Source organism: Vulpes vulpes, chromosome 2, assembly GCF_048418805.1.
Source record: "Vulpes vulpes isolate BD-2025 chromosome 2, VulVul3, whole genome shotgun sequence".
NCBI lineage: Eukaryota > Metazoa > Chordata > Mammalia > Carnivora > Canidae > Vulpes > Vulpes vulpes.
In genome coordinates this window covers 127,230,149-127,338,455 of record NC_132781.1, presented here as the reverse complement: position 1 = coordinate 127,338,455, position 108,307 = coordinate 127,230,149, and the positions used below count along the sequence as shown (strand labels likewise).

Sequence of the window (108,307 nt, the reverse complement as noted above, 5' to 3'; positions counted from 1 at the left end):
GGCGGACCAGCCAAGTGCAGAGGTACTGCGCCATCTAGTGGCTGGCCCGAAGCCACACTGCTAGAGTCTCCTTCCTGGCAGAGGCATGAAGCCAACTGAAGATGCAGCATCCCACTGCTACCCTGAGGTTGCATAGTAGTAATATGTAAAACTAAGTCAACAGTTCCACTTGGAAGAAAATCCTACGCTATTAGATTTGCACATCTCATTGTGATTTTATCAAAATATGCAGGGAGTTAAATCCACAAACCAAGTTAACTTCATCGCCTCACATACGTACTGCAGGTTACAAAAATAATCTCCTGGCTTTGGGCTAAGTGTTCCTGTGTTTAAAATACCTCATTTGACCCTAACAGGCTCAGCCTGACTTCTTAGTAGCACTTCTTGTCATTTATGTCATTTATATTATGCATCCAATACCTGCTTCCAGGAAGATTACAGACTTCCCTCAGCATTCTGTTCCCCTAGCTCAGGGGCAGAGACAACTTTGAGTTGTCTGTAATGAGTTAGCTCAGAAGCCTGCCTTCCCCCGCCAGCCCCTGCATTTGCTCTTAGCACACACAGCAGCACCCCAAAGGGAGGTAAATGTACTGGAACTTAAATAAAAACAAGAAAAAGAAACAGAAACGGAAGGGAAGGAAAGGAAAGCCAAAGGGTCCTTCCTCAGCAGAATGCATTTTTTTTAAAGGTATTTTTTATTTATTTATGATAGTCACAGAGAGAGAGAGAGGCAGAGACATAGGCAGAGGGAGAAGCAGGCTCCATGCACCAGGAGCCCGATGTGGGATTCGATCCTGGGTCTCCAGGATCGCGCCCTGGGCCAAAGGCAGGCGCCAAACCGCTGCGCCACCCAGGGATCCCCAGAATGCATTTTAACCCAACGCCTGCTGCCTCTTGGGGTTCCAGGGGAGGTGGAACCCGGCGCATTGCAGCTCGTGAGAAGAGGCTCTGGGGGCAGGAGCCCTTTCCTGAGGGCCGAGGTCCCACAAGTCCTGTCCCCGCCGTCCTGCCAGGCCACCCACGCCGGCGCCCTGGGCTCACACTCGCCCGGCTTGGCCCCGCCGGGCTCCTGCCGAGCCGCTAGGGGACAGCACTGGCGGCGTGAAAGGCCTGCCGCTGTCCAACAACTCGCAGCCTAGGGCCAAACACTGGCTTTTTGGGTTCTATCACCTTTTCTGGTCGGGCTGTGCCTCTTTCCAGCCTCTTGTAGCCTCCTTTCCAGATCTATACCCTCCAGTTGCTGGAACACAGTTTTCTCCTATCTCCCAGGCTATACACATGATTTTTTTTTTCTTCTAAAATGTTCTCCTAGGCCCAGTCTCTTGTTTAGCTAGAAAATTTCTCACGTATTGATGAAGGAGAGACTCCCCTAGATCCTCCTGGGTGGGATCTTTCACTCTTCTCCTCTTTCTCCCCAGGCTTGATGGCCTTCCACGTCCCGAGACCACACTGATGGCCAGTGCTTGCCTCCAACCTAGGAGCCACACCCCTGGAGGCAGGTTCCCTGTTTCATCTCTGAGTCCCTGGCACCTAGTAGGTCAGGTGGATGTAGGTGCTTGCTAGATCTTGCTTAGAGGAAGAAATCAAAGCGTGAATATCAGAGCAGATTTCCAAATTCGTTAGTCAAATTCTTTTTTAGCACTGGTGTCAGGTTTCTTTTTGCCCAAGGGTGCGTGGTGCCCAGGCAGTCAGAGCCTTGCCTCTCCTCCACCTCCAACATGAAAGCACCCCCTGATGCCCACCTCTAACCAGCAAGGGCTTAAAGGCTTTTCTAAAGCAACACAGATACTCGATGTGTCAAAAAACAACCCCCCCCAAAAAAAAAAAATTTAAAGCCGGGATGGATCCTTACAGCTTCTTGTTCCATCTCCTCATCCCTCAGACAAGGACCATGAGAAGACAATCCAGCAAACATTGCCACACCACAGGAGGGGAAAACTCAATTTGGGGGTGATTACACCAGAAAAAGACAACAGCCCTGTCCTCAGAAGTTATTCTGGAGAGGAAGATGAAATAAACACTTTGGATGAGCCTTAGCCTTAAAAAAAAAGAGTACATCAGAAAAGGAACATTAAGTGCAGACTAGGGAACCCAGGTTCTCGGTTACCTCAGGGCTTGAATATAAGGCAGCCCCAAATAAAGAGACATCTCCCAATTTTCCCTTAAGAAAAACCTGAAGAAAAATTTTGAACACGAATGTATGCCTTTTATAAATGTTGATTAAATAGCTGCATGTCTGCCTCTAGTTGCTATTTTAAATCAGACAATATCCAATACACCAGGACGAAGTATTGATTTTTCACTCATGAAATAATTCTATCCAAATCTTTCTGTGCTCATGGACAACAGGGTTTTCCCCTGTCATCACCAGTTCCTCTTTTTGAAGTATCAGCACAGTTCTCCAGAGCTCATCCGTGTCACTGCCACACAGCTGAGACACAGCGTGATGCAGCTGTCGGGAGACAGACTCCCAGGCCTGAGTACCCACTTGTGTAATATTGACAGTTTCCCCAACTGCCTCGGAAGTGGATATGCATTATCCCCATAAGGAAACTGCTTACCATTTTGCTTTTTAAGAGAGTCTTCAAAAAAAAAACTTCCTTAAAATGAAATCATATATATTTAATAGTGAGCTCATACCATGGGAGTGATTACTAAAACTGTGGGTTTTGCCTTTGGCTCTGTTTATGGCAATTCTTCTGGTGATCTCCACTAAAACTCCCAAACTAAGCCTAATTGAGGTCTTTTCCATTTATGAGTCTTTCCCAGATCTATTTTCAAACTGAAAAAGAGCATGTAATAAGAGCAACTTTGCAGGGAATTTATTTTTAGGTGACTCCTCCTTTCCCTGGAAATGATTTTAAGGAAAGTACTCATTTCATATTCAGGCAAAAATCTGTTCATTAGGCATGCCTTCCTGGAAGAAAAGAACTTTCTATAAAACTTTTAAGAAGTGATGGGCATGGATGGATCAAAGAAGAGAGATCAGTATGTGCACACTGTTCTCAAGTTAATGCTGCCTTTCTTCTCTGGGTCAGATTCAACTATAATTCTTTTTATAATATGAGATTTAAATTTCAAAACTAGGTCAACCATAATTCTTTTTTTGTAGTAGGATATTAAAATTGCAAAACAGATCAAAATTTCAAAGGAATTTTGTTGACCTTTCTAGCAACACCCAGATGTTACCAGCCCTACTTCCGGCCCACAGCCAAAAGTGCAACTTTCTCAAGCAAGGACCCTAAGTGTCCTAACACTACTACTCTCAGGCTGGCCATGGTCAGACTGATCTGCAATCCACAGTCCTATGCAAGGCAGAGAGCATCCTGCACTTTTTCTTCACCCAGGACAGAGATAGGAAGGCCTTCTAATCATGGATCTCTGACCACAGTTGAGGAAGGTTCAAGACAAATATCCAATTGCAAGCTTTTTACTGATTTTGAGGCAAATTTGAACAGGATTCTCTCCTCTCCTAAAGAATCATGGAAAGCAAACCAGCCCCATTTCTAAACAACAAGGCTCTATGCAAATAATCCTGCAGGTGAGAGTCTCTCCTGACCCCATGATAATCCAAGTGTCAGGATTTGATAATGTCAGACAGCCTCCCTAGGACCTGTCATAGCACAAAGGGAATGGTTAGAAAAAAGAATGAGCAGGACAGACAGGAGCTTGGTGACAGGCCTGGCTTGAGGCCATCCTGACACTCAGGATACGTCAGTAAAAGAGGCACTGGGTGCATGTGCATGGCCTTAAGGGTAAGCAGGTGCCTCCCTTGTTCCCATCTTGCTTGGAGAAGGTGTAGCTCTGGGATTTCTGTCAACTCATGAGACTGGGAGTATTCCAGGTTCTCTAGCTGGGCAAGTGGGGTGACCATGAGATTCTGGCTAAGGAATGGACAAGAGAGAGTAAAGCCTGGGGGAGGACGTTACAAAAAGCTTTGTTGATGCTGATGAAGGGTGACACAGGAAGGCAAAGACAGCTCACTAGACATCCCAGAAACCACACTGCCCAACAGGAAAGAGGTAAATGAGCCACAAGGTGAGACACAGGCTCTACTTCTTTTGATGCTGTGGATAATGTGCCCAAGGAGAGACATCTTGCAGATAATGAGTGAAGCCTAAGGATTTAGGTCCCTGGCTTATGACACCAGGCCCTATCTCCCCTCTGTAGTAGGACTGGCAGGTTTCTGTCTTGGGGAGGCCATTTTATTGATCGCAGGGGCTCCTGTCTATGCTATGCCTCTGGCTGTGCCCACTAGCTGGAGAGGGTGAAGCCAACAGGAAGGAAGCGTTTCCTGGATGTGACTAGATAGGAAACCTCACAAGGGTATCTCCATGCAATCACTAATGGCCAGGAGCTGAGAAAGAGCTCATTTCCCTTTTTAAGACAATTGTAGTCAATACCCCTGCCCAATCAATATCTACCTGTATCCCTCCTTCCTATGTTCCCGCATCCACTGACTAGCCTTTGAGAGCACAGCCCTAAGACTACAGGCCTCAGCTGAGATTCTGTTTGTGGAAAGCATCAAGAAAAATGGTAGAGAAGGGGGTAGGAAAATGTGGAACTCCTGCCCCAGCGGCTCCCCAGGTTTTCAGTAACAGCCAAGTTCACACCCCCTCCCCCCACCCTAGAATTTAGCCATCCCCAATTACACACTCTGACCCACATAGAAATGAACAAACTGCAAGATTACCCATTAGAATCAGCAGGGACTTTGAAGGCACACTAACTTGGTACCACTTCTCTGACCCTCATTTTAATAACAACAATAAGCATACACTAACCAACTGGATAACCCAGACATGGATAAATTCCTAGAAACACACAATTTACCAAGATTGAATCATGCATGGAAAATCTTAACAGAGTGATTACTAGTAAGAAGATTGAATTGGTAATCAAAAACCTTCCAAAACACAGAAGTCCAGGACCAAATGACTTCTCTAGTAAGTCCTATCAGTCATTCAAAGCAGAAATCATACCAATCTTTCTCAAACTCTTCCAAAACAATAGAAGAGGAAGGAGCATTTCCAAACTTATATCATTAAGCCAGTATTACCCTGAAACCAAAACCAGAGAATGACACTACATGAAAATTAGAGGCCAATATCCCTGATGAACATAGATGCAAAAATCTTCAACAGCTCTACAGCCATATCACCCTGAACATGCCCAATCTTGTCTGATCTCAGAAGCAGAGCAGGGTCAGGCCTGGTTAGTACTTGGATAGGAGAAGTGTTGAATTAAACTAACATTACACGGTATGTTACATAATTGGAATTTAAATAAAAACTCTTTAAATAAATAAATAAATAAATAAATACTCTTAAAGTCCTCAATAAAATATTACCAAATTGAATTTAACAATACTCTAAAAAATCATACACCATGACTGAACAGGATTTATTCCAGAGATGCCAGAAAGGATCAACATTTTCACAAAAGTCAACATCCACTGACAACAAGAAACTCTCAACCAAATGGGACAGAGGAAACATACCTCAATATAATTAAGACTGTATATGACAAGCCCCTAGCTAATATCATACTCAACAGTGAAAATCTGAAATCTTTTTTTTCTTCAGGAATAAGACAAGGATGTCTACTCTTGCCACTTTTATTCAACAAAGTATTGGAAGTCCTAGCCAGGGCAATTAGGCCAAGAAAAAGAAGTAAAAAGCACCTAAATCAGACAGGAAGAAGTAGAACAGTCACTATTTTCAGATGACATAGTTCTGTATGTAGAAAGCCCAAAGACTATCAGAAAATTGTTAGAATAAACAAATTTAGTAAAGCTGCAAGATATGAAAATCAATATAAAAAAAACCCTCTTGCATTCCCATATGCTAGTAACAAACTGGAAGAGAAATTAAGAAAACAATCCCATTTACAATTGCCATAAATAAATTGAACTCAAGAGGTGAAAGACCTGGGCTCTGAAAACTATAAGACACTGATGAAAGATAAAGATGACACAAGTACATGGGAAGGTATTCCATGCTCATAGATTGGAAAAATATTGCTAAAAGCCCTTACTAAGAGGGGTCCAGGATGGCAGTGTAACAAGACCCTGACCTCCTCCAATGGACTCACCAAATCTACCTACATTTAGAGCAACTCTTCCTCAAGAACTCACCCCTGACTGAACCACCTCTGCCCAACAAAGGATAGAGGGATCACAAAGAGAACAGCAGGAGACATGGAGACAGTTATGATAGGAACCCCAGCCCCAATGCTACAAATTTCAGCAGGGAAGGATATCACCGAGGGGCCCACGTACAGATTCACTTGACCTGGGGCAGAGCAAACAAAACAAAACAAAACCCCAGTTGTTTAAAGGGCAACTAGACTGTCAGTAAAGGAAACCTGTTTAACTCACCCTAGACCATCCCCTAAATGGTGGGAGAGCTGCTTCAACTTTCTCCAGGGTTGGAGGTGCTGATGAGTGGTAGGTTTGCATTTCCCCTCCACTTTGACAAAGCAGGTGGAAGCAGCGTGCAAGCATTCTAGCTGATTTGCTGCCTCCATGGGCCCCAGGCACCTAGCCCACACCAGCCCATCATCATCTCAACACACACCCCCGCCTGTACTGTCTGAGCTACAGCCATCCCACCAAGGCTGCCGTGGTGCAATGCACACCAGGGAATCTTCAGCTATGCCCACTACAACTCCATCCATCCTGCCAGGTGACCACTGGCCAATGTGGTCCATTGGCTCCAGCCATCCTGGCTCCAGCCATCCTGCCAGGGTGGCCCTGGCATGGAGCACCCTAGAATCTGCCAGGCCACACCCACTTCAGCTCCAGCCATCTCAACATGACACCCTCTGTGAGGAATGCCCCAGCTCATGCTTCCTGAAGCTCTAGTCAACGCAGCAGGGTGGCTCCAGCATGGAAAGACCCAGAACCCTGGCCTACACATGCCCAGATCCAACCAACTAGCCAAAGCTGCCAGGCATATGTAGTCCAAGGAAATTCCTATACAAGCCCACTCCTTTAAGACAGAGAGGTAGATGTTTCACCCGTTTCATAGGAACAAAGTCAAACAAAATGAAAAGGCAGAGGAATAGGTCACAAAAGAACAACACAAAATTGCCTAACAATTTTTAAAATGGAGATAAACAATTAACCTGATAAAGAGCTCAAAGTATAGTCATAAAGATGCTCACTCAGCATGAGAGAAGAGTACATGAACTCAGTGAGAATTTTAAAAAAGAGACAGAAAATACAAAAAACAACCAGTCAGTGTTAAAGAATACAACAACTGAAATTTTAAAAACATGCCAAAGGGAATCAACAGCAGATTAGAGGATGCCGAACAGATCAGCAATGTGGAAAATAGGAAGTAGAGGGAAGCACCTAAGCTGAATGGTAAAAAGAAAAAGAATTTTTAAAAATAATGATAGGGTAAGGGAACTCTGGGACAATATCGAGCGTGTGAACACTCACGTTATAGGGGTCCCGGAAGGAGAGGGGAAAGACTAAGGGGAAAAAACTTAATTGGAGAAATAATAGCTGAAAACTGCCCTGACCTAGGGAAGGAAACAGATATCCAGATCCAAGAAGCACAGAGAGCCCCCAAAAATATGAACCCAAGGAGAGCCACACCAAGACACATAATAATTAAAATGGCACAAATTTCCCTTTCGGAACTGCGGCCACAGCCATGAGTATGCTCAGGCTTCAGGAGAGGCTTGCCTCCAGGGACCTCCACTGTGGCAAAAAGAAGCTCTGGTTGGACCCCAATGAGACCAATGAAATCACCAATGCAAACTCCCATCAGCAGATACGAAAACTGATCAAAGGTGGGCTGATCATCTGAAAGCCTGCAACTGTCCATTCCCAGGCTCAGGGCCAGAAAAACACTCTGGCCCACCGGAATGGAAGGCATATGGGCATTGGTAAGAGAAAAGGTATTGCCAATGCTCGAATGCCTGAGAAGGCAACATGGATGAGGAGGATGAGAATTCTGCACAGGCTGCTCAGAAGATACCGTGAATCTAGGAAGATTGACCACCACATGTGTCACAGCCTGTACCTGGAAGTGAAGGGTAACATGTTCAAAAACAAGCGGATTCTCATGGAACACATCCACAAGCTAAAGGCAGACAAGGATCGCAAGAAGCTTCCGGCTGACCAGGCTGAGGCCTGCAGATCTAAAGCCTAGGAGGCCCACAAGCACTGTGAAGAGTGGCTTCAGGCCACAAAGGAGGAAATCATCAAGATTCTGTCCAAGGAGGAAGAGACCAAGAAATAAAACTCCCTCTCTCTTGTCTGTACGTAGTGGCCTCAGCATTAATCAGATCAGTTATTCAAAAAAAAAAAAAGATCAGTTATTCGATAAAACACATCTTTATGTACCCCCCAAAATAAATAAAAATAAAAAAATAAAATGAAATGACACAAATTTTAAAAAGAGAATCTTAAAATCAGCAAGAGAAAATAACTGGTTGTGCACAAGGGACACCTCATAAGGCTATCAGTTGATTTTTCAGCAGAAATTTTGCAGGCCAGAAGAGAGAAGCAGGATACATTCAAAATGCAAAATGGAAAAAACTGACAGCCAAAAATACCCTACCTGGCAAGATGGTCATTCCAAACTGAAGAAGAGAGTTTCCCAGACAAAAAAAAAAAATTAAAGGAGGTCATCACCACTGAACAAGTCTTATAAGAATTTATCAGGAACTTCTTTAACCAAAATAAGTCCTACCTAGAATTAAGGAAATTATGAAAGGGAGAAATCTCACTGGTAATTGCAAATATACAATAAAGGTAGAAGATCAATCACTTACAAAGCTAGTGTGAAGGTTCAAAGACAAAAATAGTAAAAGTTCAATTATCAAAAAAAAGAGGATTCAACAAAACAGTAGTATGTAATGTAATATACTATGCAAATTATGTGGAGAAGAAAAATTAAAAATGTATTGCTTTTATAATGTGTTTCAATTTAAGTGACTATCAACTTAATACAGGTGTCTATGTACTTAGGATGTAACATAGGTGCAGAGTAACCACAAAACCAACCTATTACCAATTACACAGAATAAAGCCAAGAGTAATATTACAGAAAGCTATCAATCCCAAAGAAGGAGAGCAAGAGTGAAATAGTGCAGAACTACAAAAACAACCAGAAACCAATTAACAAAATGGCTGTAAGTGCATAACAATCAATAATTTCTTTAAATGTAAATGGTGTAAATACTCTAGTCAAAAGACACAGGTTGATGAAGTAAAAAAATAAAACAAGACCCATCTATATGCTGCCTACAAGAAATTCACTGTAGACCTAAAGACAAAAACAGACTGAAGGAAAGGAAAAAGATATTTAACCTCAAATTGAAATGAAAAAAAAAAAAAAAGCTGTGGTACCAAGACTTGTATCAGATAAAATTGACTTTAAAACAGACTGAGGAGGGCAGCCCGGTGATTCAGCAGTTTAGCACCACCTTTGGCGTGATCCTGGAGACCAGGGATCCAGTCCCACGTCTGGTTCCCTGTGTGGAGCCTGCTTCTCCCTCTGCCTGTGTCTCTGCATCTCTCTCTCTCTCTCTGTGTATCTCTCATGAATAAATAAATAAAATCTTAAAAAAAAAAAACAGACTGAGGACGAGTTAAGATGGCACAGCAGTAGGTGAACCCTAAGCTTGCCCCATTCCTTGAGCACAGCTAGATAAACATCAAATCATTCTAAACACCCAAGAAATTGACCTGAGGACTGAGAGAACAAACCGCACAATTCAAGGGAGAAACACATTATGGAAGGGAGGAGCTGTGGAGTTGATTTGGGGGAGAAAAGAGCTGCAGGTGCTGCAGAGGGGAGGCAGCCTTGATCACAGAAAGGTTCTCTCCTTTCTGTGATCTCTGAAGATGTGTGTGTGAGAGAGAGAGAGAGAGAGAGAAAGAGAGAGAAAGCATGAGCAGGAGATTGTGCTAGGAAACTACTAGTTTGGCTTCCCCAAAACTACTGGCTGGGAAAAGGAGAGGAACTGACTGCAGCAAGTTTTTATAAGCAGCAGAAAGCAAAGTCTAAAGTTTTAAAGTCTGTCCATGGCCAGAGTCATGCCTGGTGGGGTTAGTAATGTTCCAGTGTGAAGGAGAGGGGAGACCTGGGAGTGGACAGTGTGGGCAGAGAATCCACTGGATCACATGGGGAAAAAGATTTCCTCTTCCTGGAGTGCTTTTGGGAGTGGTGACATGGACTCTCTGGGGACAAAAGAACTGGTGGTGCCAACATGTCACCCTGTTCCCTAGCAAAGTAACAAAGACTCCTTGGCTTCTTGCTGCATATAAACTACAAACCACCGTGTGGTCACAGACCATTTTCTGGGGTGCACTGGCCACAGCACAGCAAGACCCTCCCGGGGCACCTGGGTGGCTCAGCAGTGCACACTCTTGAACACCTCCTGAAGCACCGGGCCCAAGACCAGCTAGGGCCTTTTCCTACTATATTCAGTCTCAGAAACAGGACTAGAACAGGCTTTCCTTACTATGACCCAAAAACAGTGACCTAGATGAAATAACAAGATGGAGGAAATCACCCCCCCAAAAAAGAAAAGGAAGAAGTAACAGCCAGAGATTTTATCAATACACATATAAGTAAAATACCTGAACCAGAATTTGAAATGACAATAATAAGGATACTGGGTGGACTTGAAAAAAGCATAGAAGACACTGGAGAACCCCTTACTGCAGAAATAAAAGAATTAAAAACTAGTCAGGCCGAAATAAAAAATGCTATAACTGAGATGCAAAGCCAACTGGATACAGTAACAAGGAAGATGGATGGAGCAGAGGAACAAATCAGTGATATAGAAGATAAAATTATGGAAAATAATAGAGCTGAAAAGAAGAGGGGAAAGAAAGATTTTGGATCATGAATGTAGACTTAGGGAACTCAGCAGCTCCTTAAAAATTAGTAACATTCATATCCTAGGAGTCCCAGAAAAAGAAAAGAAATAAAAACTTGTTTGAACAAATTATAGCTGAAAACTTCCCAAATCTGGGAAAGGAAACAGACATCAAAATCCAAGAAGCACAGAGAACTCGCATTAAATTCAACAAAAGTAGGCTATCACCAGGACCCAGGAGATCGTGACCTGAGCTGAAACCAAGAGCCAGATGCACTACAAACTGAGCTACCCAGCTCCCTCTGAACATTTTCTAATTGAAGACTAGTTAACATACAACATATTTGCCTCAAGTGTTTCAAGTTTGAATTTGTGTTTTTTGTATTCTTTGGATAAATAGCCAGGAGTGCCATTGCTGGATCATAGGGTAGTTCTCTTTTTAACTTTTTGAGGAACCTCCACACTTTTCAACGGTGACTGCATCAGTTTGCCTTCCCACCAACATTGCAAGAGGATTCCTTTTTCTGCACATCCTCACCAACACTTGATGTTTTTTTTTTTAGACACTCCGACAGGTGTAAAGTGATTATCTCATTGCAGTTTTGATTTGCATTTCCCTTATATTAAGTGGTATTGAGGCCATTGAATGTCTTCTTTGGAATGTCTTTTCGTGTCTTCTCTTTTTTAAATTGGATTATTTGGTTTTGGGGTGTTGAGTCTTGTCAGTTCTTTATATATTTTGGATACTAATCCTTTATCAAGTATGCCATCTGCAAATATTTTCTCCCATTCCATAGGCTGCCTTTTAGCATTGTTGTTTCTTTCACTATGCAGAAGCTTATTATTTTGAAAAACAACAATAACCATATATTATTCACTGGGGACATACTGTGTGCCATGCCCTGCATTAAGCTCCAATCATGTCTTCATTTCATCTCTCCTTAACTGTATGCAGTGTTACTACTATCCCCCCCCCAACAGTTTATAGATTAAAGAAGCTGAGTTTGAGGGGCTCGTGCCAGACCACAGACAGATGAGCAAGCAGCAAAGCTGAGGCAGTTTAATGGAAATGCTTCTGCTGCGAACTCTATCTTAACAATAGAGGGTTGCTCTTACAGGACTGCCATGGGAATATTAAATAACACAAGCTTTGACCAACACACACAGACCAAAGAATCTGCTGCATGTTAGAAAACACATCCTGGGGGCTCCTGGATGCCTCAGTCCATTAAGCATCCAACTCGTGATTTCAGCTCAGATTATGATCACAGGGTCTTGATATCAAGCCCCATGTGGGACTCCAGGCTGGACCTGAAGCCTGCTTAAGATTGTCTCTCTCTCCCATTCCCCTTTCCCTCTCTCCCCCTCTCTGCTCCTCCCCCATGCTCCTGTGAGCATGTTCTTTCTTTAAAAACAAAACATCTGCATTTTTAGTTGCTAAATCTGACAGCCTTACCAGGATACCTCCCAACCTACCAGCATCCAACATCTGAGAGCTTTTTTCTGTCACCTGGCCCCGAAGCTCCCATTGGGTGGCTGGCCTCCTCCACCTCTATATGGAGCCAAAAGTGCCTAAAAGTTACACATCCAGTGAAGAAGCCCTTAGCAGTGACTGAGGGGTTTAGGAGTGTGAAAACCCAAGTCCCTTGCCTTGACTGGCGACACACTCCAGGAACCCAGTTACTTACCTCTAATGTCCCCCCAGAATCAGGGCGGGTGTAGGGGGGAGGGTGCTGCCCTCCAATGGCATTTGAAATCCCACCATATTTGGTTTCTTCCCCTTCCCTCTAAGCCTTCCCTCACTCCTTGACCAGTTTTTCCTGGGAATGTGCCCCTAGTAAATTAGTCACCTGAACTTGTGTCTCAGTGTTTGCTTCTGGGGAATTAACCTCAGATACCACCCCAACCCACACCCTGCACAGATGCAGGCTTCAGTACTCTAACCTATGGATGTGGCCTTAATTTGGGGTGAGAGTGAGCCCCAAATAAGAGAGAGAGTGAGGGGCCCAGGTGATGGGCGGAGGCAGACTCACACAAAGGCTCACACTCGCTCACCAGGCCCCAGTTTATCCAACTCAGAAAGGGCCCATCAGCATAACTTGTTTATGCATCCATTTAACAGCCAGGCTTCGCTTAGAAATGTGGACAGAAGAGAACCTACACCTAGATCCCATCAGCCGCACAGTACTGTCCTGCTTCCCCACCCACAACACGAGCTGACTCCTGACCCCAAGGCCCTCCACCTGGAACCACCCTGCCCCAAGGAAACAATGGTGCCCCATTTTGTTTCAGGTTCCATTTTTAAGATGTTGGCGTCCACAGCAGTTTCTAATTAGATGCCAGTTGTGTATTTTCATTTACAACACTCAGGCAGAGATAGTCTATACTCTGATACCAGAGGTACAGTACCTAAGGCCGGGGAGTTTTTCAAGGACCTACGAAAACATACACATCCTTAGCAAGAAAAGAGCATTGCTAAGTTGAAAATTGAAGGGTATTTGAGTAAGTGGTTATAAAACAAAATATAAGGTTCATTATTTTAGAAGTTATAAAAATGTTATGTTGGTAAAAAGTTATAAGAATCCCTCAGTGGCTTAGCGCCACCTTCAGTCCGGGTGTGGTCCTGGAAACCCGGGATGGAGTCCCCCGTCAGGATCCCTGCATGGAATAGAGCCTGCTTCTCCCTCTGCCTGTGTCTCTGCCTCTCTTTCTCTCTCTCTCTATCATGAATAAATAAATAAAATTAAAAAAAAAAAAAAGAATCCCTATAGATACAGGATGATTGCTGAGAAATGTAATCATATAATAAAGTTACATATAGTCAAGTAATTTCAAAAGCAAAACATAAAAACCCTTACAAAATGTTTATGGGAAAAAATGTAATGTGAATGGAAGTTTCGATATAGTTGACAGTATGCAGGCTCCCTAACATCTCTGCAAGCTCAGGAGGCCCAGGTTTTAGGATATTTATTAACCCCAACCAACAGGCCCCAACTGCTGAAGCACAATGCTGGCAGGCCAGCCAGAAATGAACCTATTCGTCATCATGCTGCAGGGGAAGAGATTTGACCGATCTAATCTGAGGGGGCTAATCACAACCCCAAGGCGAGTACAAGTTTGCCCACAGCAGGCTTTACCAATGGCGTGGCAGGGCTGTGCTCTGTTGGGAGGAGCAGATGCTTCTAGGACACCAGTGCCGCTCAGGAAGGAGGGGGGCCTAGGTCATTCTAGGACATGGAACAGAGCAAATCCTGAGGTCTGTGGTCCCACGCCCAGCTGGATCAATGGCAAAAGCAGGTTAGAATGGACCCTGGCTATAGGAGTGAAGCAAGAGGAGATCCCATTTTGTTGCTGGTTTAAAAAAAAAAAAAAAAAAAAAAGGACTGAATGTGTCACGGGGCAATTTTCTGTGACATGACCAGATGTACTGACGGGGCCAGCTGGGGTCACAAGGAGCATCATGGCAATAGGGAGGGACACTGGAGCCTTACTGGAGGCCGATGAGCCTCAGGAGCAAGCGAACCAGGAACGGGCCGCTCACAACACCAGCTTATGCCCCAGTTGGAGGATGGGCTCCCCGAGGGTGCTGTCACAGAGCACAAGCCGCCTGAGGCTCTGGGAGCAAGCGCAGCGTCAAACAGAAGGTAACACCAGCACAAGTACAGAACTTTAAACGAGGCAAGAGGCCCGAGGAGCTACAGGAGAGGATCACACTACCCGGGTTTACTGGGACTTGGGAGTTCTGTCGCGGCAGGACCCACGCCCGGGCAGACGCCTCGGTCCCACTCAGCTGGGCTCCAACCACAGCCCTGGCTCCGCACAGCCCTTCAGGAGCCGGGGGCAACCCTGGACACGAGGGACAACCAGGTAGCCATGTAACCCTACAAAAGAGGGCTTTGTTGCTGGGTTCTGGAGCCCTGGTGGTGAGAATGAGCCAGAGAATCCCTGCCGTGTTATCGGCCTCTGTCCGAATCCCACCAGAGTGTGGCCTGGCGAAGCTGGGGTGCCAGCATGCGAATGCCCCAGAGCCTCTACCATCGGTCATCGCCCCCCGGGCAGCTACATGGGACATGGCCTGACTTCCCCGAAACCACGGGCTGACCCATGGAGAGAACCGGCAGGCAGCCAGAGGTGCAGAGCAGATGCACACTTTGTTGTCTTTTAACATAGAAGTGACCTGAGCAATGTTTATGGAAACTGATGGGAAGGACTCACTCAAGATAGGGAAGTTGAGGGATGCCTGGGCGGCTCAGTGGTTGAGCATCTGCCTTTGGCTCAGGGTGTGATCCCAGGGTCATGGGATCGAGTCCTACTTCGGGCCCCCTGCCTGCAGCCTATTTCTCCCTCTGCCTGTGTCTCTGCCTCTCTTTCTGTGTCTCTAATAAATACATAAGATCTTAAAAAAAAAAAAAAAAGAGAGAGAGAGAGAAGTTGAAAGTAACGAGAGCCAGAGGGAGGTATACAAGCAGGGCCCCCTCTGCCTCTGAGACCTTCCCAGAAGTCTGGCCTGAGGGGAGGACAGATGGGCTGGTGCATCCCCTGTGGAGTAGGGGAAACACATCATCTGCTGAGAGCCGTGAGGGGAGATGCTGAGGGAACTTGAGGAGCTAGGATTGAAAATGCTGCCCCTGGGAATCAAGTAGAAGCAGGGTGAGGCGCAGCCGAATCCCCGGCGGGAGGTATGCTGGCAGGAGCAATTCCCTATGTCTGATTCCTGCTCTTCTGTGGGTCCGTCATCAAGAGACTCCCTTGATCTTTAACAAAGGTGGATATTTGCATTTTGAAGTCTCATTTTAAACACCAGAGTGGGTAAAACTTTAAAACAGTAGCATAGCTTTACATGAAAATGTTATTACAGTTTTATTACCTGAAAGATTGAAATACAGATGTGCTTACCGTAAAGCATTTTAAAGGCTATTGGCATTATAGCACCTCCTTTTAATACTCTGCTTAGGAGGACGAACTGTCACGCACATGCATTACATACAGTATCGATTTCTGAACAATACGTGGGAAAGACAGCATGCAGAGCCTACAGAGAGTGGTCCTCTTGGCACACAGGTCCGGCCTTCTGCATTACAAACATTCAGAACATTCTGCATGTCCATTCTGCTTCACCCATTTTGACTTCTATTTGAAAGACCAGGCCGCAGGCTACTTTCCTGGCATTTTAGCTCACACACACAGTGAGGTTGGGCAGAACAGAGAATCCCGCTCCTAAAAATGAAATCAGTAGTATGTGCACCTAGATTCCCTTGAATGACCATCTGAGGCTTGTGACTGCTGCCTTTGCACTCTCATGGGCTTCCTCCCGTTGCCTTCTCTCACACCATTCTCAGCAGCAAGGGCCATGCACCTCCAGGCTTTCACCAACATGGACTGGGGCCGTTTGCGCTTCTGAGCAAACTCGCTCCCCGCTGACCCCAGGGTTGAGTAAAAGCTGCAACATGACAAGAACTGCTAATGGCATTGTCATAATTGGTCCACCCCCCAAAAGCACAAGACACAGATAATGTCCCGTGTTACAATTACAAATAGGCCTTGTCACTAACAGGAAACACATCAGTGTGAAATTTCCTTTTGAATGCCCTACAAAACCCACATATTTTAAGTAGTCAACCAACTGACAAAGTCAACCCATTGTTGTAAAGTTTGGCTGAGGGCTTCAAATGCCTAGCAGCTCAGCTGGTCTCTCAATGCCCCAATGGCTTGGAGGTAGGACATTCTGTAATGTCAGCAGGTGGACATGCAGACTGTAAAATACACACGGGAAAACTTCGTCTTCACAATGACTTAAACAACACAAATAAATATGAAGTGTCATTAACCATATCCAATAAATTGACAAAATCCAGTATACAGCAGTAAATGGTTGATTATCAATAGCAAAGTCAAAGGATACCCCAGATACTCCTGGCGATATTGCAAACCATTGTAGCTTTCTTGGGGAACAGAGTTATGCAATATGTGACAACTATAAAAGTTTGATCCAGCAAATCTACCTTAAGAAAGAGCCCCCGAGGAGTTAGGACAAAGGTAGGAAAGGGAAGTGTGCAAAGAACAACATCTATTGAAGTTGCTCTCTATACAAAGATGATGTTTAAAACAATCCTATCAAATACGGGGCCTTAGCAAGCCATAGTATGCAGGGACACCGTGGAGTCCCGAGTGTCCATTCATAATGCTACCACGAAGAACTATGTTCCCACGTGAAATTTTAAACATGAAATAGTAAGTGAAAGTAAAGGTAAAATACAATAGAATCAATATATAACACGCAGTGAGATGAACATGTATATAAGTACACACAGATCATATCAGGAAGGGACTAAAAATGATACAAATTATTGGTGTTTAGAGATTTTTGTTGTTGATGGTGGTATTGTTACAGGAGAGTCCAAAACAAATTTTAAACTCAAAAAGCGGGGAGGGGATCAGCTATGGACAATGAGTAGCACCCGTGCAAGCGGGCAGAGGTAGCTCAACCTGGATTTCTAAATCTCAACACTACTGAGGTTTTGGGCCAGATAATTCTTTGTTGTGGAGGCTATTTGGTGCATTGCAGGGTCTCTACCAGCATTGCTGGCTCCTACCCACTAGATGCCAGCAGCACACTCCCCAAAATACCTCAAGGCATTGCCAAATACCTTGAGGTGGAGGGAAACCAAATAAACTGTATCAAGAACCACTGGGGTGAGTGATAGGCAACCACCAACTCTCCACCTGAGCTGTGGGCAGTTATGAAGCCTGGGCCGGGAGCAGAGTGTGTGCCCTTCCTACAGAAGCAGCCCCTGCTCAGAAATCCAGAATGATCATGACCATTTTGTTTAATTAGCAGCTAATTCAAAGTTAAAATGTTCTGTGGGCCAACACTGTGTGGTCCGAGCCTCCTGTCAGTGGGATACCCAGCGGTGAGCGAACTTTACCTGTACAGGGCCAGGTGGTGAACATTTTAGGCTTTGTGGGAGAAATTCTCTCTCACAACTAACTCAGGTCTGCCTTTGTGGGAGGAAAGCTGACACGGAGGATACATAAAGGATGGGCATGGCTCTTTTCCAATTAAGCTTTATTTATGGACCCTGAAATTAGAATTCTATAGAATTTTCACATGTCATTAAACATTATTTTTCCTTTTGTTTTGTTATCCAGCCTTTAAAAATATCAACATCATTTCTGGGTCATGGGCCTTAGAAAAACAAGGCCCAGCTTTAGCCCGAGGGCCAATCTGCAGACAGCAGGCAACAACTAGGGGCGTGCCAGGAGAGGGTGCCAGAAGGCCTCAGGGTGTCTGGGCAGCTGGGCACAGGCTTCCTCCACACAAGGGAGGAACAGCAGTGGGCATCCTGCGACCCACACCGAATGCCTCTCCGTTCCCAACTCCCTCTCCCCATCTGCTGTCTCTTTTCAAAACCCACCTCCCGGCCCCATAGTGTCTGTACTGGGTGTGGTTTTTGCTGCCTCCAGAAAATCCACAATGAGAGTATCACTTTTTTTTTTTTTTTTTCCCCAGCCACACAGTGGCTTTTCTGCCAATCTTTTAACATTTTCTGGCATTATTAGAAAAGCCAGTAATAAGGCACTGACATAGCTGTTTACATGATTCCCAGAGCCCCAGAAAACTTCATTGGGAATGTTATCAGTTTTTAATGACCTTACTGAAACACAAGTTTTCCTGCTTGTGTTCTGTCTCTTTGATATAACAGAGAAAATGCAGATGGCTTTTTCAGGCCAGAGTCAGCCCAGGATGCTGGGAGTGGGGACAATTTGTGACTCAATCCAAGGAAAGAAAGGCCACTGTGGCCTTGTAGCTTTTAGGCCTGTGTCCTATGAATCTGCTCTGGAGAGCAGTGTGTGGCCTGCTGAAGAAGCTTCTGGGGTTCCTGCTCCCCTTATGGCAGGAAACAATGACTCCCATGACCTATCTCAGGCCATCTAGAACACAACACAGAGCCCCAGTTTCCCTAGCCCTCAAGACAGCAAAAGTCAGTATGAAAAATGATAAAAAGGGGGAGGGGCAAGATGGCGGCAGAGCAGGGTCTCCAGGTCACCTGTCCTCAACAAATTACCTAGAAAACCATCCAATCATCCTGAAAATCTACGAATTCGGCCTGAGATTCAAAGAGAGACCAGCCGGAACGCTACAGTGAGAAGAGTTCGCGCTTCTATCAAGGTAGGAAGACGGGGAAAAAGAAATAAAGGAACAAAAGGCCTCCAAGGGGGAGGGGCCCGCGAGGAGCTGGGCTGAGGCCGGGGCGAGTGTCCCCAGGACAGGAGAGCCCCGTCCCGGAGGAGCAGGAGCTGCACCGACCTTCCCGGGCGGAAAGGGGCTCAGGGAGTTAGAGCAGGATCCCCAGAAAGGCGGGGATGCCCTCGGGCTCCCTGGGACAGTAACAGAGGAACTGCGCCCCGGAGAGTGCGCCGAGCTCCCTAAGGGCTGCAGCGCTCGGCGGGACCCGGAGCAGCTCGGAGGGGCTCGGGCGGCGGCTCCGCGGAGGGGGCTGCGGGGCTCCGGGAGCAGCTCAGAGGCGGCGGCTCGGGCGGAGGAAGAAGCTCCGCGCGGAGGGGGCGGCGCGGCTCCGGGAACAGCTCGGAGGGGCTCGGGCGGCGGCTCCGCGGAGGGGGCTGCGGGGCGGGAGCGCGAATCCAACAGCGCAGGCCCCAGAGCACAGGGCGCCGGGACACAGCCCAGGATCCGGCCTCCCCCGGGACAGGCAGAGGCCGGGAGGGCCCAGGACAGCAAGGACGCTCCTGCCTGGAGCTGAGCAGATCAGCGGCCCCGCCCCGGAGCCCCCAGGCCCTGCAGACGGAGAGCCCCGGAGTTACTGCGGGGGCTGACTCCAGGGTCCCAGAGCTGCCCCCGCCACTGTGGCTTCCTCCCGGGGCCTCACGGGGTGAACAACCCCCACTGAGCCCTGCACCAGGCAGGGGCAGAGCAGCTCCCCCAAGTGCGAACACCTGAGAATCAGCACAGCAGGCCCCTCCCCCAGAAGACCAGCGAGCGGACCAGTTCCAGGGGAAGTCGAGGGACTTAAAGTATACAGAATCGGAAGATACTCCCCCGTGTTTTTTTTTTGTTGTTGTTGTTGTTGTTGTTGTTGTTGTTTTGTTCTTTTTTTTTTCTTTCTTTCTTCTTGATTTCTGATTGCTTCCCCCACCCCACCCCTTTTTTTCTTTTTTCTCCTTTCTTTCTTTTTCTTTTTCTTCTCTTTTCCCCCCCTTTTTTTTCTCCTTTCTCTTTTTTCTTTTTCTCTTTTCTTTCCTTCTCTCTCTTTTTCTCCTTTTCCCAATACAACTTGTTTTTGGCCACTCTGCACTGAGCAAAATGACTAGAAGGAAAACCTCACCTCAAAAAAAAAGAATCAGAAACAGCCCTCTCTCCCACAGAGTTACAAAATCTGGATTACAATTCAATGTCAGAAAGCCAATTCAGAAGCACTATTTTACAGCTACTGGTGGCTCTAGAAAAAACCATAAAGGACTCAAGAGACTTCATGAGTGCAGAATTTAGATCCAATCAGGCAGAAATTAAAAATCAATTAAATGAGATGCAATCCAAGCTAGAAGTCCTAACGACGAGGGTTAACGAGGTGGAAGAACGAGTGAGTGACATAGAAGACAAGTTGATGGCAAAGAGGGAAACTGAGGAAAAAAGAGACAAGCAATTAAAAGATCATGAGGATAGATTAAGGGAAATAAATGACAGCCTGAGGAAGAAAAACCTACGTTTAATTGGGGTTCCTGAGGGCGCCGAAAGGGACAGAGGGCCAGAATATGTATTTGAACAAATCCTAGCTGAAAACTTTCCTAATCTGGGAAGGGAAACAGGCATTCAGATCCAGGAAATAGAGAGATCCCCCCCCTAAAATCAACAAAAACCGTTCAACACCTCGACATTTAATAGTTAAGCTTGCAAATTCCAAAGATAAGGAGAAGATCCTTAAAGCAGCAAGAGAAAAAAAGTCCCTGACTTTTATGGGGAGGAATATTAGGGTAACAGCAGACCTCTCCACAGAGACCTGGCAGGCCAGAAAGGGCTGGCAGGATATATTCAGGGTCCTAAATGAAAAGAACATGCAACCAAGAATACTTTATCCAGCAAGGCTTTCATTCAAAATGGAAGGAGAGATAAAGAGCTTCCAAGACAGGCAGGAACTGAAAGAATATGTAACCTCCAAACCAGCTCTGCAAGAAATTTTAAGGGGGACTCTTAAAATTCCCCTTTAAGAAGAAGTTCAGTGGAACAATCCACAAAAACAAGGACTGAATAGATATGATGACACTAAACTCATATCTATCAATAGTAACTCTGAACGTGAACGGGCTTAATGACCCCATCAAAAGGCGCAGGGTTTCAGACTGGATAAAAAAGCAGGACCCATCTATTTGCTGTCTACAAGAGACTCATTTTAGACAGAAGGACACCTACAACCTGAAAATAAAAGGTTGGAGAACCATTTACCATTCAAATGGTCCTCAAAAGAAAGCAGGGGTTGCCATCCTTATATCAGATAAATTAAAATTTACCCCAAAGACTATAGTGAGAGATGAAGAGGGACACTATCTCATACTCAAAGGATCTATCCAACAAGAGGACTTAACAATCCTCAATATATATGCCCCAAATGTGGGAGCTGCCAAATATTTAAACCAATTAATAACCAAACTCAAGAAATACCTTGATAATAATACACTTATACTTGGTGACTTCAATCTAGCTCTTTCTACCCTGGATAGGTCTTCTAAGCACAACATCTCCAAAGAAACGAGAGCTTTAAATGATACACTGGACCAGATGGATTTCACAGATATCTACAGAACTTTACATCCAAACTCAACTGAATACACATTCTTCTCAAGTGCACATGGAACTTTCTCCAGAATAGACCACATACTGGGTCACAAATCGGGTCTGAACCGATACCAAAAGATCGGGATAGTCCCTTGTATATTCTCAGACCATAATGTCTTGAAATTAGAACTTAATCACAACAAGAAGTATGGAAGGACCACAAACACGTGGAGGTTAAGGACCATCCTGCTAAAAGAAGAAAAGGTCAACCAGGAAATTAAGGAAGAATTAAAAAGATTCATGGAAACTAATGAGAATGAAGATACAACCGTTCAAAATCCTTGGGATGCAGCAAAAGCAGTCCTGAGGGGGAAATACATCGCAATACAAGCATCCATTCAAAAACTGGAAAGATCTCAAATTCAAAAGCTCACCTTACACATAAAGGAACTAGAGAAAAAGCAACAAATAGACCCCACCCCCAGCAGAAGAAGAGAGTTAATTAAAATTCGAGCAGAACTCAATGATATCGAGACCAAAAGAACTGTGGAACAGATCAACAGAACCAGGAGTTGGTTCTTTGAAAGAATTAATAAGATAGATAAACCATTAGCCAACCTTATTAAAAAGAAGAGAGAGAAGACTCAAATTAATAAAATCATGAATGAGAAAGGAGAGATCACTACCAACACCAAGGAAATACAAACGATTTTAAAAACATATTATGAACAGCTGTACGCCAATAAATTAGGTAATCTAGAAGAAATGGACGCATTCCTGGAAAGCCACAAACTACCAAAACTGGAGCAGGAAGAAATAGAAAACCTGAACAGGCCAATAACCAGGGAGGAAATTGAAGCAGTCATCAAAAACCTCCCAAGACACAAGAGTCCAGGGCCAGATGGCTTCCCAGGGGAATTCTATCAAACGTTTAAAGAAGAAATCATACCTATTCTACTAAAGCTGTTTGGAAAGATAGAAAGAGATGGAGTACTTCCAAATTCGTTCTACGAGGCCAGCATCACCTTAATTCCGAAACCAGACAAAGACCCCACCAAAAAGGAGAATTACAGACCAATATCCCTGATGAACATGGATGCAAAAATTCTCAACAAGATACTAGCCAATAGGATCCAACAACACATTAAGAAAATTATTCACCATGACCAAGTAGGATTTATCCCTGGGACACAAGGCTGGTTCAACACTCGTAAAACCATCAATGTGATTCATCATATCAGCAAGAGAAAAACCAAGAACCATATGATACTCTCATTAGATGCAGAGAAAGCATTTGACAAAATACAGCATCCATTCCTGATCAAAACCCTTCAGAGTGTTGGGATAGAGGGAACTTTCCTCGACATCTTAAAAGCCATTTACGAAAAGCCCACAGCAAATATCATTCTCAATGGGGAAGCACTGGGAGCCTTTCCCCTAAGATCAGGAACAAGACAGGGATGTCCACTCTCACCACTGCTGTTCAACATCGTTCTGGAAGTCCTCGCCTCAGCAATCAGACAACAAAAAGACATTAAAGGCATTCAAATTGGCAAAGAAGAAGTCAAACTCTCCCTCTTCGCCGATGACATGATACTCTACATAGAAAACCCAAAAGCCTCCACCCCAAGATTGCTAGAACTCATACAGCAGTTTGGTAGCGTGGCAGGATACAAAATCAATGCCCAGAAATCAATGGCATTTCTATACACTAACAATGAGACTGAAGAAAGAGAAATTAAGGAGTCAATCCCATTTACAATTGCACCCAAAAGCATAAGATACCTAGGAATAAACCTAACCAAAGAGGTAAAAGATCTATACCCTAAAAACTATAGAACACTTCTGAAAGAAATTGAGGAAGACACAAAGAGATGGAAAAATATTCCATGCTCATGGATTGGCAGAATTAATATTGTAAAAATGTCAATGTTACCCAGGGCAATTTACACATTTAATGCAATCCCTATCAAAATACCATGGACTTTCTTCAGAGAGTTAGAACAAATTATTTTAAGATTTGTGTGGAATCAGAAAAGACCCTGAATAGCCAGGGGAATTTTAAAAAAGAAAACCATAGCTGGGGGCATCACAATGCCAGATTTCAGGTTGTACTACAAAGCTGTGGTCATCAAGACAGTGTGGTACTGGCACAAAAACAGACACATAGATCAATGGAACAGAATAGAGAACCCAGAAGTGGACCCTGAAATGTACGGTCATCTAATATTCGATAAAGGAGGAAAGACTATCCATTGGAAGAAAGACAGTCTCTTCAATAAATGGTGCTGGGAAAATTGGACATCCACATGCAGAAGAATGAAACTGGACCACTCTCTTTCCCCATACACAAAGATAAACTCAAAATGGATGAGAGATCTAAATGTGAGACAAGATTCCATCAAAATCCTAGAGGAGAACACAGGCAACACCCTTTTTGAACTTGGCCACAGTAACTTCTTGCAAGATACATCCACAAAGGCAAAAGAAACAAAAGCAAAAATGAACTATTGGGACTTCATCAAGATAAGAAGCCTTTGCACAGCAAAGGATACAGTCAACAAAACTAAAAGACAACCTACAGAATGGGAGAAGATATTTGCAAATGACATATCAGATAAAGGGCTAGTTTCCAAAATCTATAAAGAACTTAGTAAACTCAACACCAAAGAAACAAACAATCCAATCATGAAATGGGCAAAAGACATGAAGAGAAATCTCACAGAGGAAGACATGGACATGGCCAACATGCACATGAGAAAATGCTCTGCATCACTGGCCATCAGGGAAATACAAATCAAAACCACAATGAGATACCACCTCACACCAGTGAGAATGGGGAAAATTAACAAGGCAGGAAACAACAAATGTTGGAGAGGATGCGGAGAAAAGGGAACCCTCTTACACTTTGGTGGGAATGTGAACTGGTGCAGCCACTCTGGAAAACTGTGTGGAGGTTCCTCAAAGAGTTAAAAATAGACCTGCCCTACGACCCAGCAATTGCACTGTTGGGGATTTACCCCAAAGATTCAGATGCAATGAAACGTCGGGACACCTGCACCCCGATGTTTCTATCAGCAATGTCCACAATAGCCAAACTGTGGAAGGAGCCTAGGTGTCCATCGAAAGATGAATGGATAAAGAAGATGTGGTTTATGTATACAATGGAATATTACTCAGCAATTAGAAACGACAAATACCCACCATTTGCTTCAACGTGGATGGAACTGGAGGGTATTATGCTGAGTGAAATAAGTCAATCGGAGAAGGACAAACAGTGTATGTTCTCATTCATTTGGGGAATATGAATAATAGTGAAAGGGAATATAAAGGAAGGGAAAAGAAATGTTGGGAAATATCAGGAAGGGAGACAGAACATAAAGACTCCTAACTCGGGGAAACGAACTAGGGGTGGTGGAAGGGGAGGAGGGCGGGTGTTGGAGGGGAATGGGTGATGGGCACTGAGGTGGACACTTGACGGGATGAGCACTGGGTGTTTTTCTGTATGTTGGTAAATTGAACACCAATAAAATTAATTAAAAAAAAAAGAAAAAAGAAAAATGATAAAAAGAGGCTAGTGGAAAAGGAAGAAAAAAAGAGAAGATAGAAGAAAGAAAAAACTGAATTTAAATAAAATGCATTTTTAAAAAAGAAAGAAAAAAGAGTAACTGTTAAAAATATGAACAGCTCCTGGGAGAGACAGGAAAGCCAAAGACAGGATGCAAGAAGGGAGGGAGGCATGAAGCAGAGGAAGGACCAGGAGCGTGACATATGCCAACTGTCCACCAGAAGACACTTCAGGCTTTAATGAATGATTAAGGGAGGAAGAGCAGAGGGGAATGTCTTCGTCTCTGAGACCCACTCACAGGAGCCATCTGGGGCCTCTCCTTTCTCCTTAGACATCTCATTCTTGAGTTTTAGGTTAAAAAACTTCATCCAGGGGCATCTCCCTTTAGTTCAGGTCATAATCCCAGGGTCCTGGGATCAAGCCCCGCATTGGGCTCCCTGCTCAGCAGAGAGCCTGCTTCTCCCTCTCCCTCTGCTGCTCCCCCTGCTTGTGCTCACTTGCTCTAATAAATATTAAAAGTCTTTGAAAAAAAAAACACTGGGTATTGTACTGTATATTGGCAAACTGAATTTAAACAAACATTAAAAAAAAAATCTCATCTAGGTGTGAAACAGACAAGATTAGGGGAACTCATTCCAGGCACTCCCCTCCTCCTCCACTTTGCCCCTACAAAATTTGTGAAGATCTCTCAGTGGGAGTGGGCAGATGGCCACGGGAAAGAGGACAGTTGTGGGATACAAGGCCAACGTCTCCCTATAAGTGCACAAGTCCAAAGGCACAGGTGGAAAGGTCTCCATCTGAAACTCTGGAGGGCAGGGGCCCATAAAAGTGCCTGAGTCACCACAGATAGGGTGGGAAGATAGCAGAGAGAGCCTACCACAGCTGGATCTGGGGTATCCCTTTTGTTTGGCTCCGTTCTACTCCCAGTACAAAGGGGCAGGTTCCCCAGTGCCCTGCCCCAGGCCTCCCTCACTCTTTGCCTTCTCAGCAGCCACTGTTCAGTACACTAGGCGTGAAGAGTTCCAGGTGGAGGGCAGCGCAGTGTGTGGAAGGGTGCTGCGGACACTGGAGATTTCATGAGGAGAAAACTCATGGAGAACAGCACCATCTGCTTGTGCCCAGGGTAAGGATGCAGCAATTGGCTGAGGAAAGCAGCAGGTGACCCAACAGGTGGGGGCATAGGCGCATCCCCAGACCAGAGTTAGGCAGACACCAAACGGGAGAGAAAACCCTACGGTCCCAGTGAATAACCCTGTGGCACTCACAATCAGCCCCAGGTTGGACAGGGGAGTCAAAATCCTGAATGTGACTGAGTTCAAACCCAAAACCACTCAAAAAATCACCAAATTGGGCCAGAAATTAATTTCAGTTATAATTCCAGTATCCTGGAAAGTAAAGTGATATTTTTGCACATCTGAACTGGTGGCTTGTGAAGTGCATGCCTGCTACCTAAGTACTGACTTCTTATGCTCTCTTATAAAAAAAAAATACCGTCAGCCTTTCTGGCCAGTAAATGCCAGATTCACAGCCCCTTGGCTGCTCGCTTGTTGCCTGGCCTCCCCCGATCTCACCAGGCTCTTGCCACCTCCCTGAACCACCAGATGAATCAAAGCCCACACTAGGAAGTCATCTGGCACCACTGGGGTCAAGACGCCATGTCTTGACAACTGATTCCTGCCTGCTCTTAGCACTTGGCCTAAATGCTCCCTTGACTATCATAAGTTCTGTGTTCAGCCAAGGCAAAGGAAAGAGGAGTCCTGGTGACGGAGCAGCAAAATTTTAGCACCATGTTTCCACACCCTACTCAGGTCGTTCCGGGAAGAGGCCCTGAAGGTTGTGCTCAGGAAGCATTCCCAGCCTCGAGCCAGTGTGAGGGCCCAGAGTCGCTGTCTAAAAACAGGCAGTGTTTGGTGCCTTCCTACTCCCAGGCTTGGGTGCTATATAAAGTGGCAGCAAAGGCCTCCAGGAATTGTTTCCAGGGCTGGGCAATGTTAAGATTGGGGTGGACCTTCTGGCCCAGCCTAGAGTCTACTCCCCAGTGCCCTGCTGAGACCTCCCCACATTCCTTGATTAACCAGCAGCCAATGTGCTGTGAGCTACTGGCAAGAATCCTGAGTGGAGGTACTGCTGCAGAACACTTGAGATGTTATGAGGTTAATAAGAAACCTCCGGCAGGCACACCATCAGGAAGGCCACTCCATTTCCCCTACCTCTATATTGAGGGACAAACAAAATCTCAAAAGTGAGATTTCAGTGCTGCCTTGGAGGTGGAGGCCAGAGCTCAGGGGAGATCAAGGTATAAGGAGAGACTCTCACTTCCTACCAGACCTCTGTCCTCTTACAACCGGGAAAGTGTGCTGGAACTCTGAGGAGTAGCTCCAGCAAAAGCTGTGACAATGACCTCATTCCTAGGGAAGGCCAGATATATCCATCTTAGAAGCCCCATTGTTCCTTAAAGTCAGTTTCAGAGGCCTCAGGGTGAAATTGAAAAAAATAAATAAACTGCTTTTTCCTGGGCAACGTGCTCAGACATATCATCACCCCTTCTCAGGCAAGTCACATGTCTGTGCCAACCAAGCTCAAGAAGCCCCTTGGGGGTATGTGAGAGTTTCTCTAACACAAGCAAGGGTGGGGAGACAGCCAAGGAAGCTCTCTGGCAAGTCATGATACATTCTCTCTGCAAGAGTCACCCACACTGAGACCCAGAGAGATTCAAGCCACAGCAACGCTAAACTTCTCTTTAGGCTTGGTCTTGAAGTTTTTCAGACGTGACAAATTCTCTGCTTGTCACTGAATTTTTCAAGTATGGATTTGGTTCTCCTTCCTCACAGAGATGGTCCGGCCCTAAACTCTGAACAGAAGAGAAAAGTTGCTCTTTGGTTTCTGAGCAGGTCCCCTCTGGTATTCTAGAACACAGCTGCTGGGGTTTTCTCTGTGGAATCTCGGTTGAAATGGGAGGACGATAAAGGCAATATGGAGAAGTCACATGCTTATTCTTTTCCTCTTTCAAAATGTTTTCCTGACTCTTTCCAAGTTCCTCTGTGGAAACCTCTTCCAAAAAATTCTCAAAGTTCACCACCAACTTGTCAATAAAGTCAGTGGGGGCAGAGTATGGTTTTAGAACCTGATCTTCTTCCATGTTCACAGGGTCATCAGACTCCTTCAGATTTAGCTTATCCTGAAAAAAGAAAGGGACACCCCCTATCATCATTTGGGAATACACATGAAGTATTCTAAAGTTCATTAGGTTAGGGATTACCAATGTCTAACCTCTTGACCAGCTCCCCCTACATTCCTTCTAGAGACCAGAAGTGACGGCCAATCACCTCCATATGCCCTTCCATAGGAGCCTGGCAAGACTGGCCCATCTCCTGAGAAACAGCATATGATATTCAAACAACTTTTTTCTTCTAGAGAGCTCAAGGATATTTTCTACACAATCATAAGCTCACAAAACTCTAGTTGAGATGGGAGCATCAAAATTAGAATTCTTACAGATGAAAAACTATAATCATGAAGACAAGTGACCTTACCCAACATCACCAGAAAATCAAAAGTGGGCAAGGGCAGTGTCTTTGTCATCTTTGTGTCCCCAGAGCCTAGCTCAATGCTTGGCATTCAGTGAGTGATTAATAAGTGCTTGCTATGGAATTCAGCCCTATATTATACAAAAAAGCATTTTAAACATCAGACAATATTACCTATAAATTCACTTACTCTCTTCACAACTTTTAATAAGTAGCAAATAGAGTAACACAGAGATGATAAAGGAAAGAAGAAAACAAATAACAAATATTAAAATGTCCATGTTTAGAAAATATTTCTGAGTTGAAACAAGGGCTAATACTAAAAATTCCTGCATCAAGAAGTACTAGAAACAGGGGCACCTGAATGGCTCAGTGGTTGAGCGTCTGCCTTCAGCTCAGGTCATGATCCCAGGGTCCTGGGATTTAGTCCATACCAGGCTCCCAGAGGAAGCCTACTTCTCCCTTTGCCTATGTCTCTGCCTCTCTCTCTCTCTCTCTGTCTCTCAGGAATAAATAAATGAAATTTTTTTAAAAATAAAAGAAATACTAGAAACAGTCTTTCAATAATTAAATTAATGGCTATATTTGAAAGGGCTTATTTTTACTAAGAAATTATACCTTAAAAATTCCAAAACAGTTTTCAATTTAAAAACTTATAAGAAAGGAAGTTTTCTACTTATGGATAACTCACTAAAAAACCCGATTGCCAGTTAAAATCTGGCTGTAACTCCTCCAAACTGGGAAAAACAACTGGAGGCAGCCTTGTGAGCCTTTGGACAGCTTTATATGTCAACATCCCCTAACAGTTTCTGGTGGTCTCTAGATTAGCTTGCTCTTGACTGCTTTTTAAATAGCCTAGAATCTTATAGCCAGGCTTTCTTTTGCTCCCCAGTTAGGCAGTCAGGTCCTTCAGGGTAGGGCCAGTGTCCTTCAGTGCCATCCCCAGTAGACCAGCTCCATCCCCAGCACACACTAGGTCCTCTGAGCCTAGTGAAGTCCTTTCTGCTGGTCCAAGAGGACTAAGGCCAAAGTGGATTCAGGAAGGCTGGTTCCACCTGTCATGCCAGCCATACCCTGGAACTTTTAAACCTCAAGTTCTGTTTATGTGAACACTGTACAAATCTCAGCCCTGGACTGACTCCTCCCCACCTCCATCGCCCTTCCTTGTCTTCTGCAACCAGCCTGCTCAATGATTTCCTTAACAAGAACAGATGCATTTACCTTGAAATCATCTCCACGCCATGTGGCTATACTGCTTTCAGCAGGGTTGGGGACATCAGGCCAGCATAGGTGCTTCAATTTGCTAATAAGAAATGAGATTTTAAAATATGAAGCGAATTCAAGAAGTATGTTACTTACACTGCCTGGCTATGCTAGAAGAGGGAAGCTTTGCTCCGGGGAATTGTATGGCTCCCTGTTAAACAATGGCAGGCTTCTGACCTCCTGACAGAAACTGAGAACACATAGTCTGGGGAGTGAAACTGCAAGTCATCAATGGGATGTGATGGAAAGACACCTTTTCTACCTTCCCCTGCCCCTGCATTTCTACCACTGGTCCTGATGCTGGAAATCACACCATCACAGAACCATGTCTTTGAGATGTATTCTCCAGGAAGAGTACCACTCGAAGCCTGATACAATACCCACACTTTACTGCAGTGATTCTCAAAGTATGGCTTCAACCAGCAGCAGCATCACCTGGGAGTTTGTCAGACATAGAAAATGTACAAGAGTTTGGCTGGTCACTTGGTTTCTACCTATAGTTGGGAAATGAGGTTGACATTCATTTAACTATAACCAAGCACAGCTGCGTGGCAGAGTACGCCCAGAACTATGCAGTTCTGGAGAGAGAGGTCTACTGGGGAGGAAGCCCTTGACCAGCAGGATAGCATGAGGCTCTCTGGGGAGAGAAAGCACAAGACTCTGAAGATGAGCTTCCTTTTCCATAGTGGCCAGGGCAGGCAGGACAAATGTCCTTGCAGCCAGGCCTCCAACACTGCACCACGAGCAAGGAGCAAGTCTATGCTGGGCATAGTACTGGCCAGTGCTCTAATTCCATGGGTATGTTCCCTCTCTACCTAGAAAAGCAGCTAGTGGCCTAAGGCCTCTTGCTGCTGCCAGACACTGGGAGAAACGACCTTCTCCCTAACTTTAGTTTCAGATGCCAGATACAGAAGATAAAGCCTATGGGGCAGCTGGCAATCCCCTGGCGTAAGCCTGCTGCATGGGGCTGTGGGAAGTGAAAGTCATCTTGTTTGGTCAGAATTCTGATAAGCAGACTATGGCATATAATAAACTCAGTATATATGTACCAGATTAATAAATGAATCAATACCCTCTTAATAATAGAGTACCGTCTCCACTTATGACATCTCCCACCCCTTTCGATCCCTGATTTTGAGGGTATGTGCTGTTGCCTATAAACTCACTTGGGTTTTTTGAGACCATATGCCACTGTCAACATGATGAGAATGAGAAAGCCACCTCCAACCAAAGAAGTTATGAAGAAAATCTCAAGGACACCTTTGGGAATAGGAGAACAAAAGTCAGTAAAAGGATGGCCTCCTCACTTTCTTGACAAAAATTAATCTTTTTTCTTCCAGTAGTTTCAGCAACATGTTGCTTAGGAGTTTTCAGTTCAATTAAAATTTATTTATAAAAAGAAACATGGTATTTGTGGCTCCTCATCCAGTTCTCTTCTGCCTGAATAATACCAAGTTTATTCTCCAACTTGTTCATTTAGTATATATTTACTGAGCACTTACCATTTATCAACCACTATTCTGGGTAATAAAACAAACAGCAATAAGCAAGAAATACAAGATCCCTACTCTACATTCTGGTACAAGGAGTCAGACAATAAAAAAAGGTTATTTCAAATATAACAGGATGATCAAATGAATGTGGAAGGACAGTTAGTAACTTTCCATATTGGCAAAGGAAGATTTCTCTGAGAGGTGAAATTTGAGCTAATGTTAATAATAAAAAGAAACCACTCATGCAAAAATATGGAGAAAGCATTCCTGACAGAAGGAAAAGCAGATGCAAAAGCCTTGAAGCAGGAAGAAGTCAGAGAGCACAGATGGAAGCAGAAAGCAGTAGGAGGTGAGTTCAATAAACCAAAGCTCATGAAGGATCCTGAAGGCTATGGGTAGGTATTTGCATTTTATTTAAAACCCAACCGAAGCTACTGGTGGGTTTCAAGCAGAAGGCTAGGGTTTTAAACTCTGACTGCCGTGTGGAGAATAGACTGCAGAGGAATAAAGATAGAAGCAGAGAGATCCGCAATCTGCAGACAAGTGTAAGAAATACTGAGGCTCCAAGGTAGGCTCTTGCCTAAATTTGACCCATGGAGAAAATTCTAGCAGATAATGTAATCTGTGCCTAGTGCTATGAAAATACAGTATGATTTTAAAAGATTCTAAAGAATAATATCAAAAAGAACTCCGAAAAGGCAGTATTAGTCCTTAAAGACAGAACATGTTTTCTGTGTAAATACACATACTATACTTATAGTTTCCAGAACCTTAAAGATATTTTTCTTTTGAAAATATGTTGAGTAAGAGGCTTTCCAGAGTACTCGAACCACGGGTGCCTGGATGGCTCAGTGGGATGGGTGTCTTGATTTCCGGTCAGGTCATGATCTCAGGGTCATGAAGCTGAGCCCCACGTCGGGCTCCACACTGAGCATGGAGCCTGCTTAAGATTCTCTTTCTCGGGGATCCCTGGGTGGCGCAGTGGTTTGGCGCTTGCCTTTGGCCCAGGGCGCGATCCTGGAGACCCGGGATCGAATCCCACATCAGGCTCCCGGTGCATGGAGCCTGCTTCTCCCTCTGCCTATGTCTCTGCCTCTCTCTCTCTCTCTCTGTGACTATCATAAATAAATAAAAATTAAAAAATTAAAAAAAATTAAAAAAAAAAGATTCTCTTTCTCCCTCTCTCTCTCTCTCTCTCTCTGCTCTTCCCCACCCTCCACCTACACTTTCTCTTAAAAAAGAGAGAGAGAGAGAGAACTTAAACTAGATTGTTTTCTGTTTTTACTGCAAAAATTGGCAATGTCTCTTCACTTTTAATATAAATAGTTCTTAAAACAGTTCTAGTATATCCTTAACATCAAACCTCTGCCCCTCAAAGACTTGAAAAAATTAACATATTTCTGTTTCTCTCATTCCCCTTCTTTCTCTCTTCATCTCTCTTCTCATCTTCTTTTCTTCTTGATTATTTCCCATAACCATCCTATAACACTATATTTCATATTTTGTTATTTACTAAATTTTTATTTCTCTCTATTTTTTCATGTAAAAGCTGGTAAGTAGAACATAGTATGTACTTTTTTTGCTCAAAAATCTTCACAAGTGATGGAGGTTAAGTTCCTTCCTGTGGGACAATGGTGCTTGTTCAACCAAGGTTTTCCCTCCAAGGCCCCACTGTGCAGTAACCTCTGACACACAGAAACTGGTGACTATGACCTTGGGGACAGCTGTGAAGCAGGGGCTGGTTTGGACTGACAGTGAAGTTGGAATTAACTTGATCCCCTCTCCTCAAGAGGACATGGGACTATCCATGAAGAAGGAGCAAAAGGACCTGTCTTTTCAAAATCACTTCTCAGTGTGCCTGCTCTCTCCTCACCCATATGCCTTCCAGAAAGGTCAATGAGCCAGAGGGCAGATAGTTCTTCTCACTCATATACTTCCTCTTCATTAGGCTTCCCCCTGCCTTTGGCAAATATCATCTTTAACTGGCCTAATGGAAATGCCAGGAAGACCTAGCCAAGGTGTAAAGGAAATACTCACTAATGGATAATGTCTTGAAGTTTATCTTGGTGCCATTAGTTCCCCCAGCATTGGTGCTGGCCATGACTTGGAGACTATAAGAGGTTCTTCGTGTCAGGGACTCCAGGCTGTACTGCAGGATGTTGGAATTGACTGTCTTGGCTAAAGGAAAAATATAGAAGTCAAATACAATAGCCAAGCCCAAGTAAAAACTGTGCTTTAGAACAGTAAAATAAGAGTAATGGAACCTGTACTCCCAAGCCAGTCCATCGCATACCCCAATCTCTCTATCCATGCTCTGCTTAAAATTACCCTATAAACATATACCAAAGACCTAAACATAAAAGCTACCACCATAAACCTCTTAAAAGTCAACATAGGGTAAATGGTGGCCTTGAATTTGGCAGTGGTTTCTATATGATGCCAAATACATAAGTAACAAAAGAAAATAGATTAATCTGGACTTCACCAAAATTAAAAGGTTTTGTGCATCAAAAGACATTATCAAGAGGGATGCCCGGGTGGCTCAGCAGTTGAGCGTTGCCTTTGGACTCAGGGCATGATCCTGGGCCTGGGGATCAAGTCCCACATCAGGCTCCCTGCGAGGAGCCTGACTCTCCCTCTGTGTCTCTGCCTCTGTGTGTGTGTGTCTCTCATGAATAAGTAAATAAAATCTTTAAAAAACAAGACATTCAAGAGACATATCAAGAGAGTGAAAAGACAAACCACAGAATGAGAAAAATATTTGCAAATCATGTATATTATATGGAACTTCTATCCAGAATATATATTTTAAAAATTCTTATGACTCAACAACTGAAAAGACAATCCAAATTGTAAAAAGGGCAAAGAAATTGAAAAGACTTTTTCAAAGAAGATATACAAATAGCCAATAAGCACATGCAAAGATGCTCAACATCATTAGTTATTAAGGAAATACAAAACAAACCATCCACACTGATAAACCATTTCACACCCACTAGAATAGCCATAATAACTTTTTTAACAGAAAATAAGTGTTGGTAAGAATGTTGAGGAATTATAACTCTCATCCATTGCTGGTAGGCATGTAACATGGGGCAGCCACTATGGAAAATAGTTCGGTAGCTTCTCAAAAAGTTAAACTAGAATTATCATATGACCAGCAATTCTATTCATAGGCATATGCCCCAAAGAATTAAAAGCAGAGATTCAAACAGTATTTGCACACCGATGTTCATAGCAGTACTAATTACAGTAGCCAAAAAGTGCAAACAACCCAAATGCCCATCAACTGATGAATGGATAAGCAAAATGTAGAATGATAATAGAATAGAATATTCTTCAGCAATAAAAAGGAATGCGATACTAATACAATCTACATGATGGATAAACTCTGAAAACATGATGCCAGATGCAAAAAGCCTCAGATTGTATAATTCCATTATAGGAGATAGCCAGAATTAGGTAAAACCAAAAAGACAGATAGCAATTGTGTGGTTTCCAGGGACTGTGGGAAGAAGACAATGAGAAATGATTGATGAATAGGTATGGGGTTTCTATTCCGGGTGGAAACAGATAGAGATGATGGTCACAAAACATTCCTGATACACTTAATGCCACTAAATTATACACTTTCAAATGATTCAAGTGGTAAATTTTGTTATATGTATTTTACAATAACAACAGCAACAACAACAAAATGTTAGCCTAAATAGGAATCCAAGCCTTGTCCAGAATTTAGGATGTGAGTAGATATTGTGGATCAAGACAAAAGTATGACTTAGCAGTGGGCAGCAGGAGTCAGGATAATGGGTCCTGCACTGAGGTAAGTGCCACCACTCTACTCTTTAATCCAGGATAACCCCACTCTGCATTAATGATTGGGAAGCTCTCAGGAGGCCAACTTGTTTACAGCCTAACAAGGACAAACTGTATCAACTCCTGTGGTTCCTACAGAATGCTTAAATACTATCACTTCACTCTCATTTGACTCCAAAAGAACTCAAGAGGTAGGTGCTCTTGGTCTCATTATCAGAGAGAGTCAAAGAAGCGAAGTGACTCATGCAGACTGTTGAGCACCAGCCCTTATGGCAAGTGTATCCATAGCATCTACTTGGGATTTGGAGGTTTTCCAACTTGTCTACAAGCACACTTACAAAATTCCTTTCCATCTTCAGCTTGATAAAATATGGTGTAGTTTTTGATAAAACCATTTCTCTTACTCTTGGGAATCTCTTTCCATGTGATTGTGACTGTCTTCACACCAATGTTGTCCGCCTGGGTCACAGGACCTGCTGATGGAACTTTATAGGACAGGGAGAAAACCAATAAACACTGAATCACAGCTGAGTAGATCCTTTCTCCACAAAGGTTCTGGCTAGTACTCAAAGCAAAACCGGTGCCAGAAGTGGAAGGTAGGGGCAGAGTAGGGACACAATGTATCACCTTGTTTGGGAACACAGTTTTCTGGCAGTATCCATCTTGAACAGAATAAAAGCACTATTAAAGGCCTACAAAAAAGTACTTTCTTGCAGAGCCCTCACTGTCAGTTGGCATTCAGCTTTCATTCATATCACTAATCACTATTATCAAATATAGCTGAAGGACATGTCCCCATGGGTTACATCTGAGTGACAGGATTTATTTTCTCACATTGAATCTGGAAAAAGTTAACTACTAAAAGATAAAAATAAAGCCTGAGCAGTTCATCAGTACAAACCTTGATTACTGCCACACAATTAAAAATTTTTTTTAGCATCTCCGACTTATGATTTAAATCTGTAAAGTCCCTAACTTGTTCTTAAATAAACGTTATTTCTGCCTATAGCGCTATTTGCACAAAGTTCCTTTGTGAGGCTGGGCAAACTATCTCACCTCTCTGAGCCTTGATATTCCATTTGTAAAATGAGGGACTTGGACTTGATGGTCTTTAACTTCTACCCCAGCTTTGAAATTCAGTGAACCTACAGCCTGCCCATACTGTGTCAAGAATATGTAGTTTACAAGCTGAAGGTGCAGCACAGCTAAGCACTGAGGCAACTGTGAATGGGCTACAGACATTCATAGCCTCATCTGGATGTTTGACAGGCCCCAGTGTTTACTCGCTCCACATGGCTTTTCCATACATACTGCCTTCTTGGACGTAAGCCTGGATGGAATATGGCTGACCCACTCGGTCGCACAATAGTGGATACACAGAGATGTTATAACACCATAAGGGTTTTAATTCATCTGTAAGAGAAAGAGAGAGAGAGAGAGAGAACAAGTCTTAAGCTCAGAGCCTGGCAAAGGAGAAGAACCACTAGACCCAGTTACAGCTATGACTTAGGAAGGATACTCTATTTCTCTACAGGTACCACATTTGGAAAATAAAGAGATTAGGTTGGATGGTCTCCAATGCCTATTCCAGTTCTAAGCTTTTAAAATTAATTCTTGGAATTAAGTCTGTGCCACTCTGATGAGATGACAGAACCATCAAGGAAGGGAAACGTAAGAGATCCAGTCCCTCTTCCATCGTGGATTTTGTTACACGATTTGGAAGCACAGCAGAATAAAATGTAATCCTTCTGTTAACAACATGTCACCCTGAGAACTCAGATACCATGAATTCCAGCTCCTCTGTCTGCCTGAATCTCTGCAAGAGTGTAACTCTTTATATGGATGCTATCAAGTATTAAGAAATGGTTAGGCTGACAGGATTGGGAGGGTGAAGCCTCACTCATCTGTCTTTCAAGGAGCACGGACTTTTTTGAAAAAGAAGGCTATTTCCTGTAGAAGGGACATAGATCTTAAACAGGAAACCACAACTAAAAGGGTAGCCTGGACAGAACAGGTGGGATACAAACTCTAGTGTTATCTATATGATCAAGAATCCAGGAAGGATTCTCTGATGGTGGTTTCCACCTGGAAATGGGCCAGATACCTGGTCTGATACCCATGGCTTCCCAACCCAGCCTAAGGAAAATGCCAAGAAGTATGTCACTTCACTAAGCTTGCACTCATTGTGTCAAACACTATTAACCACATCTACACCTTTGAAGTCAAAGCTAAAGACTTTAAAACTAATGGAAATGAAACCAAATCCTATACAGAGGGAGACTATGAGATCCACGATGGCTACCTTTCTGGATTGTCCAGTTCCTGGCCTGAGACACAGATTCCCAGGAAAAACTGGAGGGCTCTGAGTCCACATCTGGGAACCACTCAACCATCCATGTCTCCACCTCTGGAGCAGAGCTTTGCCATTCCACCACCAGCTGGTCCTGAGTGAGGCAGGCCTGCATGGCTTCAATGCACTGAAATGCTAAGGGAAGGAAAAAAGAAAATAGAAAGCTGCTCAACTCATTCTCCAAATGCAATAACCACACTGGCATCCATTCACTGCCCAAATCGTAAAGAAGGTCAAAGTTCAAGATCTCCAGTGCAGTATCCCTTATGGTGCTGTTTCCATCCTTTGTATTGTATCACTTTTCCTTGCACCTCACCTTTGATGATTAATTACCTTCTTAATCTTTCCTTATGTCCCCACAATTTACCTGTTTCCAAGAAAGGATCTCACTAGACTCACAAGACTTACCTTCCACAGATGTCAGTGCAAGTAAAAGGAAGCAAGTCTGAAACAAGGAGTAAATCTTCACAAAATTTCAGGTATCAGTAATTCTACGTCTGGGAGCTGGGAGATGGTGTCCCTACAGTCATACCTGGGAGGCGGCTTCAAATTTTGACTGTCTAGGCTGGCCCTACACAACCTGGCTATGGATTCCTATCCCCAAGGTGGTAAGAATTGTATCTGTACCAGAAAGATGCATACACACTCTCCAAAGCACCTAGGTATGGACTGATATGCAAATGACAACATTTTTTACAAGCATAACAAAAAAAAAAAAATCTCATGTCTGGAAACGGGCAACAAGGACTCCTTTACTAGAAATTTGAACATGTGAGTTTAAATACAATACCTAGGATTTAATTAGAATCAGAGAACTATCTTTTTCTTTTAATATTTTATTTATTTGAGAGAGAGAGAGAGAGACAGCAGAATGAGCAAGAGAGAGCAAAGCAGGGGGAGAGGCAGAGAGAGAGAGGGAGAAGCAGACTCCTTACTGAGCAGGGAGCCTAATGCAGGGCTCAATTCCAGGATTCCGGGGTCACGACCTGAGCTGAAGGCAGATGCCTAACCAAATGAGCCACCCAGGTGCTGCCCAGAGAGCTATCTTACTAAAAATGTTCTAAATAAGCAAAAGAGAGGAGAACTACTGGAGGGCTGTGTGGTACAGAAGCATGGCACAAAGGGGTGGGGCCCAGAAGATCACAGGATGCCACTCTCCCCTTTTCTCTGCTCCTTGCCACATGCCTAAGGCTTCAAACTTGGAATTAACAGAAAGTATACTTCAATGAACATTAAAAATAGTCCTGGATAAAGACAGTAGACAGTGTCTTTCAAAAACAAAAAAAATCAGAAGGCTTCTGAAGCTAGAAGCCTAGGCCAAGTATAGGAATTTGGGAGGGGTCTGGGAGTGCTGAATCCTGCTACTGCTAGGCAACATGCCCCAACAGCTGTGTGCATATTTTGAAGCTTCTATTCTTGAAGGCTACACTTTATGAATCTTTTCCCAAACTGGGCCTTTATGAGACACTCCAACTGCTAGTCCCAAAAACAAGGCCAGGTAATTTGTCAGCCTGAAAGGGTCGGGAAATGCACCTGAGGCATAAAGGAAATGTGAGGTGGAGGAGGGGCGGGGGCCAGGGTATCAACCCCATCTGATCCCTAGAGCTTCTATCACCCCTACATCTGCTCATAACCTCTAAGTATCCTCAGTTACCATTCCAGTCAGACTAAAAGGCTTCTGGAACCCTCCCTAGCCTCCTGTAGCAGGTGTTGTTCATGCTCCCTGATCTTCTCAATTCCTTCTGTTTTTGTGTGTTCTCTTTGGTTGGAAGAACTGTGTGATGTAACTCCACACTCCAAAGTCCCCTTGCAGGTCATGCTGGACCACCCTTCCTAAGATTTTTATTACAGATTGTACCCATTATGGGTTGAACTGTGTCCCTCACAAAGAAAGATATCCTCAGTACTGCAGAATGTAAGCTTACCAGGAAATCAGGTTGTTGCAGATGTCAGTAGTTAACCCAATAGGACTGGTGTCCTCCAAAGTGGAATGTGAACACAGAGATCGAGAGACATAGGAAGATGGCCCTGTGAAGATCCAGGCAGAGACTGAAGTTATACTGTCGAAGCCTAAGCCTATGGCTGTCAAAAGCTGGAAGAAGGAAGGAAGGATCCTCCCTTGGGCCACGGCCCTACCAGTACCTTAGACTTCTAGCCTCCAAACAATGAGACAATAAATTTCTGTTATGAGAAACCACTCAGTCTATGGTACATTGTTACAGCAGCCCTGGGAAAATCACATAGCACATTTGGCTTGGCCAACTTCCCTTCCCCGGCCTTGTTTCCTTTACATCCTCTTCTGGACTCCCTGGAGGCACTTTTGTAATAATTACTTGCACACAAATCCTGACCTGAACACAGGAGTGAGTGTTGGTTCCTAAGCCCACACTCCTTTACTTTACCAACACTGGCTGTCTGAGGATCAGGAGTCGGGTTGAAAGAGCCAAACATGCTATAGGAATGAAGGGACTAGCCCAGTCTCTAGGCCATGGGAGGTGTGGAAAAGGCTCAATTAAGCCATAAGTCAACTGTGTCAAGGGTGCTGAAAGAGAAGTTTCCAAATCATCACTCCACTTTATGTAAAGTAACTCCTGAATCCTTCCATTATTCAACAAGAGTATTTTGGGATGCCTGGGTGGCTCAGTAGTTGGGCACTTGCCTTTGGCTCAGGTCATGATCCTGGGGTCCTGGGATGGAGTTCCACATCATGCTCCCTGCAGGGAGCCTGCTTCTCCCTCTGCCTATGTTTCTGCCTCTCTCTCTGTCTCTCATGAATAAATAAATAAAATCTTTAAAAAGAGAACATTCTAAACAATTTCTCCAAATACAACATACCCGCAGGTGCAGTAGAAAAATCCATATTCTTCCTGAAAGAGGGAAGAGCTTTGATGGCTAACACCTTGAAGTTCTTGCGGTTTACATGAAGGCAGTCACTGTGGACCATCAAAGACAGCCCTGGGTGCTTCAGTGCCTCACCTTAGCTGTCTGAGCCTACCCTCCGCTCTGCCCCAAGAGTCCTGACCACCTCTCATCCCCCATCACACAGTGGCTGTGCTCTTCTGGGCCCTGCCTCAGATCACTCCAGAGCCACCTGCTGGCTAAGGTCCTTTAAAACTTAAAGGAAGTTCAGGCTGGAAGGAATCTGAAGGTCTATCTATTCCAAACCCTTATTTTAAAGATGGTAAAAATGGAGGCCTTCAGAGGTATATGTTCAGTGTCAAATAGCATCAAGTCCAAGATTCTGAATAAAGTATATTGTACAAGCTTGGAACCTGCAGACCTGTGTTTGAATTCTACCTGAGTGGTCATGGACAGATTCCTAAGCTTTCCTGAATCTCAGCTTCATCATCTATGAAATGGTTCTAATAGCATCTACCTCATGGACCATTTCACAGCCAACATTAAATAAACCTATGTCATCTTAGCACAATGAGTGACATATACTAATAGACAGTATATGATAATTACACTTACTTAGTGATTGTTCTTAGTGAACACTTAGTGTTCTTAGTGATTGTTATTATTATAACTATTCTCTAGTTGACTCTACCTTATTAATCAAAGTTCTGTAAAGCATTACTTTCTTATATGTCTAAAACAGTAGTCTTTAAACAGTCTCTGTATGAAGCCAAATAGTAAATATTTTAGGTTTTATAGGACACATGGTCTTTGTCACAACTATTCAACTCTGCCACTGTTGCACAAAGGGAGACATAAACAAATGTAAACAAACAGGTGTGGCTGTGTTTCAATAAAACTTTATTTACTAAAACAGATGTCAGGCTAGGTTTCGTCCATAAACTGTAACTTGCCCACTTCTGGTCTGGGACCATTATAACTGAGGATCACACTGATGCTTCTGCCACAAAGCAAGTACCTTCTGAATTGGGAAAAATTAAAAACTCCTTGGGAATTTAGCCTAATTTTAGTTAAAATCAGATTTTGTAGTATTTTTTAAGTTGATAATCCCTCCCTAATAAAAATTTAATCAATCAGACATCTTATTAAGAATGACAATAGTGGGGTGCCTGAGTGACTCAGTCCATTGAGCATTCAAATCTTGGTTTTTGGCTTAGGTCATAATCTTGCAGTTGTGAGAATGAGCCCTGCACTGGGCTGTGCTCAACAGAGTCAGCTTCACATTCTCTCTCCTTCTTCCTTGGCCTCCCCCTCGCTCTCGCTCTCTCTTTCAAATAAACAAACAAACAAGCAAATAAAATCCTTTTTTAAAAAGGAATGAAAATAGTAATAATTAGCATTAGGCAAATTATTTTAAATACACACTCTCATTTCAACCTCACAACAGCTCTGTGAAGGAGGTGTTACTATATAATAGTTCCATTTCACAAGTAGCTGAGGTTTAGAGACGTTAGATAACTTGCCCAAGTTTTATGGTATCTAGATTTCTGTGGCTCAAAACACAGATTTTGTATATAACTGACCCTTGAACAACATGGGGGTTAGGAGCACCAACCCCATGTACAATTGAAAACCTGTGTATAACTTTTGACACCCCCAAAACTTAACTACTAATAGCCTACTATTGACTGGAAGCCTTACTAATAATAATGGATTAACACATATTTTGTATGTTACATGTATTACATATTATATTTTTACAATAAAGTATGCTAGAGAAAATGTTATTTAGAAAGTTGTAAGAGAAAACACATTTACAGTATTGTACTGTAAATAACTGACATTTAAGTGGACTCAGTTCAAACCCATGTTGTTCAAGGGTCAACTGTATATAGGAGTTCTAAAATGAGGCAAAAGGGAAGAAATGGGTTAAGTCTGAGGTGAAGAGAAAGAAGGGAGTATAGACAAGTCTAGGGCTGATAATACAAAGGACTGAATCAGTCTAGGTCTATGTAAAGAGAGGTCTAGGTCTATATAAAGAGAGGTAAGAAACTGGAGAGTACATTATCTAACTATGATGTGTTTCAACAAATAGTTACTGAGCACCTTTTCAATGCCAACTGCTCTATGCCTGTTCTAGGTGTTGCAGATGGGGGAAGTGATATGAAAAAGAGGAAGAGGAGGAAAAGAAAAACAGACAAAAATCTCTGTGCTTGGGGATCCCTGGGTGGCACAGTGGTTTGGCGCCTGCCTTTGGCCGAGGGCGCGATCCTGGAGACCCAGGATCGAATCCCACGTCGGGCTCCCGGTGCATGGAGCCTGCTTCTCCCTCTGCCTGTGTCTCTGCCTCTCTCTCTCTCTCACTGTGTGCCTATCATAAATTAAAAAAAAAAAAATCTCTGTGCTCAGGAAGTTGCATCCAACTGACAGAGAGATAGATAATAAAATAAATGAGAAAATCTATAGAATAAGAAACAGTAAGATTTATAGACAAAAAGAAAGAAGAAATCCCTTGCCTGCAATTCCTTGAATAAGAATCAAAGAAGGTATTTTATTCCAATATGCAATATAAAATATGTGTTTGCCTGGGAGCAGTAAAATGTTTAAAACTGCCTAACCAAAAGTATAATGAGCAATTTTTTTCAATTAAATTGAATGGTTTTATTTTTGTTTTTTTTGTATATTTTTTTATTGGAGTTCAATTTGCCAACATATAGCATAACACCCAGTGCAATAATGAGCATTTAATTGACAAGTACAAACATCAGAAATTTTCCCAAGTGAGTAGTCACATGGAAAAGGGAAAAGAAAGAACACAGAAGAGTGAGCAGACAAAGGCTAGGATATGGTCAATACTGTGAGAAGGAGATCTCAAAAGAGAAGTTTCTGCCACTGAGGACAAACATGATTTATCTGACAGTTTTATATGGCTCACTCAGACCAAAACAAATATGAACTGCTTGTAGAACTTCTAGGTGTATGACTTTGTCTCATATGACTTTATGAAGTCTCAGATTTTAACACAGGCTTTGTTCTAAAGGAATTGTATCTCAAGAGTTCATTAATTACCACAAGATTTTGGTTTCTTCACCATAACCTAAAAGGTTTCCACTTCATTTGCATTTTGACTTGAGGGAAATAGCCATCCTTGAGTGGACTTCCTGGCCAACTAGTTGGGACAAGGCATCTAAGTAAGAAGTTTACACTGTACTTACTCTTTTCATTAAGAGCTGGAATCCTCAGGGTAGCCACCGGAGATTCTCCAAGAGAATTATAAGAAACCACATACACCCAATAGGTCTTGCCTCCCAGATACAGTTCATGTGTCTGGTTAGTGGTGTTTACTGTCTCTGTGAGATTAGTGTTGTTTTCTGGAAAGTACCATATGTTGTAGCCAAGTGCCTTCTCCAGGACTGGGGCTCCAGTTGCTTTCTGAACCCAAAGGAAACAAAACATGTTGCCAGAAACAAGAAAAGACAAGCACTGAGACAGTGATAAATGGTGAGGATGAGGGGTGCGGGGTAATGTTAATTATTAGGTGCTAAACTACAATTAGGTTATCACCTTTCTGGGATGAACAGCACAATCTGTGCTGTGATATTAACCCTTCAAGGGCCAAAAGAGATTTGATAAAGTCTAATTCCATGAGGCAGTTTTAACTAGGAGAATGTCCAAGCCAATGTAAGCAAGTCACCCCCATAACCTTTTGATGCTTATCTTTTTTTTTCCCTTCTACCACATGCATAGGACAGTATAAGCTAAAAATGTGAGGCATTCACTCTAAGAATCCCAATTCTGTTCTGGCCCTGGGTCATCTCTTGTCTAGAAGCTTCCAAGGGTTGAAAAGTACTTGTGCTACTGCATAAAAAGCAGCATGCCTCCTTCTTTGAGAAAGGAATTAGCTTCTCTGGACCAGGCATACCAGAAATCCCAGCTAAGAGTCCTAAAATATTCAGGGTTGCCCTGACAATCTAAATCTGTGGTGAGAAGCCTAAGGTGACCCCAGGGACTCCAAGCCAAACTCTTCTTTTCAGCCTTGAACCTGAACCTACTAACCTTATGTTTTGCTTAGCAATCAGCACGCTGAGTATTTCCCAGGAACTATAAGGCTTTCCAGTTGTTCACTTTATGTTACTGATAACACACACAGATGGAATAAAATGAATGTAAGGTCAAACAGGACTTTAGAAGTCACTTTGTCCCTTTGCCTTTCCAGTTCAGAAATTGACTGAAACTTCCTAATGACTGGGAGGTTTTTACCTCTTAGGACAATGCAATCTCTTTTGTAAACAACAACTTTATTAAGATATAATTCAGATGCCATAAAATTCACTATTTTAAGGTATACAATTAGGGATTTTTTTTTAGTATATTCTTAGACCTGTGCAATCATAACCACCATTCAGTTTTGGTTCAATCTTTTTAAATAACTTTAATTCTTAGAAAAATCTCTTACTGAGGCAAAAAGAAAGACCTCCCCAGGTGAGGGGGAGAAAGAGGAAGGTATTCAAGTCCATTTCACCAGCCTCACATGTTAGCCTACTTGACCCAACACTCTGTGGCTGACCACAGATGGAATATGTGCCACTGTTTGCTCTCCTTCTCCCAAAATATGTTGACTGAGTGATTTGTTTCCACACTTAATCACTGAGAAAGAAAACACAACATCTGGGATTCTCACAATCTTGATTTTCAAAGGTTTCCCAGTGTCCCTGTTTGTGTGCTCCCTAGCCTGCTGCCTCTGCAACCAGAGGGCGCCCCCATAGCCCTAGGGTTTGAAGCGAGTGGGGAAAGTAGAGGACATAATTGGAAATAGAATATAATTTTATAAAGCAGGTGATTTCTCCATTTCCAGAAGGATTTTAAACTTGCCTGGACTTTAGCAAGTGTGAAATAATATGATGAGTATTCCCTCAGAACTCTGGACACTACTAAAGAATTCTGACATCTCACCGCTCTCCTCCCTCTCTTCTCCTCTCCCAAACTCTCCCGTTTTTAATCTGCTGGCTCCTGGCTGGGTTGTTTTTTTCTCATATTTGTCCCTTTCCTTTCCTGTTTATTCTTTCTTCCCCTCCTTTTCTGTCCTTTATCCTACCTCTTTTTCTTTTCTCTGCATGATGCCCCCACCTTCTCCTTTGCTCCTCCATCCCAGGCCTCCATCCTAGAAAGGACCATTTGGCCCCTGTTCTGTCCTTGTACCCCACTATACCAGTGCTCAAAGGGACATATATACAATATATGTTTTCAATGACATGAGGACGTGAGCTGACCACAAGTCGGTGTTCTTCTCCCATGTCGGGGTGGGTACTATACAATTTTACACTGCCTTCTAATGTAGCCAGCAGGTTGCGGGGGGGGGGGGGGGGGGGGGAGTGTTCCCAGAAGGTCAAGGTGCTGCATTTGAACTTTGTACCTGTCCTAAATGTTAATTTTTAAGACCAAAGAAGAGAGGAGACGGGGTCTATAATGCACATTTAGGCCATCTATAAGATGACCTATGTGGCTTTGGGAAATGGAAAACCATAGTAAGATTTGGGGCATTATAAAGCCTTGAGGGAAGGAAATTCAGGAGGTAAATTTCAAGAATTAGTTCTTAAAGGTGTAAAGGCCAAGGGTTTGTTTTTTTAAATATTTTATTTATTTATTCATGAGAGACAGAGAGAGGGAGGGAGAGAGAGGGAGAGAGAGAGAGAGAGAGAGAGAGGCAGAGACGTAGAGGGAGAAGCAGGCTCCGTGCAGAGAGCCCGACATGGGACTCAATCCCAGGACTCCAGGATCACACCCTGAGCTGAAGGCAGACGCTTAACCACTGAGCCACCCAGGCATCCCAAGGCCAAGGGTTTTGTTTTTTTTTATTTTTTATTTTTTTATTTATTTTATTTATTTTATTTTATTTATTATTTTATTTTATTTTATTTTATTTTATTTTATTTTATTTTATTTATTTATTTATTTATTGGCCAAGGGTTTTTAAACAGAAAAATATATATATAAGCAAGTCACCTTCCATATCAACTGCACTGGCCTTCTTCCATCAACCATGGCTGGTCTCAGGACTCTCCACAGATCCAGGCCATATGGTGCTGTAAGGAAACAAGAGTGGGGTGTCAACATAAGACAGAAGGGAGCTGAAACAAAATATGGGGAAATTAGCTGGGCTGCCTGTTAGAAATGCAGTTAGGAAGGATTTGCTGGAGGGAGCCAGTAGGAGAAAAGTGATCGGTGGAGGGATGGCAGCATTGCAACAACCAATGATGTCTTCATTTTGTGGCCAAAAGATTGACATCAACCAAAAGTAAAAAATAAAATTGCTCTCAGATCTGATGACTTAATGTAAGGTAAAAGAAAAATACAATAGGTACTACTGTAATATAACTTATCACTGAAATCCGGATTGAAATGTAACATCTCATGTCCTCTAAGATAAAGCATCTACATATACTAAAGCTAAGAATGACAGAAATAACTGATAAGGAGATAGACACATAGATAGAGATATATTATATTATATATGCTATTTCAGGGTAGGGAAGAGAGAGAGTAGGAGAGGGAGGAAGGGAGAAAGAGAGACCAAGATTGATTCCCAAAAAGGATAAAACTGTATACTTAAAATGTTATAAAATATAAGAAAGAATTAAAGAAGAAAGGAGCCAAGAAATAATCTTTACTAGGTCATTCCCTGAGCTTTAAATTCAATGCCGATCTTCGTGGCAGAAAAAGCCAAAAAGATTGTATTGAATTGCACGTTTCTCATAGGCTGATAAAAAGCAACCATATGAAGGAGCAAGTATTTTCTGGCTAGGGGAATGAATTAATAAATGGAATTTATAATGGGGATCTTCTCAAAAAATGGGTAACATAAAGTTCAATGTCTGCCATCACAGTTGAGCAAAAGCACAAAAAATGGCATATGTATTTTTCATATTTATGTTCCATAAAATGCAAGGGCATGATGTTAAACCTGATTTGTACATTTCTCCAGTGAATAACATAATCCAAGACAATACAGTTCAAGTTGTATTAGCTTCTGATGATTTAACCACACAGGGATAATTTCAAAATCCTGAGTTTCTGGTTTAAGAATGACCTATGCAGTTTAGCAATGAGAAGAAAGCAGAGAATTCTAAAGAACTGTCCAGAAAGCTAGTGCACTGCCTGTAACTTAGAGAAGGAAGGAAATGCCTCTAATTGAAGATGCAGCTGATGAATTCTGAATTTTTCTTGAGGAAACCACATGGCTGAAGATAAGGTAAGTAGGTCTGCAGAGAATGGGGTCAACCACTCAGGCCAAGATCTGAGCTAAGTAAGTAGGTCTTCAGAGAATGGGGTCAACCACTCAGGCCAAGATCTGAGCTATTTTAGTACTGCCAGACTGTTTTCAAGTATCTGAAATCACACTTTGGGAGACGGGGTGTCTTAAGGTGAAATTGCTGAACTTCAACTGAAAACAACTTCATAACGTAGAAAAATGAGCCAAAGGGCAATTAAGTCAGTAGCCTGTTTTATCATTAATGGAGAGCCACATTTCTACAACTACTCATGCAGAAGCTAAAGTGCGGGTAAAACAGCTTAACTGGTAGGACCCAATCTTAATGAGATCTACTGTAACTCTATGTTAAATTGCATATCAGGAAATTAGAACTGTTTAGACTTTAAACATAACTTCATTTGTGCTCCACTAAGATGTTGTCTTACTGTCTTATGTGCTCTGTCAGAAGTTTTCTGATTTCCCAAAGAAATCGATATTCTTCAATATCAGTATCTTCAAATTGATTTTTCAATAAAGAAATCAGAAGACAGCCTGTAGCTAACATTCTCAGAGAACAAGAGGGTGGTTTCCACCTGTCCACAAACCAATGAGATGTGAACACAGGGTTCCTCCCAGCAGATAGCTTTAGAACAAAGCTCCATAGTCACAAGATCTTCAAAGGTAACCCACAGAATCGGAAGGACTCTCACTCCATCTCTCACTTGCAGAGTCTCTCCGTTCCAGTTATGTTCAGTCAGACTCAGGGATAATAGCACTGAGGGTAAAAAAGAAAACAAATCTAAAGGCAAAGTGTGTATTACAATCCAGCTCCAAATAGTCATCTGATGGACAAAGGCAAAACAAATTGATTATTAGATAATATAATCAATCATTCCAGGCACTTGGTTAGAAATATGAGTGAAATTCTCCTTATATTTATCCCACAGGCAGCCATTTGGTTATAGTAGATGATGACGGTAAAGAAATTTAATCAGATATTTTCTCCTTTCACTTGAAGCCACTATTTCCTGTAGATAAAGTCCAAAGAGGAACAGTTTTCTCGCTACTGACTTCCCACAGATGCAGCTTTTACTGAAACCACTGCCTGAGTAGCACGGAAACCTTCTACAATTAACAGCAATTTTCCATTAGCCATGAGCTAGTAATGGCTTTGCAGTATAACCAAAGTTAGAAAAGTACTAATTCTGTATTGTAAAAGAGCAAAATTAAAATTTTCCAAGTCCATCAAAATTCCAGCTACATATTCAAAGGCATCAATTCTTTGAACCCATTAGCAACAATCTGATACTATTTTGCTTCCATTACAATCTGGGAATATCCAGACTGACAACCACCACCAGTCAGACACCTCAGGCACATCCTGGTGCCCTTGCTGAAGACCAATAACAGGAATAGTTAACTTTTAGCATTTTATAGTATATAGTTGCTCTACTAAGCACTTTACCTGATTTATCTCATTTAACCTTGACACTCTTACAATTAGGTAGAGTACTATCATCATTACTATTTCTGAAACACAGAGAAGCCTCTTTCAGTGTTATAAGCTTTTAGGTAATAAAGCCAGGATCAGAATATAATTACATCTGTGTCATATAGTAGATACCTATATGCTTAAATGTGGGCAAATAACCCTAACAATCAATCTATGGAAATCCAAATGAAAATAAATAATTTTCACATTTAACTTAGAAAATTTCAAAGTTAGAAATGGTTTGAGGTGATGTGTATTCAACAACTGGCATTTCATTGTGAAATAAACAAATTGTTTATGAATTGGAAAAGGGGAAATCAGGATTTGCTAAGGGCCAGGGGGTGCATCTTTATCGATTTTCACTGGGATCCTGAAAAAATGAAGAGAAACAAAAACAAAAGTTCTATAGTAATGACTTTGATAAATAAGTGGTTTGATTTATCAGACAGCATCTAGTGTTCTGCTAACAAATCCTAGCCTAGTTAGCCAAAATAATACATCAGCTGAAATGGTAAATCTTGTTTCTGGCAGTAAAACAAGTGGATGGAACTGAAGCTGACATGAGAGAGTGGCTGGGCTGTCATGTGCTAACTGAAGACCCGGAGCCATAGTGGCCTCAGAAGGTCACTGGAGAGAAGACTGCCAGCTACAGTGCAGAGAAGGGAAGTGCAAAACAGAATTACACCTGAAGTGGAACTTAACCTCCTAGACTGCCTGCTGAAAGGTGTAGCAAAGGCAGAAGACACTTTGCTCAATGACACTGCGTGCATTGCCTTCTAATCTTTTAAAAGGGAGGGCTCAGTTAAAATACAACGACTACTCCAATAGATTATAACCAATGGGCTCTTTTTTGCTGGGTAACTTATGTGCTGTTTCGTATTTATAAACTATTGTATCTGTACTCATTTGACACTTTGAGGTGATGTCTGTAGAATGCAAATAAGTTCCCAAAAATTGTATGTAATTTTAATCAAAAGTTACATAAGAACCAACAATCTGACTAGTTTTGTTTTAATCATTTCTGTATTTCTATTGATGTAAAATTTAAATAGCCTTATCATTTGTAGTACTGTTAGAAGTACATAAAGACATAATGATTTGGGATTCTCTATGACTTTTTCTTGTACTGCTGGAGCCTGGCATAGAAAACTAGATGCCTGAATGACATTGATGAATGGAGTCTTGGGGTGAAAAGGGTCTTCTCAGCCTGGGGTGCTTGAGTGGCTCAGTTGGGCAAGTATCTGCCTTCCCCTTAGGTCATGATCTTAGGGTCCTGGGATCAAGCCCCATATCAGGTTCTCTGCTCAATGGGGAGTCTGCTTCTCCCTCTTCCTCTGCCTCTGCACTCACTCTTTCTATATATATATTTACCTCAAATAAGTGAATTTAAAAAAAAAAGAAAACAGGAAGTCATCTAGCCTAGTTTCCCATGTGCTTCATGAACCACTGTTGTGCAACCATATCCACCAAAGGGTAGTTTAGATTGAACTAGCATGGACATCTCCAGTGGGGGCTACAAAATTCAGAAGACACTGGATTATTTCCAGACATCTGACCATCTGGGCAAATGCGCTGAACATCTGTTAATACCAACTTGGTCTCATAGGAAACTCACCCAAGATCCAGAGGAATAAATTGTCATATGGACCAAGGAGCACAGAAATTGACTGCAAATGTTACCTGAGATCTCTATGATACTTGGCTGTAAGACTGAATAAGACTTACAAGAATATGAATGAAATTATGGCTGAATGTGTGAGTGGTGGAAATTTAAGGTCTAGAACCTGTGTGTCTTACAAACAAATGTGAGTAAAGCCTCAGAAAGTTAGAAGGATTAGCATTTTGCATTTCTTCTCCTTATTTCAAAAGATGTGTGGACATACCAAGTATTCGACTACCCATTCATTCATTCATTCATGGTATCAGGCTGAAAAATGTACCCCAAAGATCTAAATCCTAATCCTTGCCATTTGTAAAGGTTACCTTATATGGCCAAAGGGACTTTTGCCCAGATGTGATTACATTAGGATCTTGAATTGGAGAGATTATCCTGGATTATCTGGGTGGGCCCTAAATGTTTTCACAAAGGTCATTATAAGAGTGGAACAAAGAAATCTGACACAGAAGAGGAGAAAAAAAGAGTAATGTAATGATGGACGCAGATATCAGAGTGATGTGTTTAGTAAATGCGGGAAGGGGCCCACGAACCAAGGAATACAAGCAACCACGGAGCTGGAAATGGCAAGAAAATATATTCTACCCTCATAGTCTCCAAAAGGTAACAACCCTGCCAACAACTTGACTCTAGTTCAGTGAAACTAATTTTGGACTCCTGACTTCCAGAACTGTAAGAGAAAAAACTTTGTTGTTTTAAGTCATTAAATTTGTGATAATTTGTCACAGTGGCCATAAGAAACTCATACATTCAGCAAACATTTATTGACTACTGAGGGACAGGCATTGGGAAGACTCTTGATTTACAAAAAATGGGAACACAGGCTGAGTGATTCTGAGCAATCTGCTAATACTTCAGAAACCCAGATCCTTCACCTCCAAATAAATGGGGGTGGTTCCACATATTTTATGGGGCTCCTAGGAGGTTTTATAAAAATAACAGAAAGCCTGGCATTTATTGAATGTTTATTGTGAGCTAAGTACATTCTTTCATTTAATTTTTAAAATAACACTAAACAGTAGGGACTACTTTTAACTCAATTTTATAAATTATATTCCATTATGAAAAAGGGGAATAAATAATGAGAAAACTGAGGCTTAGAGATTAGGTGTCTAGCCAAAGTCACTCCACAGCCAGGCTGGGATTTCGCCAAGCCCACAGAGTTAAAGTACTGCTCTAAATGACCATTCCTGAGTCACAATGAGCGCTCATTCATTGTATGGTCCTTTTTCTTTCCATCACTATCATTAAGAATCTGAATTTTTTTTCTCATTAATTATACCTTTATTTATCTCTTAGTAGTAGTTCCATGGCTTATGCTTACAATATATAGCTTTATCATAGAATGCCTTTGAATAATATCACACCGCTTCACATATAGTATAAGAAGTTTTAAGAATATTAAAGATGTGATCTTCTGCCTTTGAGGAGGGCTGGCTTACCATGTGGGCTCAGGTGGGCACAGTGAGTGCCCTGAGGAGAGGGAATATACAGACTGTGAGAGCGCATGATTCTCAAGTACAGAGCTTGACAAAACCCACTCAGGCTTGGCCCAGGCCACCCAAAAGTGCTAGGCAGAGAAGGAATTGCAGGGGACCAACTTGCCTTCTTCCTCAGTTGTTCCCACTTTCTCTTGGCTCCAGCCACTCCAGAACATAGACTCTGCCGGGGCACATCGCAGAGTCATGACGTACTCTGTAAAAGCCTGTAGCTCTGTGAGGTTGTAGGTCTCATCTCTATCAATATCTTCTTTGATGAAGTTGACTTCCATCTAAAAGACAGAGATGACCCTGAGTTCCTGAGTTGGATGGGAGACCACCTGATATCTTTCTATTTTTCTTCTCCACTCCCCAACCCTATTTTACCTTTTCAGAACTAGAAGCATTGTACCTTAAGTTTAAAAAAGTATAATTTTCATAAATAAACCTCCACGCATGCCTAGTAGGAATTATTTGCACCTAAACAGATGTGAGTCATCCACCACCCTCCCTGTTTCCTGTCTCCAAGTTTGGAGAGCAGAGATTCCTGCCCCTGGGCTGGGTGTGAATGAGCAGTCTTGTTTTGGAAAATACAAGGTGGAGTCCTGGGACACAGGGCAACCTGGGCCTCAGTTTAAACATGGCAGGTGACTCTAACACTTCGATATACGGAATAATAGGCAACAGAGATCTTAGTGGCATTAAGTTCAACCTCAGATCATGGGCAAGATCTCACAAAGTTAAGTGACCATGGACTATGTCAGGGTTTGTTATGGTCAACACTGGGATCAGAACATAGATTTCCTCCCTCCCAGACACTTTCCCTTTACCAAAATCTTCCACAGCAAATTACTGGTCTTTGGGTGACCAATAGGGCTGCTAAGGATCTCAGCATGAATTCATTTTGACGTTCTCTTGAAAGAGTGGAGGGGGAGAGGTAAATAAATAAATAGATAAAGTAAATAAATCACTTTTCCTTTCTAGACCTCAGTTTCCTTATTGGTAAAATTGCCTTATATAATCTCTAAAGTCCCTTGTGGATCCAAATTTCCAAGAAAACTAAAAATTCGGATATTTGTTTTTGAGCATGGTCACTGTTGCTGCTATAAGAACTTTTAGGTGTTCATTTATATAAACTCATATTCAGTTGATCAATAAACTGCACTAATAGGCATGTCTATTTTGAGAGTATGCCCACTAGTCCCATAAAACCTTATGAGAGAGGGAAGTCGTGACGTTTCTTATGTGTATATAACAGCTGTGAAAATAAGTACATAATTATAGGTATTGGGCCTAAAGGAAATTGAGCAAAATGAGAATGTGTGTGTGGCAAAAAGCTGAGCATCCCAGCTGCAGATAGACACTTCTGTACTGCCGGGCTAGTAAAATGGTGCTGGGAAAAGGAGGTAGGAACTAGAGGTTTCACAGCTAAATCCAAAGTTCCCTGATCACCCTCCTCCAACAGCCTCTGGAAATGTGCAATGGCAGAACAGAGTCACTAGGATAATCCATCATCTCTGGGAGTGTAGCCTCCCCAACTAAGCCTAGTTATGGGGAGAGTTGAAGCAAGATTAAGACCTTTAGAAGAAAGCCAACCATACATATGGTGCCTTCCTTATGTGAATCAAAATAAAAACCATATTAACCAAAAAAATAGATGCAAAGAAGTCTAATAAAGTTCTATTTTCCTTTTATGTTCATTTAAATATGTAATATTCTTTTAAAATAATCTTTCAAAGTTTTCTCTTGCTTTACTAGTATCCTCAAGCACACACTTGGCCTATATGTTGGGGATCCTCGGATTCATGCTTAGAGAGCTCTAATGTAACTATGCAAGCATGTTCTTTCCAGTCCTACTCCCAAAGCAAAAAGAAAAAAAGAAAAAGAAAAAGAAAAAGAAAAATCTGCTCAGTCTTTTAAACAATGTGCCTGCCAGAAAGGCTTCTTTTAGTTTGGCTTTTTGTCCAGGCAAGTCCAAGATCAATTGGCCCTCAATTGATCCTCCCTATACATGCTTAACTAAAACTTCCCCAGCTCAACACAGACAAGGACTCCTAACAAAATACTAATTAACTTCATTAGGTTAACTTCATCAGGTTTGTTTCTAACAACCTATACTTTGTGCCAAATTCTAGCTCACCCAAAGTGTTTATGTTTTAAGAGATGAGTCAAAACTATTGGTACAAATCCTAAATCAAACTCTTAAAACAGTCTCAAGATCCTTTGGCAGAGTGCTCATATGGTTTCATTTTATAAAAGTGGAAACTCCTTAGAATAGGCAACAGGAAGATGGTCTGGAGGTTGCTAAAATATGGTCAAGTGGATGACAACTTGGAGTCAGAAAACCTTTGCAACTTATAAAACTTTAAATCTTGGACAAGGGATTTAAGCTCTATACATCACAATTTACTAATCTGTAAAAATAATAATAGTGACGCCTCATTGAAAGGTATATGCAAGGATTAAATAGCTTGGAGTATTAAGAAAGCACTGTGCAACCCATACAGCATCATACAAATATAAGTCTCGGGATCCCTGGGTGGCGCAGCGGTTTAGCGCCTGCCTTTGGCCCAGGGTGCGATCCTGGAGACCTGGGATCGAATCCCACGTTGGGCTCCCGGTGCATGGAGCCTGCTTCTCCCTCTGCCTGTGTCTCTGCCTCTCTCTGTGTGTGTGTGTGTGTGACTATCATAAATAAATTTTAAAAAAAAATTAAAAAAAAAAACAAATGTAAGTCTCCCTGATATGGACATATTGGGATTTTTTTGTAGTCTAATGCACAGAGAGATGACTTTAAATGACAGTGCTGAGTATTATTAAGTGCAGTGACAGAGGAGGAGTACCTCTCTCAAGTTCTCAGAAGGAAGCATGTCAGAACTGAGTTCTGAGACATGAATAGACTTAACAAGTTTGGGGGAAGGAGGAGAGGTACAAAGCAGAGAGACAGAATAGTGAAATGACATGACATAAGGGAAACCAGCAATTTAGAGCCATTAGAGAAACAAGGGCTGGATGAAAGATGAGGTTGGAGAGTTTGATAGGGGCCACATCTTGGAGGGGTAAGGATCTGGACCTTTTTCTGTAGAAAAGTTGGGTTGTTATAGTTGGGTTTAGAATTGATTGTATTTGAAAGCTGAAAGCAGAGAGATACTAAACACATATTCCACTTCCTTCTCATTTCCTTCAGGAGAGAAGAAGAAGGACCTCTTACATCAGACACTGGAAGGAATAGAGCAAAGATACGTGAAGATGTAGGTGAGTTTGTCAAAGAGGTGGTGTAGAGAATGCTGAATGCTGGAGTAGTTTACACCTGCTGCCCTCACTGTTGTACATGGCTTATTAATTTTCTAGAGGAAGAGATTCTGGTTTATTTTTCTTGTTGAATCCTATTCAGCAGCCATAGGACTCTGGGCTCAGACAAACAGAATAAATCAGGGGCAGATCACCCTAGCAAGTCCTTAGCTTTACTTAGACAATAAATGTGGTGTGAAGGAAGATGAGCTTATGTTGTGCCAGGAATTACCTTGCTTAAGGGTTACCTTCTGGGTTTCGAAAACTACAAATTAGTAATCTTATATTACATGTAGTCAGGTACTAGGAGTATGGTTCCAAAGCTGGCATAGAAGGAAAACCAAGAGGAAGAGTGAACATCTTTATTTCTTTTGTCTTAAACACAGACAAGTGAAATTTAACCAACTTTCCTTTCTGAAAAGGTTTAAGTTAACAAAGGATGCAATAGATAAAATTTGATAAAATGTGATAATATTAAAATAAAGAAGTTCTGTTCATCCAAAGTAACCATTAGGAAAGTGAAAAGGCAAGCCACATAGTGAGATATGTTTACAACACACATAACAAACAAAAACTCAGAAATGAAATATATAAGAAACCCCTACAAGTCCATTTAAAATTCAGACCACCCACTAGAAAAAAAATGTGCAAAAGGCTTAAATTAACACTTCACAAAGAAGGACTCTAAATAGACAATAAACACATGAAAAGGTACATGAGCTCATTAAAAGTCAGGTAAATGCAAATTAAAGCCATGATTCCACTGTGTTCGTATAATGTAAAATTATACAACAATGAAAATGTATAAACTCTAGCATTATATAACATGAATGAACCTTAAAAGTACAATACTGAAAGAAGCCAAATACTTAAAAAATACAAAATGTATGGATTTCTATTACATAATGTCTTAAGCCATGCTGTTCAGGGATGCAGGTTTAAATGGTAAATCCATAATAAAAAGTGAAGGATTATTTACCATGAAAAATCAAGATAACAGCTTTAAGGAGGTATGAGGGTTGTCATTAGGAAAATGCAGGCAGGGAACCTTGGTATACTATTTTAGACCTCACTGATTCTAACATAAGTGCTGACTTACTATAATTTATTAAATGTAATATTTATGTTTTGTTCACTTGTCTAAGTATAAGTCATATACCACAATTTCATAAAAGGTTGGAAAAATAAAAAAGGAAATAGCCAAGCCATAGACTCTTTGACCACCAACACATCTAGACACAACCAGAGTGGGATGCAAAAATAAATTTCTCACTCTTTAATATGTCCCTGTACCCAGAATGCAAGTGAAACACTTGTCTGATCTAAAAGGTCCAAATAGGAAATTGGCAAGAAAAGTATTACTATGGTCTGTCTTCTATTTTTTCAAGGTAGAAAAAGGAAAAAATTATTCCAGGTAAAAAAAAAAGTTATCAATAATTCTCTTATTTGGGCTCACTAATAGAAACATTGTAAAGGCATAACTTACCCAGTAGGCACTATTTACTGTTCTGAATCGAAGAGTGTATTTTAAAGTAGATGAATGAGGAGCCAACACAGGCCTTATCCATTTTATTTGAAGCATTCGTTTGATGCCCAAAACTGATTTCACACTGAAAATCTCAGGTGGTTCAATTTTCACTGAAAATAAAAGTCATAAATTTCTAATATTTGCAAAAAGACCAGAAGGTGCCAATAACATCCACCTAAAATTGAAAAAAAAGAAAACTAGAAAGGAAATCATAATGCGTATTTTGTAATCTGTTATATGTAGATGGCATTAGGAAAGCAGTACAAGGGACACCTGAGTGGCTTAGTGGCTGAGCGTCTACCTTTGGCTCATGTAGGGATCCTGAGGTCCTGGGATGGAGTCCCTCCTCAGGCTTCCTGCAGGAAGCCTGCTTCTTCCTCTGTCTATGTCTCTGCCTCTCTCATGAATAAATAAATAACATCATTAAAAAAAAGAAAGAGGAAGGCAGTACAAAAGGAATGGTGCCACCCTTGCTTCTCCCACCTCCCCCACCCCACCATAAAAAGGAATGGCCAGTGAGGAGAACATTCCTCTGATTTTTCTACAAATGTACCTTTTACTGATTGGTTCCAGATCTTATGCCAACAAGAAAGGAGGTCAAATGAAGAGACTACATGACTAGAAAATGTGTTGTTTCCCTTATTTACTCTCCATTCCCCTCAACCTCTCTTTCCTAGACTCCCAAAAGTGTCTAGTAGAAAGCACCTCTCATTTCCCTTGAACACTATGAATATTCTCACCCTAAATCTCTCTCTTTCAAAATACGTAACATTTTTCTGGTTTTCAAAGTAGCATATACTTATTCCAAAAAAATTAAATATAGAAAAATACAAAGAAAAAGTTTAAATCATCCATACTTCCATCAACCAGAGCCATTATAACATTCTAGTGTATTTCCAGGCTTTTCTATGTAAATATTTGTCTATTTGTTAAACAAAGTTGATATTATGCTAACTAAAACCTTTGTCTTCTTAAATAACATTATTCAATCAGTATGTACTGTCTAGCATTAAAAATTCTTCCAAACAATGAATTTAATAAGGTTGCAGGATATAAAACTAATATACAGCAATCTGTTGCATTTCTATACACTAGTAACAGTGTAGGAGAAAGGAAAATTAAGAAAAACAATCCCATTCACATTTGCATCAAAAAGAATAAAATGCCTAGGAATACATTTAAACAAGGAAGTAAAAGACCTGTACTCTGAAACCTATGACACTGGTGAAAGAAACTGAAGACAACAGAAACAAGTGAAAAGATATACCATGCTCATAGACTGGAAGAATTAAAAAATTTTAAATGCCCATACTACCCAAAGCAATATACAGATTCAGTACAATCCCTATCAAAATGACAACAACATTTTTCACAGAACTAGAAAAAAATAATACTAAAATATGTATGGAACCACAACAGACTCCAAATAATCAAAGAAATCTTGAAAAACAAGAAAAAAGCTTCAAGTATCACAATCCAAGATTTCAAGCTACACTTCAGAGCTAGAGCAATCAAAACAGCATGGTACTGGCATAAAAACAGACACATAAATCAGTGGAACAGGATTGAGAGTCCAGAAATAAACATAAACATATCATCAATTAATATATCACAAAGGTGGTGAGAATATACACTGGGGAAAAAGAATCTCTTCAATAAACAGTGCTGGGAAAACTGGATACCTACTTCAAAAGAATAAAAGTGGACCACCTTCTCACACTATGCACAAAAATAAACTCAAAATAGATTAAAGACTTAAATATGAGTCCTGAAACCATAAAACTCCTAAAGGAAACACAGGCAGCAACCTCTTGGACATTGACCTTAGCAACATTTTTCTAGATATATCCCCTCAGGCAAGGGAAATAAAAGCAAAAATAAGTTATCAGGACCTCATCAAAATAAAAAGCTTTTGCACAGTGAAGAAAATCATCATCAAATTGAAAAGGCAATTTACTGAGTGGAAAAAGAAATCTACAAATGATATATCCAAAAAGGGGCTAATATCCAAAATATATAAAGTCATACAACTCAATGCCAAAACAAAACAAAACAAACAAAAAACCCCCACACAATTTGAATTAAAAAATGGGCAGAGGACCTGAAAAAGACATTTTCCAAAGATAAAGAGAGGGTGAAAAGATACATGTAAAGATGCTCAACATCACTAATAATCAGAGAAATGCAAATCAAAACCACAATAAGATACCACCTCATACTAGTCAGAATGGTATGAGAAAAAGACAAGAAATAACAAGCATTGGTGAAGATGTGAAGAAAAAGGAACCCTCATACATATCCATAACTCTAGGTATACCCCTAACACATACCTACCATATCCTTGAGTTTTGAATCACTTTTGGGTCTTCACCTCTTTGAGAAAAAAAAATGAGTATATAAGAATAAAAATGATACTTACTTATGGCATCTAAGTTCCAATATGTTATATCAGATTTCATTATACCATCTGCATTTTGAGCTTCTACTTGAATGGTGTAATTATCTGGGTTTGTTATTGTTGGAGGAAGAAAGGAACAAGAAGCATGATTTCCCCTTGTAGAATTATCAGTTGAGCAAATATCACTTTTATATCCATAAGAGCTTTGAAGGAAAAAGCAATTCAACATGAGTTTAGTACAGCAGTTTGGAAACAAAGTCATACGTAACATATTAAGCACGTATTTATTAGTTTCATTCTGGGTTTCTCTTGAGGACTATATCGACCCAAATATGATGTCTCTCTCCAAATTGCTTCCTCATCTCTTCCCAGGAGAAATCAGTTACCTGCTTTTTGCCTGAGATGCTATGAGCCATGGAGACTTCCTTGCAATTGCAACTCTGTAAGTCCACCAAAATCTATGCTTGTAATACATCTCCTAATGGTAAGAAATACTGACTAGGATCCTGAAAACCCCAGATTCTAGCCTTGAGAAGTTATTCTTAAAAAAAAAAAAAACCAAAGAGCATTTGTTAAATAAAGAGTGGTATATATATAAACAGAATTTAAAATATAGTTTTTAATACATCTATAGTTATTGATATGGAAAGATGCCCGTACTCTTACTGGTGGTAGAAGAAAAAAAAGGATGCATATTAAGTATTGAATAATCACATTTATATAAACTTATATATTTATATAACTATTCTTAGGGCAGCCCAGGTGGCTCAGTGGCTTAGCGCCACCTTTGGCCCAGGGTGTGATCCTGGAGACCCGGGGTCAAGTCCCACGTCGGGCTCCCTACATGGAGCCTGCTTCTCCCTCTGCCTGTGCCTGTGCCTCTCTCTCTCTCTCTCTCTCTCTCTCTCTGTGTCTTTTGTGATTAAATAAATAAAATCTGAAAAAAAAAATGAAGTCTTCTTATTTGAAAAAAAAACTATTCTTAGAGATGTCTGGAAAAGTATTCATCAAAATGTTAAAGTTATTACCTTTAGTGATGGAATTTCAAGGGTTTTTTTTACATTCTTTTTATTTTTCAGATTGAATTTTTTACCATTGGCATATATTGTTTTCAGACAACTCATTAAATTTTTTTCCTTAGACATATAGGTAACTTAAATCCTATCAAACTACAACTTAATGAACACAAGTACAAAGATTGGTAGGAATCAGATGGGTGGGTATAGTCAGAGTCTCCATGGCTATGGGAATGATATCAGAGATGAAATAGGCAGAGAATAGAAAAGTCCCCCCTTTGCAAGATGCCAATGTTGGCTGGGGCTGAGGGCAAAGGAGCAGAGCTTAAATATATAGAATAATAAAATTTTGAAAGTAAAAGACTTTAAAGGTTTTCTATGGTTATTGTGCAGTGTAAAAATGGCCTCCAGAGTAATACTGGTTTGTGGTTAAAAGCACAAGCTCTGAAAGCTGGCCAGGTTTGAATTCTATGCCTTGGGCAAGTTTCCTAACCTCTCCATGCCTGAGTTTACTCATCTTTAAAATGAGAATAGTAATATATCTATAACATAGCACTGTTAGGAGGATGAAATAAGCTGATATACATAAAGTACTTTTAAAATGTCAGCCACTTAGTCAAAAAGTGAGATGTTACTATCATTGTTATTAGTACTATTACTATAGTTGAATATTTTTGCATCTATTCATGCTATAACCTTTAAGAAATACCCTTTCTTCCCTTTTCTGCACCTCTAGAGCTCCTTTACCTCTCAGTTCAAAAGTCACTACCTCCAGAAAGGCATCCCAACTCCTCTTATTCTTCCCCAAGGAAAAAGCCATTCCTATCATTTCTGATCATCAGTAGGTTTTTTGTTCATACCACTGACCCAACATCATCCCTTCTAAGGGTTGCCCATCCACAAGAAATCTTCCCATTCTACCTTGAAGAGATATTCTCAGTGATAAGCTTAGAAAAGTACAAACCAGTCTGGGAGTCCTGGAGATCCCAGCAGGCCCGAGCCATCAATAAGGGTTGTATACAGGCCTAAGAACACCAAGGCCTGGGGCACCTGGATAGCTCAGTTGGTTAACCACCTGACTTCAGCTCAGGTCATGATCTCAGGGTAGTGGGACTGAGCCCCACATTGGGCTCCCTGCTCAGCGAGGAGTCAGCTAGGCCCTCTCTCTCTCTGCCCCTTCCCGCCACCCCACCTGCTCGTGTTCTGTCTCTCTCTGAAATAAATAAATAAAATCTTAAGGAAAACACAACCAGGTGCTTCCTACTTTTATATGACCAATGGGTGAGAATGATAATGCACAGGGAGTGATGGAAGAGGTCGAATGACTCCTTAAAAGAAAAAACAGGAGTACACTTACTGAGGTGTCAGATTTTCATTCTACAGGTACTTTCTATTCAATACCAGGCCTAGAACTAATAAATCTGAGGGAAGATAAAACACTTGGACCATGGATTATTGGGCCTTTATCACTCATTTTCAGAAGCAGGGCTCAGCAAAGTAGGCCTACAGGCCAAGTATAGCCTATTTCCTGTTCTTATATGGCCCACAGGTTAAGAACAGGTTTTATAAGGACGGTGGCTCAGTGGTTGAGCGTCTGCCTTTGGCTCAGGTCGTGATCCTGGGGTCCTGGGATCGAGTCCCATGTCAGGCTCCTCACAGAGAACCTGCTTTTCCCTCTATGTCTCTGCCTCTCTCTCTGTGTCTCTCATGAATGAACAAATAAAATCTTAAAAAAAAAAAAAAAAAAAACAGGTTTTATATTGTTAAATGGTTGGGGAAAATACATAAAAAGAAAAAACTTTGTGGCATGTAAAAATTATATGAAATTCAAATTTCAGTGTTCACTAATAGTTTTACTGGACAACAGTCCGGTCCATTGGTTTACACATTGTCTATGGCAGCTTTCCTGCTATAGCAGGAGTGTTAAATATTTTCACAGAGACACAATCTCCTCTAGGTCTAAAATATTTACTATCTGTCCCTTTATAGAAAAAGTTTCCTGACCTCTGTTTTAAATCATCTCTCTGACATATCATTGATATATGAGTACTGCAAAGGATAGTGTTTGCTTTTTTCCTTTTATCCTACCATAAAAAATGACGTATACTTTCCGTACAACACTAGTTACCAATTTCCAAGGGGTGGGGGGAAAAACATATAAATAAGATCTTGTATTTAAAAACAAAACAAAACAGAAACTTGGAATTACAGACTTTCTTTTTGAAACAGAAAAAATTTAAAGATCATCTTTCAATATTTCCTAACATGGGCTTCCTTATTCTTAGGGGAACATGAAGGACATAAAGGGTTTTATGAGCTATTTTTAAAATTTCAAAAAATTATCTGCAAATGCTCACTAAAACATCTAGCTTTTGGCTAGAATTATAATAAAAATTTTATAATTTTTATCCTAATAGAATTAGAATAAAAAGGGATGCTTGAGGTAGTGACAAATGTGTGAATCACTGTCCGGGTGGAATACTTTTTGACAAGTGTCACAAGCAAGTAAGTGGCAAACTGAGAAAAATCTGCCTCTTAGTTCTGGGTTTGTAACCTCACTTACTATAATTAGATCCATAAAAAAGGAACAGTTTTATGACACATTATGGAAAGAGGACAAATATAGCTGAATATAGTAAACAAACAGATTTTTTCCACTGGTGACTACTCTCAGCTGATTCAGGGCTTCTCAGAAGGGGTCATCATAAAGTTACACCTCCTCTCCCTCTGTAGCTACAGATCCTGTCAGCATGGCTACAGTAGCCAAGATGTCACCCCAGACAATGAACGTAAATAGGGGTCACCAAGAAGCTGTAATGGAGAAAACACTTCACTTCATAATTGACTAGAACCAAGAATGAACCAGGAGTCTCTGCCTCCTTCCCTTACTCCCACTGATAGCACACAAGCTCTCATACTTACTAAGTTCTCTTCACTTTGTACCATGTATAACTGGCTTCTTTCTCTGGACTCCAGGTGCAAGTAAAATTTTCCTCATAGTAGAAGATACAGGAAATGTTCTCAGGCTTAGCTGGCAGAACTAAATAAATACAAAGACACACACAATCATTTCATGAAAATAGGCAGATCAAAGCTGGTCTTTTTTGATTAGTTGATAATAGATTTTCCCATTCAGGGCCAACGAAAGAATCTAACTCTCTTCAAATATCCCCCTCAAAGAACTAGATTTCTACTTTTTAAAAAACACTTTTTATATCTTACTCAAAAATAATATTTGAGAAGCAAAACTCATATTAAAATACCAGGTAAATATAAAGTGTTAGTTAAATACTAAATAAAGCATCAAATGCTAGAACCGGTCTGGGTATTTAGGCAATGGATGATATGTGGAAAAGAGAAAAATACAAAACATTCAACTATACCACACTTCAAACTTATGTATCAATAATTTTTCCCTAAAGGACTGCATTAATAGAGAAAATTTCTAAAATATTCTTATCTGTATTTTCATAGCTTATAAATCTTGCTCCTTGTAGTTTCTCACCTAGTAATACCTATTCCTTCATAGGAAAATCAGATACAATCTAGAGTATGGATCTAGACCCTGCAAGGGTCCAGAGATACAATCTATGGGTACATGAACTTAAAGAGGAAAATCTTTTCACTAGTTTATTGTTGAAATTAATAATTTCCTTTCATCATGAATGTGGTCAACAATCTATAGTTGAATCATTACTTGTGATGTCACCATCAAAAGAGTATTTTCATACTATATTTATATTTATTGCAAATACCTTGAAAATATCAAATACTACTGTAACTATTACTAATAATTAAAGTAATTATTAGGCCTTCTTATTTATTTTTCTTTTGATTGATTGATTGATTCATGAGAGACACACACACAGAGAGAGAGAGAGAGAGAGAGAGAGGCAGAGACACAGGCAGAGGGAGAAGCAGGCTCCATGCAGGGAGCCTGACGTGGGACTCGATCCCGGGTCTTCGGAATCAGGCCCTGGGCTGAAGACAGTGCTAAACCACTGAGCCACCTGGGCTGCCCACATATTATTTTGAGAAGTGGTCTAGACATTTCACCAAATGACAAGGGGTTAATCTACACACTCATCCATGGACATATACACATACATAATTAAGAACAAAGGCAAATCTAAACTAAGGGCAATGTTCAGTTCTGAGACTGAAACTAACTTCTTTTTGAGTCTTTAGTAAAACCAATTTTAAGAAGCAGGCATTTTTGGGAGAGGAACATAACTTAGGTTACCTTTTCATATCAAAGTAAAGCTTCAGTGCATCTAGGAAGAAGTCCTCGCAAGACAAGAAATAGGAAAAAGCCCATCACTTCTAGCAAGTAAAATACTCATGGGGATGGGTGGAGAGACAATGAAAGTAAGGTAGAGCAAGGAGCTCAGATGTCAGTGTTCTTGGTGGAGCAGTAGAAACACACAGATGGATCTGTGAAACAAGATCATCTGGCTGGTGACCTACTTCATCAGGCACAGCCTGGGGCAGGTCACAAGCCTTTAATCTAAAAGAAGCCTTATTGGATCCCTGGGTGGCTCAGAGGTTTAGCACTGCCTTCGGCCCAGGGCATGATCTTGGAGACCCAGGATCGAGTCCCACATCGGGCTCCCTGTATGGGGCCTGCTTCTCCCTCTGCCTGTGTCTCTGTCTTTCTCTTTCTCTCTCTCTCTGTGTCTCTTATGAATAAATAAATAAAATATTTAAAAAATAAAAAATAAATGAAAGAAGACTTATGATCCACTCAGCTTCGACTCCAGCATAATGCAGAAGTCCTAACACTGCAATGGCACAGTGTAAGCTGAGGCAGCAGCTCTATACAGGCAAGGAAGGGTATGCAGAGATCCTGAAGTCCCTGGTATCTCAGGGTGGGGAGTGGGTATAGATGTGTGATGTTGGTCCAGGCCTGGGATTTAGATGAAGAAACTTCTGTATACAGAAGACTTCAGGACCACAGGAAAACAAATGGGACATGAGCTTCAGGAACAGGTGCTAATTTGATGCCTCAAAGTCTAGACAAAGCCACCTGTCCTGCAATAGATAGCAGAGGAAGCATGAGACCAAAGAAGGCAGTCCAGAGAAGACCAGAAGGCAACACAAAGACTTTCTTACATAGATTCACAATCCCTTACCAGATGCTCTGCAGTCATATAAACCCTGATCATATACCCGGATACCATCTTAAAGAGGAGCAGGGGAAAGGCAGGAACTCTGGAAAGTGAGCATTTGCACCAGAGAGACTAAATTAGCTGAAAGACACTACAAACCAGAAGAAACTGAGCCAAGTTAACAAATAAGAGTGCTGCCCACTCTCAACATCCTCCTCTCAACTCTGCCTGGCTTTCCAGGGGAGAAGAAACTTTTGAAATTAATTAGTTTGATCATAGACTATAAGGATGTTTTATTTTCTTTGCACACCTAACTCACACTATATTTATTTCACCTCTGTCAGAGGCATTAACTTCTAACAAAAAGGCAGCAAGCAATAAATGGTTCCAGAATGGTTCCAGAATGGTTCCAAAATGGCATTTACTGTTTTGTTTAAGTCTAGGATTTTTGAATTTGTATATTTATTCATATATTTGTTCTATGAAATGAGCATTGTCCCCATGGGTAAAGTAGCCCCTGGGAATAATAAATAAGAATGAGGGAGAGCTTGGTGACTGCATATTTTGTCAATACTCCCAGCTGTTTCTTGAGAAGCTGCTTTCCTCTGAATGCTACACTCCATCCTTGAAGCACCTATCAGTTAGGGACTTCAGAAAGACTCCTCCAGTAACAAAGGAGTTGGTAGGCAGCATTTCACACCCCTGCCTCCCAGCATAAACACATAGCCACCTATGGGAACCAGTAATTTGCCCACACTCCCTACCTAACTTGCTTGCAACAAGTCCCCCACCCCATGCTTCAATGGATCTGCCCTTTCCAGTCACACTTGCCTCAGTCCCAGCACTGTGGAGCCCCTCCCACAAAAGATCAATATAAACCTCACTAGTGCTACATCTCTCAACCTGTGCTTTTTGCAGAGCCTTGGTCTTGATGGTGGCAGACTCTGAAAAAGCCTAAAGCACACCTTATTAAAAGTCCAAGACCTTCAGACAGTGTCCTTTGCAGATCTGCTTAGGCTGGCCAGTACCAATAGCAGCAGCTCCAGGTCTAAAGTAGAAGGCAGACCAGCATGTACTTTGTTTAAATGCAGGCTACACCTGCCAGGAACCAAACACTACTCACAACAGGCAGAGAGAGCCACTTCAGACAACTAAACTGATGCAAAAAGAGATAAGAATGCAACAAGGCAAATGCAATACCCACAGGAGAAACTCCCTAAAGAGCTAGGTCCTGGGGAGCAGGGAATGGTGCACTGCAAGGCACTTTAGGACCTCTTTTTCATATGGCCATTACCTTTAAGAACAGGAGCTATAGCTGACTTACCTTACACATAGAAAGACACAGACAATTACAAAAAAATGAGAAGACAGAGAAATATATCCAAGTGAAAGAATTGGACCAATCCACAGCAAGAGACCTAAGCAAAACAGACATAATATGCCTGATTGAGAATCTACAGTAATGACCATAAAGATACTCACTGGACTTTAGAAAAGAGTAGAGGACATCAGTGAGACACTTAACAAAAAGATTAAAAAAAAGAATAAATCAGAGATAAAGACCACAATAAATGAAATTAAAAATACACTTAATGTAATAAATAGAAGGCTAAATGAAAGAGAGGAATGAATTAATGACCTAGAAGACACAGTAATAGAAAGTAACCAAACTGAACAAATGAGAGGGAAAAAAATTATGCAATTTGAGAACAGTCTTAGGGAACTCAGTGACTCCATCAAGTCTGATTAACACTTGCATTATAGGAATAGCAGGGAAGAAAAGAGTAAAAAGGAGGGCAAAAACTTATCTGAAGAAATAATAGCTGAAAAAATTCCCTAATCTGGGAAAAGAAACATATATCCAGGTCCAAGAGGCACAGAGAACCACCCCACTCCCCCCCAAAAGAAATCAATGCAGGAGATCCACACAAGACACATAGTAATTAAAATCGTAAAAAAGTTGTGATGAAGAAAAATATCATAAAAGCGGCAAGAGAAAAAAAGACAGTTACAAACAGAACAGTCCAAATATTTGGGACATAGAAAAATGGGATCTAAGAGGGAAGTTTATAGCAATACAGGCCTACTTCAAGAAGCAAAAAAAGTCTCAAATAAACAATCTAAACTTACACCTAAATTAGGAGCTAGAAAAATAACAAATAAAATCCAAAACCAGCAGAAGGAAGGAAATAATAAAGATTAGAACAGAAATAAATGATAAAGGAACTAAAAAACAATCCAACAGATCAATGACTAGGAGATGGTTCTTTGAAAAGGTCAATAAAATTGATAAATGTCTAGCCAGACTCATCAAAAGAGTGAGAGAGAAAGAGAGAGAGAGAGAGAGAGAGAAAGAGAGAGAGCTCAACAGAATCACAAATGTAAAAGGAGAAATAACAACCCACACCACAGAAAGACAAACAAATGTAAGAGAATGTTACGAAAAATTATGTGCCAACAAATTGGACAACATAGAGGAAATGGATAAATTCCTAGAAACATAAAATAATCAAAACTGAAATAGGAAGAAATAGAAAATCTGAACAGATTCATTACTAGAAAGGAAATTGAGTTAGTAATCAAAAAACTCCAAGGAAACAAAAGTCCAGAATCAGATGGCTCCACAGGTGAATTCTAACAAACATTTACACAAGAGTTAATATGTATTCTTCTCAAACTATTCCAAAAAATAGAAAAGGAAGGTAAATTTCCAAATTCATTCTATGAGGCAAGAACCACCCTAATACCAAAACCAGACAAATCCACCAAAAAAAAAAAAAGAGAACTACAGGCCAATATCTTTGATGAATATAGATGTAAAAATCCTCAATGGGATACCAGCAAATTGAATCCAATGATACATTAAAAGAAATCATTCACCACAATCCAGTAGGATTTATCCCAAGATTGCAGGGGTGATTGAATATTCTCAAATCAATCAATGTGATACACATCATATCTAAAGAGAAATGATAAAAACCATATGATCATTTCAATAGATGCAGAATAACCATTTAACAAAGTATAACCCATTTATGATAAAAACTCTCAACAAAGTAGACATAGAGGGAACATACCTCATTATAACTAGGCCTTATATGGAAAAACCCACAGCCAACATCCTATTCAATGGGAAAAAACTGAGAACATTTCCCCTATGATCAGGAACAAGACAAAGATGTCCACTCTCACCACTTTTATTCAACATAATACTGGGAATCCTAGCCACAGAAAACAGATAATAAAAAGAAATAAAAGGTATCCAAATTGGTAAGGAAGAAGTAAAACTTTCACTATTTGCAGATGACATGATACTATATATAGAAAATGCTAAAGAGGGCAACCCGGGTGACTCAGCAGTTTAGCGCCTGCCTTCAGCCCAGGGCACGATCCTGGAAACCCGGGATGGGTCTCCCCGCATGGAGCCTACTTCTCCCTCTGCCTGTGTCTCTGCCTCTTTCTCTCTGTGTCTCTCAGGAGTAAATAAATAAAATCTTAAAAAAAAAAAAAAAAGAAAATGCTAAAGACTACACAAAAAAACTACTATTGATCAATGAATTCACTAAAGTCTCAGGATACAGAATCAATGTACAAAAATCTGTTGCATTTCTATACACTAATAATGAAGCCACAGAAAGAGAAATTAAGAAAGCAATCCCATTTACAATTACACCAAAAATAATAAAGTACCTAGGAATAAGCTTAACCAAGGAGTTGAAAGACCTGTATTCTGAAAACTATATAACATTAATGAAAGAAATTGAAGATGACACAAAGAAATGGAAGACTGGAAGAAAAAATACCACTAAAATGTCTATCTTACCCAAAGCAATCTACACATTTAATACAATCCCTATCAAAATACCAACATTTTTCATAGAACCAAAAAAAACAATCCTAAAATTTGTATGGAACCACAAAAGACCTCAAAGAGTCAAAGCAATTTTGTTTGGAAAAGAAAAGCAAAGCTGGAGGCATCACAATTCCAGAGTTCTAGTTACACTACAAAGCTGTAGTAATCAAAATAGTATGGTACTGACATAAATATAGACACATAAATCAGAACAGAATAGAAAACTTAAAAATAGGAGTACCTGCATGGCTCAGTTGGTTGAGCTTTGCCTTCAGCTCAGGTTGTGATCTCAGGGTCCTGGGATAGAGCCCTATATTGGACTTCCTGCTCTGTGGGGAGTCTACTTTTCCCTCTCCCTCTGACCCTCCTCTCCAATGGTGCTCTCTCTCTCTCTCTCTCTCTGAACTAAATAAAGTCTTTTTTTTTTTTAAAGAAAATTTAGAAATAAACCCACAATTATATGGTCAGGGATTCTTCAACAAAGCAGGAACAAATATCCAATGGGAAAAAGACAGTCTCTTCAACAAATGGTGTTGGGAAAACTAAACAGCAACATGCAAAAGAATGAAACTGGACCATTTTCCTACACCATACACAAAAATAAATTCAAAATGGATTGAAGACCTAAATATGAGACCTGAAACCAAAAAATCCTAGAAGAGAGCACAGGCAGTAATTTCTATGACATTGGTTGTAGCAATATTTTTCTAGATAGGTCTCCTGAAGCAAGGGAAATAAAATAAAAAAATAAACTGTTGAGACTTATCAAAATAAAATGCTTCAGCACAGCAAAGGAAACAATCAACAAAACCAAAAGACAATCCACTGAATGGGAGAATATATTTGCAAATGACATCTCTGATAAAAGGTTCTTATCTGAAATATATAAAGAACTGATACAATTCAACACTCAAAAAGAAAATAATTCAATTAAAAAATTGGCAGAAAAAAAATTGGCAGAAGACATGAACAGACATTTCTCCAAAGAAGGCATCCAGATGGTCAACTAATACATAAAAAGATGTTCAACACTACTTATCATCACACCTGTCAAAATGGCTAAATCAAAAACAATAAAGAGTAAGTGTTGGTGAGGATGTAGAGAAAAAGGAGCCCTCTTGTACTGTTGTTGGTGGAAATGCAAACTAGGAATGCCACTGTGGAAAATAGTATGGAGCTTCCTCAAAAGGTTAAAAATAGAAGTACCCTCTAATCCAGTAATCACACTATTGGATATTTACCCAAAAAAATACAAAACACTAATTCAAAAGTATTCATGCACCCCTATGTTTATTGCAGAATTTTTATAATAGCCAAGATATGAAGCAGCTCGTGTCCAATGATAGACAGATAAAGAAAGTGTGATATAAATAAATAAATAAATAAATAAATAAATAAATAATATTCAGCCATAAAAAATAATCTTGCCATTTGTAATAACATGGATGGAAGTATAGAGTATAATCCTAAGAAAAATAAGTCATAGAAAGACAAATACTATATGATTTCACTCATATGTGGAATTCAAGAAACAAAACATATGAGCAAAGGGAACAAAGAGGGAGAGAGAGATAAACCAAAAAACAGACTCTTAAAAAATAAACTAATGATTACCTGAGGAGAGGTGGGTGGGTGAATGGGTGAAATAGGTGATGGGGATTGAAGAAGGCACTTGTCATGATGAACACTGGGTGATATATGGAATTGTTGAATCACTATACAGTACACCTGAAACTAATATAACTATATGGTAACTACATTGTAATTAAAATACAAAAAAATTTTTAAAAGATTTTCTGTCTTTACTGCATGCATGCTAAAAACCATGACAAAGACAGTGATCTCTAAGTCCAAATGCTTAAAAAGACTGAGGTACCATTAGCATGATAAGTCATTCTCCATTACCTCACCTTCAATATGGAGGTGTCTGTGTGTCTAAAATGAGTCTCTTGTAGACAGTATACTGATAGGTTTTGTTTTTAATCCAGTATGATACTCTGGCTTTGGATTGGAGCATTTTTAGCCCATATACATTCAGAATTATTTTTGAAAGATATGAATTTAGTGCCATTGTATTACCTGCAAAGCCACCATTTCTGTAGACTGACTCTGTTCTTTTTTGGTCTTTGTGACTTTTGGGCTCTTTGTTCAAATGATCCCCTTTAATATTTCTTGCAGGGATGGTTTAGTGATCACAAATTCTTTTAGTTTCTGTTTGTCCTGGAAGCTCTTTATCTCTCCTTCCTTGCTGAATAAAGGATTCTTGGCTGCATATTTTTCTCATTTAGCACCTTGAATATATCATGCCAGTCTTTTTCGGCCCGCCAGGTCTCTGTGGACAGGTTGCTGCCAGCCTTATGTTTCTACCCTTATAGGTTAAGGACCTCTTGTCCTGGAGCTGCTTTCAGGATTTTCTTTTTATCTCTGAAATTTGCAAGCTTCATTATTATATGTCAGAGTGTTGACCATTTTTATTGATTTTGAGTGCCTTGTGGACTTAAATGCCTATTTCCTTCCCCAGATTAGGGAAGTTCTCAGCTATAATTTGTTCAAATAAACCTTCTGCCCCGACCCCACCTCCCCGTTGTCCCCCCCCCTCCCTTATCTTCGCTTATCTTCTGGGACCCCTATTAGAATATTATTGTGCTTTACGGAATCACTGATTTCTCCACTCATGATCCACTAGTTGTTTTTCTCTCTTTTTCTCAGCTTCCTTACTTCCCATCATTTTGTCTTCTATATCACTGTCTCTTCTGCCTTGTTTATCCTAGCAATTAAAGCCTCCATTTTTTTACTGCATCTCAGTCAAACATCTGGTTCCCAGAACCAGAACCATCTGGTTCTATGGGTATCAGGAAAAAATTGTTTTAAGAATGATATTCTAGGGGATCCCTGGGTGGCTCAGTGGTTTGGCACCTGCCTTTGGTCCAGGGCGCTATCCTGGAGTCTCGGGATCGAGTCCCACGTCAGGCTCCTGGCATGGAGCCTGCTTCTCCCTCTGCCTGTGTCTCTGCCTCTCTCTCTCTCTCTCTCTCTGTCTCTCATGAATAAATAAATAAAATCTTTAAAAAAAAAGAATGATATTCTACTCTACGTGAGCTTATTATAAATGAAGCTACATTTGTCTTATCCTTACTGCTTGGAATAGGACAAGAAAGCAATATTCTTTTTTAATATTTTATTTATTTATTCATGAGAGACACACACACACACAGAGAGAGAGAGAGAGAGAGAGGCAGAGACATAGGCAGAGGGAGAAGCAGGCTCCATGCAGGGAGCCCAATGTGGGATTTGACCCCAGTACTGTGGGATCACACCCTGAGCCAAAGGCAGACGCCCAACCACTGAGCCACCCAGGCATCCCAGAAAGCAATATTCTTTTTCAGTATATGTGCTGCCAAAGCAAGCACCAGAAAGCAATATTCTTATAAAGATATTGGAATTTAAGAAGAAAAAAATGCTATTTCTTCTACCCTCCTAGGTTCTGCAGCTGGAACCTTAAAGATGAGATTAACAAAAGACAGATTAAAAAAAAGAAAAACAGTTTATTAATGCATGAAGCACAATTCATACAGGAGAAACGTCAATGAAGAGTGACTCAAAGAGGTGGTTAGATCTCAGGCTCACATAGTATCTTAACAAAAATACAATAAATTTGTGCAGAAGAGACAAAACAAAGGAAAAGGAATTTAGTCTTTTTTAAAGATTTTTATTTATTTATTCATGAGAGACAGAGAGAGGGAAAGAGAGACAGAGACACAGGCAAAGGGAGATAGTATCTTAACAAAAATACAATAAATTTGTGCAGAAGAGACAAAACAAAGGAAAAGGAATTTAGTCTTTTTTAAAGATTTTTATTTATTTATTCATGAGAGACAGAGAGAGGGAAAGAGAGAGAGACAGAGACACAGGCAAAGGGAGAAGCAGGCTCCATGCAGGGAGCCCGATGTGGGACTCGATCCCAGGACTCCAGGACCACACCCTGGGCCGAAGGCAGGTGCTAAACCACTGAGCCACCCAGGGACCCCTGGAATTTAGGTTTTTAAGGGTAGTAAACTACAGGAAGGTAAATACAGGTAGGAAACTCATGGAGTAGCCTTCATTTCTGAATCTGTTGATTCTCATCATCTGTTTCCACATCAAAGTAATCCTCACGTCAAAGTGGCATATTTTGCAAGGGAATATTCTGATCCCATACCCAGGTATTACAGAAAATATTTGTGATAAATAAAATATATGTTCAGTTGTATTTCCAATGCTTATCAATATCTCCCCTTCTTGGACATATGGCAAGATTTTATTTTCTTGCCTCCTTGAAATTAGGTGTGGCCATATGACTTGCTCTGGCTTAAAGAGGACCGTTTAAGTTCTGGTCTATGATTCTCCTTTTTCTCCTTCCTCTGTTCCTGCACACTCTGCAAATTCATGCTGAGATGATAGTGTCTTAAGATGGTAGAGCCTTCATCACCCTGGGCTCCTGCCTACTTCTGATAAACATATAGAATTTGCCATTTTAAACACTGAGATTTTTGCAGCATGAACGACTTCCCTGAGTAATGTGATAAAAGAGACAGTCTGCTTTAAAAATCCAGGATGCTAAGACTTGGGAGAAGAATTCATTTAATCAGTAGTTTTCTTTCTTCTCTTCATGTGTCCTCATGAATTCAAATTCTACACATGTATCTCAGGCCATTTGAGATTAGTTTTATCACCATTTGGGGATGGGAAGAACTGGAATAAGGAACCAGATAACAAATAATATTAGGCTTCACTTTAACATACTTGCTTTACTTACAATTACATTTCTGCCAGTTACCTGGTGTGATCCCGCATATCCTAACAGCTTTTACTTTATGTATGTAGTGGAACCACTAGTATTCACAGAGTCTACATCTCTATCATCCTCCCTTTCCCCTTACTGGCATACAGGGTACTGATTTTAAGTCTTATCCACTATCCCTAATTCGAGTATCAACTCTATATCTGAAAACTGTTACAAACATGTGATAGGGCACAAAGGGCACTTCACCTCTGTTATACTTTTTATAAAAGCTCAGGAGTACTGGCAAGTACTCAAAAGTTTTATTAAGATCATGAGAAGTAAGGAAAGACTAAGAAACTGTCACAGACCACAAGAGATCAGAGAGATGTGACAATGCAATGCAATATAGTACCCTGAATTCAATCCTGGAACAGAAAGAGAACATTAATGAAAAAACTAGTGAAATCCAAATAAAGTCTGGAATTTAGTCTATAATAATGTGTCAATATCACTTCCTTAGTTTTGGCAAATGTATTATAAGGTATTAACAATGGGGGTAGTTGGTTGAGGGGTATACAAAAATTGTACTATCTTCACAAGTTTTCTATCAATCTAAGACTATTCAAAAACAGAATTTTGGGCAGCCCGGGTGGCTCAGCAGTTTAGTGTCACCTTTGGCCCAGGGTGTGATCCTGGAGACCCGGGATCGAGTCCCATGTTGGGCTTCCTTCATGGAGCCTGCTTCTCCCTCTGCCTATGTCTCTGCCTCTCTCTCTCTCTCTCTGTCTCTCATGAATAAGTAAATAAAACATTTTTTTTTAAAAGCCAGAATTTTTCTTTTTTAAAAATGGGCAACTGAAGGCTAGATTTGCCATTTTGCATATCTATCCTTCCCCAACATGTTCAAAAAAGAAGCTTTAACTATATTCCTATGTTTCTAAGAATATCTATTTCTCCTATGTCTAGAACTAAGGGGAAATATTCATTAGCTTTCCTCTAAGAAAGATGAGAAGAATATTCATGTTTATCAGAGAATTTCCCACATGAAAAAAGAATATTCTTCAAAATTAAATATCCTTGATCTCCCTTCTTCCCTATATGCTCCTGATGCACTGTTGCAAGTTAGTGTTTTGAAAAATGTCTCGAAAAAGAAGAAGAACAGGGCTGATCAGAAACCTAGGGAAAGATATTCTAGAAGGGAAGTCAGGTGGAAACTGGAACCAATTGCACAGAACATGGTATAAGTAAAAGGTAATAAGAAGAGAAGAAGCCAGAGATAGAAGAAAAAGATAAGGGGAAGGGTGAGTTGATGAAAGCCATGATACACATATTTTGAACTGTAAATTGGATAAGTGGGGCCCATTTTTGGTTTCTAAGCTGGTGAGGAGAGGCTAGATGAGATTGAGAGATACAGGCCTACATGCCTATAGTGTCTATAAAACTCCTAAGCACCACAGGTATACCCCAGGGGTGGCTAAAAGGCAGGCCATCCCAGAGGAGACGTCTGGAAGATATTTTCTGTGGGTCACTACTGCCCCTTGGTCACCTTCAATTACCAAATGTTACAGTCTTAATTATATACACCCAAATGCATATGTTGAGGCCCTAACCCCCATTACCTCAGAAAATGACTCTATTTGGAGATAGGGTTTTTAAGGAGGTATTAGTTAACATGAGGCCATTAGGGTATTCCCTAATCCAAATCGATTGGTGTTCTTTAAAATCCTAAGAGATTAGGACACACAGAGGGATGACCATATGAAAAGCCATGGAAAGGAATGCTACTTATGTACCAAAGAGAGAGGTGTCAGAAAATCAACCCTGTGGGCACTTTGACTTCCAGCCTCCAGAACTATGAGAAAATAAATTTCTACCTTTTAAGCCATTCAGTGTGTAAACTGGTACATGACATGATGCCTTTTCTATGTTCCCAGTCCCCAGTCCCCACTTTTCTTCTCTGCTGTTAATACTTTTTTAATGTAAGATGCAAACTAATGGATATTAAATCCACAATGTACTCTATGGATATTAGGCCCATAGTCTTGAGTTAGACCATTGTGAAAATGTGTTATTTCATCATTTCCCTTTATGTCCTTGGGAATTATTGAAAATACTGTGAAAATTATATTTTTGTTTTTATATGTGTGTTTTACATGAAACCACTCCTCCTAACACAAAAACTATTGAGATAAGAACTTACTATCATGCTAAAACAGTGGGTCTCAACCTTTTGGGGGGTCATATTATCCTCTGAAAATATGATAGGCCATCTTGCCAAATTTGCACACAGATATGTGTACATCAACATGCACACACCTATTCACACAAATTCAGGGAGTTCAAAAACCTCTTGTTGCTCATCTACTTATGCCCATGGTCCAGGTATCCCTTTGCACTCAAATGAATAGTTCTTGTCCAAAGAAGTTAATAAAAATCAGATAATCTATAAAAGGGCAAAAGTCAACCTACCTGCCAGGCTGAGTTTGCAGAGTAGAAGGAGCATCCATAGTGCCTTGGCCCACATCATCCCCAAGTTAATGCAGGAAGGCTGAGAAGAGAACTGAAAATGTCACTGGTCAAAAGTTAGTTTCCTCTTTTGTTTTTTTTTTTTTTAAGTTGTATTTAAATTTAATTAATTAACTATAATGTTTTATTTACTTCAGAGATAGAGGTCAGTGATCCATCAGTATTATATAACACCGAGGGTTCATTACATCACATGCGCTCCTTAATGTCCATCACCCAGGGACCCCATATTCCCACTCCACTCCCCTCCAGTGATCCTCAGTTTGTTTGCTATGATTAAAAGTCTCTTACGGTTTGTCTCCCTTCCTGATTCTGTCTTGTTTTATTTTTTCCTCTCTTCCCCTATGATCCTCCTCTCCTTTAAACAACTCTATTTCCAGTGACAAGCAGATTCTTGGGTTTTTAAGGAAGAGTCCTTTATTTTTTTTTCTTATTTTATACTTTTAGTTATCATAACATAGACACTTCACAATTACTTCATCAACCCCACTCAATATTTAATTTGTCCATAATTCATTCCACTCTGTAGCTTGAAAAGAATACCAGCCACCAAAAAAAAAAAAAAGTACTGTGAGTTGTAGAGATCTGAGACCATCATTTCTCTCTGCCTCAGGCCCTAAGCCCTGCAGCCAAATGGAATGACTCCTAATCTCCCAAAAGTGCCATGGTATTTCAACATCCCCATGTTTTGCTCTTGTGGTTCCTTCTGCCTACAATGTCCTTTTCCCCTCATTCTTGGCAAATTAATTCAGTCTTCCAGACTTATCTCAAGGCTAACCTCTATACTTCTCCCCACCCCAGAGATGGAATTGTGCACCAACCCCTCACCCTGCAACATATCCTATTGCATGTGCCACACAGAATAGTGTTACCAGTTGGCTACTCTATGTAGAGAGAGTTTCTGAATAGTGAAGCTTCTCTTATTCCTCTTTGAAGCTAAGAATTTAAGTACCTACTGGTACATGATAGACATAAAATACTGTTAATGGAATTAATTAGAACAAAAAGTTTGCTGACTCTTCATCTCGTCCCACAGAGAGATGGTGGGATAATTTAAGGATGAAGCAAATGGAAAAGCAGTAACTCATTTTTGGAAGAAATAAAGGATGCCACATTTCATCTGACAGATCATTAGAGGGGGAAAAAAAGAAAAAGAAAGAGTTCTCAACAAAATAAACCATTTGAGAAAAATTCATATGCATCATTTCTGGAAAAAAACACCAGAATAAAATTTTCTCATACACAAACCAAATGAAGTCTTACTCATTGAAAATGCCTACGGCAATAAAGCAGAATGAGAATTTGAGTCTGTAATGGTAAAAATGCCATCAGGAAACAGTATGAGACTGGTTACATAACAGCAATAGTAACCACCTGTTACTCAACAGCAGTAGCTACTCTCTTAGGAAATAATGGTTTTGATTTAAAGGAGTCAAATCAAAGGGAAATTTTTAACTTTTTAAAATGAGGAATGTGTTCTTTAAAATTAGTTGTAACACTAGTAGTATTTGTCAGTGCCTAATTATTCATAACATTGTCTTAATTTTCTCCATTTTGTAGCTAGGAGACATGCCTTTATACTGGTCCTAAAAGCATTCTGGAAAAGGATAGAGGCCCAACCATGAAAACTCTATAAAAACTACGGTGCTCAAATTATCAACAAATGAATAATTATGGATGTGAAAGTTAAAATTGTTATTCTGACATGGGGTTTTATGTTTTTAAAATCTTATCAATATTAACTGTTGAATAAAACATTTTAAAATTTATGGTAATTACTGCTTTCTCCTTTAAAATGAGACTAATCGGGGATCCCTGAGTGGCTCAGCGGTTTGACGCCTGCCTTTGGCCCAGGGCGCTATCCTGGAGTTCCGGGATCGAGTCCTGCGTCAGGCTCCTGGCATGGAGCCTGCTTCTCCCTCTGCCTGTGTCTCTGCCAATCTCTCTCTCTCTCTCTATGTCTATCATAAATAAATTATTATAAAAAATAAAAAATAAAATGAGAATACTCATATATTATTTGTGAATTAAAAAAACCTCAAAACAATTGGTGGGAATGTGAACTGGTGCAGCCACTCTGGAAAACTGTGTGGAGGTTCCTCAAAGAGTTAAAAATAGACCTGCCCTACGACCCAGCAATTGCACTGTTGGGGATTTACCCCAAAGATACAGATGCAGTGAAACGCCGGGACACCTACACCCCCATGTTTATAGCAGCAATGTCCACAATAGCCAAACAGTGGAAGGAGCCTCGGTGTCCATCGAAAGATGAATGGAAAAAAATAATAATAAATTAATTAATTAATTAAATTAATTAAAAGAAAGATGAATGGATAAAGAAGATGTGGTTTATGTATACAATGGAATATTACTCAGCCATTAGAAACGACAAATACCCACCATTTGCTTCAACGTGGATGGAACTGGAGGGTATTATGCTGAGTGAAGTAAGTCAATCGGAGAAGGACAAACATTATATGATCTCATTCATTTGGGGAATATAAATAATAGTCAAAGGGAATATAAGGGAAGGGAGAAGAAATGTGTGGGAAATATCAGAAAGGGAGACAGAACATAAAGACTCCTAACTCTGGGAAACGAACTAGGTAGGGGTGGTGGAAGGGGAGGAGGGTGGGGGGTGGGGGTGAATGGGTGAGGGGGGCACTTGACGGGATGAGCACTGGGTGTTATTCTGTATGTTGGTAAATTGAACACCAATAAAAAATAAATTTATTATAAAAAACATCCTCAAAACAATCAGTACCAAAACATACTCAGAGACAAAACTAGAAAAATTGCAGTAGTTGAAGAGAGTGGTATTCTAGACTTGACACAGCCTGAGTTCTAGCCCTGGCACTCCTTTGAATCATCTGGTGACCCCAGGTATTCCCTTTAAAAAAAAAAAATTTACTCATGAGACACACAGAGAGAGAGGCAGAGATATAGGCAGAGGGAGAAGCAGGCTTCTTAGAGGGAGCCTGACGCAGGACTCAATCCCAGGACCCAGGGTTCACAAGCTGAGCCAAAGGCAGATGCTCAACCACTGAGCCACCCAGGTGCCCCCTCAGGTATTCTCTTATTCATTCAGCAGTGTCCTAGCCACACATTAGGTGTGTGGAATAAAAGATAATCCTGTCCTTAACTTCACTCTAGTTCAGTGGTTTTTTTAACAAGGAAAAGGGAGTCAGAGGATGGAGAGGATGCTAAAATCCAGAGTGAGCTACTATGACTGATGGGTCCATATCATATTCCTCCAAATGGGTTTAAGAAAACAGGAAAAATGAGATCCCTGGGTGGCGCAGCGGTTTGGCGCCTGCCTTTGGCCCAGGGCGCGATCCTGGAGACCCGGGATTGAATCCCACGTCGGGCTCCCGGTGCATGGAGCCTGCTTCTCCCTCTGCCTGTGTCTCTGCCTCTCTCTCTCTCTCTCTCTGTGACTATCATAAATAAATTAAAAAAAAAAAAAAAGAAAGAAAACAGGAAAAAGAGTTGAGAACCATGGATCACTTGCAGAGACAGAAGCACAGACACTAATAGCAAATACCACATGGTAAGTGCTGTAATTATAATAGTGCAACAAAGAGCACAGAGGATCTAAGGAGAGAAATGAGCCAATGATTATAGAAAGTCAACAAGTGGTTTTAAATGATGATACTCCTCATTCTACAACTTGCCTGTCTTCCAGTGCCTTTTCCACTTTCCCCACACACACCCAAGGACCACCACAAAGTGATTGTTTATGGGGAGTAAACATGAACAAATTTGAGATGCCTCCCAGAGACTTAGAAATAAATTCAATTGGGAGTTCAATAGCAAAATCTGTGCACAAAGGCCAATCTAGTTATCTGTGAGTGTAAATCAGTGGGTAGAGGTCAAATGCAGTTTGAGTTTACTCTAAACTCCCGCCAAGGAAATCTGGGCATATTCTCAGACAAGTGGATCTGGAAAATCATTATCATCATTTAGTTGCAAGAAACTACTCGACTAGTTCTATCTTAAGTGGGAGGAGACTTTGAGAACACAAAGGACAGATCCCCTCAGACTTTAAAATATTGATGATTAAAGAAGGGAAAAGTTGGCAGAGTTTATCCCGTACTATCTCCTGGAGGAAATGATGAAATTTCCTTGTACTGAACAAGGCAACTCATCAGACCTAACCACAGTCTTGATGAAAGAAAACTCAAAACCAAAGGTTTCCACCATTGCTATGATTCTGTGAAGACTTCTATGATGATTAATTTAAAGGAAGAGACCCTGAACAAGGACACGAAGACTATCCTCAGAGCACCTTAGTAGCTCAGTCAGTTGAACGACTGACTCGATTTGGGCTCAGGTAATGATCTCAGGGTGTGAGATAAAGCCCCAAGTTGCCGGGAGTGGGGTGGAGTCCACACTCAGCAAGAAGTCTGCTTGAGGATTCTTTCCCTCTGCCTCTCTTCCCACCCATGCTCCCTTCTTTCTGAAATAAATAAATCTTTAAAAAAAGAAAAAAATCCTCCCCACTCCCTTTGGGCACCGTAAAGGTGTCACCTGTCGAAGCTTTTCTTAGGAAAGCAGTCATATCCTTAGTGCCTCCTTTGACAAGACCATTAGAATTAATGGTTTCAAATCTGGGAAAACCCTGAAGGAATTCTGTGGCCATTCCTCCTTTGTTAATGAAGCAACTTTTACATGAGATGGACTTTTTATTAGTGGGCCATCTGATGGCACTGAGGAAATCTAGAATATGAAGACTACAGAATGTTCAAATACCTTTAAATCCCAAGCAGCACTGTCAACACTGTCAACAGTGTGATCCTGCTTCCCAAAAACCCAGAGCACTTTATGGTGTGCAAAAGATGAAATATAATGGTCATCATGAACATGCAGGGGGCAGATCAGAAGCTTCAGCTCTGATAAGAGAGGTGGTGGTGATTTTGTTTGCTGCACCCTAACTGCCTGTAGTGAATGGATCTACTGTGTAGCAGGGGACTTTGTGTTCTAGTGTATTAGCACAGTTATTGGCAAACTGGAGAGAACTTGGACAGTTTACCAGAAGGACATGATTGGTATCGCACATCACTCTCATTAGAACGTGATTGCTACTTAAAGTGAAGATGGACTCCTAAAGCTCTGGAGACCCTAATTCCACTTTTCTTCTAAAATTTGCTTGAAGGTATGTACTTAAGTGAAGACAAATTCATGTATTGTTTTTTTTTTTTTTTATGCTACCTTTTCTAAGCAAATATGTGAATTTGGGCACAAGAGTAACTTTGTGAAAATTCGTGTTAAAAAAAAAAACATATCAGTCTCCTTGCAGTCTTAAATGAGGTAAAGTAGCCTCACAAAATCTGAGCAATTTCTGGGGATATTCAAGACCCTGGGCCACAGGAAATTCACAAATATTATGCCATGTTCTGGAGGAAATCAAACAATTTCCTGCATTCTCTGGGTCATCATCCCTAACATCTAAATGCAGCAGCTTTGAACAACCATCTTCAATAAAAGGTCACTTCCTAGAAATACAGTTTCTCATTAGAGGGACCTCATTTGAATACAGCATTTAATGGAGACCCAGAAATCTCAAACAACTATGAATATTTCACACTGGACTAAAGGACTCTGAAAATATATAGTGATACCACTTAAGTAACCTGTGTTTTTTTTTTAAAGATTTTATTTATTCATTTATTCATGAGAGAAAGAGAGAGGCAGAGACACAGGCAGAGGGAGAAGCAGGCTCCATGCAGGGAACCCAACTCGGGAACCCAACTCGGGATCCCCAGTCTCCAGGATCACACTCCTGACTGAAAGCGCGCGCGTGCACACACGCACATGTGCGCGCGCACACACACACACACACACACACACTATCCTTTGGCCTTTCAACAATTCCCAGCCAAGGCTGCATCCTGGATACAAAGTTTCATGTGAATATACTTGTACAAAAAAGTACCACTATGTGATTTTTCCCAGGGCTGGTCCTACTTTCATTCATTCATTTATTCATACATTCACTCAACTAATGTATGTTGATACTCATTCTCTGCCAGGACCCGTGCATACTATGGAATTGGGTTATTAAACGATGGGCAAAGAAGAAATAAATTCTAAGTACAGAACTCTGGCCATAAGTTTAATTAAGAATCTGTGAACTCTACCGATGGGAGAGAGGAAGCAAACAGGGAGCTGCCCAGCCTCATTCAGTACCCCCACATTCCTTAACAATGCGTGGTAGTGAACGTTAACTAGACTTGTTGTGGTGATTATTTCACAATATTTTCAAGTATCAAATCATTATGTTGTACACCTAAAACTAATATAATGTTATATGTAATTATATATAAATGTGGGGAAAAAAGCTGTCAAAAAAACCACAAAGTCTATAAACCCACTTGAGGTGCAGGATGCCTTTACACAAAGAACATTTTGAGATGCCAGCATCAAGATAGGCAAAATCAGAACTGTGATGTGATAGTGAGAGTCTACAAAGCGCTGACACATTACAAAAAATGGTACCTTGCCTTTTAAAAAAAAAAGATTTTTATTTATTTGAGAGCATGTACAAACAGGAGGAGGGAGGGGCAGAAAGAGAGGGAGCAACAGGTTTGATCCCAGAACCCTGGGATCCTGACCTGAGTTCCAGGCAGACGTTTACCTGACTGAGCCACCCTGGCACCCCATATCCTGCCCTTCTAAAAATCCTTGTGGACTTGGTATTATTAGCTCCACTTCACAGATATGGAAGTTGAGGCTCGGTGATATTATACAACCAGTCCAAAAACCATCTATGGCATAGCTGGGATTCTAACCCATGACTGTCTTATCCCAAAGCCTAGACTCTTTCCACAAAAATCAAACAGTAGCTATTAATGATTTTCTGTCCCTCAGATCTCCTGCCACGAAACACCAATACACAAAAGGATCTTCCTCTGAAGCTCCTAATTTTCTCTAGCCTAGAGTTTCCAGAAAGACAAATCCATTATATATATTCATATATTTCCACCAGCCCCTGACCTTTGATCCCCATGATTCCCCAGCCTCACCCCAGCAATTTAAAAGGGGGTCATATTCCCATAATTACCAAAAACCAGTCTAAGGAGTAATTCTTATGGTGGGTTCTGACCCATAATTTCATTAAGGAGAAAAAGACCCTCACATAATTGAAAAAGAGGCCTAATTTGCAAGGGTTTATCAAACTTCTCTAAAGGAGTATGGCACTCACCTCCCTGTGGTGTCCAGATGTCCTGCTGGTTCAAAGGATCCCCATCAAAAGTGCTCTGTTCCCTACAGCACAAGTCAGGACAGAGAGGGAATTTGGAATTTATCTACATAGAGATGTGTATTTCCTCTCTGGTTGTCTGGGAGCTTTCTCTTTGCTTTTAAGCAAAACCCAAGACGGGTAGCACTTAACCCATTTATGCTGGGAAGTGAGATGCATTATTGTAACTGGAAAAAAAAATCTACTTCTGTGAGACTACTCAACTTTACAGGAAAAATGCCATCTGAAAGTGTCATAAACAATTAAAAGGAACTACTAAATTTGAAATTTTCTATTCAGGAAGTCCTTACAAATGTTGTAATGGGTGAAATGCTGAGAATATCTTTAACTGAAAAAGAGAAATATGTAATCATGTGATTGGCTTTAAACGAAGAGAGAGATGAAGGGAAGAAAATAATAGTAGCTCAGAAAAGAGATTTATAATTCTTTATAATTCTTTTTTATGTCTAAAGCCCAAACTAAGCCACCTAAGATTCCTATTTAGCAGTTTATTATGATAATGATTAATAATATGTGGAGTTCTTATGGTGTGTCAGGCACAGTACTAAAAACTTTACCTCCTTGGATTTTCACAACATTCCCAAAACATCGATAATATTTTTATTTCCATTTTACAGAGGAGGAAACTGAGGTCCAAACAATTGAGAAACTTGTCCAAAGTTAGTAGTAGAGCCAAGAAATGAGCCAAGGCAGCCTGATCTGCAGTTTCCTACAAATTGAAAGTTTAAGTTACATGATCTCTGGGGTTCCTGTGAGCACTATAGTTCTACGTTCTTTTGCAATGAACAAAATCATAAAGGACATAGACTAAGGAAAAGATTATGATGCAAAGAGAAAGAAACATAAGATTTTTTCTTTAGATTTTTATTTATTTGAGAGCGAGAGAATGTGTGTGAGTGGGGAGGAGGAGCAAAAGGAGGGGGAGAGACAAGGAGAATCCTTTCTGAGCTCCAAGCCGGAAACATAGGACTTGATCCCAGGACCCTGAGATCATGAAACCAACAGTCAGACACCCAATCAACTCAGCCGCCCAGGCACCTCAGAAATGGAAGTTTTAAAACATGATATGCTTTCCAACCTCATGTTTTACTTTAAACCCATTCCCTACCTTCCTCAGGCAATGTTCCACTAAATAAAAGAGTTTAGCAAAAATAAGAAGACGGGTAGTCTCTTACCTAGTAGATTATGACATATTAAAAACCCCACTGTAAAGTATTATCTAGCATAGCTAAACTTATGCATAAAATAGCACTTCTTTAGTTTGTTCAACCAGTACTTAATAAACAGCTATTATATGTGTCACATCTGCCTAAAGATGTGTGTGAAATTAAATTCTGGTTAAGAATTTATTGATTAAACATATACATTTATCTGTATTCTCTCAGGAAAACCCACAAAAATTATAGGAAAGGTATAGAGCCACAGAACAAAACAAATGGGAGCAGAGACAATTACACATGAAATCAAAGATGTCAACAAGTTTTTGGAAAATGAGAAATGAATCAAGTGGTAACTGAGCTGGTAAAAATGAGAGAGCTGAAAGCTAAAAATGCCTAAGAGAAGAATTATGCCAACAAGAATTATGTCATGGAATTTCATAATGACTCACAAATTTGAGACACAAGATGGGCATAACCTATCCTTGTTATTCATGGATTCTGTGTTTGCAAATCTACTCTCTAATCTGTATCCCCAAAATTAATACTCTAGGTGCTTTCACAGTCATTTGCAAATATGCGCACTGGCAAAACACGAGAACCACCTGATGCACATACTTCCAGCTGAGGTGGAGCACTCTGCTCTCATCCTTGTACACAAATATCCTTTTCATGATCTATTGAGAGCCATGTTTTCTGCATTTGTTGCTGGTTTTGTTGTTTTAAATGATCCCTAAGAACAATGCTAAAGCACTCATTAGTGTCCCAAGTGGAAGAAGTAATGTGCCTTACAAAGAAAATACCTGTATCTACTGACCTTCACTTAGACACGAATTACATGGCTACTGGTTTTAAGTTCAAGGTTAATGCATCAACGATACCTATTAAATAAGGTATCTTTAGGCCAAAACACACATAAAACAAGATTATATAATGATCAACTGATGAAATCATTGTAACCAGAGGCTTGCATGAACTCAACTGTGTACCTCCCCGCCCAGAGAGAACAGTTCCTTATTCAATAATTTAGTGTTGTCAGAGAGTTCACAGAACATAATTACCATAAATAACATGTGTGCCACAATGAAGATTAATGTGAATGGAGGCAGGAGAGTAACCTATCTGCAAGGCTCACTGACATTATGGCAGAAGTATGATGACAAGGGTTTAAGGATGCGTAGCCACATAAGAGGAAAACATGGACAAATCTGAGCATGTACCAGACCACAACAGAGGACAATATCATAAGTGACTAGAACAGATCATTAATTAAGCTTGAATAAAGTAACACTGAGGTTGGAGAAGTGACCCAATCCACACACTCCAGCATTTCAACCCAATTCCACAAACTTAATTTGACATCATGTCCTGTGCTGGCACTGTGGAAATGAAAAGAGGCCGCACTCAGAAAAAGTTCACAACTTAACTGGGAAAAGAGACATGTAAACACAAGCTGTAAACCAATATGGCAAGCGGTGCCAAAGAGACATGTATAAAGTGCTACAGAAAATGAAAAAAGGGGGATCCCTGAGTAGCTCAGCGAATTTAGCACCTGCCTTCGGCCCAGGGCATGATCCTGGAGTCCCAGGATGGAGTCCCACGTCAGGCTCCCTGCATGGAGCCTTCTGCCTGTGTCTCTGCCTCTGTTGCTCTCTCTCTCTGTGTCTCTCATGAATAAATAAAATCTTAAAAAAAAAAAAAAAAAGAAAATGACAAAAGGGAGCCAGCCATTAATTCTATGCTAAGGGAAGTGGATCCCAGAAAATAAATAAGAAAAAGGGACTTTTTTGGTCAATCAGAGAAAGATAATTATCATACAATCTCACTTCTATGTGGAATTTAACAAACACAACAGAGGATCATAGGGGAAGACAGGAAAAAATAAAACAAGATGAAATCAGAGATGGAGACAAACCACAAGAGACTCTTAATCATAGAAAACAAACTGAGGGTTGCTGGAGAGGAGACGGATGGGGTAACTGGGTGATGGACATTAAGAAGGGCATGTGATGTAATGAGCACTGGGTGTTATACAAAATTGATGAATCACCGACCTCTACTTCTAAAACCAATAATACATTATATGTTAATAGTTAAAAAAATAACTTTAACCATAAAAAAGGGACTTTTTAGTGGAATACAATACATGGATGTATTATAAACATTTCTGGTACAAAGATGTGTAATAGATACTTGCTGACATCTGGGATGAGATCTAGAAGACATACTGGTATCCCTTCACTATACCTCTTGAAGCAGGTTGACTGTTGGACCCCCAGAAGATGTATCCAACCAGAACCTCAGAATATGCTCTTATTTGGATTAAAGGTCTTTGCAGATGTAATTAAGATACAGATCTCTAGATGTAATCATCCTGGATTACGGTAGATCCTAAAACCAAGGACCAATGTCCTTAGAAGAGACAGAAAACACAGAGAGACACAGGGGAAAGCTATGTGACTAGAAAGACAAAGTGATCAAAGTGATACATCTGCAAATCAAGGAAGCCTAAGACTGCCAAGACACCAGAAGCAAAAAAGGCATGGTACAGATTCTTCCTCAGGGCCTCCAGAAGGAACCAACCCTGCTAACACCTTGATTTTGGACTTCCAGAAATGTGAGAGAACAAATGCCTATTTTTAGCCACCATATTTGTGGTAATTTATTAGATAGCTCAAGGAAACTAACATACTCCTCTAACCCAAGGCAAGGGCAAGTCTGGCCCATCAAATTCTTTCATCTAAGAATATGAAACTGAATCAGCTAGATTGTGGTGGACAATGAGGCTCTCAGGTCGTAAGTGCTGGCAGATATGTTCTAGACATGTAAGAAAAGAAAGAAGGTTAGGAAGACAGTGAAGAAAAGAGATAAGCAAAGGAGAAAGATCATGCGAGAGAAGTTCAGTACCCAACTTCCCAGCTGCTTATGTGGAACACATGGGATTCTGGTGCATTCTCTGCCTGTGGATATCCATGACACTACCTGCTATGTCATTCCAATACTATGCTGCTAAGTTATATTTCAATCTGTTTTTGTTCCTTGCAACCAAATGATCCCCAATATAACAAGGATGCTTGGCAGTAACTTGGTTTTAATAGAAGGAGGTGGAAATAAAATGGCAGTTACTAAACAAATGAGCTATTTCAAAGTGTAAACTGATTAGGAAAGAAAAGGTTAACAGTTGGGAAATTTTACCAATAAAAAGGCACACTGAAACGAAAGCAAGCAAGTTTTCTTTCATAAAGACAATGTTGATGGTTTCAGGCCCCAGAGTAAATATTCACATCAGGGGAGAAGTTGGAAAAAGAGAGAATATCAAATGGTCCAAACAAAGACTGAAACAAACACAGCTCTACTAACCACAGTTGACAACCTTCCCCAGGGTAGGTCTTGTGGTCCTTCTGCCTTGGATTAGTTCTCAATATCTGATATGCCAATTGCTCAATTCTTTCAGTCTCTGAACATCTATTAGTATGTACTATGTGCCAAGGACTGTGGTAGGTCCAGCGTGGTAGCCACTAGCTACAGGTGGCTGCTAAGCAAGCAAAGTGCAATTCCAAACTGAGATGTGCTAGAAGTGTACTATAAACACCAGATTTCTAAGACTTACTACAAAAAGAAAGTAATATTCTTATTAACAGTATTTCTATTGGTTATATATTAAAATATTAAAATAACATCTTAAATGCATTGAGTTAAACATATTATAATAGTACTTTTTTTTTCTTTTGGTAGTCTCCACGCCCAGCATGGAGCCCAATGAGGGGCTTGTACTTACAACCCCAAGATCAAAACCTGAGATGAGATCAAAAGTTGGACGCTAAACAACTAAGCCAGCCACCCAGGTGCCACTACTTTCTTTTACTTATTAAAACAAGGCTTGCATTATATTTGTTAACTATAGCTGCTCTAGTTCTAATCCAGCCTTGCCTCAGCCTCTCTCCTCCCCCACTCTTCTGAAAATCTTCAACTATATTTTTATACTCTCAAAGTTTGTAAATTTTCCATTAATTAAGTCATCCATGCTTTTCCTTTACCTTGATCCTAAAACTTAAACATTAATAAAATAATCCAATATTATGATTATATGATTGGTAATCACAGAAGAATCAAGTAGTGTTTTGCACAGATAGAAAAAATAAATGTAATTCCATGTCCCTCAAACGGTCTTGCTCGATTGAGTATATTTCAAGAATCAAAGTCAACTGCATTACCTTTTCCTAAACTCTATTCCTCAAAATTATGGCACATTTATTCCTCCTATTTGGGCAATGACTTTCTACTAGAGCTTTTTCTTTTTCCTGAAGTTATTATTTTCTCTTTTCTTAGTGATATGAGGAACCTACACCTTCACCTCATACTAAAATCATCCAAATTTTTCATCATATATTTTATTAAATAAATCCATTTTCTTTATGAAGCATATTGGAACCAGCTACAATGAGGTATTGGCAGTAGGAGATGGATGCAACGGGAAGAGTGCACAGGAAGTGAGGAAGCAGCACGTCTCCTGAAAAGCTTAATTCTGAAATAAACATTGTGACAAGGACACATTGGTAGGATGCAAGGGAGAGGAGAGGGCATGTGTTTATTTGTCCTCCCAGAATTAAGAATGGGCTTGACTGGATGTATCTGTAGATTGGAGTCCTTTCCACCTGACAGCCTCAGTCTTCCCCATCAAAATAGGAGAAACAGCCATTTGCTAAGAAAAGGATCTAAGGATCTCATTTACCTCATGAAAGGAGCACACCAGGGACCAGATCCTGCTGAGGATAAGGATAACTAAGTGGCACTCAAGATCTACATGGCTGAAGAATGAGAACTGGTAAAAAACATCCTCAGATTTCTGTGGCACTCATCTGAAGACTTCAGTTCTTTATTATTTCAAGAGAAAATAACTATAGTGTAAAATCAAGGAATATGTTCCAGGCACAGATCAAAGGAAGGTTTCTGTTTCCATTACTGTTTCCTTTAATAAACTCTTGACTCCTTCCCTCTTCCTGTTTTAATAATTATAACAAGAGATAATTACATAGTAATCTGCAAATTAACTCTATTAAAACTATAAGAATCTCTGGCAGCCTTTCTCATCTAGGCTCCTCATCTGAACTGCAAACCAGAATTTAAATGACTATTTCACTTCACAAAGAATGAAAATAATTAGTACCAATCCAGATGACAGAAGAGAACTTCACTTACAAGATGTACAATATAATATTACATACAATTGATGCCTTCAGGGTATTAGCTTAATTCTCTCACAGAACTCCAGCTGAGAAAGACCAACTGAGGTGGATATCCAAAAAGGTAGCTGGAATTACTAAATTTTGAGCAATTACAGTATTCTTTTTTTCAATTACAGTATTCTTAAAATATTGGTGATCTTATAAACTGACACCCTGAAGAATTAACACTCCTTTAGATTAATAAATTCTGATTTTCAAAATAAATTCCTAAATTGCATAGCTATACTTGCCATAGTTCTTTTTTTAAAAAAGATGTGTTTGTTTATTTGAGAAGACAGAGAGAAAGCACAAGTAGGAAGGGCAGGGGGGAGAGGGCGAGAGAACCTTAAGCAGACTTTGAGCTGAGTGCAAGACTGATGTAAGGTTCAATCTCACAATCCTGAGATCATGACCTGAATGGAAACCAAGAGATGGATGCTGAACTGTGTCATGCAGGCACACCCCCTTTCTATAGTTCTTAACTCTATACCTGCAAGAAGCAATGATCCCATTTCCAGGGCTTGGGATTTTAATCCGCTAATGAAGGAATGGGGTATAATTCCACTAATTTAACAAAGGAAAACTATAGTAAAACTCCAAAACTGCTGTGTGCACAATCACACTTCCAGAGGATTGATGATGTGAATGAGGCACTTTAAAGTGGGTTTCTGATACTAAACTAGCCCTACAAGATATGTTAAGCAGAAAATTTTACGTGGAAAACAAAAATCACAGAGTAATAAATATCAGAGGCACAAAAGCAAAATTTAAATTTATCTGTAAAAATCAGTCAAGAGAAACAAAGTAAAAGGAAGTAAAATATGGTATCAAAACATGGAGGGGAGCGTAGTAAAGAGTGAGTTATAAAATAAGTGACCAACAGCTTAATATAGACTGCTATATGCAGAAGTTGTTACATATAAACCAAATGGCAATCACAAATAATAAAAAAAAGTAATAGATGGCAAAAAATAAGGAATCCAGCTATACAGGCCTACCTCAAGAAGCAAGAAAAATCTCACATAAACAACCTAACCTACATCAAAGGAACTAGAAAAAGAATAACAAAATCCACAACCAGTAGAAGTAAAGAGATAATAATAAAGATCAGAGCAGAAAGAAACAAAATAGAAACTAAAAAAAAAAAAAATAGATCAATGAAACCAACAACCAGTTCTTTGAAAAGATCAACAAAATCAATAAACCTTTAGCCAGACTCATCAAAAAAAGAGAGGAATCAAATAAAGTCAGAAATAAAAGAGGAGAAATATCAACACACATAAATACAAAACATTATGAGACTATTAGGAAAAATTAAATGGCAACAAATTAGACAATCTAAAGGAAATAGATAAATTCCTAGAAACATATAACCTCCCAAAATTGAAACAGGGAGAAATTTTCTTTTGACAAAGGAGACAAGAATATGCAATGGGAAAAATATAGCCTCTCCCAACAAATGGTGTTGGGAAAACTGGACAATTGCATACAAAACTATGAAACCGGGCCACTTTCCCACACCATACACAAAAATAAATTCAAAATGGATTAAAGACCTAACTATGAGACCTGAAACCATAAAAATCCTAGAAAAGAGCACAGGCAGTAATTTCTCTGACATTGATTATAGCAACTTTTTTCTAGGTATGTTTCCTGGGGTGAGGGAAACAAAAGCTAAAATAAGTCATTGGGACTTCATCAAAATAAAAGGCTTCAACACAGCAAAAGAAACAATCAACAAACCTCAAAGACAACCCACTGAATGGGAGAAGACATCTGCAAGTGACATCTCAATAAAGGATAAATATCTAAAATATATTAAGAACTTATATAACTCATCAAAATGAAAATAATTCATTTTAAAAATAGGCACAAGACATGAGCAGGTATTTCTCCAAAGAAGACCTCCAGATGGCCAACAGATGAAAAGATGCTCATTATCACTCATCATCAGGAAATGCAAATCAAAACTTCAGTGAGAAATCAAGTCACACTTGTCAGAATGGCTAAAAATCAAAAACACGAGAAAAAAAGAGGATGTGGAGAAGCAGGAACCCTCATATACTCTTGGTGGGAGTACAAACTGTGCAGCCATTATGGAAAACTGCACAGTATGGAGTTAACTCAGAAAGTTAAAAAATGGAAGTACCCTATGATTAGAAAAAATACAAATTCAAAGGGATACAGGCACCTCTTTATTTAATGCCACATTATTTACAATAGCCAAACTATGGAAGCATCCCAAGTATCCACTGATTAATGAATAAATAAAGAAAATGTGGTATATTCACAATGGAATAATATTTAGCCATAAAAAGAGTGAAATTTTGCTATTTGCAACAATATCCATGGAACTAGAGATTATAATCCTAAGTGAAATACTAAGCCAGTCAGAGAAAGACAAATACCATATGATCTCACTCTAATGTGGAACTTAAGAAACAAAACAAATGAGCAAAGGAAAAAAAACAAACAGGAGACAGTAATATTGTTGAATATAATAATGTACAGAATTGTTGAATCACTATATTGTACACCTGAACTAATATAACACTATATGCTAACTATACTGGAATTTAAAAATATAAAAAAATAAAAAATAAAGTGGAGTTTTAAAATCTATTTTTCTGAAATAGAATCATATAACTTTCTAAGGAGACTCTTAGAAATGGATCCATTACATTATCATGCCAAGAGCTAATGCAGTATTGTGCTTTCTGCGAAATTCTACAAGCCTTTCAAGAATTTACCTCATTAATTAATCTTCAAAAATGTTTAAGATCCATGTATAAAAGAAAACATTATTTGTATTTTCATATAACTAAATATGTCTCACAAATACCAAATCATTTTTCCACATAATTACATCTAAATCATTATACTTAAGAAGAAATGATGTACACAGATAATAGTCATGCTTTCTTTTCTGTGTTAGTATCAGCTGAGAACTAGTCAGTGTGTGCCAGAACCTGGTTTTTCCAAGGAGAGTCTAGGAATCAGCCATGTGAGTATTAACTAGCTTGTTTAGAAATGCAAATTCTCAGGATTTGTTAGGCCTGCATCATCTCAACTCCAATTATCCCTCTGCCAAATCCTGCTTCCTATCCCTTCCTTTCAGAAGCACTGATAAACATGCCATGCCCAAGGTAAAGCAATCACAGTAAATTCCCACAATAAAGACAAAATTTCCATGTTTATGTGCAGCTTGGCACCTGGCAGTATATTAGGTACTGCATAGATTATTAGTTGAAAAAGTGTATACAGCTGTCTGCCTTGGAAATCTCAGAGCAATCTTTCATAATCAAATTATGTATTTTTTATAGTAGTGTTTTCCAAATTTACAAATCCACCCTCACTTTTGATTAAAAAAAAAAAAAAGTAATTCACTCTCCTTTGTAGAAACAGCACAGTGACTCCTGTAGTTGAAAATCTCACATATCGAAGATATCGTCAATCCTCTGTATATCCCATGAGGCCAAGAAAATTTGGTCTAAATTTATTTCTGTAATCTGTATCATGAAAATAATAGTCTTCTTTTTAGTTTTAAATAAATGAATCTTTTTCTTCAGCCAGTTATTTGTAACCTTTTATCTCTTACTTGTTCATTTTCTTTAGACAAGGCATGCCACTTACATAGTTCCACAGAGGGCCCTGCTCTTAAAAAGTCCCTAAATTAGGGTTAATGTCTTGCTACTACTGTCTTGAAATTCTTGATTATTTTGCAACAAGGGTCCCCGCATTTTCATTTTGCATAAAGCCCTGTGAATTATGTAAACTAGTCTCATCCGCAGATTTGGTTCTTAATAAGGGGGTAGCAATCAAAATCATCAGTGAAAGACATTCTTCCCCAAATGTATATAACAGGGCCCCACCTCCCGAAATTCTAATTTCAGAGGTATGGGGTGGGATCTGTACATGTATAATTCTTAAGACACACATATTTAAGAAAAAGTCCACGGTACAAATTCTACCTCATAACTAATCACGTTGCTTTAAATAAGTTCTACTCAAAAAAAAAACAAAACAAAAAAGCTCCTGATGGCTTTTAAGTAGGAAAGGCATTACTTGGTCACTCATAGTATTAGTAATTGATCACTCCAAGCTCTAATTGTTTCTCAGTCCTGGGAGATCTGTCTACTCATCCACTAAATATTGACTCCTTTGGGGGTTTTGTCCTAGGCCTTTTCTTCTTTCTCTACATCTCATTCCCCAGAGGTCTCAATCATCATCTATGGATATCAGTTATTTATAACAATGTAGTTTATCATATAAAACATTATGGTTTTTCTATTTGAAACCTTATTTATTAAATATTTCAATTTATTTTTTTACTTTTTATTCAATTACAATAATTTACAGTGTTATCTTTGTTTCGGGCATACAAAATAATGAGTCAACTATTCTATAAAGTATCAAGTACTCATCATAATAAAAGCAGTCTTAATCCCCTTCACCCTTCAATTTTTCTTTTATAGCTTCTTTATTTACAATATTGATTGAGACATTTTGAGATTTTTTTATACATTTAAATCTTTATATATTTAAATACCTACTCCATATGGAATTTACTTTGCATTCTTCCACTTCTTATTCTACTGAATCAAAGTATCATTTTTTTCATTGATTAATTTCTGGATTTTTCTTCCAATTCTAGGATCTATGTTCTGGAAGTGTGCAGTATATGTGAGGGGAAAGGGAAGAAGAAAAAATTTGTTACCCAAAAGGACCTGTCATAATCTGGAAATGAGAGCTGATTCACATTATGTACACACTGTGCATTTATTTTAAGGGCCCAGAGGAGCAGATAAAAATAAATAAAAGTCTAGGTACTAGAGAAGCATAGGATCCATACAACTTGTACTATTATTGGCATGCTTATTTTATTTCATATCAGCAAATCAGCTTTGGGCAAGTTAAAGGTGAAGCCAGAGACCACAGGAATCCTCTGCAATTTAATTAAGAATTCAGAAAAATGGAAAAATATTTGACACAGATAGCATCTTATATGATGGATAAACCAAACCAAAAAAATGAAAAATAATTATGTAGATAATAGGTATTGCAAAGACATTACAAATAGAAACATTATAACCAAGTTGGGATAAAGATTTCTTTCCTGACAGATTTATGTATACGCCTCATCTTATTACAAGATGTGTGTTGCTGCTGCTACTTTTATTTTTGCAGCAGCACTCTTATGAAATTCTACATTAAAGTGAGGAGACTTTTGTGTTATTTTTGTAACATGACCTCTGCCTCTGAGATGACCTGTGTCTGTGTTATAATAATGATAATGAAAGTATTATTGCTAATTCAATGTTATAGAACACTGAATTTAGCCTCAAGCTTAGAATGTAGAAAATTGCAAGAAAATGTCACTTCCACCTTAACAACAACAAAAACAGCCAGATGATACACAAAAATTTTTCTTGAGCCCATAAAGGAGCTGAGACCCTAAGGCAACCAATAAAAGGAATTCTAAAGAGGGACAAGTTCCTGCAAGGAGAGGCAGAACAGACAAATTGCTTTACCTTAAACAAGAACAGGAGAAAGAACTGGCCACCCTACAAGCAAGACTTGAAACAAATCCTTAATGCCAAGTGTGGGATAGCTTGTCTTTTTCAAATAGTTGGAGAAGCCAGCCACAAACAATCTCTTTATCAGAGAGTGCTCCACTGAGTATTCACAAGAAAGACTGGGGATGGGGCAGGAAACTGATCTCACACACACCCAACCTCTCCTCAGTGAAGCAAATGGCAAGGTATCCTCAGTTACCGGCATCATAGGACAAAGAACACTCTCACCACTAGGGCACAGACAAAACTCCACTGCCTCTGTAGGAGGAATAAAAGCAAACCCTCTGGATTTTGCTAAAAAGTCCCTAAATTGGGGTTAATGTCTTGCTACACAAGCCACACACAGATTCTCAACTCACTGAAACAGTGAAATAATGTGGAAGAGGGCAGGAAATCCTTTCACCCAGTACTCAAGACACATTGATGGCCTGCCAGAACAAGTACGTCTATTTTCAGATATAAAAAGTATTTACCTGAGTCTCTACACATAACTGGAATTTGAGCAAAATGTGTCAAGATATAGTTAGCAGAATCAAACTAACATATAACTCAGATATTGGAACTATCAAATGGAAACTTTAATAATTATATGAACAGCTTGGTGAAAAATATTTAAATCACGTCTAAGGAGTTTTTTCTTTTTATATGTCATCCAACAGGATAAGTTTTGAGATGTTAATATTCCACTCTCTTATCTTTCCATTCTTCCCTATTACTGGCAAGAAACCAGGACCACTGTTATTTCTTTGACTTAAGAATGTCAACAAACTAGAAATGTCCACCTGAAGTACAGGACTCTTCGTCTTTAGGGAGAGCCCAGATTAATAGAAAAGGTACCTCAGGGAAAGGAGAGGGAGTGCCTCGATGAGCAGCAGACAGTAAGGGTAAGAAAGCTCCTACCCATCCTCAGACTGAGGATAGATTAAGAATTTGTAGGCTCAAAAAAAAAAAAATTTGTAGGCTCTATGAGCTTGATGTGAAGGGCCTGCCCAGGGCTTTGGTGGTGCCAACTCTAAGTTTATGTGTTGGGTGAGAGTGATCCCCAATAATGACTGAGATAAGGCTCCTACTAGTCCAATCAGATAAATGAAAGATTCAAAATGAATTTTTAATTTGTGATATTACATTCAAGAGTATAGAACAGGATTCCTATCCATATTTGTTTTCAATTTTATATCATTATGTAATAATATATATTCTGTGGTACACAGCTTCTAAAAGGTCTCCCACTGATCTTGCCTTTTGTTATTCACACTCTCTGTAATGCTCTGTTGAGTTCAGGTTGGAACTAGTAACTCATTTCTAATTAATAGAGAACAGTACAGGTGATGGGATGTCACTTTTGAGATCAGGTTTTTAACTTCTTTCCCACATTCTCTTGCTCCTTCACTTGTCCTAAAGAAGCCAGCAGCTATGTTGTAAACTGTGCTACAGAGATGGACAAATGGCAAAGAACTCACAGGGCAGCCTCTGATCAACAGGTTGTGAGAAATGGAGGCCTTCAGGCCAACAATCTGAGAGGAACTAAATCTTGTGAACAATAATTTGAGCTAGCTTTGTAGCAGATCTTTGCCCAGTCAAGTCCTGAGATGAGTAAATCCCAGCCAACACCTTGACTACAGCTTTGTTAAACACCCAGAAACAGAGGCCTTAGGTAAGCCACAGATTCTCAACTCACTGAAACAGTGATATATTGTGGCTTTATGGCACTCAATTGGAGGTAATTTATTTTAAGATTTATTTATTCAGATTGAGAGAGAGAGAGACAGAGACACAGGCAGAGGGAGAAGCAGGCTCCATGCAGGGAGCCTGACATGGGACTCAGTCCTGGGTCTCCAGGATCACATCCTGGGCTGAAGGCAGCACTGAACCACTGAGCCACCTGGGCTGCCCTGGAGGTAATTTATTATGCAGTAGTAACTAAAACAGATTTCAAGTAGGAAAGTTATTAGTAAACATCTATCTACACATAGTATTTCTTTCTAAAGTAGGTCTGGACAGTTCTTCTTTTTTAAATTTTGAGAGAGAAAAAGAGAAAGCATGAATGGGGCGGGGGTAGAGGGAGAGGAAGCAAGTTCCCCACTGAGTGGGGAGCCTGAGGCAGTGCTCAAACCTAGGACCCTGGGAACATGACCTGAGCTGAAGACAGATGTTTAACCAACTGAGCCACCCAGGAGTCCTGTCCAGTATTTTTTCTTTTTTTACTTACTTTACCCAGGGCTGATTATGTCACATGCCCTCCTTAATGTCCATTGTCTAGTTACCCCATTCCCCTAACCCGTCTCCTCTAGCAACCCTGTTTGTTTCTTATGCTTAAGAATCTCTTATGGTTTGTCTCCCTCTCTGATTTCATCTTGTTTTACTTTTTCCTCCCCTACATAACTGTGGTTTCTTAAATTCTACATAGGAGTGAAATCATATAATTGTCTTTCTCTTATTTTGCTGAGCATAAGATCCTCTAGTTCCAACCACATCATTGCAAATGGCAAGATTTCTTTTTTTGATGGCTGAGTAATATTCCATTGTATATATACACCACATTTTCTTTATCCATTCATCTGTCAATGGACATCTCAGCTTTTTCCATAGGTTGGCTATCGTGGACATTGCTGCTATAAATATTGGAGTTTCAGGTGCCCCTTCGGGTTACTATATTTGTATCTTTGGGATAAATACCCAGTAGTGCAATTACTGGGTCACAGGTTAGCTCTATTTGTATAACTTTTTGAGGAACCTCCATACCGTTTTCCAGAGTTGGCCAGTAGTTCTTAAGCAAGGGTGCATATCAGAATAAGGCAGGGCTAAGGGGAATGTAGGAATGGTGAAATATACAAGAAAAGCAAAGTGGAGGTAACAGAAAAAGGGAAGACAAAGTCCACTTTGTTCCAATGAGATTCCAATGCCTGAGTTCAGTCCACGGCAGCTGAGGCTGTCCGAGCCATTGCCGTGGGACTTGATCCCAGGTCTCCAGGATCAGGCCCTGGGCTGAAGGTGGCGCTAAACCGCTGCCCTGGATTTGGTTTCTATGCTGCACGGAAGACAAATCAGAGTGAAGAAGGATCCCACTAAGATATTATCAGAATCTTATCCCTAGACCTTATTTTGGACAGCTTTAGCAGTCAGATTTTAGGAAATGGCTCGAAGTGATCCTACAAAAAAGCTCATAGAACATTCCATGGTTTAATTCATTTATTCTATCCTGGCAAAGCTTATGCAACAGCTCACAGCAATCCTGACACAGTACAAAGAGATATCACTTCATGTGTGTAGTATCTTTACAACTCCCTCAGGATCATGATCTACCAAATGGGGCAAGTTTCATTTTCAGTCATGTCATATTTCCCAAAAGTACTAAGCAAGATTTCAAGTTATTTCCAGAAAAGGCTGGCATACTTAGGTTCAAACAATCCCTACAAAAGGTAAATAAACCTCAGTGAGGGGAAAAAAAAACAACATAAATTTGATAGGGGTTTTTAGTCTATGGGTGACCTTTATAGGATCTAAAGGCCTTTTGTCAGAAAAAAATATCAGAAAACATACTCTTCTCAGGTAGCTAAGAAATACTTTACTCAATTATGGGAAGCTCTCATACTTACATATGTGGTAACAACCATTAAAGAACAATCATTCAGGGCAGCTCGGGTGGCTCAGCGGTTTAGTGCCGCCTTCAGCCCAGGGCGTGATCCTGGAGACCCGGGATCAGGTCCCACGTCAGGCTCCCTGCATGGAGCCTGCTTCTCCCTCTGCCTATGTCTCTGCCTCTCTTTCTCTCTCTCTCTCTCGAATAAATAAATAAAATCTTAAAAAAAAAAAAAAAAAGAACAATCATTCAGATATTAGCCTCTCTGCTTGAGAATTTCCCATTATATGCCCTTCTTAATCTATACCCTATATTTAAAATCTATCTCATCAGAACATGTTAGGAAAGTCTAAAATGTAGATGCCAAAGACATAAAATGCCAAATTCATGATCTGATATAGGTAGTTTATGAAGATAAGACAATATAAAAAGACACCACATCTCTTCAAACAATTCCATTTATAGCTGCATCAAAAAGAATAAAATGCCTAGGAATAAACTTAACCAAGGGGGTGAAAGACTTGTACTCTGAAAAATATAAAACACTAATGAAAGAAATTAAAGATGACACTAACAAATGGAAAGATATTCATGCTCATGGATTGGAAGGACTACTATTGTTAAAATGTCCACATTACCCCAAACGATCTACAGATTCAATGCAATCTCTATCAAAATACCAGCAGCTTTTTTCACAGAACAAAAAATAGTAACTAAAATTTATAAGGAATCACAAAAATCCCCAAATAGTCTAAGAGATCTCGAGAAAAAAGAACAAAACTGAAGGTATCACAATCCCAGGTTTCAAGATATACTACAAGGCTGTGGTAATAAAAACAAGATGGTACTGGCACAAAAAAATGACATAAAGATTAATGGAATGGAAAAGGTCCAGAAATAAACCCATGCTTATACAATCAATTAATCTACAATACAGGAGGCAATAATATACAAGGGGGAAAAGACACTGAAACCAAAGACTTTATGATGCTGGTACTTTTGATTCTACCCAAAAGTGTCAATGAAAGGTTTCACACAATTAAATCCCAACTGTTATCTGGCTGACATCAACTATAAAATGCATCCTGATTTCAAAGATACTAAAACCTAGGAAAATGTACATCCTGCAATAGATCAAAGTAACTTCAAGTCTTCAGCAGTGGTTTTGTACTTGAGGAGTCCAGCTTCTGTCCAAATTTAAAAAAAACAAAACAAAACAAAACTATGACATTTCAGGACTGACCAAAGGCAATTACAAACACTTTACCTGGCAGGGCTCACAGGAGAAAGCTGTCCTCCTCTCCACTCAGATATGGTGTAAAGCCAGCCCACTGCAATTTCTCCAAGTTGCTGCAATGAAAGACTCAGGCCTAGGTGACTCCATTTGGAGGTCTCCATATGGGGGAAAACTGGAAGACTTAATACTTTTCCATTTTGACTTAATACTTTCCCACTCCTAATCCTCCCTTTTCCTCTTCCTTCCACTGTAGTCTGTAAATCTGCAGAAGCCTTTTTGTGGCTTCCTCAACAGTGAGCCAACACCTCATATTCATGCGGATGCTAATGACCTCCAATCAGTGGGCCAATTCATAGGGAGAAGTGTACGGGGGAGTCTTTCTCTGGTGTAGACTGTTTATACAATTACAGTAAGTGATTGAGAACTTGACTGTAGTGGATAGAACTGGAGGGTATTATGTTGAGTGAAGTAAGTCAATCAGAAAAGGACAACCACATGGTTTCACTCATATGGGGAATACAATAAATAGTGAAAGGAATCATAAGCAAAAGGAGAGAAAATGAGTGGGAAAAATTAGAGAGGGTGACAAAACACGAGACTCCTAACTGGGAAACAAGGGGTAGTGGAAGGGGAGGTGGGCAGGCGGATGGGTGACTGGGTGATGGGCACTGAGGGAGGCACTTGATGGGATGAGCACTGGGTGTTACAGTGTTGTACTATATGTTGGCAAATCGAATTCCAATAAAACTTGACTGTCACTTTTATTTTAGCTTGTTTAATCCAGTACTCTGGCACATGGCAGCTCAGCTGAGCTTCTGTGGATCAGTCATGTAGAATGCAGGAAAGTAATTTGAACACAAAGCATGGCAACAGTCAGAGATTCCTAAGAAGTTTATTAGCCAGAATTCCCAGATTCTTCTCATTTTCTGTGTACTCAAGCTAATGTTGAGCAACTGCTACTTATTAAAACACTGAGTTGGATTGCTACACATGATAAAACTTATTAATCAAATGGAAACAATTCACAACTCCGTAAATCAGTATTTGGATGACAAAATACTTGATTCTCATGAGAAAGGAATTCAAGGAAAGAAGAAAGTTACCTCAACTATGGTAATCAAGGAAGGCTTTGTGGAAGAAATGCATCTTTGGTAGAGCACTGAACTAGTACAATTTGGGTAATTAGTGGACAAAACATACACATATTAGAATATAATATTCCCATTTTCAAAGAATATAAAGGTCCTTTTCTAACACTGAGGAAATTTTTCCAGGTTAGATTTTTTTTCTTTTTGTAAATTAACAACAAAGTATTTTCCTCTGCAGAGTGACACGGAATGGGATATATGATTATTTTTCATATTTGCAGTCTTAAAATTATTTTGACTACACACATTTTCCTTTGATTTGTATACTCCAAACCCAAAGTAGTGGATTAAAGAAAGTGTATCTTGAATACTTTTCCATAGTTGTTTACCTAATCCATTATGTGGCATTTAATACGCAATTTGACCAGTTACCAGCCATTGGGTTGGAAAGAGGCATCCTCCAATAAGGTGTAGCCACTCTGGTCTAAATAGCTGCACTTTGAAAGCTAACTAGGAATAACAGAGTTTTGGAAAAGAAGCCTGGCTTCCCTCCAGCTGTTCAATTAAATTAGCTTATTCAATTTGCCTCACTTTCAACTCCACTTAATTGAAAATAGTTTTGATATTATTTTCAAACCACAAATATTTGAGTACTTTCTTGATGCCAGAAAAAAGTTTGTGCTTTCCCTAGAGCCTAGATTTCAAATTCAGTCTAGAATTCTAGAACTGCACTGTTGATACAGAAGCCAGTGACCACATGTGGCTACAGGACACTCCTAACATACATAGCTAGTGCAACTGAGAATATAAATTTTTAATTTTAATTTAAATTTAAATTTTAAAACAGACTTGCTTTAGTTATTGGAAAACTTTTAAGTATGTTTGGCACAAATTGGGTATGTGAACCTATATTGGATATGTGAATCACTATGTATATTTTACTTCAACTACTATTGAAGTATTTCCAATGAAAACCACGTACAAAATTAGATGTGAAGTAATTATAAAATGTGCAGTTGATTTCAAAGACTTAGTACAAAAAAAGTAAAATATATCTCATTAATTTTTATATTGATTACATGTTGAAATATTTGGGATGCATTGTTTACATATATGACTCACATTGTGTTACTCAAGTACAGCACAGCTCTAAATCAAGCTTTGCCCATAGAAATCTTAAACACAGGGCTATTTAGGAAGCTCTACTACGTGTACCTCAACTCCTGCTCCTTTTTGTTCTGTTCCCTTTCTTCTTTTTTCCCCTTGTTTGCTTCTTCCTCCTCCCTCTAACAGTGACATGCACTGGACTCTTAAGAGCTACAGACTGCTCACCTAGGGTTTAGAGGATTCAAGGCAATCCATCTCTTACTGATTCAAAATTTATTTTTTTTAAAGATTTTATTTATTTATTCATGAGAGACACAGGGAGAGAGAGACAGAGATACAGGCAGAGGGAGAAGAAGGCTTTATGCAGGGAGCCTGATGTGGGACTCCATCCCAGGTCTCCAGGATCATGCCCCTGGCTGAAGGTGGCGCTAAACCACTGAGCCACCAGGGCTGCCCTGATTCAAAAGTTATTAACGATAAGAAACAATGGAGTGACACCTGGGTGGCTCAGTGGTTGAGCATCTTTGGCCCAGAGTGTGATCCCGGAGTCCTGGGCATCAGACTCTCCGCAGGGAGCCTGCGCCTCTCTATATCTCTGCCTGTCTCTAATGAATAAATAAAATCTTAAAAAAATAAAAAAAGAGAGAGAAACAGTGGAATGACTTAGCAACTCTAACATATTAAGAGGATCTTAGGAACTTTCAGGAAAGGTGTCAAAGAAACAAGCTTTGCATTTCCCCATGGACAGTATCAGAAGTCATTTTCAAATAAGCCACTAAAAACCTCTTAAACACTTTTGAGTTTTAAAATAAAATTAAAAAAAAGTTTTAAAATCACAATGTCCTGACATATTAATAAAAGATAAGGTAATTAGCTTATTCTAAACTACATTTATTTTATAAATATATCATATATTAAAAAATAAAATTATAATGGAAAAGATCTTTCAGTAAAAGCATTTTAGCCATCACAGAATGGACTCATTAAGTTATCATTATCTGTACTTCTAATAGTCCCTTCTCCAATTCCTACAGCATTGTCAGGCCACACAAAAAGAATGGTAGGTGTATTCTTTAGCAGTTTATACAGATTCATTGCTATTTGAAGCTAACAAAGAAGTTAGTCTTTTCCTGACTCAATTTAATACAGAAATCTATTTACTATTCCTGAAAACATAACATTTTATCACTATTGGAAAACTGCTGGCTAATTGCAAGCTTCTTGGGCACACAGATAAGGCTACTTTTTCCAGCCTCCTTTATGGTTAGATTCATCTGAGTTCTAAACAGTGGAATATGAGAAGAGATGTATATGCCATTTCCTTGCCGGACCCATCAAAATCCTCCATGTGCCCATGTCCTCATTCCTCTGTCCCCATTCTTCCTTTCCCTGACTTGATGAAGAGAAACATAAAGACCCTGGAACCCATGTACAAAGATTACAGAGCTATATGATGGAAGAAGCCTGGGTCCTACATAAATATTTGAGAGGCCACCTAACTACCAGGAATTTCCTCCTTGGACAGTCAAGGTTGGCAAAAAAAAAAAAAAAAGGTAATTTTATCTTAAGTCATTGAAGTTTTAGGGGTTTAAAGGCAGCTAGTATCACCCTAATAGATACAATGAATAACCCAAAGGGCTGTAATTTAGCTTAAGGACAAACCATTCTCACAGCTCTTGGTGTCACCACTGAGCAGCAAGGTAGCACCCCATGTCTTGATTCTATCTCGCACTAAATTTTACCACTGAAGGTGTACAGTCTGCACAACCTGACTAGGTAAATATGAAAAACAGATGTAGAAAGACAAAAATGCCCTACAGGCATATGGAAAGGCACTCAACGTCACTGATCACCAGGTAAATATAAATTAAAACCACAGTAAATAGCTAGAATTAATAATACTGGCAGTACCAAGTAACGGTGAAGATATGGAACAAATTAAATACTCTTAAAACACTGGTGGCTGTGTTAAATGGTACAACCACTACGGAAAACTCTTTAGCTGTTTCTAACAAAGTTAAACCTACACACCTACCTTATGACCCAGCAGTTTCACTCCTAGGACAATTGAGTGCTTATGTTCACCAAAAGACTTGTACAAGAATATTTATAGGAGCTTTATTCATTAAAAAAAAAAAAAACTAGAAACCCAAGTGCCCATCAATAGGAAATGAGAAAAACAATTTTGTAATATATTCATGACACAATACTACACAACAAAAAAATGAATGAACTACTGATACACAAAACACAACATGGATAAATTTCACAGATTTTATGTTGGCCTAAAGCCAAACACTAAAGGATGGCATACTCTATAATTTTGTTTATATAAAGATCAAGAACAGGCAAATCTAATCATTGTAATAAAAATCAGAATAGTAATTATCTCTAGGCAGGGATTTGACTGGAAGGGGGAAAGCAGGTGAGAAAAGTGTTACATATCTTGATTTGGGTGATGGTTAGAAGTATACACAGGTAAAAATTTAAGCTATACACTTAAGATTTATGCATTTATTATATGTAAATTTTATTTCAAATACAGAAATTAAAAAGCTAACTCGTCCCAGAGCATACAACTATTAGCAAGAAGTTGAGATGGGGTTCCAACTTAGGTCAACTTGAATCTTTTCATTATAGTAGTATTCATTTTCCTACCATATTATATACACAGAGGAGAAAACTACAACCCTCTGTTACCACTTGGTTTAAATAGGTGACTAGCATCACTCTATTTTATTCCTATATCCACACTACGATAAACTATACTTATTTTGGCACTGCATTCTACTTCAAATGCTAATATTTGTGGCACTGTATCAACAGTACTTCTGTTTACAAAATTGAAGTAAATCACTGGAACTAAGTCTTCTAGAATTCCAGATGACTGCAACACAGTAAGATAATTCAGAAGAACATACATACTAGGATGAAACGGTCAGAACCTGCACTGCATTTACTTGGCAAGAACACACTGGCTGATTACCACATGTGAACAATCATGAATAAATCTCCAGGGATGAAACATCTTAAGAATGATGAAAAAAATAACAGATGAGGTACACAGTAAGATGCCAAAATCGTCAGCTAACAAGCATCACTCATGCTCATGTGATATTTATAAGAGATTCAGCCACTATAGTTGTAAATGTGATCTGACTAGTTTCTCAACTACTCATTTAACATGGATAAAGCAGCTAGTGCAATACTAGAATAAGAACATTATAAGTGTACCAATATTTAGCTATGATACTCTGCATTCTTAAACAAGGCTGCCTCTCTTTTAAAAAAAAAAATATTGTACTGTATGCATTGTGTGACTTCTTCATCAGCTGGAGATGAACAGGGAGAAAAATCCAGTTACTGCCTTCTTTTTATATATAAGCCAACCAAGGCCTAAAGCAGATCGCCGATTGTCCCAGGCATCACACAAGTCAATAAAGCCAAAGTTAAGGTTACTCCAACTAGTTATTATATAGCATCATGCCCACCGTGTTACACAGGAGCTTTCCCTCCTATACATAAAAGTTTTTTAATAAAGTGTTTGGATTTCTGTTGAGAATGTCTTAATCCCCCACATGGTAACCTCCCCTCCCAAAACTAAGACAAAAATCAAATTTAAATATCCAAGATTTTGGGATAATAAGTTCATCTATTCAGAAGAAGTAAAGCTGGTTTTGTTCCTGAATAGTGAAAAAGAATCCCACAAATACATTGGACTCCAAATGCGGTAAACACTAACTAATAGAGACCAGAAAAAAAAAAGAAAAAAGAAAAAAGAAAAAAAAATTCCTTCGAGGAATTCTCACACAGAAAACGCAAATCCAGTCATCCCCTAAATTACAGCAAAACAATTAAAGAATCGCTTAAAAGATTAAGGAATTTACCTGAACCACCTGTCCCCAAACTAGAGGACGTCCGTTTGCTCTCTCGGACCGCCAACGTCCGCGGGTCCCAGCTCCCCGGGCAGGGCTAGGGGCACGCGCCTCTGCCCAGGTGGGAGTCAGTGTGCGGTTCCGAGCCCCTCGGTGGGCCCGAGTGGGCTTCAGAGCGGCTGACAAGACCCCTGGGACCGAGGGCACACGTGGGCTCCGTCATTCCCGTGGTCCCGCACGCTGACCCCGGGGTCCCCCGGGCCCACCTCTCGCTCCGCCCCAGCGCCTGCGGGCTGGCTTCCCGGCCTCGCGGCAGGGTGAGCTCCGCCAGGTCTGGGGCAGCGGAGGGACCGTGGTGGGGGCCGCCCGGGAGCAGCCCCGGAGGCCGGACGCCAGCGGCATCTGCTTCCCCGCGGCCACCGCCGCGCCGCACTGCCCAGGCTCAGCGCTCTCCCGGCCGGATCTGCGAGCGCGCCCGCCCTCCCTGCCGCGGCCTTGGACACAGTGAGATTCCACACGGACTCATGTTTACTAATTTTTTTTTTTCTAAGCACGCAGTTCGGCGTGGGGCACGGTGGAGGAACCCAGCCGACAGTGAGCAGGAGCAGCGTCGGCCAACCACACACATAGCAGCCACACGCTGCTAAGCGACTGAGAAAGGGGCTCAGCAATCAAAGAGTAGAGAGGTGCCCTGTTTTCAACACATTTAATACATCTATGACGAGCATACAAACCAAACAAAATGAAAAGCTGCCTTCTCCCAAATCAGAGGATCAATAAAATAACAGTGCAAACTGGGTAAGTGTAAAGTCAAGGGTAGGGTGGGAGGGGCAAACTTCTGACCAGTGCTGCTGCATTTCTACATAGAAATGTTATCAATGCCGAAAAAAACCAGAAAAACCGTAACTCCTCTACTCCCAGAATTTAGGAACAGACGGGAGTACCTAGGTAAATCTACCCTAAGTGGAATCAGGACCTCTCCTCACCTTTATTTGGTATTACATCACCATTATTCCCAAACCTTCCCAGGATGCTTGATATTCCATTCCACATTTTGAGCTTCCTACTTTGGCTTAGTCCAGAGCTTTTGGCTCATTAAAAAATGCAGAAGCCTCTAGGAAAGAGAAACTAAGCTTCATTATTCACATCTCAACCCTATGCCTTGAGAGAAAGCTTTGATGTAGAGTTAGAGAGACAAAAGAGCGCTTAGACGATAAGGGCTTCTGTGTAAATTCAGATTGCTGAATCTGAGTGAGGCTAGCATTCAAGAGACCTATAACTTATAAATTGATAAAGACTTCTGATTCTGAAGCCA

At 40.2% G+C, this 108,307-nt stretch overlaps 1 protein-coding gene and 1 pseudogene across 1 annotated transcript; one reads left to right on the top strand and one right to left on the bottom strand.

The window, feature by feature from the left end:
- Positions 1-7,656: 7,656 nt before the first annotated feature.
- LOC112907706 (large ribosomal subunit protein eL19-like) lies at positions 7,657-8,280 on the top strand (annotated as a pseudogene).
- A 17,131-nt stretch (positions 8,281-25,411) lies between these two features.
- Positions 25,412-107,240, bottom strand: IL31RA (interleukin 31 receptor A). Its single transcript, XM_025983470.2, has 15 exons — positions 107,005-107,240; positions 76,830-76,920; positions 63,560-63,677; positions 59,643-59,824; positions 57,182-57,333; positions 52,532-52,697; positions 46,514-46,593; positions 43,726-43,942; positions 37,604-37,786; positions 36,613-36,714; positions 35,640-35,786; positions 33,523-33,663; positions 31,159-31,252; positions 29,951-30,032; positions 25,412-28,380 (listed from the first exon to the last, which is right to left on the bottom strand). Exons 2-15 carry the CDS (start codon positions 76,885-76,887, stop codon positions 27,943-27,945), a joined length of 2,160 nt encoding a protein of 719 aa, XP_025839255.2. The 5' UTR covers positions 76,888-76,920; positions 107,005-107,240; the 3' UTR covers positions 25,412-27,942.
- Between the last annotated feature and the right edge of the window lie 1,067 nt (positions 107,241-108,307).

What these genes read in the sequence shown, in the direction of transcription:
- IL31RA (XM_025983470.2), bottom strand. Translation starts at nt 76,887, where the DNA reads ATGATGTGGGCCAAGGCACTATGGATGCTCCTTCTACTCTGCAAACTC. An exon ending in TACAAAGTGAAGAGAACTTA is followed by an intron (nt 59,825 to 63,559) that starts GTAAGTATGAGA and finishes TTTCCTTCAAAG; the next exon opens with CTCTTATGGATATAAAAGTG. An exon ending in CAGTGCAGTTGATATGGAAG is followed by an intron (nt 43,943 to 46,513) that starts GTGACTTGCTTA and finishes CTTTGGGTTCAG; the next exon opens with AAAGCAACTGGAGCCCCAGT.